The sequence below is a fragment of the Sminthopsis crassicaudata genome, chromosome 3 (assembly GCF_048593235.1).
Source record: "Sminthopsis crassicaudata isolate SCR6 chromosome 3, ASM4859323v1, whole genome shotgun sequence".
Classification (NCBI taxonomy): Eukaryota; Metazoa; Chordata; class Mammalia; order Dasyuromorphia; family Dasyuridae; genus Sminthopsis; species Sminthopsis crassicaudata.
The window spans coordinates 259,400,501-259,544,679 of NC_133619.1; the positions used below are offsets into that span (position 1 = coordinate 259,400,501).

Below are 144,179 nucleotides of genomic sequence, written 5' to 3' on the forward strand. Positions count from 1 at the left end.
TATATATATAAAAATAAAAATAAAAAATAAAAACCTATAGCAGCTCTTTTTGTGCTTGCAAAAGATTGGAAACTGAGGGGATTCCCTTCAATTGAGGAATGGCTAAACAATCCATGCTATATGAATGTGGTAGTATTCTGTTGTGCTACAAGAAATAATGAAGGACATGGTTTTAGAAGAACCTGTAAAATATATATATGAACCACTGCCTAGTGAAGTAAATAGAATCAGGAGAACAATTCACACTGTAATGACAATATTTGCTATAATACAGTGAAAAAATTAATAACTCTGTTCAATACAATGATCCACTACAAGTCCAGCAAGTTTTTGTACCTCCTTTTCCATTTGGCCAACTCTACTTTTTAAGGAGATATTTTCTTCAGCAAATTTTTTACATCTTTTTCCAATGTTTGTGCTTCCTTTACCAAGCTATCAACTCTTTTTTTTAAAATATTTCTCTTTCATCACTTTCATTCCCCCCCCCACATACACACAATTTTTCTTCTACCTTGCTTATTTGATTTTAAAATGCTTTATGAGCTCTTTCAAGAGTTCTTTATGGGCATGAGAGCTATTCACTTTTTTCCTTGAAGCTTCACATGTGGTCATTTTGACATTGTTATCCTCTTCTGAGTTTGTATTTTAATCTTCCTTGTCATAATTTTAACTTTTTATGCTCAGATTCATTTTTTGTTTGTTTGTTGCTCATTTTTCCAGCCTATTTTGTGACTTTTAATTTTATACTAAAGTTGGGTTCTGTTCCTAGAGTAAAGATGGAACTGTCTCAAGCTTCTTGCCTGAGGGTATGGTGGCTAATCTGGAGATGGGGATAGGCACAAGACCTACACTACTTGCATTGGACTGTGTTCCTCTTTTTACCCCACTAAGACAGACATTTTCTCCCTATCTTCTAAATTATCTTGGGCCAAAAGTTCTTTCATCCCATTCTTTTGTTGGTTCTGGTACTCTAAAATTTATTTTGAGGTGTATTTTATAATTATTTGGAGGTGAATTTGGGAGAATTCATTCAAGTTCCTACCATTCAGCCATTTTGGCTAGGCCCCAACAAGATACCTCAATTCAATTCTCCACCACAAATTCGAAGGACTCATGATGTAAAACACTATCCAACTTAAGAGAGAACTGATGGCCTAAATGCAGATTGAAGTATAATTTTTCCTTTTATTTTTCTTTGATTAATGTGGAAATTTAGAAAAAATCAGTACTAATACTATATAATATACAGAAATTTTAAGTAAAGTTCTGAAAACAGATTAGAACAATTCATTCAAGAAATGATTCATCAAATATATGTGATATTAATATTAAAGAGCTCAACAACAGCAAATAGAACAAAAGCAGATCCTAAATATTTCACAGGGTATGTATTCTAAAGTAGATATGAAGCCAAAGGACAAGAACAAGAACTTCTCAAAAGAATTATAAACTATTAATAATCAACAATATGAAAAATACTTCTGATCAGTAATAATAAGAAAAATGGAAATCAAAACAATCCCAAGGTTTCATCTTATACTGCAAATTGTCAAAAATTAAAAAAGATCAGAATAGTCAACATAAGAATATTTGTACAAATATAAAATACTAGTGCTATTTTAGTAGAACTGTTAATTAGCACAACCCCTTTAGAAAGCAGTTTAGAATTAGGGTAACTTTTAATCCATAGTTTTCTCTATTAAGTTAGAAGACTTAATTCAAGTTCTACATCTTAAGCCAGCTTTCTATGTATTGTATAAAGTAACCACTCATCTGTTTAATTTGTCTTCCATAATTACATATATTATTTATACACATATGTGTATATATATATAAACAATATTTGTTCCTTAACTAGTAATTAAATCAAAGTATGAAATAAGATTTTATATTTTTAGAGCTGACACAGGGAAAAGTACATGACAAATGAGTTGTGGCAGCAATATTAAAAAGAGAATTTAAAGGAAGCATAGTTGTGGTAGAAAGAGCCTAGATTTGGTATTCATATTCTGATTGCTACTTAATACCTAAGTGGTTTTTTTGACAAGATTTGGGGGTCTCAATTTCCTCATCTAGTAAATTAATTTACTAGAATGTGTTGAATTAACATAACCAGCTTTGAATCCTATGAAAAAGTATACACATTAACCTTTCAGAAAATCTTAACTTTGAAGATCTCTGTGCTTCACCAAACTGCACTTCACCAGAAAAAAAGATTTTATAACAATTTTTGTATTTCATTTTTTTATTCCCCTACATTTTCCATCTGCTTTCTCCACTCCTCATGTTTCTCTTCCATTACTTCTTTCATCAATTACTTCTTCTCATTAATATGCACTGAGCCTCTCACACACATTTAACAAAACATCAGGAAGTCTTGTATTTCATGGCTAAGGGCCTGTTGCCCAGTGAACCAGTTGAATTTTGCTATGTCAGCTACTTAATCTATTCTACTTTTACCAAAGTAAAAGTCTTCAACCAGGCCTTTGCTCTTCAACCCCATCCCCCATTTAAACAATTGCAACTTTATTTCCAAGAACCTTGAAAATAATATATCTTATGAGAGAATGGCTGAACAAATTGTGCCAAATGAATGTAATGTACTATGACTGTACCAATAAAATACAAATATGAAGCATACAAAGAAATACATCAAAACATGAAATGATGCACTATGAAGAAAAAATGTAAAGTTATATTCACTCTTGTTCTCTAAATAGTAATGACAGCAACAAAATTTGGAGGAAAAATTGTAAAAAGAGACATGCAAATAAGGAGCATGGTTTTATTAAGTTAATATACAATTAAAAACAAACGAAATGGGAATGCATGTTTTAATATGAAATCATTTGTTTTACTCTTGTTTGTGTATTTGAATATCTGGTCTCTGAGTTTATAATTAACCCCTCAAATACAAAGCAAATTAAAAAGAAATAAAACTCTACCCTTTCAGGCTTTATCATCCTAAAAACATCCTTTCCTGTTGATTGGGAGGTAGGGGGACAAGATCAATAGTATGAAGTGTGAATTTGTATGTATGTATGTATACAATGCCAAGGTAGATCATTGACAAAGGGCAATAATATTAATTTTTATATGTTAAATGACATAAAACTTCAGATACTTCACTGGACCTTGATAAATACTTGACACTCTAAGTACAAAGAATAGCTTTGTATATTCATAGTGTCAAACATTTAAAAAGTTGGATTAATCAAAGAATCAAAGCTCAAATTGCTCCTTAAAAGGAAATCATCCTCACTGAATCTGAAAAGTGGAGATGTTACTGCCTGACATATAATCATACCAATGGGAGAAAAATCTACATTCCCCATTTTATTTCCTTGTGGAATAAGCAAATCATCACTCTGGACTGGACATGAGACTTCTCTGATGTAAGGATTTCCCTCGATCATTGGAGTTTAGAAATTTATAATATTGGAAAATTGCTTGAGTACTGGGAGATGAAGATATAGAATCAGGACTGCCAGCATACAGGTGTAGGTGTCAGAAAGTGGCCCTTGACTATAGGCTTTCCTGCCTCGGAGACCTCTATCCGCTACATCAAAGCTTCTTCACATCTCTTCTGACACTAGAACAAAAAGAAAAGAAGGAGGGAAAAACCCAGTCCCAGCAGCTGCAAGCATATTTCCCCAAAACCTCTCCGAGCTGGATTCTAAAATGGAAAAATTTATCCACTGTCAAAAAGAAAGGTACGAGCTGAGGAAATTCCCTTCCTCTGCCAACAGCCTCCTAGTCCTCTCTCTGTGACTTCTCCGCCCCCGGAGACAGCTGACTGTGCTTACAATGCCGGACACCAAGCCAGACAGCCAAGTGCTCCAGGTTTTTGTTTTTTTTTTTTGCAGTTACTCGAATCCGTCTGGTTCTCTTTTACTTAGTGACTGACAGCGAGCGTCTTCTCCCACCCCAATCAGCACCTCCCCTGCCCTACTAGACTCTGAGCGTGGTTCGGAAAAGAAAGCAAAGCGGTCCTGCAGACCCAGAGATATAGGAAAGAAGCTGCCTGTGGTAATTTACTTTAAAAGAAAAAAAAAAAAAAAACAAAACCCAGAGGGCTAAAGCATTCCCCCACACCCTTCTCCTCCCCTTTCCCTTTCCTTCCTCTCCTCCTCCTCCATCTTCCTTGAGCTGCTGAGATTCTCCTACGTCCAGCCGCTACGCTGATCCGAAGGGGGAAAGAGCTGTTCTCTGAAAGATGGCGAGGAGTCGTCACCGCTTTCTCCTTCTGCTGCTGAGCTACCTGGGGGTAGTTCTGGGCTGTAAGTTCTATAGGTTACCCCTCCTTTTCTCCTATAGGATCTACACCACTTCAAATATCTGTCTGCGGAGAGACTTAGCTCGGCACCCGCAGCTCTCTTAGAGCTGTGGGTCTATGGTACCCTCAGGGCAGGATGAGGAAGCTCTGCTGGTTTGAGTCCCTTTGGAGTGGAGCATCTGGCTTTCTACTGGGCAAGCCAGACACTGATTGTTTGCAGGATGGAGGGAAGGTGAAATGTGAAGAATTTGTTTTTGGTTTTATTTTTAAATTTACTGGAAAAGCCTTCCTATTTTTCGATTTGTAATCAGAGAAAGTTAGTGGATCTTATCTTCTTTCTGGTTGTTGTACTTGTTTAGGTTGGGGAGGAAGGAAATTGGCTGGAGTTTTAAAACAAGTCACTTGATAAATCTTAATACCGGGAGATGTTGGAAGTAAGGGCTTCTGGAAAAGTAATGGGAATTTTCCCCTACATATATGGAGAAGCTGTATTTGCTTTATTACATATATATGTGTATGCATATAGATTATATATGTATATATGGCCCAAGTCACTTTAAGTCAAAAGTAACAAATGTGATGCTTGAAACCATGATCATCACTCCAAATAACTTTTTACTAGCTTTACAACTTTACATACTTAACTGGCTTCTTTTCCTACTTTTCCTTAGTACCACAGGGAAAAAAAAAAAAAAAAACTAATACATTGGCCATGTCATTTCTTACCTATGCTCCATAACCTTTTATTCTGAGAGAAGAAATATATGCTTCATGTCCAGTGCTCTGAGGACAATATGGGACCCCGTATTGATCAGTCCTGATGTTTTTCCATGTTGTTTTCCTTTGGATTATTGTGTTCTTTGTGTAAAAAGAAGTTGTATTTATTTTTCCCCAGTAAGTGGACTGCAGGACTTTGAAGTAAAAGGAATCTTTGAGATGCCAAGACTGGACAAATAGAATTTGAACCTAGGTTCTCTTAACTCTTTCTTCTATATCATCTGCTCCAATGGTCATGAAAATGTGTAGTATACTTTTCAATTTGTCATTAAATAAGTATATATTAGAAAACACTTTGGGAGACTGCCAGACACTGTGCTAAACATTGAGGGTACAAAGAATAATAAAATAATAACAAAGAATAATTTTTAAAAAATCATTGCACTGGGGGAGTGCTTAATTTGGGGGCATACAAATAAAAACAAATTAATTTCAAAAGCTAAGGCAATGCAGAAATTGAAGGTGAACAGAGGAAGGAGAGGGGTTAAGGTGGGGAAAGCATGTTGTCTAATTGGGATTACTGTGGCTAGTTGAGGGCATGACCTCTTAAGGTCTCTATCCCTCCCTCTTTTTCGAGTGAAGGGCACAAAACAAAACAAAGTTTGGAGCACAAAGCCTTCTTGGAAAGATTGAGAATAGTTCTTGAGGGTTTTAGTCCAGGGTCAAGGTCCCAGTTCCATGTGACTTCCTTTCTCTGTATAGCTTAAAAAAATAAAATATAAATTGCAAATATGATTCATAAGATGTTATGAGACTCCTAGGCTTTCTGTTAATTGACTAAACAGGATTATGATCTCCCAGCCAGTTGAATCTAGTTCAATCAAATATCCACAGGTTTTCCTTCTGTCTCAAACTTTCTGTAGCAAAATCCAAACTCATTGAAATTTTCTTAATTGAACCATTTTTAGAAAAGTAAATGTAAAACTTTCAAATATAAAAGAAACCTTTAGCTATTAACCTTGTCACCCTATTAATAACAAAACAACGTAGTAACTTTTAACATTTTTCCAGGTGCTTTTCCCAGAAACCAGAATTGAGTTCTATCCTCTGAATTCTCTTAATAAAGATAGCTATTGCTTTTAGCCGGGGAAAGAAATTGGCTTCAAACACTCAGAGGCTTCTACATCTCTTGGGAAGAAGAGTCCTCTTTCTATCTGCTGCGGCAACCCATTCCTACTGCCTTTATTCTCTCTTCAACATTCTTCTCATCCTTCTCCAGAGAGATTTTTAAATGCTTGTTATACTTGAAGCACCACCCTCAAGTCCTGATCTGGAGATAAAGTTTTCAATATTTTCCTTGAAAGAAAGATATATCCCATGTGCTCTAGTGATTTGTATCTCATCAGAGACAGTTAATAATCATTCTTGCCAGAAAAAGTATACTAATATTAAAAGCCTGGAAAGATTGGAAGTAGTCAGATTGTAAAGAGCTTTAAATGCCAAATAGGAGTTTATATTAAATCCTAGAGGTAACAGAGAAGGATTAATATTTATTGAATATGCAGATCTATGCTTTAGAAAATCTTTAGCAGTAATGTGAATGATAGTTTGGAGGGGAAAGAAGCTTGAAGTATGTTTCCATTGCAATAATCCAGCTGAGAAGTGATGAAGGATTGAAATAGTAGAGGTGGCAATGTGCATGGAGAAATGGAGAAATGGAGGATATCCACTTTAAAGTATCCAATAAGCAGTTGGTGATATGAGACTATGATACTAGCTAATTAGTTTCTAGAATTATTTGATAAATGATAATTGTGCCCATTGCAGTTGATCAGATTGTAAAGTAAAGAGAGAGAGAGAGAGAGAGAGAGAGAGAGAGAGAGAGAGAGAGAGAGAGAGAGAGAGAGAGAGAGAGAGAGAGAGAGAGAGAGAATTAAATTGGGTTTAGGATAAAATCTTGTAGACCCACAGTGAATGTAAATGAGATAGAAGAAGTTTATGCAAATGAGACTCAAATGGAGCATTCAGACAGATGGGAGAAGAAAACCTAAAGAAGTAATGTTATCCTGGAGTTACAGAGGTCATCATGTCAAATGCTGCAGAAAGGTCAAGAAGAATGACAATTGGGGAGAAACCGTTAAATTTAGCTAGTAAGGAGTACTAGTATTCTTAAGGAGAGAATAATTTCATTTGAATGATTAGGCTGGAAAAGTTTGTAGTTGCTGGAACAGAATTTCTGCATATATAAATAAATGTAAGCAATCAGCCCAGGCATTGTCTTGGATCCTTCTATAGAGTCCTTTGTTCTGATATTGATGATATTTTCTTGACATTTATAACTTGTCAAGGAAATACTCATGTATGTCCAGGACTTTCCAAATATTATCTCATTTTGACCTCACAACAATTTTAGAGGGTAAGTTGTATTATTATCCCCATTTTACAAGTGAAGAAATGGAGGCATACAGAATTAAGGTGACTTGCTTAAGATCACACCTCTAATAACTGTCTGAGTCCACATTTGAACTGGGCTCTTCCTGAGATCAGGTTCAATACTCTATTCACTGTACCTCCTGGCTTCATATTACTAGGAACTCTGCTAAGTGCTAGGCATACAAGTAAAATCCAAAAAGAAAGACATTTTCTGCCCTCAAGGAGTTTATTTTTTAATGGCAAAGACAACACTTAAAAGGGAGCTAAATGGAACTGACATCCATTAATTTGGAAGATGTTGAAATGACTGAACATCAGCTAATACCTAGTTTGGAGGTACATGTGTATATACGTTTGTATGTTATATATACAAATATATGTATATTTGTATATATAAAAATGTATAATTATTTAATTTAAAATTTTTCTATACTACGTGTAATGCATCTTTAAAGTCAAGCAGTTGGACAAAATGATTTTCCAAGGTCCCTTCTATTTCCCTTCATGTGAATCTATGAAAAGAGTAATAATTTTACTTACCATTGTAATTTTATCAGTATCTTTTTTTTTTCAGTAGTCCTCATTCCTGGGGTTTGCCTTCCTTTAGCATCATGAAAACAATTTCTTATGTCTTATCGTTTCTTTATGTTGCCATCCCTTAAGGGAGTGTAGATTTATGGTATCTAATATTATTCATTATTGCTACTTTCTTTCTTTTTGTCTGTGTTTGGTTCTATTTTAATTGCCTACTGATAAGTTAAAAAATTTAAAGTCTGACTATATATACTCACTTGTAGGTTACCTATCATTAATTTTCCACTTGATTAATTGCAGGAGCAGATTGTTCTGACCTTTGTTGTTGAAATATCAGATAGATGAGAAGTTCTAAATAGCCTTAAAAATGCTGACAAAAACACTGGAAGAGAAACTAAATGATATACAATGTTACTGCCAAAGAACTTAAGTTTCCATTCTTCTTCAGAATTATAAATTCATTGTAAAGGCAAAAAAAGTTTCTTGAATTCTATCCAAATAATTAGACAATTATTAAAAAAGAGATATAAATGTCATAAAAAACAAGAACTATGCTGCTTCTCTAGATACTTTCACTGAAGGACAGAAATAAGATGATAGATATTGTTCTCAGTATCTATATTTTAAAATGTCAAGAAACTAACAATAAAATAGCCTCAGGATCTGGAATGATGAAAAACAGAAAATTCAGCAATCATAAATCAAGCATGGCTGATACTTATCTAGTAATGCTTATAACTATAATCCAGAATCTTCAGAAGAATAGCATAAATGTAGAATTTTCAGAAAAGAGTTGTTTTCCATGATGAAATTTCAATTAGAAAAGGACTAAAGTTTTAAAGCTTGTACTTTTTCATCCTATGATACCTCAACAGTTAAAGGGAGATACATCTTTAAACAAATTATTACAGCAGATTTATGTGGATAGTTCTGATGTGAACTATGCCATAAGTAAGTAATTTGTGAAGTCCAGATATACTGTTTTAGCAACCAATTAGTCTTATGTAGGTAAAAAGAAAGTAAATTTTAATTCTCCTGAAGCAATAGAATGAAAAAAGTTCTAAATAAATAATTTTTATTAATAAATAAAAATAAATTTTAAAAACATCAGTTAAAAAGAAAGCAAAGCAGGAAGAGTAAAAAAATTCATCAAGACTCAGCAGCATTTTGGATAAGTTATTCTCATGGTTCTTTCCAAGAAGATTCTTCTTTAAGTGGATCAATGAACACAGCAATTTACATTTAAAGTCAGTTTCCAAAAACAATATTCTAACTTCCCTGCTCCTGGAGTCTTCTAGCATTGAAGATAGACCCTTCAAAGCTTTCTTAGTTTTGGGCACTTCCATCTCTAATATAGATCTTATCATGTTTCAGTCTCTTTTCATTCTGAGAAAAAAAAAATGATAACTACTAGAAGCTTATGCAACTATTGATCCAATACCAGGCTATAGTCTTTACTGAAGTTCAAATTTGTTCAGTCTTTTAAAAGATTGTAATATATTTGGCTTGTGGAATTATACAGAATAGCATCAAAACACATATCAGCATTTACCAGGGTAAAAATGATCAAACCAGTGTTACTAGTAAGTACCTTGAGGTTCCATTCACAGCAAATACATACACACGTGCACACACACAGAAGCAGAGACAGAGAGACAGAGACAGAGAGAGACACAGAGAGGAGGGGAGGGGGATTAAAACAATAGACAATGCAATTCAAAACATTATTTAGCAGGTTATTTTATTCCTAAAGTCTAAATTACATTGTAGAATTATTATGCATACACATGGCAGAAAAATACATGCACATTTGAATAACACAAATATACATACAAGCAAGTAAAATTAAAGTAACAAAGGCAAATAAACAAGAGAAAATAATAAATGGTGCATACTTAACATATAGGAATCAACTCACACATCCACAAACATTTAATTGCATGAAAAGTACAAATTGAATGAGAATACATTGCCATTATCTTCTGGCTACATATGTAACTATTTTGTCTGTTTCTTTGCCTGGGGCATTGTTAAGTTAGTCTGGTGACTATGCTCTCTTAAGATGAGCTAATATAACTGTTCCTGGACCTATCCTACTTAATAGATGATCTTTTATCAAAATCCTCACAGAAGTATAACTTGCCTTTTTTTTTGGACTGTCTGCATTTTGTGCCACCTGCATTCCAGGGTGCTATCTCTGATAGGAACTAGAGATTCTACCCTTATGATCTGATTGATGAGCATTCAGTTTACCCTATCTGGTCATATGCCACTTTCCAGTCATTTCCATGTGATGCTAACAATTTTCCAGTCTCTACTTCTAAAGGACCTCAAAGGTCCTTTGCTATGACCCATGGTTAAGACAGATGACCTTCTTCAGTCCCCATCTTAGACTTCCACAATACTCATCATTTCTTAACTATCTCTATGTTATGTTGCTATATGTATTCCACAATACCCCCTTTCCAATTCTGTTTTTTTTGAACTGCAGTCTGGAAAAATCATAACAATAATTTCCCCTATATTTTCAATCATTATTATCTTTGAATTCTCTGCCTAAAACAGTCATCATTGGCCACTGCTTCCATATATGTTTTATCTTCCTTTATTAGATTGTAAGATCCTTATATGAAAAGATGAACAAGTGAATAAATGAAAATCATTTAGACACCTACTATTTGGAATACAAATACAAGCAAGCAAGACAATGTTTGCCCACAATGAGCTTACATTTTAAAATTTTTAAAAAGAAAGAAAGAAAAAGGAAAAGCTTACTTTTTAAAAGAAAAATATAATAGTGGAGGGACAAGAAAAGTGTTTTGGATAGACAAGTCAAAAGAAACTGGAATCATAGAACAAATTATCGACATGCCCCTTTTAGGGAAAAAAGTGTAGATTTGATTACTGTTCCCAGAATTAGAGTTGAAGAGTATGCTACAGACATACAAGCATGGCACAAAAATGTTAAGAAGTGGAAGAGTAGGCCCAAGACTAGGATGAAATTAAATAAATACCAATCAAAGATGTGGGAGCTTGAGCTCTAATAGAAATCACAGAATCGTATGATTTGAGAACTGAAAAGGCTTTCAGTGATTATCTCATCCAACAATTAAATAAAAGGAATACTAATGTATCATATCTGATAAGTGCTCATCCATCTTTTGCTTGAAGACCTCCAAGAAGGGGAGTTCATCATCTCTTGAAGAAGCTCATTCGACTCTGGGACAGCCCTAAGCATTGGCTTCTTTGCAACTTCCACTCATTGCTCTTGGTTATCCCTCTGGAACCAAATAGAATTAGCCTGGCCCCTTTTCCACATTATATTTGATCCTGAAAGCAATAGGGAGGCACTGGAATTTGTTGAATAGGAGAGTGATATGATCAGACCTATGCTTTAGGAAGATCAATTTGATAGTTGAGTGAAAAATGAACTGGAGTGGGGAGAGACTCGAGACAAGGAAACCAACTGGAGAGAGGGAAGAATTTAGGATGATATCCAGGTGTAAACCAGAATAAGATTGTTCATCTGATTTTTCATCAATTCTATCCTTAAGAGACTGTAAAAAGAAAAACAGGAGAGAAAAAAACGTGTATCTCTGCAGTTTTAATAACTGACTCTTAATATAACAAGGAAATTATCATTTGTCTCATCAAAGAGATGAGTATTCCTGACAGTAGGCCAGGCAGTCTATCCATTGAGCTATCTAGCTGACCTAATGACATATTGACAATGAACCATTTACATTTCTTTGAATCCAAACATCTAAATCTGTCTGATTGCATCATTATCTTTTTATTATTATATAAATTATATATATTACTATATGTTATATTATTATGCATCCATATCTCTCCATCTTCTCCACAAAAATAGTATGTGATACTTTATTTTAAAACTTTGTTAAAATCTAGGTAAAATATATTCTTGGCATTTCTCTTCACGTACTGGTTTAATATTCCCCCCCCCAAAAAAAGATGAGGTTAGTTTAGCATGACCTATTCTTGATGAAGTCATTCTGATTCTTTGTAATCACCCCTTCTTTTTCTAGATGTTAGTAAAGCATTTTTAAAAATGATCTGTTTTAGAATTTTCCTAGGAATCAAGGTGAAATTTTCTAGTCTCTAGTTTCTAGACCTATTATCTTTCATTAAAAATAATAATAATAATCCAAGCAGAAACAAAATAAGAATTTGGTATAGCAATGTTTTTTCTCTGTTGATAGTTCTCATTGTTCCACAGTTGGCAGGCGACTTTCTTATCTTTCTTTGATCCTCCTTTTCCTCCTCAAACGGCTAAAAATCCTTTTATTATTCTTAATTTCTCTCACCAACCTAAATACATTTTGAATTTTGTATTCCTCACACTATTTTTAATGGGGACAATACCATGCTTCTATATTTATTTTCTCTTACCTAACTTTGTTTTCATCTTCTGAACATATTTTCAAATATTTAAAATTTTAATTCCCTTTAAATTCACATTGGTCTCTTAAGGTAAACCCATGTTTTTCTTTCCCATTGAAATCCTTTTACTTGTATCTTTAACATTTCATTCTTGAGCTTTCCATATCACTCTTAGGATAATTTTGCCTGCAGAATTTTATTCTAGAGTCCATATGGCTCTGGATAATCAAGATGCTACTTCAGAGAAACATTGGGGCAGCTTTCTTTAGACAGCTGGCTAGAAGTGTTATTAATTTTCAGGGTTTTTTTTCACTTGAGATACCTGTTTCTGAACCACTGTCTGGAATAAGCAGGTTTTAATATATTTTCTCAAAATCTAAACTATAAGACTGAAGCTGAAGGTGGAAAGGCATGGAAATACTTGGAAGATGGTGATTACCAGATGATAGAGACTCACTTGCCAGTATTTGTATCCCCACTGCTTTATACAGTTCCTTATGTATAGTAAATGCTTAGTGGAGACTTTTTCAGTAATTCTTTTGATGAGGTTCGACACAGGTCAGGGAGTTGTAGGAACCCCTTTCTTAAGTGAATTTACAAACCTGAAAAGTTAAACTGGCAAAAGAAGTTTATTATTAAAGATCTAGGAGAGAAATCCTCTAGCAGAGAAGGCTTCTAGCAGAGAAATCCTGACAGAGAGGTGAATAAGGTCTTGTTAGGGAAATAAGTGAGGACATAAAGAGGGAGTAACGCTGAAAGAGAATGCCATTTCAGTGGGCAGAGGGTTGCAGCCATGCTAAGGGGAGAGAGAAGTTCCTTGGCATGGCATGTTAGATCATGTGCAAGGGATTGAGTTGAAGGAAGCTTGTTATATGGGCAGCTCTTGGTGGGAGCTGGGAGCAGTTTGAGCTGGAATCAGAATAGAGAATCTTGGAATTGAATGAGTGTCTCTGAGCTAATTTCCAACTCAAAAGAGTCTGATAGAAATCTCAACTTCAGCTCCAGCTAAGTAGGAGTGTCCTGGACTCAACTAGTCCCAGCCAGATAACAGAATGAAACCACTTTATCTTGATTTCCTGGGGCAGGGGAGAGCTTCTCTGAGAGAGTTTCCCAAGCTTTCCCCCCAAAGTCCAAGAGAGAGCATGAGAGAGAGTTTCAGGGCTCCCCTCATCACTTTCATATCTAAATCTGAATCTGTTGTGAGATTAAGCTCAGTTTTAATGGCAGTTTAAGAGACATTAGTTGAGGTTCCATGATGGGATAAAATGAAGCACTTGTAAATTATTTAAAATTTAACAAAGGAGTTTTGTTTTGCTCTAACACAATAAAAATATGCAAGGAGGATACAATGTTGATACTTTGTTTCTGTAAATTTGGTTTCCCTTCTTTTTCATTTAGAAATACTTGGTGACTCAAATGGTCTTAGAGACCCATCAAATTGAAAAAGCACAGAGTCCATATGGCTGGAATTTCTATGTCCCTAGATGATTAAGATGCTACTTCAAGGAAATCTTGGGGCGGCTTTCTTCAATCAGTTGGCTAGAAGTGTTATTAGTTTTCATTCTTTTTCACTTGAAATACCTGTTTCTGAACCACTGTCTGCAATAAGCAGGTTTTAAATATATGGCATGAAGTCTGGAATAAGCAGGCTTTAAATATATGGCAGATGGTATCTTTGGCTCATAATACACTGAGACATGTCTGTCATCTCAATTTGCCATCAGGGAGTCTAACCTCTGCATTAATTGGCAATAAATGATTATTATAAATTGGTTTTATGGGGCTCTCTTCAATCTCTGGGATTATTTTGTAATTAGACAAATTGTCCAATATCTTTACAACTAATATACAGTTATTTTCCATTAGTTTACCAACATGCTTTTTATGAACACAGATTTCTCAGTGAGTTATTGTTAATCCACACTTAAAATTTTGTTCCCTAGTCCTAATCTTAGAATTTATCAGTTTTATCATAGTTTAAAGATAAAAAAATTACAGTTTTTGAAAGGGATAACAAATCTGGATGTTGCTTTTATGTGTCTGTCTGCAAATGAATCATGATCATTACTCTCTTGGTACACACCTTTTCTTGAGGCCATAAAATTGGCATGAATTGGTAAATGAATTTTATTTGGGTCAGCTTAGGCCAAAACTGGAGCACAAGTGTAATAGTTGACCAAGCTTTTGAAAGCTTGTTCGTTGGAGAGCTATTTTGCTCTCTAGAAGGGTATGTTGGTTGTAAGGCAATTATATTTCTTGTCCTTTTGCCTTTGTGCTTCATCAATCATTTTTGTTTGCATAAAGTCATTCAATATCTTATCAATGGCAGCATTGTTTTTAATAACTGCCCAAACTTAGAAAAGTCCTTAGATCTCAAAGGTTCTTTGGATGCCAAATCAGGATTATCTCTGTCTTCTCTGACACAAATTGTTATGATAAACATGAACTATATACTTGACAGAGACTCAACAAAACTGCTATTTTTGAATGGAAAATTTTAGACTATTTTTGTCTAGTCTACCCGTTCCTTTTATCAATTTTTCCTCATGTTTTTTAGTGTTCTTCCCAAAGAAAACAATGTTATCAGTGTGCATCAAAACCTGTAGAAAGTTCATGCCTCCTGCTAATTTCTCCATTAATCCTTGGAAAGTAGTTAACAAAGAAGATTTTAAATTAAAACCAATGCTTATTTATCAGTCTCAAAATCTCAAAATGCATAAGTGATTATAGCTGCTTTTGAAAACTTATTTTCAAGTTATTTTGCTTCAGCTGTTGAAAAATATTGTAAGGGGAGCAGCTAGATGGTACAATGGTTAGAGCACTGGCCCTGGAATCAGGAGAACCACAGTTCAAATCCTGCTTCAGATATTTAACATTTACTAGCTGAGTGACCTTGGGCAAATCACTTTACCCAAATTACCTCACAAGCAAACATGTATATGTACATATGTATGTATGTATCATTGGGGCAATGATATTATGTTAAAGAATTACTGATTTTAAATAATGCCTTATGTTATCCAATCACATTTGGTTCATTGCGTAAAAATGTGATCATGAAAATTTGCCAAAGTGGAGATAAAAGCTATTTGCACTTACCAGCTTATACAGTATAAAGATTTAAAAAAAGAAAAAATAGTTCAGTCTCCAATGTTAAAATATTTTAAACAGCAATAATGCCATTTTCATCACATCATCAGTATAGGTTTGTCTTTAAGCACAATATTCTATAATTTTTAAAGTTTTCCTATAACTATTCTCTTATTAACTTGAATCCAAAATCTCCTTTCTTATCATTTGTGATTAAATTACATTAAATAACAGCTATTTTAAAAACCTCATTTAAATTATTTTTCATTTGGTTGGAACTAATTACCTTATTTTTTGTGTAACTACTACTTTAAAAAGTGCTAATTCATGTAATATGCAAAATGAACAGTAAAAGTACATCCAAGAATCTTCACAATGCTGGTCTAAATCCAATTTTAAACTCAACGTTTGTCAAAGAAAAAGTTGACATAAAGTAAAAAAATTCAGAAAACATTAAAATTACAATCATACAGAGAATGATTTTTGTCAAAGCAAGAATGAACATTAAAAACAGTAGGTATTTAAAATTCCCAAGGAAAAGGGGTGGGGTGGAGAAGAAGGTTGTCCTAGAATGAGATTCCCATTTCTAATTTCTAATAATGCTGAAGAGAGAAGAGTTTGGCTAATTTTAAAAAAAGACATTTTATTAATACTGGATATTTTTTAAACGAGAATAGCTGGAGTAGCTAGTTGATGTAGTGGATAATGCACCATTCCTGACGTTAGGAGGACCTGAGTTCAAATGTGGCCTTAGACACTTAACACTTCCTGATTGTATGACCCTGGGCAAGTCACTTAACCCCAATTGCCTCATAAAAAAAAAAAAAAAAACTAGAATAGCTGTATCTCCCAGTTAGAGAGGAAATTCCCTAACAACTTTTGCCAAGAATAAAGAAGAACTGCAAAAATTCTATGTATATTTACACTTCCAAAGACTTCTCTTTCTGTCCCTCCATCTTCACTGCCTTAATAGACACTCAAACCAAAATTCTGGCTAGTAAAATTAGAAGAATGGGAAAATACTTAACAGTTAACAATGAGTGGGTTTTCTTCGGTGGTTTTTGTTGTTGTTGTTGTTGTTGTTGTTGTTTTGTTTTGCCAGGCAGTGATAAAATAAGAAAGAAAAAATTAATCAGGTCCCAGAAGTTTCTTGGGGATAAATTCAATCTCTCAAGGTTTTTACCAAGTAGATTCTTCCAAAAGCAGATTATCAAATAAGGAAAAGCTAATAGAAAAGTTGTTCAAGCTTATGATCAGTTCCCAGATTTAGCATCGTCTATTTACTGCTCTGGCTCTTCTACTTCTGTGACTGAATCTCTGCTCTCGTTTCCCTGGTTACTTCAAAATTTTCCAAGCTCTGGGAACTTCGTCTATCAGACTGCATCTTATAATGTTTCTGCCCTTTTTTGAAGGATGAAATCATCATCGTTAGGTGACGAAATATGTATGTGTTGAACTTGGACTTAGAAGAACTGAGTTCAAATTTTGTCTCAGAAACTCACTACCTATGTGATCTTGGACAAGCCTGCACACACAGTGCATCAGTTAAGCATGCTGCTTTAATGTTCTGCAAGGCACTTTATATATATTATTTCAACAATCCTGTAAGGTGCTATTATTATCTCATTTTATAGATCAAGAAACTAAGATTGAGAGAAGTTAATTTGTTCAGGGTCATATAGCCAATTCAGATTTTTCTGACATGAAATCCAATATTGTCAAAACTATACAATTTGCATTGCTACTGTACCACACCCCTTATTTATTGTGAACAAGATGTGTCTTTTGCTGTCCTTATTGTTAATGTCCTACCAAAGCTATATTCAGGTCCTGAATCTCATTCTATCAAGTCTCAGTAATAAGTAAAGGTCAAATTTTTTTTAATTTTATATTAGGATCTCTAGTTTATTTTTCCTCATTAAAATATGAGCTCAAGTACTACCTTTTATTTTGCTTTGAACTTCTAGTGATTAGAACAGTGTTTGGCACATAGAAGGTGCATATTAAATATTTATTGAGTAATTGATTTTATCTACTATGCATATTTTGCTCATTCTTGTACAGTTACGAAATAATGGATCATAAACCTGGATTTTTTTTCAAATTTCATCTCCTTTAAATTACTTAATGTATAACTGTCATTTTTCTTCCTACCTCCTAAATATTTTCTGGTATACAGCTTTGCTCATATATAGGCAATTTTTTTCTCCCCTTTTTTTCTAATTTAAATCTCCTTAACTATATTGTAAGATCTCATGCAAATCTATTTTCATCAGTTCTTTTTATGTGTAGTCCATTTTTGGTCAAAATCTCATTATTCTTAAACTTTAAAACATAGCTTAGAACCCCAAATTCTAGGTACCGTCTCCTTAAGCACATATACAACTGTTTTTCTTCTAAAGACTTTACCTTAAAATTGGGCAGTAGTTATGAAAACAATACCTGTGTCCTTGAATTTTCCAATTTCTTGCCAAGATTTTATAATTTTTGGCAATATTTTATGTGCTCCTTTTGCATTCAGCAAGTTACCATTTATTAAGTACTTACTAGAAAGGCACCATGCTAAATTTTGAAGATAAAAGGAAAGGCAAAAATAATATTTGCTTTAAAGGAGCTCATGATCTAATGGAAGAGGAAACATACAAACAATTATGTACAAATGAAACATAAAGGATTAATGGAGGCAATATCATTTGTGCCTATGTAAGTCCCCACTAACAAGTAATAATAATAAATTGTCCTTTTAGCAAATCTTAGGAGGTCTTCTGTAATGTTTTAGGAAGAGAGCAGACTTCTCTATTTTTATCACAGCTGTCACTATATCCCTGAGCAGCGTGTCAACAACTGCTAATATTTTTGTCTTCTTTCTCAGTCATTAGTGATGATATCTTACCTGAAAACACCTTCTCAAATTGAATCTCTGCCCTTATTCACAATGTCAGTTTTCTCTATTCCTTTAGAGAAACATATTATTCCAAGATCTTGTGTCTAGGATTTAATAAATATACCAGATTCAGGAAGGAGGTAGAGTTTCTTATAAGATTGTGGTTCAACAAATGATTCTGAGTAAATTTACATTATTTCCTAGATTTAAATAGTCTGTATTTCTAGTAAGACAGAGTTAAAAGAGGTGACAGATGCTGCAAAACCATTGAGACTGGACTTCTGTCCAGGAAGAGATCATCAGGGTCAACATGGGATAAAATTCAAGTTCCTATTAACTCTTGTCGAATAAAATCAATTTAATAGCTATCAGCATCTCTTTGTGATTAAAAAAAGGGAAAAGAAAAGTTCAGAATTTTTATGAAATAATTTATAAGATAAGCTAATCTGTCCTTGTTGTTATTGATTTTTAAAGAGTTATCTTGATAATAAATAAAATTTTTGCAGAATTAATAATTAATCTTAAAATAGATTTTTAAAAACCCAACCTATTTTTGGTACCAATACATGTTAGAAATAGTCATTTTAAGAAATTATTTGCAAACAGATTGAGAACCACTAATCTGTATGAACTAGGTGGCATGATAATGAAATGAGAATTTGTATTTAGTATTCATAGGTCAACAGCTTTAGAACTCAAGGGTCACCTGAAAGTAACTCCTCCTTTTTTTTTTAACATTCAAAAACTGGAGATTCAATGATTGCTCAAAGTCACTTGGGTAGTAGGCATCAGAGGTAAAATCTTACTTCATAGTCAACAATTGTTCAATGCATTATTCCACATTCACAAGGGAGTTATTCACATTTTGTTTGTATATGAAGTCTGATTATAGAATAGATTATTTTAATTATTGATATTTTATTTTTCCTTTTCTGCATTATTAAAGACCTCACAGTGGTAAAAATCATAAAGCTTTGCTGTATATGTGACTATATGTTCAATAAGCCTGTGGTCTTCTCAAAATGAATATTCTGGTCAGTGATGGAGATCACAACCTATTCAACTTTTCACCCTATGTGATTATTGTGCATATATTCCCATAAATCCTCAAGACAGTCTCCACTCACAGAGGATAAGGGGAATCCCTTGTAGGGATATTTCATTAACCAGTGTATCACATGAGCACCCTATCAGTTGTGTTCTCTCTGCTCTCACTTCATGTCAATCATACCTCCTCTTCCAATTATATATATCTTTGATATACATCTTTTGTACAGCTTATTAGGAATAATTCTTAATTGGTAATAGATTATGACCTATCTATACCCACTATGGATCTCTCCCTTGCCCTTTGGGAATCTTTTAGTTTTGATTATTTAGAGTTTGAAATTTGTTGACAGTATCACCAGAAGAATATTGGTACTAAAGAGATAGGTTTGTTTTCAGAGAGAAATTAGGATTTGTTCAAAATATTGCCCAATTTCCCAAAAGTAATCCAGGCCACTCTCCCTCATGTAGACAAATGTGGATTTAGAAATATATACTAATGGGCAAACTCAACGGTTTAGTTGAAAGATGAAGTTGGCAGTAAGACTAGAAATTTCAGAACAGAGTGAGAGAAAAGGAAGTAGAAGCACTGATTGTAAATGGTCTCCTCAAATTTAGTTGCAAAAGGGAGAATAGTTATGGTATTAAACTAAGAAGAATGGATAGATCAAGTAAAAAGTTTTTAAGGATGAGAGAGACGTGGGCTGCAGGCAGTAGGGAAACAGCCAGTAGACAAGGAAAGATAAAAGACAAGAGAGTAAAGATGATAGAGGAACATAGTCTGTTAAAAAAGACAGGATGGAATAGGATCACTTGTACATGTAGTAGGGTTAGCTGTGGCAAAAAGAAGAAACACTTCTTCATGAGAAATAGGAGAAAAGGAGGAGATGGCAAGATGATATGAGGATGAGAGGAGAAAAAAAGAGCTCTCAGGGAATGGCCTCAATTTTTTTTATTAAAATAGGAGGCAAATTTCTCATCTGAGAGGATGGGGAAGGGCAAGTCAAAGGAGGTTGCTTCAGTAAGGGCTTACTCAAAACTGTGTAACAACAATTTTTAGAGGACCCATTCAGTAAGCTTTTGTGGTTTTTCTCCATCTTTATTTAGCAGTAAGTGACCAAGAGCAAAAGCAGAAGATGGTAGAAGTAAAGTGGAGCATAGAAATGATCATTGAGTCCACGAGAACTGATGAGATCTCCAAGTAATTTAGCATATAAAGAGAAGTAAAGGGAGATCCAAGGCAGAGCTTTGGGGATATCCATGGTTAATGAATATACCCTGGATGAAGATTTAGTCAGAAAGATTGAGGAATGGTTTGTCAGTTTAGAAAAGAACTGGAAAAGAACCTTATGAAAACCTAGAGAGCAGTAATTATTAAGAATAGGGTGATAACAGGCTGTGTAAGGCTTAATAAAATTAGGCTGACCAAAAGGAATTTAATTTTGCTAATTAAGAGATCATTGGGATGTGTCAAAGTTAGCATAGTAACAGGAAGAAATACAGTGTTACACACACACACACACAAACACACACACACACACACACACACACACACACACACACACACACACCCCTTCAGGTAAATTGAGAAAACTGCAACAGACTCCTTTTCTGAGGTTCTAGTTGAAATTACTTTTTTGAATTATTTTCTGAAGTTTTATTCTTACCCTATAGTATTTTTTCATTGCATTAGTTTTCCTTTGCGTTGCATTTCCTTTATCTTGTCTATCCCTACTCCCATGGAGATATAACATCTTAGATGCTCTCTGTTGAGGGGGAGGTTGCTATTGAGGGTAGGGTGTTTGATAAAGGGGTGCAATGATTTCCCACACATATACATGCAAATACAAATCTAAAATTTGTTCCAAACTTCTCAGCTCAAGACCTAGTCTTTTTATTTTCTTCATGAAGCCCTCAACCTTTGCTTTGCATCGGATGATCAAGAGAATTAATGACTTAATGACAGCAGCAGAATGATAGTAAAAGTCAAAGTTCAAGGGTCTCCAGGACATGCTTCAAGGGCTCTTTGGTGAAGAGAATAGAAAGAGGGGAAAGAGGATTGATATACTAGAGTAGGAAAGGGATAAGAAGAATAAGAAAAATTATCTCATTTAGGATCAGAGGAGCAGCTGACATTTAAATCTCATTCTAACCTGATTTGAATGGACCAGAAAGAAGAATATGCATACACATACACACACAGAGTTGGGAACAGAAACAAGTTTTACTCTTTCGTGAAACAAGAGAGAAGGAGAAACAAGGGGTGAACTAGAGAAAATATATATTAGTCTTAAGAAAACAAACATTAATGAAAGAGGTGCAAAAATATTTAAATCTGTTTTTCAGGTACAAAGAATGGGAATCTGAGAGGATGCCCATAAATTGGAGAATGACTAAAACAAATTGTGATACATAAGCATGATAGAATATTATTGTGCTGTAAGAAATTATTAAGAGGGTAATCTTAAAGAAACCTAGACATATGATATGATGTCAAATGAATTGAACAGAATTAAAAAAACAATTTATATGATGACAACAATATTATAAAGTCAGACAACTTTGAAAGATTTATGAGTTCTTATTAGTCTAATCAGTCAAACATAATTCCAGAAGACTTATGATGAAAAATATGGATTTGCTGAATTAAATATATATTTTTCTTTTAAATGTGCAATGCAGAAATCTGTCTTACTTTACTATACAGATTTGTAATAAGAGTTTTGTTTTTCTTTTGTTCTCGATAAGAGAGAAATAATGTACTAGAAGAGTGAGAAGGTGAAGTTTTGCTGATTGAAATAATAGAATAGAAGTATTCATTGTAGATATCTTCCTCAAAGAGTTTAGCTACAAAGGATGGATGGATCAGTTGAGGGTTTTCTGAGAAGCAGAAGGTAGAATGGGGTATTTTTATTGAAAATAGGGAAGCAGTCATTAGATAGGAAAAAACTGAAGATTAGTCAGAGAATATGAGATGGAATGGGATCATTGATGCAGGATTCATCTTGGGAAGAAAAGCCAGATTTTCATGCAAGAAAATGATAAAAGAGATAATGGAAGGCATCTGAGTGATATGAGATGAAGAGGAGAAAAAATAAATCTCTTGTTGAACGGCCTCAATTTTTTTCAGTGAAATGTGGGGCAAGGTTTTCAAATAAAAAGGGAGGAGGAGTCATGAAAAGTATGAGGAGGAATTAAAAGGTTTGGAAAAGCTGCTGTGATGAGTGAGGTTTAAAAGAGTTACCTTGCTGTAGTGAGGGCTTACATAAAATTACACAATAAAAACATATCAAAAATTTGCATGATTTTCTCCATCTTTATTTAGCAGCACAAGAGTGGGAATAAAGGTAGCAGATGGAGAGAATAGTCCAAGTCTGAGGCTTTGCAAGGCAAGATCAGCTATAGGATAAAAAGGCAAGGAAACTTGAGAGAGAAACAGCATAAAGTTGGGGTCAAGATGGAGGGAAAAAGAGATCCCTATGGGATAATTACTTTGGAAAGAACTTAATGAAGTGATTGCAAATCATGAGAATGAAGTCTAGGCAGAAGCAGAAGTGGAATAATAACAGTTTTGTTATTGTTTTTGTTTTTGTTTTTTACCACATAAGGGGATTTTAGAGTCTATGAACATGGAGTAGGATACCTGTTAGTGATGGCAAGATCAAGAGTATGAATATGTCCATATATAGCTGAGGTGGGGTGGAGGAGTAGCTCATGAAAAATGAATAAATTAAGTATCTGTGAGTATAGGGTGTTGGAGGAACTATTTATTACACTGCAGTCTCCTAGTGTGAGAACAGGAGGAAAACAAGAAGGGAAAGACTATGAGCTAAGCACTAAATTTATTGAAAAAAGAAAAGTGTCCTTGAAGTTGGTAAATAATAGTGATCAGAATTTTAATTTAGAAATAAATATAGATTTAAATAATTAATAAAGACCAAAGGAAGGTGAGAAGGGAAAGTATTTATTTAGCACCTACTGTGTTCCAAGCACTGTGCTAAGTATTTACAATTATCTCATTTCATCCTCAAAACAACTGTGAAATTTGTTCTATTTTCTCAGTTCTACAGAAACTGAAATATATATAGGTCAATGACTTGTACATTGCCATACAGCTAATTATTTCTGAAGCTGGATTTGAACTCAGCTTGTATTAATTCTAGAGCCAGTAATCTATTCACTAGATATCTCGAGAAAGAAAGATTATTTAGTGATGAGAGTAAGAGAGCCTAGAAGTTCCAGTGGGAAGCAAGAAGTATGTCAACTTTTCCACTTGGACCAGCAAATAGAGGTTTTGTCTAATCTTTGCTTACATATTGTGGGTTTTTTTCTCTCTTATTATATTGCCAGCATTTCTAAAACTATGTAAAATAGTAGTAGAAAATGCATATAGTTTTCCTCTACTCATCTGCTAGGTATATACCCCCAGGAAGATCAGTGATAAAAGAAAAGCCCCACATACATAAAATACTTATTTTTGTGTTACCAAAGAACCAGAAATAAAGTAGAAACACATCAGTGATGGAATGGCTAAACATGAATGTAATGAAGTCTTGAAAATAATAAATCAAAGAAGTGGGAAGGTGGGGAGTGAGGGAAGAGAGAAGTGTACATATTGACTAACACTGAAATTTAACAAAATAATAATGACAAAACAAAACTAAATGCTATACAAATTAAGTGACTAAGCTTGGCCCCTAAGAAGACATCTGAGGAGATACCTAACCCCAGTTCTTTGTAAAGAAGGAGGAGAGATTGTTGACATGGAATACAGTAGACCTATCAATATGTTGCTTAGTTTGCTGGACTGTTGTGGGGGTTTTTTGCATGTTTTTTTCCTCCATTATAAGGGATAACTTTTAGGAGGGAGGGATGCACCAGAAAATGTAGCTGATATAAAAACAATATTAATATAGTTTACTTAAAATACAAAAAAATCCCACATAGATCTAGATCTGATTAAATTTATTTACTTCTTGCTAATAAAAACAGTACAGTCTTTGGGTGGGAATTTTAAGCTCAGCCAGGACCTAATTTCTGCCAGAAGTTTTATGTATCAAGGTATCATTTAGGCTAAAAGCCTATCTCCAGGAAAAGAAATGAAATTTTTATATACTTTGAATGAATCCTATTTGGTTTGTCCTTTCAGATCACAATGCTTATGGATTCTCTACCCCAAGAAACCATCAAGTTGTTACAGCAATAGAGTTTCAAGGTAAAGTATATTTTGATTAACATCAACAAAGATTGTTAATTTTTATTATCAAATGAGAATAATGCTAATATGGCATGCTTTCCTTTCCAAAATTAAACTAGTTTTTGATGTTTTTTAAAAGTCTTTACTGCCTATGCAAAATTGAATGATTAGTGACTTCAAGGAAGCTTATGAAGATTTTTCCTTAGATTCAATTGTAACTCAAGTTAGAGGACCTATAAATCCTGATTTTGTGTATAACTGATAACTGCTGTTAGTGAGCTCTAGTTTATTGACATGATAATGTTTTTTCTTTGATATAAAATTTCACCTTTCTAAAAATGATAAATTAATTTGGTTCAATTAACATTTTTAGCAATAGATATCTTGCTTAAACCATTCAAAAGACTTAAAGAAAAGGGCAACCATACAGTGCTGAGGGAAACCTTTGATCTAGCCATGGCTTCTGTCTGATATTCTGTAAATTCAACACACTTTCATATAAATATTAAAAGTCATAAGAGGGAAAAATGTCATAGGGTTTGGTGATAATAAGAATAATATCTAATTAACCATTTTTGAGGATAAGTGATTTCAGTAGACATGAGACACTTCAAGTCATAAAATCTTGAATCTGGGAAATATCTTAGGGATCATTTAGTTGAACTCCTTTTTAAAGATGATGAAACTGAGACCTACATAAGCTAACTTTAGCTGACTTTGATTATATCATCATGAATATGGATTTTGATTGCTGAGAGATAAATTTGTAAGGCTTGGGGAATTCAAAAGAATCTAGATGTGTTGCCAAAGATGGAAGACTTACTACAGAGACCATTACGAAAACACTGAAAATCTCAAAAATGATGATTAGGAGTGGGAAAGAGAACCCAAAAGAAAGACTATGCCTGCTTTGTAATTTTACTAAGGGGCTTGATGCAAATATTTTATGGTGTGTGAGTATCCATTGTTATAGGTTGCTGATCTGTTTTAAGCCATTTATTATGGTTTATTTTCCTTCCATGTACTCTTGTTATATTTTTGGCTCCAATAACTGAACTTTTAATCTAAAGGTTTTTTTTTCACCTTATCATCTTTTAACAAATAATTATACTTCCATCTATGTATAAAAGATTAAACAAATGTTGTATTTTTTAAGTGAAAGATAACAAGAGCTTCAATTATATTGATTTATTTATTTTTTGCTTTTATAGCCACTTTACATTACAAATTATTTTTAATGCAAATAATCAAGATACTTAGAAAAATTGTACAATATTTTCTTAATTTCTTGCTCTTCTTCCTTTGGCCATATTCTTTGTTGCTCCTTATTGCTATTTATTTATCTTTTATCTCACAGAATTCAAATATTGGTCAACTGTGGTTTTTTTTTTTTGTTTTGTTTTATGCTCTGTTTTCATGTCTCTTTCCTTACCAGTGTTAGTAATAGAATGCAATTCAAACAACTGATAAATACATCAAGTTTTTAAAACCTCATTAGAAAAGGCAATTATCAAAAATGTTTAGCTTCTGAATATATTTAAATATCTCATTCAATTCAATAGAATTCATTTTATTAACTGAGACTATATGTTTTAGTTTTAATGAGTCTTCTGAATTTATTACTTTGAACATATTATTTTTTCTGCAACTTATTTTTATATCATGTAAGCATGTGAAAAATTTCAATTTATTGGCAATATAAAAGTAAAAGGTTAGGTAGCCACAGAAAACTCCAAAAGAATGGCTATTTATAATATTTCCATATAATTGGATATTGAATGAGATTATACTGTTTAGACAGCTAGGTAGCACAGTGGATAGAGCACCAGCCCTGAAGTTAGGAGGACCTGAATTCAAATTTGCCTTCGGACACTTAACATTTCCTAGCTGTGTGACTCTGGGCAAATCACTTAACCCCAATTGCCTCAGAAAAAAAGAGAGAAAGAGAGAGAGAGAGAGAGAGAGAGAGAGAGAGAGAGAGAGAGAGAGAGAGAGAGAGAGAGAGAGAGAGATATTACCCAATTAATGGACATCCCTGCAGTTTCCAATTCTTTGCCACTGCAAAAAGACCTACTATAAATATTTTGTGTGTATGTATGAGTACTTTTTTTTTTTTTTTTTTGCAGGGGAGGAGTATATAGGAGGTAGCATTTAGGGTTAAATGAATTGCTGAGGGTCACACAGTTAATAAATGTCTAAGATTAAATTTGAACTTAGGTTTTCTGGATTCTAGAGCTGTTGTGTTCTATCCATTGCACCATTTAACTGCCCTTTCTTTCCCTTTTTCTTTGATCTTTTTGAAATACCATCCTACTAGTGATATTGCTGGATCAAAGTGATATGCACAGTTTTATAACCCTTTGGAAATATTTCCAAATTGTTCTCCATAATTGGACCAATTCACAATTTTACTAGTAGTTCACTAATTTACCAATTCTTCTCCCAATATCTCCAGCATTTGTTATTTCTGATAAGAATGAAATGATACCTCAGAGATGTTTTAATTTGCATTTATCTAATCAGTAGTGACTCAGAGAAGTTTTTCATATGACTATAGATAGCTTTGATTTCATCTGAAAACTGCCACTGATCTCTTTTAACCATTAGAAAATGACTTATTTCTGTTTATTTAACTCAGTTTTATATTCAGTAGGTACTTGAGAAATGAAGTCTTTCTAAGAGAAACTTTTTAAATTTTTTGAAATTACTTCATTTTCTATGGTATCTTTTAGGAAAATGTAACTTCTCAGATGATCTCTTTAATTTAGGTCTATTTTTGCTTTTAGGAGCAGGTAGGTGGTATAATGGATAGAATTCTGGGTGTGGCATCAAGAAAACTCAGCCTTGTGAATTTGAATCTGGCCTAAGACATTTACCAGCTATGTAATCCCTAGCAAGTACCTTAACACTTTTTACTTAAGTTCCTCATCTGTAAAATGAGCTGGAGAAGGAAATGCAAACCATTTCAGTATCTTTGCAAAGAAAAGCCTGAAAGGGATCACTAAGAGTCAGATATAACTGAAAAATGACCAAACAGCATCTTTGCTTTTGCTTTGCCAGAAATCATAATTTGCTTCCCTTGCCCTTTTTACTTCAGCTGAAGCATATAAGATTCTGCTTTAACCCTTTATTTTAATTCTGTGTGTGTCTTTTTGTTACAGGTGTGTCTCTTGTAAACACCACATTGTTGGATTCTGGTTTCTAATTCATTCTGCTATCTGCTTCCATTTTGTGGGTGAGCTCATCCCATTCACATTCATTGTTATGATTACTAACTATATTTCCCTCTATCCCACTTCTATTTCTTTTTCTCTCTCTTTTTATCTTGTCTCTACTCAGGAATCTATTTTGTTCTAATCACCCTCTTTAGATCTTCCTTCCCCTTTGTCACCCTAGCCCCCCTGTAATTCATGTTTCTATATATAACTAAATGTATGTGTGTGTGTATGTGTGTTTTCCATTTTTGAACCAATTCCAATGAGAGTGAAGTTCAACATTGCCTGCCACCATTACCTCCTATTTCCCCCCTCCTTCATAAAAGTTCTTTCTTGCATGCCTCTTTTATGTGAGAAGTTTCCTCATTCTAACTCTCCCTTCCCCCTTCTCCCATTGCATCTCTATCTCCCTTCATATTTTTTGGAGATCTTTTCAGCATAGTCAACTCATGTCCCCTTTGAAAGCTCCTTTTTACTTCTTTAATAATAATAAAAAGTTCTTAATAGCTACATGTATCATTTTTTTCATATAGGAATATAAACAGTTTAATTCCAATAGATCCCTCATTACTCTTTCATGTTTGCCTTTTTATGTTTCTCTTGCGTATTCTGCTTGAAAGTTAAATTTTCTATTCTGGTCTAGTCTTTTCATTAAGAATTCTTGAGAGTCATCTATTTTATGAAATATCTATTTCACCCCCATCCCAAGGGATTATACTCATTTTTTATTGGATAGATAATTCTAGGTTACAGTCATAGCTCCTTTGCCTTCCAGGTTGTAATAAATACTAAACCCTCTTCTCCTTTAACATGTAAGCTCCTAAATCTTGTGTGATTCTGACTGTGATTCCATGATATTTGAATTGTTTCTTTCTGGCTGCTTAAAATATGTTCTCTTTGAGCTGGGATTTGACTGTGACATTCCTGGGAGTTTTTAATCTGGAATCTCCTTGTGTTAGTGATAGGTGATTCTCTTACTTTCTGTTTTACCTTCTGGATCTAAGATATTGGAGCAGTTTACGGAGCAGTTTTCCTTTTTAATTTTAAAAGTATGATGTCATACTTTAACATATTTAACATGTATGGGACTACCTGCCATCTAGGGAAGGGGGTGAAGGGAAGGAGGGGAAAAGTTGGAACAGAAATTTTTCCAAGGGTCAGTGTTGAAAAATTACCCATACCCATGTTTTGTCAATAAAAAGCTATAATTTTTAAATTAATTAATTAGTTTTTTTAAAGTATGATATCTGTGTTCTTTCTTTAATCAAATTAATTAAAGAAATCAAGTAACCAAATAATTCTTAAATTCTCTCTCCTTGATCTATTTTCTAGACCAGTTTTTTTCCTGTAATACATTTCACATTTTCTTCTATTTTTTTCATTCTTTTGACTCTGTTTCATTGAAGTCATTAGCTTCTACTTGTCCAATTCTACTTATTAAAATTTTTATTTTCTTAAGTAAACTTTTGTTCCTCTTTTCCTGTTTAGCCAATTTTGTTTTTTAAAGAGTTCTTTTCTTCAATGAATTTGAATGAATTCAATGAATCAGACTAATTCTCTTTTTTTAAGGAGATTTTTTTCAGTATTTTTTTGTGCATCTTTTATCAAGCTCTTAAATTTTTTTTTCATTATTTTTCTTGCATCATACTCATTTCTTTTCCTCAACTTTTTTCTACTATTCATTTTTTTTCTTTAACTCTTCCAGGAATTCATGCTGACCTTGAGCTCTATTAGATTTTTCTTTGGAGTTTTGGTTGCAGATGTTTTCACATTGTTGCCTTCTTCTAAGTTTATGTCTTGGTCTTCCCTGCCTCACTAGTAGTTTTTTGGTCAAATTCTTTTTTGTTATTGTTGCTAACTTATTTTCCTAGCCTATTTCTTGCCTTTGAACTTTATATCAAAGTTGGATTCTGTTCAGCTGGGAGTGAGGTAGCTTTGTCCCAAGTTTCAAAATTTTTTATGCTGTTTTCAGAGCTAATTTTGGGGTCTGCAAGTTTTTGATGCTTCCAAGGTATTATAATCCTAGAAGAGGTGTAGCCTGTGTTCTCCCCATCTGTGCTCTGATTCTTACCAAAGAAGGGTCCCTAGTACTTTGCAGGTACATGCTAGTGCTATTTTCTGCTTTGGCACTATGGCCAAGGCCCCTGCTCCCTTGTGACTGCAAAAAGTATACAGAAAAATAATCAGGGCAAGAATACTAGAGAAACATACAGTTTTGTCATTCTGAATTAAGCACAACGTTCCAGCTGCCTCTTAAGGACTAAGTCCAGCAATAATCTACTCAAACTCCATAGGAGGCAAGCCAACTGTCTGTTGTATACTCCCAAATCCAGTTCAGGAATTGGAGAGCCAAGTAAGGCCAGCAAACAGAGTTATCCTGATTATCCTGTATCAATCTGATTTAGTAGTAGTAAAAGTTTACAGATCCCTACTCTGAATTTTTCCTGAGATTCTGGAATGATACAGTACTCAATACACCAATATCAGGACAAGTCTTCTTCAGTTGTTTAAAAAAAAAAAAAAAAAAAAGGCATAAGAGTGAGAGAAGGTGGATTTTTTGTTGATTGAAAAAAAAAAAAGATTCAGGTTGAAAGAGACATGTTTCTTTGGAGTTTAGTAGACTGCAAGCTAAATATGAATCAAATAAAATCTAGGTTTACAATATTCTTAGGTTATATTAATATCTGTATAAATAATCAGGAATAAAAAAAAGTGATAGTTCCTTTGTATTCTATGCTTTTTAGTCCACAATTATTGTATTAAGTTTTAGGTGCCACTGTTCAAGATTAATATTAATAACTGGGCTTCAAGTACCCAGAATAAAGAGCAACCAGGATGGTGAAGGACCCATGTAATATAAGGAAGAATTGAAAAAATTTAGGATATATGACCTAGGAAAAGAAGATTCATGGAAGATATAATATCTGCCTTCAAATTTTTGAAGGGCTGTCATGGAGAAGAAAAATTAGACTTGTTCTGCTAGGCCCCAGACAAGAAACCAGGAACAAGGCAGCAGTTATAAAGAGGCTAATTTGGGGTGCTTAATCTAAGGGGAAATTTTCTAGCAATGTGACCTATCCAAAAGTGTAATGGACTGCTTCAAAGATAGTTTGCCTTTACTAGAGGTCTTCAAACAAAAGTCTTGTTGGAAGTTCTTTTGGGGATATGGTTTGGACAGGATGGTGTTAAACTCTCATCTCAAAAATCCTGTGATTCTGTATTTTCCATAATGACACAGGCAAGAGTTGCCATTCCTGGATGCAAATGAATAATGTTTCTTGGAAAGGAAATCAGTCCTCTGAGAGAAACAGCTTGGAACATGTTTGCCTTTTATATGAACAAAATAATTCTTTTATTCCACTGCTGTAATTTGTTGCAACCATCATTATATTCTATTTATTCAGGAAGGCATTTGAAATATTTGAGAGAGTTATATAAAATATATCTATAATATATGTGTCTGAGAGAAACTCATCACATAGAAGGAGCAGTTTTGTTGAGTGTGTTTGGTTTTTTTAGAACAAAGCAACCATAACAGGAAACAGAAATTCTTTATTTGGCAGAGGTGACAGGATGAGTTTAGAAGAAATTAGAATAGAAATGAGGTTGGCAGCTAAAGTTGAGTGTGAGATCAGTATATATTATGGTAAGAAGAATCTTTGATCTTGTATATTCCAAATTTTTTCAGCAGGTCTTATGACTAGTGATTTTACTTTTCTTCAGCAAAATTTTATCTTTATAAATGAGTTTTTAATTGATATTTTCTGTTTCTTATATCATCATAATATCTCAGATATCCTATGTGAAAAATAGTATTTTTTAAAGAAGGGAAAAAAAGTTAGCACACTTGATTGATATATTGAAAAAGTATGAAAAAAGTATACTATGTAACATTTGGGGATCTCCTACTTCCACAAAAAGATAGGTTGTATGTCTATTCATGTTTCTTCATTGAGTCCTACTTGATCTTTATAATTGTGTCTCATTTTTATTATTATTATTGTCTTTTTTCTATTTTGTAGTTACACTGTATCTACACGTAACAGAGTTTATTTAGCCATTCCCCAATTGATTGGTATCTAATCTGTTTTCAGTTTGTAGCTGGCACAAAAGGTACTGCTATAAATAGTATCTGGGAATTATTATTATTATTATTATTATTACCTCAATTCTTCTCTCTCTCTCTCTCTCTCTCTCTCTGTTTTTTTTTGTTTTTTTTTTTTTTTTTTTTTGCTGAGACATTTGGGGTGAAGTGACTTGCCCAGGGTCACACAGCTAGGAAGTATTGTTAAATGTCACTGAGGCCAGATTTGAACTCAGGTCCTCCTGGCTTCAAGGCTGGTGCTCTATTCACTGCATCACCTAGCTGCTCCCTATACATAGAAATCTTTAAAATTAAACCCAGTCAGAAAAATCAGAAAAAAAAACCTGGGGGCAGTGAAGAAAAGAAGAAGAAGGATGAAGAAGAAGAAGAAAGAAGAAGAAGAACAAGAACAAGAACAAGAAGAAGAAGAAGAACAAGAACAAGAACAAGAAGAACAAGAACAAGAACAAGAACAAGAACAAGAACAAGAAGAAGAAAAGAAGAAAAGAAGAAGAAGAAGAAGAAGAAGAAGAAGAAGAAGAAGAACAAGAACAAGAACAAGAAGAACAAGAACAAGAACAAGAACAAGAAAAGAAGAAGAAAAGAAGAAGAAGAAGAAGAAGAAGAAGAAGAAGAAGAAGAAGAAGAAGAAGAAGAACAAGAAGAAGAAGAAGAAGAAGAAGAAAGAATTCTATATATAACAAGCACCAAGTAAAATGAGCATTTCCACATATGAAGTAGGATAGAACAAAAGGATTGTGAAACTACAGTTGTCTGTTACATAGATCTTGCTTTTCTTTTTAAGTATATAACCAATTTAATATGTAATGTTTAATGTTTAAAGCTGCCCTTGTCTATAATTCTTTCTGGACGTTTTTCAATTCTCTTCTTTTGATTTTTAAAAGGACTTCGCTAACACTTCCACTTATCTATCCAAATTGAAAATTGAGCGAATAAGCAGTTATTAAGTACTACTATGTCCTAGGCATTGTGCTTAGGACATAAAAAAGAAAGGCAAAAAAAGTCCCTACTCTCACAGAGTTCTCAATCTAATGGGAAACAGCATATAAATAACTGTATACAAACAAAATATATGCAGGACAAACATAATCAAAATAGGGAAGACAATGGCATTAAAGGGGATTAAATGGAATTATAACACCCCTGAAAGAAGCCAAAAAAAAAAAAAAAAACCAGAAGGTAGAGATGAAACAACAATAGGGAACTTAGTGTAAAGGGGTAGAATATGGAAGGGAGGAGAAAGATATTTTTAAAACTGGAAAGAATGTAATGACTTTTAAAGTCAAACAAAAAATTTTATATTTGATCTTGGAGGATATGGTACAACATGATCAAATGTATAAAATAAAAACAAAACCCTTGTAACAAAGAAACATGACAAACAAAACAAATGTCCTCATAGGCCATGTCTAAAAAATCTATGTCTTATTTTGCATCTTGAGTTCACTTCTCTTTCGGGAGATGGGAAGCATATCTTCTCACCATACTCTGGAATCATAGTTATTCACTGCATTGTTCAAAATGCTGAAGTCTTTCAAACTTGCTTTTCCTTTGATGTTGTATAAATTGTACAAAATCTTGGTTCTGTTCATTTCATTCTGCAATCAATTCATACAAGTTTTTCCAGGTTTCTCTTAAATAATTTTGTCATTTCTTAGAAGCATTATATTAACATTCCATTTAATACACAAACCATTATTTGTATAGGCATTTCCCAATTAATAAGTAGTCTGTTACTTTCTAATTCCTTGTCATTACAAAAAGAACTGCTTTAAATATTTTTGCATACATGGGAACTTTTCCTTTTTCTTTGATTGCTCTGAGGAATAAGCCTAGTATTGGTATTTTTGGTCAATAGGTGTACACCACAGTTTCAAATTGTTTTCCAGAATGGCTATACCATTCCACAGCTCCTTTGACAATGCATCATTGCACTTGTTTTCCTTAGCCCCTTCAGCATATACCATTTTTCTTTTTTCTTTTTTGTCATCTTTGTCATGAGATAGAAACTTAGAAATGCTTTAATTCTAATTCATCTAATTATTAGTGATTGGGAGCAAGATGATATTTGGATGTATTTACAGGCAAGTAAGAAGGAGTAAGTGGATAATGAGAGATTGAAAATTAGAGAAAAAAGTAGGATCATATTACAGGTAAGTTCCTATGGGATATGAGAGAAGACAGGATCAATGATGCAAGGAAACAGGATAGGTTTAGTAAGAAGAGCTATTTCTTCTCTATAGTCAAAGGAGGAGAAGATGGGGGGGTGATGTTAAGAATATTTGAGGAATCATCAGAGAAGATGATGCATTGTTCATGTAGCAGGTGTCAGAAAAAAACAATTCATTGCCTGATCCTCTATGATGAATTTATGGAAGATTATAAGCAAGACTTGCACTGGATAGGAAAGTACAGATGTATTGTAATCTGTTTTATTGGAGAAAGTAACACATCAACAAGGCCACAAATCCATTGCAGTATTAGAGCATTTGTCTTCCTTACAGATAATAATGGTGCAACTAACACATAATCAGTGTTTGAATTTTTCTAATAACAGTAATGTATTGTGACTTGTATTTGTGGAATAGATAGTAGAAGTTAACAATTGGAGTGTCTCATCTAAAAGTTATTGGCTTAATTGGACGTCATTTGGCATGATACTGTAATTAGGAAGATAATTCGTCAAAACTTAATATTTACAGATAATTAACCTGAAAATTATTTGGGGTCAGAGAAACTTAAAGCTAACATATTATGCATTGTTGGCAGCTGAAGATACATGGAATAATCTTGCTGTAGAAAGCATTCTTTAGCCACTACTGCCTTAATGCCAGTTACAATACATTTCACCCCTTCTCCAGTGTTCTCAAGTACCCTGAGGATGTTGCAAAAGGATCTCTTGTTTTTGATAGTGACTTAATCCCACACCATTTCTATTCCCCCTCTGAATTTTAGGGTTACCTCCAATTCCATTCAATCACTTAAAGCCAGATTAACTTTCACAAAGGAATATTCGTAAAAATTCTTATAAAGAAATAGGTAGAACAAACATATAAATATTTTCTAGCTCATACTTCAGGGCTGTAATACCCCTTAAGTGCCTCCTTTCTTGATAAAGAAAAGGGATTACTGTCACAGTTTAAGCTCAGTTCCAAATGCAAAGGCCTCCCCCTATTTCCTGAACTAACCTGGGACCTTGACTTCTCAGAGCCTTCCTGTTCAGCTGGTTGTGACATCTGGCCTGGAGTTCTGAACCCCAAGATCCCCACAGTTCAAGCTTCAGGGTTGAACACTCCACTCTCCATGCCTAAAACTAAAAGCAATAAACAACCCCAAGTCTATTTCTAAAGCACATGACTAGAGAAGGAGAAAATTAGCCTGCAGTCTCTTAGTGGCTTACAAGCCTTCTATCATTCAGTGAGGGAACAAGTCCTCTACCCCTGGATGCTGCTGAAAGATAAAGGCTATCCTAGTCCACCAAATAAGCTTTTTTTTAATATTTTTTATTTTTTTAAAATAACATTTATTAAGTACCTGCTCTGTGGCAAGCATTATGCTTGGGGATAAAAGACTGATTTACACAAAATATTTACAGTGTGTGTGGCAGGGGTGGGGGGGGAAGGTACAACACACACATATATACAAAGCAAGCTATATACAGGATACATAAGAAATAAGTAATAGAGGAAAAGCACTAGAATTAAGAGGGACTATGAAATGCTTTCTGCTGAATATGAGATTTTAATTGTAACTTAAAGAAAGTCATTGAGGTCAGTAATTGGAGAGGAGGTATGGGGAGGGCAGCTAGAGAATATGCCCAAAGTCAGGAGATGAGTGTTTTGTTCACTAAACAGCAAAAAAGCCGGTGTCACTGAATTAAAGAGTAAGTAGTGGGGAATAAAGTGGAAGAACATTAAGAAGATAGAAGGGGTCTAGGTTATAAAGGGCTGTGATGCCAAATAGAACATTTTGTATTTGTTCTTGGAGGTAGAAGGAAGCCATTGGATTTATTAAGTAAGGGGATGATATGATCAGACTTACACTTTAGGAGAATCATGTTAGTAGATGAATAAATGATGTACTGGAATGGGGAGAGAGTTAAGGAAAGCAGGTCCATCAGCAGGGTATTGCACTACCAGAATTTTGGATTACCAGGCGTGAAGTGATCAGGGCTTATATTACAATGATGGCAATATAAGAGAAGGGTACCTATTTAAGAGATGTTGAAACCGTGAAATTGATTGGATAAGGAGGGGGAGGAGATAATGAGAAGTCCAGGATTATTCCTAGGTTTCAAACTTGAGAGACTGGGAGGATGGTATTATTCTCTGATTAATAGGGAATTCAGGAGAGTAAAGGGTATAGGAGAAAAGAATGAATTCTGTTTTGAACCTACTGAGTTTAACATGTTTTTTGGATTGAGTATTCCATTTCCTATGCCTAAAACTGAAAAGGACAAACAAAAAACAGTTCTAATTTAAATCATATAACCAGGAGGAAAGGGAAATTGGCCCTCAGTCCCTTAATGATTTCCCACTTGTCACTAATTGAGTGAACAAGTCCTTGGCTACCTTCACTTAGACATTCTAAGAAATGAAAGAAATAAAAATTAAAAACAACTTTTAGATAAATCTACCCTCACCTGACATAAAAAATAAAACTCAAAACTGTGGAAAAACAGCTATTTGAGATGGATATTCTCCAAGCTCAACCAATTTTGAAAACCGAGGAGTTTGAAAGATTTGGCTAATTGTTGATTTTTAGTATGACTATTTATAACTCAGAAATCATAATTGCTATAAATGAATTTGTATGATTTATATTGATTGTCAACTTTAAAAGTAAAAATAATGAAGATTAACCTTAAAGGGATGTTTGTGTAAATATGTGTGTGTTTGTGTCTGTGTCTGTGTCTGTGTGTGTCTATGTGTGTACTCATCTCCAATTGATCAAGTGATATGAACAGTTTTCAAAAGAAGAAATCAAAACTATCAATACTCATGTGAAAAAATTCTCTTGATCACTAATAACAAGAGAAATGAAAATTAAAACAATTCTGATATCACATTTATCAGATTGACTGAGAAGACAGAAAAGGAAAATGACAAATGTTAGAAGGGATATGGGAAATTTGGGATCCTAAAACACTGTTGGTAGAATTGTGACCTGGTACAACTATTCTGGAGAACAATTTGGAACTATACCTTAAAGTCTACAAAACACATGTTTTCCACATTAGCCATGTTACAAGTTGACCCCAGAAATACTACTAGTCGGCCTGTATTCCAAAGAGATCAAATTAAAAAGAAAAGGACATGTATGTACAAAAATATTTATGACAGCTCTTTTTCTTGTGACAAGGTATTGGAAATTGAGGGGATGCCCATCAGTTGAGCAATGACTGAACAAGTTGTGGTAGATGATTGTGATGGAATAATATTGTGTTATAAGAAATGACAAAGAGAATAGGTTAAAAAAACAACAACCTGCAAAGGCATATAAATAGCTACAAAATGAAATGAGCTAAACTAGAAGACTATTGTATACAATAACAGCAATATTTTAACAAGTATTAAATATGAAAAACTCACCTCTCTGATCAATACTATGATTCAAACAATTCCTAAGGATTTATGATGAAAAATGCTCTCTACCTCTGGAGAAAGAACTGTCCAACTTTGAGAGAAAATTAAAGGAATATTTTTTCACTTTATATGTTTTTCTTGTTCCTTTTCCCCTATAACATGATTAATGTTGGAAAGCATATATGCATATGTGTTTTTCCCCTGAAAACCCAGTTTTTAACAATTTCCCAACATACTTCTGTATTTCTCTATAAATATTGCTTGAGCTCAGTAAGAATATAGTAGAGAGTTCAAGAAATGAAGTACTCATAAGCTTGGATTCCTTGGTAAATTTAGTTTAATAATAATAGAAACAATACATAATAGTAATTAACAATTACATAGTACTTTTAAAAGTTCATGAAATACTTTTTATCCATTGTCTCATTTGAATCTCACAATATCCTTGAGCACAGCTCATAACTTTGAGCCTGCCCCTTCAGGGAAAGACATGTTTAGGTGGAAGTCAAAAAAGGAAAAGAAAGATCAGTGATTGAAACTGTCAAAGCAGAATAACCTGAACTGGTGTTGAGGGTGCCCAGGGTCAGAATGTTGAATTCTTGAAGAACTTTCAGAAAGGTTAAGTGCCCCAGGAAGACTTGACTATGGTATTGTAGTGTCTAGTATTATACCTATTCTGCCCCACTGGAGGAGAGTAGACAGAATAAGATACATTATAGATCCATACTCCAGTCTATTTCCACAAGGAGTTATTCTACAAGCTGCTAACTCACTACACACACTCTGGGAGATCTTTTTGGCACCCATATTCACAGACTTCTTCAGCTACACAGTCATTGACAATGCCATCAAGTTCAAGCAGCTTTACCCTTCATGTAGTGGACATCAAAAAAAGGTAGACAAGGAGGTCCAGACTTCTTTCCTCTTAAACATTAAGTAATTTGAAGAGTTATAAGAATTGGCATTCAAGAATTTTAAAACTGAAGTCCTACCCTACAACAGGCTCAAAAAAAAAAAAAAAAAAAAAGGAAGTCAAGAGAGAATTCCCTGAAGAATGATTCTTAAAACCAAAACCTTTTCTCCCTATTCCTCATTCACTCCTTCACATAGATATGAAAAAACCTTCCAAGTCAACAGATTGTTTCCAATTAAGAGTTCTGTTCCCCAAGAATCAGCACAAAAAATGTTAATTGCTTGGATTCTTGTTGGTCATAGTGGATCAGGTATAGCTGGTCTCATCCCTAGAACTAAAAAGCACTTCTGAGTAAGCCTATTTTTATAGTACAAACATTCCAATAAACATTACTTTTGTTTAATTAATTAATTGCTTTTATTTAATGAAAAAATATAGATATAGATATAGATATACTCAAGCTTTATCAGTTGACTTGGAAAATGAAGGGTTTTGAGTGAGCAATCTAGAAATAAATTGTTAAAGTTATAAAAATTGTATTTTTTTATTTAATATTCTATTTGGTCGAATTTAATCAAAAAGGGGAAGGTATGATGCTGTATGTTCACAGATATTTAGAACCTTCTAAGATCTGATTCAAATTTAGCTTCAGATACTTACTAGCTACCTGATTTTCATAAAAAGTCACCTCTATATGCCTCAGTTTCTTTCTTTGTAAATTGGGGTTAATAATAATGCCTACTTCCCAGGGTTATTGTGAGGCTCATATGAGATATTTCAAAGAGCTGATCATAGTTTCTACACATAGTTACTAGTGTTATTATTATAATTATCATTAATATTAAATCATTGTAAAAATTTGAAACAACTGAGACTCCCCACCTATTGGAATATATAGTGTATTGTATGTTAGTATGAAAGAACTCTTTCATTCAATTAAGATTAATAATTATAAGTAAAATAAAGTGTCATGACTAACTTATATGAAAGGGTACTGTGAAAAGAAAGCAGAATTAGACAAAGAGAATATATTGACTACATATAAAAGGAAAAATATACAAATGAATAAATAGAAAATGCTATGAAAAATGCATGTTGAAATGTATGTATTTAAATATAGTCTTAAGATATATTTAATTGATTTTGTTCACATGATGTTTTCATTAAAAATTAATTTAGAACAAATTGAAAAGGGGTAGATCACATAATACTATTATTTTAGCATTAAATTTAAGATCACATAACAAAAGATGAAAAGTCAGAAGTCACAAATTACTTGAGGTGTGGGTATGTGTTTAATTGTTGGAAGGAAATTTAGCTGAAATCCAGTGTTCAGGAAGACACCACCCACTCTTCTTATTGAATAGTACGGAACTCCCAAATTTCCTTAGATAAATCCCCTAGCTCACATTAATCTTTGGAATGTAGTTGTAAAGCCATTGTAACAGGATTTATTTTTGTAGTGTTCATATTTGTAAAGAATAACATCTCTTAATTAGATTTTTTTTCTAATTTCTCTTCCTTTCTTTATCTTTGCCTCTCCCTTTCCTATCCTTCCAATTGTCTTCTATATGAAGTATGTTCTTTTATAAAATTTTATTTTCAGATTTAATTTCTCTTTCTCTCTACACCTTCCCCCACTTATTGAGAGGGAAAGAAATATGATACCCATAATATCCATTATACATTTGAAGCCATACAAAACATACTTTACAATTGCCATATTGGAGGGAGAAAAAAAGCAAGAAAAATAAAAAGAAAAAATATTTCAAATTACATCTGGAGGCAATGGCATTGATATGAAGTATATTATGATAAACTTAAAATGCAATGCAACAAAAATGTATTGTCTTTAAAAAAAAAGACTTATTGAGAGGTAGTATGGGACAGTGGAAAGAATTAGAAACAAAGTCAACTAATTTCTACAGATGTTTTTGTTGTTCAATTGTTTTCATGTTTCATCATGATTCTACTTGAGGTGGGCAAAGATATTGGAATGGTTTACCATTTCCTTCTAAAGCTCATGTTACAGATGAAGAGACTGAGGCAAATAGGAGTAAGTGCCAGGAGCATACAAGGACAAGTACTGCAGGACACAGGGAATGACTTCAGGGGAAGAGGAGGTCCCTAACTCAGAGTACCTTGTGCAGGATACAGGAACAGGTACCAAATGATAGCACTGCCATCTAATACCTAGCCCAAGGTCATAGATCCAGAATGGACTGAGGAAGGTACCTGCATTCAGAGACCATGTTCTGAGGTAATGAGTGATTTTAGTCCTAACTATGTACAGGTGAAGGAGGAAGTTCAGAAGCAAGCAATAGTGATCTCACTCAGACCACACCAAGCAGAGCAAACTAGCCTACTGTGAATCTTGTGGATGAATAATCAGAGCAAGAATTCCAACCAAAAAAAGGAAGTCTCAGTGCTTTTACTCTAAACCTTCAGAGCTCTCCAGCTGACTGTTTGGGGCTGAGTGAAGCTCCAATGGCTCAGATCCAAACGTAGGTCTAGGACTTGCAGAGTTCAGATCAAGGTAGCTGCAATCAGATTTTGCCATAGATCAGACCACTTTGGAAGACTCCCCAGCCTATCCCTGAGGTCCTAGAATAACACAATATTCAATACCCCAAAAAAGCAGTCCAGGTACACAGCCCAGAGCTTCTTGAACTCAGAAGCACCATAGGACTGAGACAAAACATCAAGTCAAAGTTAGGAATTAAGCTGGAAAAATGAGCAAAGAAAAACCCATAAAGATCAAGACACAACTCAGAAGAGATTGACTCCAAAAAATCTACAAGCAAGGCTTCAGGGAAAAAAAACTTGGACAAAATTTCAATTTGAATACGCAAATGCTTAGAAGAACTGTAGCAAGATGGTTTGGTTTGGTTTTTAAGTTAAAATGTTTTCATAAGTGAAATGTGAGTACTAGAGGAAATGAGAGCTATGAGAGAAAAAAATAGAAAGGGAATTAGCACAAGCTTGGCACAAAAAGTATAACTTGCTCAAGTAAGAATGAACCAAAGAAAAGCCATAATATAATAATAATAAAAGCCAAATAATCCCATGAAGCAATGAAAACTATTGAAACAAATTCAAAACACTGAAAACTTAGAGGAAAGGCATGACAAAAAACAGATCAAAGAGAAATATGTAAGAATTATAAGAGTCCATGAAAGTCATGTGCACCATCCCCCAAAAAAGAGATTAGATATTATATTTCAAGAAATCTTAAAAGAAAACTGCTCAGACCTTATAGAAACAGAGGATAAAGCATAAATGGACAGAATTCATCAGTCAATTTCCAGGAATATTAATACTCAAAATCCTTAGCTTTTAAGTCAGATAAGATACTATAAGAAGGCAAAAAAAAAAAAAAAAAAAAAAAAAAAAAAAAAGAAAGAAAAAAAGAAAGAACCAAGAAGTCACAGTCAGGAGGAGCCAACACCTTAAAGGAGCAGAAAACATGGAACATGATATTTTACAATTTAGAAATGTATTGTTTTTATTGAGGAGACAAAGAATGGAAATCTGTACAGGCTACATAAATTGGGCAATGTCTGAACAGATTGTGTTATGAAAATTCAATGGAGTACTATTGTGCTGTAAGAAATAATAAAGGGTATGGTTTCAGAGAAAACTGGGGAGGTGGAAATGGAACTGATGTAAAATGAACTAAAAACTAGGAGAGCAATTTGTACAGTACAATTTGGCTCAGTTCCCCATTTATTTTAAAAATGAGACCTTTATCAGAGAAACGATGCAATGACCCCACCACCAGTTTCCTGCTTCTTTTCTAATTTTAACTGCACTGGTTTATTTTATGCAAAACCTTTTTTAATTTTATCAAATCAAAATTATCCATTTTATCTTCTATGGGAGGTTATCTCTTGTTTGGTCATGATCTCTCCTCTATCCATAGTTCTTAAAGGTAATTTCTTCCATGTTTCTCTAATTTGCTCATGATGTCACTCTATATGCATAAACCACTTCTGCTAAATCCCCTTCTTTCCCATAGTTTTCATTGATTCCCTTGATATTCTTGACTTTGTGCTTTTTCTAGATGAATTGTCTTTATTTTTTCTAGCTTTTCTGTTAACTTGAGCAATTTATATTTTTATAAATATTTATTATTTCATTTAGATTTACAATTTTATTGGCATGTAGTTGGAAGATATAGGTTCTAATCGTTGCTTTTATTTCTTTTCATTGATTGTGAATTCCTCTTTTTCATATACTGATAATTTTTTTCCTTTCTTTTCCTTAATCAAATTAAGTAATATCTTATCTATTTTATTGGTTTTTCAGAAAAACCAACTCCTGGTCTTATTATTTCAATGATTTTTAAATTTTCAATTTGGTTAATCTCAGTTTTGATGTTCAGGATTTCTGTTTTGGTTTTTAGTGAGGGGGAATGGTCAACTATTTTTCTAGGGTTTTTTTTTTTTCATGCCTAATACTCTTTCTTTCTTTCTTCCTTCCTTCCTTCCTTCCTTTCTTTCTTTCTTTCTTTCTTTTTTTGATTAAAAAAAAACTTTAGAAATATATTTTCCTCTAATAACTGCATTGGTGCATCCCATAAATTTTATTATGTTATCTAATTATTACTATTATCTTTCATGAAATTACTGTTTCTATAAATTGTTCTTTGATCTACACATTGTTTAGGATAAGTTATTCAGTGTCCAACAAATTTTTAATTTTTGCTTCAAGGGCAATTAAATTTTTATTCCATTATGGTCTATAAAAGTTGCATCTACTATATATGCTTTTCTGCATTTGTTTGTGAGAATGTTAAGCCCATGGGCAATTTTTGTAAAATGCAATGCTGAGAAATAGGTATTCTCCTTCTTATTTCCTTTTAGTTTTCTATTGTAACATGTCTACCATTCCTAAAAATCTATTAATACCTTTAACTTCTTTCTTGTTTATTGATTTATCTATTTCTTCCCTTAACTCATTTAACATTTCATTAAAAATTTAGGTGCCATGCCATTTAAGGCATACGTGTTCAGTATTGGTCTTAACTAATTGTCCATGATATTTTTCAGCAAAATATAGTTTCCCGGATTGTCTTTTTTAACTAGGGTTATTTTTGCTTTTTATTTTTCCATTAAACGCTATCCATGCCTTTTTAATTTTAATTGAAGCATAATAAATTATCTACAATCTTCTCATTTTAATTCTGTGAGAATCATTCTGTTTGGTTTATTTCTTGTAAACAAAATATTTTTGGATTCTATTTTCTAATCTAGTTTATTATCATCTTCCACTTAATGGATGAGTTCCACATTGATAGTTGTGATTGCTAATTGTATTTCTTTCCATATTATTTCCTTACAAATCTACAGTTTTCCCCCTTCCCTTTTTCTATTCTCCCTTTTTTTCATTTTTTACCTTTCAACCATTTCCTTCGTATTTGAATGCTGGGTAAGATGTATTTATGCACTTAACTTAGAAAAATGTGTTTTCTTTCCTCCTTTAACCAGTTAAAATGAGAATGAGATTCATTTACCTCCCAATATTGCCTTCATGTATAAAATCTTCTTTGTGCATCCCACTTCTGTGAAATGTTTCCCCATTCTTCTTTTCTCATTCCCATCCTTTCTTATTCCCTATCCATTCCATTCTTTTGAGATTGTTGAGGTGTGAGAAATGAGGGTTGCAAGATCCCCTGGTCGATGTCACAGATTCTTAGTGAAAGAATTGGCAAAATCCTAATGGTGAAGTTTGAGGCAAAAGTGGGTTTCTTACACTAAGAAGACATCTTTCTTAGCAGGCAAAATCCTGTTAGGATTATTTTGCAAAAGGTCTGGGCACTCAGTGTTTGATATATTGGATTTTTTTGGCCCCAAGGTAGGGGCCGATCTCCAGACGAATTTGAGGACTAATTTTCAACTCACTAGAGGATACTGATTATGCCCCAAGCCAAGATCTCCAATAGAATTAAATGAGATTACTCATCTGGGAGTTTTCCCAATGAACAGGAGGGTGGGGCCTCTCCCAGAGGGGTTTGAGATTTCTCTGTCATCCCTATTATATTACATATTTTCATTCAGTAATGTCTACAAAAAAAAAGATTAAAAAATGTTATATTTTTATGTTTGATAATTGTGATTCTGTATCTCTTCTGCCCTTGGTGACTAACCCTCTTGAAAAGACTATCTACAATTAATATCCCTTCATCTCCTTCACTCTCTTCTTAACCCCTTACAATCTGGCTTCTGATTTTATCATTCCACCAAAACTCCTCTCACCAAAGTTGTCAATAATCTCTTAGTTACCTATTCCATTGGCCTTTTTTCTATCTTTATTCTCCTTGATCTTTCTAAAGCCCTTGACACTATAGACTACCCTTTCCTTTTTGATATTCTCTTCTCTCTGGGTTTTCAGAACATGGCTTCCTGATTCTTCTCCTAGTAGACTGCTCCTTCTTTGTGTTCTTTCTTGAATCCTCATTCAAATCACAGCTTCTATTTGTAGGTGTCCCACAAGATTATGTCCAGGGTCCTTTTCTCTTCTCCCTGCTTACTACTTTATTTGGTGATTTAATTAGATTCTATAGATTTAAGTACCATCTCAGTGCTAAAGATTCTCAAATTCTTACCTGACCTCCAGTTTCACATGTCTGGATATCATGGATATCTGGAACTGGATTACAGTAAATATTTTAAACACAGTATGTTCAAACAGAACTCATTCTTTTTTTCCCCTAAAATCTTCTTCCCTGACTGTCCATATTACTGTAAAGAGCATCATTACCTTCCACTTTTCTATTTTCTATTTTCTCATCAACCCAGTGACACTAGTCTCTTGACTTGTTCCATGAAAAGACACTCCAGTTCTTATTTTCAAACATTTTCTCTAGCTGTCCCCTATAGCTGTAATGCATCCCTCTTCATCTCTACCTAATGGAATAATAAAAATACTGGCTTAATAAAAAGTAATCATATTTCCTTTAAATCCCAACTAAAGTCCATCAAAATAAAAATAGGAAGCATTTCTCAATCCTTCTTAATTCTAGTGCCTTCATTCTATTAATTTTTTCCTATAATGGTTTGTTTGAATATATTTATTTTCTGTCTCTTCCATTAAATTGTGATGTCTTTGAGGGCAAGGATTGTCTTTTGCCTCTTTTTGAATTTCCAGAGCTTAGTGGAGCTTACCTGACACATAATAGACACTTCAAAGTTTAATGATTGATTGCCATTCCTGAACACATTAAAGTTCTAAGGAGCTACATGTATCATCTTCCTATATAAAACTGTTTATAATTTAATATCATTTAATCCTTTATGATTTTTCACAGATGACCAGTGGATTTTTTTTTTCTGAGGCATTTGGGACTTGCCCAGGGTCACATAGCTAGGAACAGTAGATTTTTTTCAATTTTTACTTGACCTTCCAGTTCTAAGATATCTGGACAGTTTTATAGTTTTTTTGAAATTAAACTCTTTTTTTTTTGTTGATGGCTTTTAGACAATTCAGCAATTCTTAAAGTAACTCTCCTCCATCAGTTTTCCAGGTTAGTTGTTTTTCCTATTAGATATTTCATAGTTTTTCTATCCATTCAGACTTTTAATTTGGTTTACTATTTTTTTTTTTTTTTTTTGCAATGTGTAAACAAAAGTGAAACTTCCACTTACAGAAGGGTGTAGAATACTGGGATTGTCTTCTCATATCTTTTTATTTGAGTCCCACTTGATCTTTATAACTTTCTTCCTTTTTGATTTTTTGGGGGTATTGTTCTGCCCATTTGCATTGTCATGGTTACTGTGTATATCATTTTCTTGGGTCTGCTTACTTTATATCATTTCATATAAGTATTCGCATGCTTCTCTGTATTCAGTGCATATGTCATTTCTTACAACACAGTAATATTTCTATACTATATGTTCATGTACCACAGTTTGTTTAGCTATTCCCCAGTTGATGAGCATCTACTTTGTGATACTTAGCTATCATAAAAAGTGCTGCTATAAATGTTTTTTTTCTCTTATCAATGCTTCCTTGGGACATGAGCTCAATAATGAAGTCTCTGGTTAAAAAGATATAGACATTTTAATCACTTTATTTGCACAATTTCAAATTGTTTTTCAGATTAGCTGTACCATTTCACAACTCCATAAACAATGTATTAGTACATCTATCTTTCCACAACCCCTCCAATATTGATTGTTGTTACTTTCTATGTCATCCCAAATTCATTTCGGACAAAGGGAAGGAGATCTCCTCTTATGGAACTGCTTCATGCTGATAAGGGGTGTAGAGTTGTCCCTGCCTAGTGGGGTCCAGACTGAGGAGGGGGAGGTATGCGACTTAAAGATGGCGGCAGCAGCATTCAGAGGGGTGCTGAATGCCAGAATCAGTTAGCCTATGGTATTCAGCTAATAGGTGAACAAATAGATGGAAGTTCATAGCTTGGAGTCTGGAGGAAGCAAATCTACCAATAGGAATGTTAGTTCTCAGGAGGTTATGAAGAAACTTCAAGGAAGGTGGTATAGAAGCATTATGAGTGAGTTTGCCAGAATAATCTTGGACTGGATATCCTACAATTATTATGTTGGTAAGATATACTTTCTGACAAGAAAACAGGGGATAGTCAGGTTAAAGTTATTCTCCTGGAGGTAACTAGTACAAATGGGGTGGTATCCAGGGTGGGGATGGGGACATTTGGGAATGAGGCCTTTGCACATAATGCATCACGTCGCATCTGTGGGCTGCCTTGAGGATATGGAGGGTCCACCCAACAATCCTGGATGCCCCACTGCCTATAGAGCTCCTTAGCCTGACTAAAGACTAAGGAGTTATCTCCCTACTGGCGGGACACACAGAGTGACCAAAAGAGCTGAAGAGAAAGAGCTAAGAAGAAAGCTCTCATTCTTGGAGTGTTGCTAAAGGTACACCTGGAAAAAGTGGGAAATAACAAGAAAGAAGGAAAGTTAGAGTGAGGGAGAGAAGGACACAGGCAATTTCACCCTTCTCTATCCAGTATGTTTCCAGTGTTTCCAGGAATCCTGCAGAAGAGTAGTTTCAGGTCCTCTATGGGTTCACAGGAATATTCAGGAATGTCTGAGGGAGAAGAAATAACAGGAGCACTTTTAATTCTAGAAACGTGAATCCAGCTGGGAAAGCCTTCAAGTTTGCACCCAATTCTCTCCAGTCTCTAGACAGTTTAGTAAGGATTCCCTTGAGGGTGTGATTCATTTTCTCCACCTTCCCAGAAGACTGAGGCTGCCAGGCAGGATGGAGATGGTAAGCTATCATGAGTGCTTCAGCCACCTTCTGAGTTATTTGAGAAGCTGGGCCACTGTGGCTCTGCAAGGAGCTAGGCAGGCCAAAGTGAGGTATGATCTCTTTTAGCAAACACTCTGTTATCTCCTGAGCCTTCTCAGTTTTACAAGGAAAGGCTTCTAACCAATTAGTAAAGGTGTCAACAAAAACCAAGTCTGAAGCCTCCTGAGAGGGGGTACATGTGTAAAATCTATCTGCCAGTTCTCCCCAACCCTTTCTCCAGATAGGCTGCAGGATAGGGTGGTTCAACAGCCCTTTCAGGATTTACTTGGGCACAAAGTTGGTCACATCTAAAAAACCCATAAAGTTATCAAATATGAAGCAATTGTCGTCAATAAAATAGTTAATATTCATATAGCATGCTTTATGCTGAGCACTTTGTAATCATGTGATCTTCACAACAATTATTTCTTTTTATAAATCATAAAACTGGACAGAGATAAAATAATTTGACATAAATTATATAGCTAATACATATCCATAATTGAAACAGAAAATGGTGGTCTGACTGGCTTTCTCACCTCACACTGTCACACTGAGTGGTACTAGGCATACCTGAATTCTTTCCAGGCAGTTCCTGGACAGAACCTGCTGAAAGCTGGGGTGACTGGTGCTAGGATCTCTCTTTAATCATAGTATCAGGTGCCAGGGCTCAAGGAATGCTGACCATTGGGCCTTACTCCCACTCCCTCAAAACTAGGTTGGGGAGGTGTTTGGGCAAGGTTGTGTGGGGTCCCCATAGTTTTGCTGCTTCCCCTGTTTCTACAGTTTTTTGACTTTACAGAATTTGACTTTCCCTGTTTATTGATCTTATAAGGAATCCCTACAACAGAGATACACACAGGACCACTCTGGGGAGTGGAGTGGAGAGGGTTCCTTAATACCTTCTGGGGTGCTTTCTAAGGAGCAGAAGGGGACCTTGGATAAGATAGTGATGAGAATGAAATTAGGGTTAATTGAGGTCTAGTGGCAAGTTCGGGATACAGAGAGTCAAATAGAGCTCTCCTGCAATCCCCTTGGATTTGGCGCAAGGATACAAAGTTAAATGAGTTCTAGTGGCTGCACAAGAGTCCCCTGTAAATGAATTTACAGGCCCGAAAACCTAGATTGATTTAAAAAAAAAAAAAAAAAAAAAAAAAAAAAAGGTTTATTGTAGGAATTTGGAAGTAAAGTTGAAGATAGAAAGATGCCAGGACCAAAGGTGGTCTCTGGGAAGGCAGGAACCCTTACATGGCCAGAAGGATACCATGTTTTGGGAGGAAGGGCTCCTGCCAAGAGAGGGCTCCAGCTTGGCTCTTTTATACCTAAAAGGGACTTGTGTGAGGTGCCAGTTCTTGGCGGGCTTTTCAGATAAGGAAGAAATTGTTTGTGGGGAAATCTGAGCACATAGTGGGGGCTAAAAAACCCAAGCCAGCTCAGATCTAGTGGGGGCTGGGCCTGGATATTCAAAAGGGTGCTTTTTGACCAGGATTTGTGAATCAAAGGTCAGCCATGGGGGTTGGGAAATCAGAAAGGAAATCTTAAAGGGACCTCAACCCCCATCAACAGAACAAACATGACACTAAAATTCTGCACAGAGATGCAGACACAGACAAAATGACATGAAAGAGGACTATTCTATCTTTGCCAAAAGCCATAAAATTTTGTCAAAAGCTATCCTATAGCATTTCATCTTCTCTGGCATCCCAGAGACAGTGAAAGGGTGGCAAAAGTTCCCTAGGAACTTTTCCGAAAATTTCAAGAATTTCTTAGTCTGGGTATCCCCGATCTGGGCATCCCCACTCAAGGAAAATTATGCTAACCATGGAACTCACAATGACTCAGATAAGCCTTCTCCCAGCAGCTTAGAGTGTCCTAGCTATAGAATTATGGGAGAAAAAAAAAAATGGGGGCTTACCTCAACAAGGAGGGAATAAAGCCAGGGCTCTCCCTGTACAGGCCACCAAATGTTGAGGTTGATAAGGGGGACTCCAAAAGGTTGGGGGATCACAGACCAGTGTCACAAGGTGACTCAAAAGAATTTTCAGATTTGAATCCATCTCCAAGTCTGTATCTATGCTTTCCCACTACTCTGGATTCCATTTGCCCCCAGGGGTTTAAATTGCCATCATAGGACAAGTAAACTTTTCAAGCACCAAATGCTACAGGCATCATACTATGTATGGTACTAATGTGCCTTCAATAACTAGCTCTCTTAATCCATGTTTTTTCCAAAATCTGGGACAATTTACTTTTTATCTGGCTGTTTTCATTTTTGTTTTTTTTTTTTAATATTGCTATGGAAAGAGGCTTTTTAAAAGTTCATTGTGTTTTAAATAAAGCTACTTGATTAAGCCTTTAAACCCAAATCATTCTGACTTTCTTTGAATTGCCAGTAAAAGCCCCAACTCAAGATGCTATGTTTCATATTGTTTAAGTTTTGGTGGCCTAGAATGAGTGTAAATAGGAATTGTTTTCTGTTCTTACCAGAAGCCCCAAGAGTCTTCCCCGCCCTGACTGATATCTTTGTGATACTAAATTGATTCACCTTTTGTCTCAACTCTTACCTAGCCTTTAGTCAATAGGTTCTGATAAACTAAAACCTGGGAAAGACCTTAATTTAGAAAGGCCAAATAACAAACACTGCATCCCCAGCCATTACCAGTAGTTATGACCTTTGCCTGGCCACTTAAGATGACTCTGGAAGAGAGAGTGAGACCAAGGACTGTGTAGCTCTACTTCATTTATATCAAATACACATGCAAGAAAGGACATCAGCCTCATGATGTAATTGGTTCTCTTTGATAATGAAGAATGAGGGGTAGCTAGATGTTAATACATAAAATCAATGAAACATGCCTTGTAAGTATCTTCCCTGATTCTTCATTGCCTGGGTATTACAGAGGTTACAGCCTATCCAAAACACCTAGTTCCCCCATATGAGTGCAAGTCCCCACTCCTGATTGTATCTCACAGCATGTTTCTTATTCTCACTTATGGCTTCCCTCTGTAAGTTTTATATACAAAAATGTAGGTTTTTTAACTTTAGATTAGGAAACTTTAGGTTTCCTTTCTTAGATTTCAGTTTCATTTCTCTAATTTAAGTTTTGTAACTCTGTGGAAATTAAACCTTTATTCAATTCTCCCAATTTGACTCTGACAAGATTTAACTCACTTCTCTCTACCCTTGTGCTTCCCTCTCCCAGTTATATATTTTCCCATATTGTATTCCTATCCCTCCCCCCAAAAAAAGCATTGATCTATCTATAGGCCAGTATTCACGAGGTGTTCTATCTATAACACCTGATGTCACTGTTAATTCTACCAGATATCTTCCCTCTTTCATTGTGCACATTTGGAAAAAAAACTTTCTAGCGTCATTCTTTTTTTTTTTTTTTTTTTTTCCCTGAGACTGGGGTTAAGTGACTTGCCCAGGGTCACACAGCTAGGAAGTGTTAAGTGTCTGAGACCAGATTTGAACTCGGATCCTCCTGAATTCAAGGCTGGTGCTCTATCCACTGCACCACCTAGCTGCCCCCCCATTGTGTCATTCTTACTGATATTGTCCTTGCTGTACTTTATTCACTCATCTTGCATTTGTCTTGTTTGGGAAGATCAAGAGGCAAATAGTTGAGCTCTGGTTTTCTTTCTAAAAACGTTTCAAATTTTATTATTATGATTTTGTTTGAAATTTTTTTTTAGAGAATGTTTCAATCTATATTCAGACTTGATCAGTTCCTTTTCTAGGTATGGATAGGATTTTTCCTCATAAGTCCTTCAGAATAGGTGTGGATGATTGTATTACTGAGATTAACAAGATCATTTACAGCTAATCATGCATATTTTGTATACAATATATTTCACTTAGTTCATGGAGATTATTATTATTTTTTGAAGGTTTATATTTTTCCTTTATGGTTAAGCTCAAATTTGCTGGATAGGTCATCAAGTTTTTTGGGGGGGCTTGTTTTTTTAGTTTGAGTTAGGGAGAAGTGTTCAACCTTTTTTGGATTCTGAATGTTCGAGACTTTGGAGATTACTGAACTTGCTTTAAGTTTGGTGCATATTTTCTGCTTTGGAGAATTTTGAGAGATTATGGGGATTGGAGAAAACATGTCATCTTTCTGTTCATGTGACCTGGAGTCCAATAATTCCTAAGCAATCTGTCCTTGAGCTTATTTTCAAGTTAACTGATTTAAAAAAAAAAAAAAAAAAAAAAAGATATATTTTATTCTTTTTTATTATTTTAAATTTGTTTTAATATTTCTTATGGGGCCATTGATTTCTGTTTGGTCTATTATAAAATTTTAAGGAGTTTATTACTTGGATAAATTGTACTAATTTCTATTTTAAACAATTCTTTTCCAGTTCTTTCCTCCAGAGCTTTTATTTCATTAAAAAAAAAAAATCCTCTTAATTTCTTCTAAATATTGATGTAATCTTATGGAAAATCCATATTTTGCTTGGAGTCTTTCCTTTTAGTTCTAGAGATATTATCTTCTTCTAGATTAGACTTTTTAGTATTTCCATCTCTCTTCTGTATCTATTTATATCTTTAATCTTAGTTCTTATATTGGGGTTTTGTGCTAGTGCCATGATCAGCATTTCCTCTCATACATTCAGGCCTTTTTGATCCCTTAAGTCATCTGGGCTCCCCTGCTTACCTCTATCTCTACACTTTGGTTTGAGTGCTGTTAAATTTAGATTTCCCTAAATTTTTGTGGTTTAGCATACTGGTTCAGGATAAATTGCAAGGTATCTCAGAGCCCCAGGTCCTAAAGTTTTCCTATGTGTATGATAATCAAACTGGGCTCTGCTATTTCTACTCACTTCAAAGGGCCACATTATGATTTTGCAACCATTCTGGAACTTTTTTGTGGAAGCCCTCTTATTTTGCTTCTGAACACAAAGCACTGAATGCTATAGATATCTCTCATTATGACAGGAGGCTTCTGTCTTGTTTGCATAGATTTTTTTTTTTTTTCTGGCAGATTGATTTTTCTATTGTCCGTGGGTTTTGAATGACTTCTAGAGTTGATAACATCATTGGAGTTTCCCATTGTATTTTTTGTTCAAGATTTAGCCTAATGCTATTTTTAGGCCTGTTTGTTTTTTTCTTCTGGAATAAATGCATGCAAGTTGGGTTGACTACCTCTGTTCTTAGCTGGAAGTTCTTTTGTCTGTTTGTTTTTAAATTTATTTGTTTTAAACTTAAATTCAAAATAAGGGGGGGGGGATTGCCATATGCACAGTAGCATATGAGAGGATTCAAAATATAAATCAATAAATTTCCATTTCAAAAAAGCCTATAAAATAAGTGCTCAGAGCTGTCCATCTTTTCTTTGCTTCCTTGTAGATTTTCTTTTGTTATCTGCTGTGCACTTTTTACTTTTATTTTTTCCTCTTTCTTCTACCCCACAAAGGCTACAAATAAGCATGGAGATATGTAGGTATACATAAACACATATATATACATATGTGTATATGCACATGTACACATACATATCTACATACATGTACATAGATCTCTATAATCATATGTTTGTGTGTGTGTATATATATATATATGAACATTCATGTGCATGTATGTATGACCATACTATGCTTATTTTTACTTGTCCTCTAGTGGTCTGCAAATAGATAGCATCTTCCTTCATAAAATTAAATCTTTCCATATTTTCCTAAATTCATCATTTCCTACACCACAGCAATATTTCAACTTTATTGTTGTCTAGTTATTTTAAGTAGTCTAAAACAATATTGATTAATATAATATAATAAATAATATATAGTATAATTTCCCTATTTTTCTCTTTTGACTAAATATATTTTAGCTTTAAATTTGTCTGAGATCATGATTTCTATCCCTGCTTTTTTTACATAATAAATTTTACTTCTAATCTTCATTTAGTATTTGTGTATATCTCTCATTTTATAACATTTTCTGAAAACAACATAATTAGTTCAAATTTTTAATCTACAATATTTCTATTTTATGATTGAATTCATCTCATTCTAAGCTGTCAATTATTTGTTTGTTTTCCTTTTTCCTATTTCTCAAGATCCTTCTCACCCTGTTCTTATCCCTCCTGATTCTTCTCCTTTATTTCTATTTTCCTATTATTTAACATAGTTCCCCCTTCCTTATTCTCTCCCTCTTTCCCCTTGTCCTCTTGTTTCTATCTGAATTTAGAAGATTTATATGACCCTTACAAATATCATATTGTTCTCTATCCCATTCTCATTAATCTCCACAACCTTCTATATCGTCCCCCCTTATCCTATTCCCTCATACTCATTTCTTTATGTTAAAAAGACTTTTCCTTATGATAAGGTTCCAGAATTAGCAACCCTCTAATTCCTCTGTATCAGTTCTTCTTCGCCGTATCTCATTTGTGTGAAATAATAGCTCTTTTTACCTTTTCCTACATGGTTTTACTTTTTAAAATCATATCATACTAGAATCAATCATAATCTTTTCTTTTTGAACTACCCAATTACTAATGAAAATTTCAGATATATATGGTTTACATGTTCACAAATAAAAAGTGAACAATTTGTCCTTATTGTGTCCCTTGTAATTAATCTTTATGTTTACCTTATATTTCTCTCAGAGCTTGCATTTCAAATTTTCTTTTAAGTTCAGGTCTTTTTGCAGCAAAATCCTAAAAGTCTGGCAATTTTTTAAATGTCCTTTTTGTGTTCTTCACAAGTATGCTTAATTTTGCTGGTATGATATTTTCAACCACAACTCTTTTACTCTTCAATATATAGTATTCCAAAATCTGCTATTTTTTAGAATAGCTACTAATAGGTCTTGTGTAATCTAATTGTGGCACCACTATATTTGAAAATTTTTTTTCTTGTTTGCTTATAATATTTTCTCCATGACCTGGGAATTTAGGAATTTGCTTGTAATATTCCTATAGCTTGTACTCTTACTATCTCTTCTAAATGGCGATTAGTGGGTCTTTTCTAAAATTTCTACTTTCCTCTCTTGTTTTAATATTTTAGGATAATTTTCTTTAATTATTTTTTGTATTATTGTATTAGAATTTTTTTCCATCAAAGCTTTCAAATAGTCCAATTATTCTTATTTTTTCTCTTCTTAATTTGTTCTCCAAATCAGTTGTTTTTCTTATGTTTCATATTCTCTCCAATTTTTTCATTCTTTATATTTTGTTTTATTATTTTTTTGGTCTCTTATAGCTTCATTGGTTTCCCTTTACCCAATTCTAATTTTCAAAGAATTGTTTTCTTCTTTAGGATTCTGAATCTTCTGTTTCAATTAGCTGACTTTGTTTTTATAATCTTGTTTTTCTTGGATTGTTCTTATCTTTTTAAACATTTTTTCAATCTCTCCTATTTTATTTTTTACATATTTTTTTGAGTTTTTTTAATTATTTTTGGATAACTGAGCATTTGACACTACTTTTTGGAGTTGAAGAGAGTTTTTTTAAGCTTCAGTATCCTCCTCTGAAGACAAATCCTGGTTTTCTCTATTCCCATAATAATTGTTTATACTTATGTTTTTTTTTCCTTGGTCTGCTCTTTTTTGTTTGGGTTTATTTATTTATTTGTTTGGTAGCTTAAAAAAGTGATTATAAGTGATTACAATAATAATAATTATTATTATAAGTGATTATAATCACCTCTATCACTGGGGTGTGGGGCATAGTGCCTCTAACATCTGGTTCTTCTTACTGGATTTTTTTTTTTTTGAGCTGTCTTAGGCCCAAACTCAGCATTCCTTTTCCTCTCTAAGCCACAGCTAGAGTTCCCTGCACACTCTGCTAGAAATGTTCTTTCTCTGAAAATCCTCCAGTGGCTATCACCTTCAGTTCTCCCTTGTGGCCTTGAACCCCAAAGCAAGAACTCACCTCTCCTGATACAGCCCCACTGCTTCGGTACTCACCAAGCATGTGCTTCTCACTTAGAGCCTTTACTCTCAACATCATGGTTTAGTCTGGTGTCCCTTGTTAACAGAGGTTCCTCCAATCTTCCTCTACTCAGATGCCTGACTTTCTGTGGCTGAGACAAAATTACCTCCTACCTCAGGGGTCTCAACTTGCTATTTAAGCAGTGCAAGCAGGCAGGTATTTACACTTCCCTCAGGCTGTCCAAACTTCCATCCTGAGATCTTTCTTCAAATTTTCTTTGGTGGTCCCAGCAGGACCACTGTTCAGCCCAATTCTTGTTCATTTTTGCCACTCTACATTCTCCCTAAGGTGAGATTTTGTCTTTTTTGTGGAGGAAATTTGGAGAACTTGGAATTTTGTTACTTACTCTACCATCTTCCCATAATCCTCTCCCTTGTCTATTTGTTAATAGGAAACATCCCACTGGGGACTCAATGATTGGAGTATGTGATTGCCCATAAAATCTAAAGCAGCAACTGCCCTCTAAGGACCCAACCAAGAAGTCAAGTGCAAATTAGGAATACAAAGTACAGAGGGAGTGTTTGCCTATTAATAAGAAAGGTGGAATCTACTAAAGGGATGGTAAGAAAATACTGATTGTATCTCCTTTTCCTAGAAGCAATTTTATCCTGTAAGTACCAAAGGAAAACATCTCCTTCAAGATTAGAATGGAAGAAACTTGGACCCAGTGTCTCCTTTGTCTATTATCAGCAAGCTTTTCAAGGTAAGACATTATAGACTTGTGGGTCATTGGGAAAGGAAATGATGAAATGCTGTATATAGTACATAGTCTTCCAGGTGACAAATAAAAAAGGGCACAGATAAGTTTTCCAAAGCATATGAGGAAAATTTCAATGAGGCTCTGAAGATAATGGTCATAAATATATAATATGTAGAAATAAAATGAATCATTTGTATCCCTGTCTCCCTTTTTCAGTAGAATCCCTAATCTTTCAGTAGGGAAACTGTCTTTCAAAAATAACAATATCACTTTTGTTCCTTAGTCGTACATGAAATCTGCTGCATTAGTCATAATGCCAAAGCTTAAAATAAATACATACAACAATGAGAATAACAATAGTATCTACTATGAGGATAAAATGAAATAATTTTTGCAAAGTGCTTTACAAATCTTGAGCTATAAAATTGCTAGTTATTATTGATAGGGAAAACCAAACAGATAATATATTCTGCTGTCCCATCTTTCAAACCAAATCTCCAAAGATCATGTGTAGCAAGGACAAAGTTACTTCAAATTTTCACTTGGGGACAAATCTTAAAGGTCTTTAAGAACCTAGGGAAACTCATATGATATAATAAGGCAGGAGGGGGAAAAAAAGCAATAGATTCATGAAAGTGAAAGATGGTGCAGTAAGAGGAAGCAATGCAGCTTAGCTCTTCTCTAACTCTTTTCTATAACAATCTACAAAGTAGAATAGACCGAATTCTGATCAGGAAAAACAAGAAAAAGTCATAAGTAGTCTTTATTGCAGTTCAAGGCTGCTTAGTGAAGCAAGACAGAAAGGTCTGAGGAAAGGGAGAACAGTCTGGTCAAGAGCATATGTGGTGCATTTTAGACCTCTGTAACTGAAAGATACTCGAGCCAGCACCAGAGCAGAAAGACACTCCAGAGAATCCCCAAGTTGGATATCTAGAGGTTGTCATTAATGTGGGTCCAAGCTGCCTACTGATCATGGAAATGTAGCTGCATGGCTCTGATCCCAGGAATAGATTTGTGACTAAATTCTAGGCTTTTGTCTCATGTAAAATAATCAGGGCATAAGTTTCAAACCAAAGAGAAGTCTGCAATTCAAACTTTCTGAAAAAAAAAAACAAAAACAATAGTAACTGAGTCCAATAGTGCACTACTGAAACTTCCAATCAGGGTCTATTAGAAGACAAAATAGTTGGTCAGGAATTTGTAGAATTCAAACGAGTAGAACAGTGAACAGATCTCACATGAGGTCACAATCAATTTGGGAGTTTGAAAACCTATAGGACTTCAGCTTGAGTAGTAAAAAGAGCAGAAGAACATAAGAACAGAAGCTCATGCCTTCCCCACAAAGCCTATAGTAATATAAAGTCAAAAGCCAAAAAATGGGCTAGGAGAATGAGCCAACACAAAAAGCATCCCATCATAATTCATTTTAATTATTTAATTAAACTATTATGACTACAGAGAAGCTCAAGATGCAAATATTGAAGAGAATAACTCAAAAATATCTAGAAGCAAAGCCTAAAAAAATGAAACTTGGCCATAAGTCCAACAAGAAGTGTTAGAAGAGTTAAAGCAAGCAGAGCTTTAAAAAAAAGGAAAAAAGGTTATAAAAACATGTGAAATAATTCAAGACCATGTCATGTCGATCCACAGTGGGAGCCTCTGAGAAGCCTTGATCCTGGCCAAAGAGCTTTCCTTCTATTATCCCTTGAGATGAATGAATTCTCTTCACATGGTATACCCTTGCTGACCCCAAAACCTCTAGCTCAGTGCTCATATGCCCAATAATAGGCCAAGGTCTTTTCTGTCTCAGAGACATTCCTGGTGGCTAGATAGTTGTTGTCCAGTCAATCTGTTGGCTTGCCATGTGTGCCTTTGTACCCATGGTGATTGAAGGCTGGTTCAGCATCTACAATCAGGACATTGCTAGAGATCAGGCCTTCTGTTGTGGAAGGTGATAGCCAGTGCATTATAGCAGACAATTTCACTGTGTGTATGGAGACAGTAGTACCTGGGCATGGGGGTTGTCTGAGACAGAGGCCAGAGTACTTCCTTCTCCAGCTTATTACTTGTTTGGGTCAGCTGTACAGTGATGTCCTTTATTTTCTCACTGAGTCTCTAGATGGCTCAGCATAGGGAGCTTGGGCACTCACTATTTTTGGTTCTGCTTTGTCCTCCTGAATGCCTTGTGGATTATTGTGCCTTCTGCCCTTCTTCTGGATGCCTGGTGCCGATTGGCAAATGCCCAGTTGCTGGCAGATGGTGCTGCTGGCCCTCAAGCCCCAAGAAGGCAGCGTGAACATCTCCAATGAAGATCTCCTATTGGAGGGGGTATGGAGGGTGAGAGAGGGGGGAGGGGAAACACTTTCTCATATTAAATCATCCTTCCCTCCAGCACTGTTGGATTTTTTGTGGCAGTATATTGTTCAGGCAGCTCCTTTCTCTTGTCCTGATTTGTGGGGAGTTCAAGACCCTGATTTTCCTCCCACCCTCATAAGGCATCTGCCCTTGACATTTTTAATAAAGGCTACTGAAGGGGGGGGAATAAAATAAAATAACTGACATTGAAAATAGACTGAGGAGAGATAATTTAAGAATTATTGAACTAAAAAAGATTTTAAGTATCATATTTTAAGAAATTATAAAGGAAAATTGACTTAATATTTTAGATGCAGAAAATAGAAATCAAAAGAATCTGACTTCTGAAAGAAATCTCAAAATGAAAACTTCTAGGAATAGTATAGCCAAATACAGAGCTCTCAGGTCATAAAGAAAATGTTGCAAGCAACCAGAAAGAAACAATTTAAATATCATGGAGCACAGTCAGGATCATACAAGAGTAGCAACTTCCATATTCAAGCAATGGGGGACTTGGATTATGATATTAAGAGCTACCAACCAAGAATAATCCAGTCAAGCAAAACTTTGTATAATCCTTCAAGGGAGGAAATGGATATTTAATGAAATAAGCATTGTTAATGAAAAGATCAGAGCTGAATAGAAAAATTGACATTCAAACAGAAGACATAATTGAAGTACAAAGAGATAAACATGAAAGAGCAATCATAAGTGATTTATTATAATTCCAGTGTTTACATTTACACCAACTGTTTGCATTCCTAAATGGGAAGATAATACATGTAACACTTGAGAACATTATCTTTATTAGGGCAGTTAGAAGGAATCTACATAGAGGGCACAGATGTGTCAAGTATGTTGGGACTTCTCAAAAAGAAAAAAAAGAATGTAGGTTGAAAAAGAGGTATACAGTGGGAGAAGAAGAAAGGGAGAGATGGAATGGAGCAGACTTTTCTCACAAAAGGAGGCATGCAAGGAAGAGATTTTACAGTGGATCATCATGCATAGTAACAGTAAGGTTATAATGATAATCAACTGTGAAAGACTTGACTACTCAGATTAATAGTGGTCCAAAAAAATTTCAAAGACTATTAAGTCTAAGTTTTATCATCTGTAAAAACAAGAATAATATACTTATTGTTAATATAGTAGAAGTAGTGGAATAATGGTAAATAATAGTATTTTCCCAGCTCTCCAAAACAAATAAAATTTAATTTGCAATATTGAGAAATGATGAGTATAATGATTTTAGAAAAACCTGGGAAGACCTATGTGAACTGATGCCATATGAAGTGAACAGAATTGGGAGAACATTGTATGACTTAGCTGTCAATGATTAAGATTGATTCAAGACAGATCCAAAGAAGCTATGATGAAAAATGTTATCCTAAACTCTGAATACAGATTAGAGCATTTTTTAAACATTATTTTTCTTGGGGTTTTGTGTGTTTTATTTTTCAAAATGACAATATAGGAATGTGTTTTACATAACTTCACATGTATAATTGATATATTTCTTGCTTTCTAAGGAACAGGGGAGAATTGGGAGGGAGGGAGATTTTTTTAAAAAATTTTAAATGAATGTTATATATTTTTACCATATTTAACATATCTTGGATTACTTGCCATATAGGGGAGGGGGTGAAGAGAATGGAGGGAAAATTGAAATATAAGATTTTGCAAGAGTTATTATTGAAAAGTTATCTATTCATATGTTTTGAAAATTAAAAAACCTTAATAAAAAGTTTTTAAAATGTACATGTAATTCACAAATATCCAATGAAATAAAATACATCTTTTAAAAAGCAAGTTATGGTATATAAATGTAATGGCATACCATTGTGCTATAAGAAATTGCAAAAGGAATGGTTTCAGAAAAACCCAGAAAGATTTGTATGAACTGATGCAAAGTGAATTAAGCAGAACCAGGAGAATGACTGATTAATACAATAACAATATTGAAAAGAAAGTAAACAGAAAGACTTTGTAACTCTTCTTTAACATAATGGTCAATCACAGTTCCAAAAGCATGATGAAATATACTATCCAGCTTCTGACAGAGCTGATAAATTCAGAGTGCAGAGTGGGGGAGAGATGTTTAATGAAAGAATTTGCTTTATATAACTATATGTTTTATGTTTTATGTGTTTTGTTTTCTTGTTTTCTCAATGGGTAGAAGAGGGGGAAGAGTAGAGAAGAATTTGGAAATAAAAATTAAAATTTAATTTAAAAAAGATTTATCAAAAGTATTTAGCTTTTTTACCCTACCTTAATAGAAATTAAAAGTATGACAGTATATTTATTATTTAATTTTAAGTATCTTTTACTTTTGTGAGATTAATATTTCTTTTTGTTTAAAGGTGACTTCAAGAATCGAGCTGAGATGCTCAATTTCAGCATCAGAATTAAAAATGTGACTAGAAAAGATGCTGGACGGTATCGCTGTGAAGTTAGTGTACCATCTGACCAAGGCCAAAACCTTGAAGAAGATATCATTACTTTGGAAGTATTAGGTAAAGAATTAATTTTTTTCATTTAATGATAATCTGATATATGAATGTATTCATATGAATTTTCTTTAAAAATGTTTTTAATGATATTGGCTCTTTACTTTTTTAATCCTATGTAAAATATTATAGAAGGTGAAATAATGGTAAATTCAATAAAGAAGTAGCTATCAATTTTAAGACTAGGCACAAAAATTCTTAATCTAAGGTCCATGAACTTGTGTGTATGTGTATTTTTCTAACATTTTGATAATTGTTTTCCAATTTAATTGGTTTCCTGTGTAATGTTATTTATTATATTTTATGACCTTAAATACATCATTTTGAAAAGGGATAACATTAATTGGACAGCCAAATAGATGCATATAAGACTATGAATTTTTCTAACATTTTGATAATTGTTTTCCAATTTAATTGGTTTCCTGTGTAATGTTATTTATTATATTTTATGACCTTAAATACATCATTTTGAAAAGGGATAACATTAATTGGACAGCCAAATAGATGCATATAAGACTATGAATAGTTGGTCAGAGGCCCAGAAAGATAATGTGTCCTAAATCACACCAGAGTTTGTGACAAAACTGGGATTTGTGCCAGCTTTTTCTGATTCAGTCCAGTATTTTTTCCATAATTTGGCCTTTACTCTTTGGATGAAATAAACTCATCTCTTCCAACAACATGGCACAATTACAAGACAAAAGTAATGAAGGATATCCCAAGAGAATCACTATGAAGTAGCTGAAAAGATTATATTCCAGAGTTCCTCTCTTCCTTTCTCTATCATTTAATTAGTAAGACTATTTAAATATGATCTTGATCAAGGCAGGTTCTTCACTAGTTAAAATGATAATGTTTGATTAAATGATATATCTATTGCTCTTTGGTGCTCTAATATATGACTCTCTTATTTGTTTTTAACAGGATCTGTGATTTCATCACTATAGGGAATTCTTAGTGAAGGTCTAGACCCCAGTATAAATCCCACCTCTAGTACTTACTAGCTGTGTTCTCCTAGGCAAGTTATTTAACCTTTCTCTTGGTTTCAATTTTCACATCTCTAAAATGAGAATAATAATGAATAGCACATACCTCATAGGGTTGTCATATTTAAAGAGTTTTGCACCTTAAAGTACTATGTAAATGTTATTGTTATTTTTGTAGTTGTTATCAATGCAGACTTATATCTCTTAGTCGTAAACCTAATTTCCTGAGACACTAAAAAATTATGAACAAACTCAGACGAGCATCTGGTCTAGCTGGATCCTTATCCAGAATTCCATCAGGAAGTCTGGTCAACTCTAGAGTTTTCTTTGACTTTGAAGTTGGTTTTAAGTCTAAGGCATATCATCTAGTTTGTAATCCCTAGCTAGGAGACCTGAAGATTCAACTCAATGGAGCTAATCAACATAGTTTCAAAGAAGTTTTTTAAATGGACTGGAACCAACTCTGGCTTAGACTTGGTCTTTTTGTTTGGATGATAATAATAACGATAGTAACTCGTGCTTATAAGGTTCTTTACAGTTTACAAAATATAAAACACTATATAAGTGTGAGTATAAAACCATTAGATAGAGGAAGAGCCCTTGAAAAACAAAAGAATGCATTACAGATTTGTATATTTTTCCCTGACAATCAAAATTTGCATTTGCCTTATAAAATTTGTAACATATGTCCTCTATTGTTTTAGTGGCACCTGGTGTTCCATTATGTGAAGTCCCCAGCTCAGCTCTGAGTGGAACTGTCGTGGAATTAAAATGTCAAGATAAAGAAGGTTTTCCTGCTCCTGAGTACACTTGGTTCAAGAATGGTGTTCATTTACTAGAAAATCCCAAAAGTGGCCACAAAATAACCAACATTTCTTACACAATGAATAGAAAAACTGGAACTCTGGTAAGATAATTTGGTTGACTTAAATTGGGAAAATTCTTTTAAAAAAGCACAACCTAATAATTATTATGATTATCCATTTGCATAGCTTAGTGGAAAGAAAGCCAGTATTGGAGTCAGGAAGACTTGAAAGTCCTATCCTCTGACACATAATAAACTTTGTTGCTATAAGTAAGACATTTCTTGGGGCATCTACAAACTTGTTTAAGACTTAATTGTAGGAGCATAGCCAAGTTGCCCTGGTGGAGAGATTTTCCATATCAGGAATTTCCTATCAGTTTCTCAGGTCCAGTTCCACCCTTGTCCTCATTACACACCTCAAAAAATAAATGAAAGTTAAAAGTGCTAGAGCTAAATTTATGGAGAAAAAAAGAGTCTGTTGCTTGGATTACTGCTGCTGACATCAGTAGGGATAGTAGGGAAACTGCAACAGCAGCATAGGATAGGATGGGGCATGGTCTACAAATTCTTATGGTGGGAATTTCACGGGGGTAGGTAACAAGATTCTTCTGCTATCCTATTCCTTATTTATAAAAACAAAAAAGCATAAATACCTGAATATCTTCAAAGATATTCTGATCATTCACTGCCCAAGCAATGAATGTCACAAACTACTTGTCCTTTTTATTATCTGTGCTAGTAATCTACTACACAGATAATTTATATTTGGCTATTATATATGACTATTCTGCTTTTGAAGTACATATGAGAATTGATCATTATAAGAATAAAGTTTATGGTAATCTTTATGTGATCTAAAGTAAACAAGACACTTGAAAAAAATCTTAATAAACTTTTTTCATTTCCTCATTTGTAACATTTTCTGAGGTAGGAAAGTCAGACTTAGAGTTCATTTTTCTAAAGTGGCATTAAATATTAATTTTTAGATTAATGTCTGTGATCTACAGAACATGAAAATTTTGAAACTATTATTATTTTAAAACAAAAACAAAAGTGTAAAATTCTTTAAAAAAAAAAAAAAAAGAAAAAAAAGAAAAGAAAAGAAAGGAAAAGAAAAGAAAAGAAACCACACTTTGGATCCTTAGTCTGTTAGAAACTGAAGCACAGTAAAAAAAAAAAAAAAAAATGCTACTTATTGAGATTTTGTCCTCATCATTCTCAAAAATCAGCAGGGGCAGTCAGCAGGTCCAACAGTTCTTATACTTACATTTGTGGGACAGAAAAAAAACACTGCTGTCACACCTTGCTATATTTACTTTAGATTTATTTTTTCTCAAAGCAGGTGTTGAAACACAAAAACATGTAAATTTTCCATTTTCCATGGTTAGCATCTGCCCTTTAAAGACCTTATGATGTCAAAGGAATGACCTAAAGATAAATTTATTATATAATATACATAAATAATAATGGACAGCAGAAGGCATAGGATATAGGGTACAAGGCCTAGGACCAAGAAGATACATGTTCAAATACAATCTCAGACACTAACTTTGTGATTATGAGCAATTTACTAACCCTATTTTCCTCAATTTCTTCATCTATAAAATGAGTTGGAGAAAAAAATGACAAACTAGTTCAGGATCTTCGCCAAGAAAATCCCAAATGAGGTCACAAAAAGTTGGACATGACTAAAACAAGTGAACAACAATAACAAATTAAATAATAGTCAGCAGAGACAATGTATGTTTTGTAAAGCTTGTAGTACATGATCAATGTATGTACAATATCTTCCTTCTTACTAATCATAGTTAGGAATGAATACCATGTTGTTGTTTTATTTTAATTTGTATTATGAGAGAAATTAAGAACCAATTATGGGAGAGATCCAGGTTTTTTCCCTCTCCTATTTCCTTGTTTCAAGCCCGTCATTTATAAGTGAATCCTTCCCCACTGGATTCTACTAAGTCTTGTGTGGGGATAAATTCTTTGATTAAATTGCTCAGGACTGGGAGTAATTTGGAAGTAAATAATATGATCAAAATTTCATCCCCCACTTCCTCATTCAAATAGGGTCCATCTCATTATAATATTCATTCTCTCTCACTACTTGTTAACCAATCAGAGTCAATTGCCAGCCTAAGGAACATCCAATCTTCCAAGGGCATAGAAGTGTTGAATGAGTTCTATGAGGAGTGTTTTGCATTCAAGAATGTCATTGACCCTTTTATTAATAAAATGCTACCAAGAGTAATACAATGTTTAATTACCCCAAAACTATGTCTCTCGAACTTTTTAAACATCACAGTTTTCGAGTTTATGACAAATTCTCTGGAAGAAGACTACCTATTTTGAGAAAGGGAGCAACATTCTTGTAGGTTGAAATAAGCCTAGATTTCCCTTCTCTGTTTTCCTTTTTCTTTGATATAATGAAATAATAACATAGAAAAACATAGTAGTGGTGGAAAAAGGAAAAAAGAGATAGGCCAAATAATTTAAGATACTTGAGACAAAAGATAAAAATGAAACATCCTTGTCCTTAAGGAGCTTACATTCTATTGAAGGATATATACGTATTAAGTATAAGAGGGGAAAGGAGAAAATGGGGAGGAACACAGTCAGTATCAGCAAAGGATGACTTGTAATTTCTTTCTGAATAGTTGTCCAATCCCTTTACTGCCCCCAGACTAAGTGAGATGAAGCTGTTGGTGCTACTACTACAGCCACCTCCAAGGAACACCACTAGTACTTGTTGAGATGTGCATTCCTGGCCAACACTCACCTGGGTTTCACAGATCTCTTCTGCCAACCTTCTAAGTTGTTGTAGACTGGGAAAAGTGTTTTACCCTAATTTTTTGTTGGATTTACCACTCTAAAATTCAGTTTGAGGCATTATTTTAAAGTTGTTTGGAGGAGAATGATGGGAGAGTCCAGCTCAGTTACTACTTCTACAGTGCCATTTTATTTCCATCTTCTCATTCCTTTTCCATATTATAAAGGTCTCATTTCTAAGATATATAGGGAACTGAATCAAATTTGTAAGAATAAGAATCATTTCTCAAGTGATAAACAATCAAAAGATATAAATAGACAATTTTCAGAGGAAGAAATTCAAGCTATAAAAATAGCCATATGAAAAAATGCTCTCAATCACTAATAATGAGAGAAATTCAAATTAAAATAACTGAGATACTACTTTCTACTCATCCAGTCAACAAAATTGGTCAGAAAACGAAATGGTAAATGCTAGATGGGAAATGAGAAAATCTGTACTTTAATCATTGTTGGTAGAATTGTGAAATGGTTCAATAGTCTGGAAAGAAATTTGAAACTGTAACCAAAAGCTATTAAACTGTTCATATCCTTTGACTCAGTAATGAACTATTATAGGTCTATACCTGTAAAGATATCCAAAAAAGAGGAAAAGAATACACATATTCAAATATTTTAATAGCAGCTTTTTATGTGGTAGAAAACTGAGGGTTGACTCATAAGTTGGGATATGCCTGAAAAAGTATCATCTATGAATGTGATAGATTACTATTGTGCAATATGAAATGATCTAGGGGTTAGTTTCAGGGAAAACTCGAAGGTTTGTATGAACTGATGCAAAGTGAAGTGAGCAAAAACAGGAGAAAATTTACATAATTTATAACCAATATTTTAAAAACAAACATCTTTGAAGGCTTTATAATTCTGATCAACATAATAACAAACTACAGTTCCAAATGACTTATGATGAAAAATGTTATTAATTACCTGATGAACAGCCAATGGACTCTAGAGTACATACCGAAACATGTTTTTTTTTTTTTTCTTTTCTTTTCTTTTTTTCCTTTTTTCCATTTTTTTTAGGGAGGGTATCCTAATATGGAAATTTGTTTCATTTAACATTCAGACTTTGGAATGAGTTTTGTTCTCTATTTCTGAGGGAGGGAAAAAAGAAAAGAGAGAATTCCAAACTGAAAATGTGAATTTGAATTTAATAAAAATAAGCAAAAAACTAAGTAAACATAAGTAAATAAGTAAAAAATAAATTTTAAAAGAAGGAAATCATTTAACCAGCTTTGTCAAGAATAGATTGCAGTAGGAAGATAATTGTGTCATGGAGACAAATTAGGAATCTATTGTAATCAAGAAATGATGAGAGCTAGAATAAATTAAAGTAATGACTGGCTATATTAATTGAGAGAAAATAACACATGTGAAAAATGTTTGGGAAGATATTGTGGGAGGTGTGAAGAGAGAAGCAATGAACCAATCTGTGTGGGTAATGAGAAAGAAAATCAGTTAAAAAGGAATAAAAGTACTGCTTTACTTTTGCATAGACCCCAGAGAAATTAAACAACAAAAAGTCAACTTGTGTTTACTTTCTCTCTGCCTCAGTTGTGGTTAAAAAAATTTCCCAAGAAATTAAGGCTACTAAGAAAATTATATTAAAATCATTGCTCAAAACCTCTCTCTGTTTATTTCTCAATTGCTCTTTTTAGTTTCCATTCTTTTCATGGTTGTTTCATTATAATTAGAATAAATAATAAGAACACTGGATTATATTTACTTAGTTCTTAAAGAACTGTCTTCTTTAGAAGGTAAATACTAGACACAAAGAGAAGAAAATTTAATTTAGAAGAAAATTTGCAAAGCTCCTACAGCTGATAGCTTATTAGATTGCTCTATCAAGTTAAAGGATTTTTACTTACTCAATCTGTAAAATTCTGAATGAATTTTAAACTGGAAATAATAGCACAAAATGCTTTATCATTTGATATAGAAAAACCTAATCTGTGTAATAGATCACAACTCAGAAAGTTGTTGTACAGTATGATCTACTTAATAAGAGCAGCACTTAATGAAAATGACTTTTTTTCTTCATAAATAGCAATTTAACAGTGTTTCAAAACTTGACACTGGAGAGTATTTTTGTGAAGCCCGCAATTCAGTTGGATATCACAAGTGTCCTGGGAAACAAATGCAAGTCGGTAAGCAAAAAAAAAAAAAAAAAAAAAGTTGGTTTAAGGGGCAAATGAATATGTTCTATATTGCTGTGGGTTGGACTATAAAAGGATTTGTGATAAATAGAATAATTTTTGAAACAGAAACAATTTTGAAAAAGATTAATGGTAGTAATTTCCTTGCATTTTCAAATAGAAAATTTGCTTTCTATTTGTGAAGTATAGGAATCACAAAATTTTCCAATAAAGAGTACATTTTTGCAAATATCTTAGCTCCATCTCAAGTTTCTCTCTGTATTCTTAGATCATTTGCTGTTTTTTCTCAATACCTTCTATTTTTTGCTCAATATGGAAATGACCTTTCAAATGACCTTTGAACTCCTATGACATTTTTATAAGCAATAGAGAGAAGATTCTTCTCTTCATTGAATAATCCATCTCCTTGCTCAGTTACAGACTTCATAAAGGCTGCCATCTCTTTATTTCTTATCCTTCTTAGCCAATTTGGCCTTCTGAATTAGCTCATTTTTATCCATGATACATTCAGAGTGGGTGGTAATAATGATGGAAGGATGGGAGTTCAACAATCTCTGGGAGGAAGCAGTGACCTATTGGACTATCATGGACACAGACTGTTTTGAAAGTGGATACAAGCCTTATTTTGACCATGACAGGGAATGAGCTCCCTTTCACTGGGCATAGGCATTGGAGCCAGGAGTCCTGGTCAGGGCTCGTGAATTTAAGGGAAATTATGTGAGGGGAATTCTTTTGCACTAAGGCCTTCAGTTCAGTCCCTCACCCCTTGCTTTCTTTGGTGAAGGTAGGAGGATTTACCTGTGAAGATGTGGCTGCCCAACCCTTCTAGATCTAGGGGTGGAAGAGAGGAATTCCCCATCTCTAGGGGTTTGAATTTTCGGTTGTCATTCTCTTTAGTGAAGGTTTATGAAGTTCCATGAAAATACAGCTGCCGAAGGTCCCAGCTGAGATTGACCCAGTCTTGGTCAGTGACTTACAGACCTACCTGAAGCAAAAAGTTCAGTGATCAGACCTTCCTTTTTCCAGATAATAAATAAGGTAGCAGGGAGGCTACCCATTCTGCCTTGTCCACAAACAACATGTGGCTGCCAGGATATATATTCTTAGCATTGTTCAAATTGACCAATAAGCTAAAAAATAAAAAAATAAATAAAGGCATTAGTGGTCCATGCCTATTACCCATTTGTAAAAAGGTTGTTAGATTTTGACAGGAAAGAATGATTGCAGGAGTTATTACAGGAGGCTTTTTTAGTGGTAAATTGACATACAGCTACCAGAGACTGATGGTTGATATGCAAAGTCCAGAGGCCAATGGCACAAATAGCAAAATTTATGCATACAGGGTAGGGAGGAAAGGGAAAGAAGTGAAGTGGAAGAGAGGAATGGGACAGTTAATTAATGCCTATATTTTGGAAGACCTGATCCCTGGGCTAAATAAATATGCAATCAGGAGACTAGCAGTTATTGTTCCATTGACTAGGGCCTTGAGTCAGGTTTATATCATGATCAACAAGGATGTCCTTCCTATGTGGGGGTAGGATTGGGACTGGGTTGTCCTAAATCCTGGTATATGATAGATGAGAGTCTACTCAATATTCTGACATTGGCCATCTCATGTAATTATGATCTTATGCCAAGAAAAAAGTGTAGGGGAATATCTCTTATTGATATGCAGTTAGGGAAAAACATGGTAGAGGGAGAAGGGGAGCATTTCAACCAGATAGTGTGTTTCCAAAGCATATTAATATTGCATTAGAAATCAGAATTACAACATGGATCAAGGTTACAAAATGAAATTTAAGAAACATCAAGGACTCCATACAGTAATATGCATTTCTACTGCAATGACAATCCTTTTACTCTTTCTTGATTCTCTATTAAATTCCTCATAGTGGCTGTTTTCAACTTTTTCTTCTCTTTCAAGCTGCCCATAATGCCCCTCTCCCCCCAATTCTCTCAGCTCATCACCTTTTCTATTTATATTTTCATTAGGTGACCTGATCAAGTCCCATGGGTTCTGTTTATACTCTTGCTTGGTGATCTCATCATCTCTATGCAGATGACTCCTAAGAGTCATACAAGAGTATGTGGGTAAATATTTAATAATATCTCTCTGGGAAAAAATGTACACACTTTTATATTTAATCTGCTGTGTTAACATTTTCTCCTTCACATTCTTAAGTCTAGACAATCTACAAAACAATAATTCAAGCCCTAATTTTTAGTGCTTTGCTGATTTCCAAGATATAAATGCTTACTTATACTGAAAATTTAACAATCAGTTTCAGCCTATTCCTCCTCCTACACATAGTCCTAGTCTCCTTCCTGAACTCCAGTTCCAAATCATCAAATGCCTGTTGGTTATTTTGAATTAGGTGTCCCATAGGAATCTCAAACTCTATGTCTCAAACTTTTCCCCCAGACTGATCTCTCTTCAGAACTTCCCTATCACTGTCATGAGCACCACAATCCCAAGCTATTTTGCCCAACATGGCAATAAAACTGACAATCTAAATGAAATTGATGAATATTTACAATGATATAAATTCTCAACAGATTAACAGAACAAGAAATTGAACAAGCCATAAATGAACTCCCAAAAGAAGAAAAAAAAAAGTTAATTCTACTAATGATTTAAAGAAAAATTAATTCTAATACTATAGAAGCTATTTGTAAAAAAACACAAAAACAGTAAAGAAGGGATCCTATCCAATTCATTCTATGACACAAATAATCTCTTGATATCTAAACCAGGAAGAGTCTAAACAGAAAAAGAAAACTATAGATCAATTTTCAGTAATGAATTTTGATGCAAAAATTTGATACTATACTTCAAATATATAGTAATATATTTCAAAAATGATATACTATGTATAAGGCTGGATTTATACAAGACTGCAGCAATGTTCAATATTAAATAGTTCAAGTTACAATAAACATGATTGATAAAATCAATAACAACAACAAAAAGCATCTCCTTATATAAGGATGTAGAGTTTTAACTTATGATTGCTTGCTCTTGTTTACCTTTTTATGTTTTTCATGGCTTTTGTGTTTGTATGTCCAACTCTGGTCTTTTTATAAGGAATGCTTGAATATCTGCTGTTATTAAAGAGTCATTTATCTCCCTATTGGATGGTATTCAGTTTTGCTTGATAGATTGTTCTTTGCTTTCTAGAACATCCCATTCCAAGCTCTCTGTTTTGAGTTTTTTTTTTTTTTAATTTTATTGTTTTCAGTTGTTTTCAGTCATATTCAACTCTTCATGACCCCACTTGGGATTTTCTTGGCAAAGATACTAGAGTGGTTTGCCATTTCCTTCTCTAGTTCATTTTACATCTGCGAAAACTGAAGCAAACAGGGTTAAGTAAATCATCTGTGGTCACACAGTTAGTAAATCTCTATGCCAAATTTAAACTCAGGAAGTCTTTTCTAGACTCCAAATACAGCACTACACTGTGCTACCCAGTTGCCTTTTAAAATAGTTCTTTAAAGTTGTGGCTGCTAAGTATTGGATGATCCTGACCATGACTCCTCAGTACTTGAATTCTTTTTTTCTCACTGCTTAAAGTATTTCTTCTTTGAATTAGAACTTCTGAATTTTCCTTATGATATTCCTGAGAACTTACACTTTAGGGTTGTGATTATTGGATTCTTTTGTTTCTACTTTGCTCTGCAATTCTAAGATATATCTAGGAAGTTTTCATTTATAATTTCTTGAAATATGGTGTCTTGGAACTTTTTTTGTTGTTCATGATTTTCAATAAGATTCTTAAATTATCTCTCCTTGATATGTTTTCCACATCAGCTGTTTTTCTTTTGAGATATTTTACTTTTGACTTTGTTTTATTATTTCTTTTTTTGTTTGTTTGTTTGTTTTGTTTTGGGGGTTTTGGGAGGGTTTTTTGAGGCAATTAGGGTTAAGTGACTTGCTCAGGGTCACACAGCTAGGAAGTGTTGTGTTTAAGTTCAGATTTAAACTCAGGTCCTTCTGACTTCAGCGTTGGTGCTCTATCCACTGTGCCACCTAGCTGCCCCTATTTTATTTTTTCTTGATGTCACATAGAGTCCTTACTTCCATCTGGTCAATTCTAATTTTAAGAAGTTATCTTGTTAGGAAAGGGATTTGGGTTATTTTTTTAAAAAAACATCTTTTTTCTGGTTATTATTTTCTGGTTTTCATATTTTTTCATCCTTAATTCTTGCTTCTTTTTGTAAATTTTTCTTTATCTTTCATTTGCTTTTAAAAAAATCAATGTTAGCTCTTTGGAAATTAACTCCTCTAGGAATTCTCTTGGGACTTAACATTCAAGGTATACTTTCTCTAAAGCTTTGTTAGTAGATGTTTTTGAGTCATTCTCTTCTCTGTTTAAACTTTACTGTTTCCATTATAGCTCACATATTCCTAATGAAGCAGGAGAAATTCAGGAAACCATCACTGACTGAATCAACTATAAATTTGTGTTTCATAGTCCCAACTGGACACTGATAGCAGAAAGGCAGTCCTTTTACATCTCCCTAATTTATTTGCTATCCCACTCAACATAATTGTTCCTTCAAATCTTTTCATCCATCCTTAAACTTCCTATGGTACCCCTCCTGCTCTCTGAGCTGAGGAGGACCTTGCCTCATATTTCACTCAATAAATTGAAATCATTCAATAAGCTTTCTCTTTTCTCTTCCTCACGTATCACTCAGAGGTCTTCTATTACTACTTCTTTTATCTTTGTCTCACATAAAAATATGACTCTTCTGTTTGTGAAGAATAACCACTTTAAATACAAGTGATCCCATTCTATCTTGTCTTTTCTAGTAGATTGCCCCAAATGTAATCTCTAATTTGTCACTAATTTTCAATCTCTCCTTGTCTGTTGGCTGCTTCCTACTTCCTGTAAACATGCTCATATCTTCCCTATTTTCAAACACACAGACAAAGCTTCTCTTGTGCTAAGTATCATTTTGTAAACTTTCCCATTTTCATGACTAAACTCCTTAAGAAGACCTTCTCCAGTTAGTGTCTTTATTTATTTCTTTTTCTCTCTATTCTTACATCTCTATGATTTCACTTCTGACCTTATTATTCAATTGTAAATGCTCTCTAGTTATCATTCTGTAAACTTTCCCATTTTCATGACTAAACTAAAGCCTTCTCCAGTAAGTGTCTTTACTTCTTTTTCTTTCACTTTATTTATTTATTTGTTTATTTGTTTATTTGTTTATTTATTTTTGTTGAGGCAATTGGGGTTAAGTGACTTGTCTAGGGTCACACAGCTAATAACTATTAAGCATCTGAGGCTGGATTTGAACTCAGATCCTCCTGACTTCAGGGCTAGCACTCTATCCACTGCTCCATCTAGCTACCCGCCTCCATTTATCTTAAAATTTGACCATGTCATCTCTATATTCAGTTAATTTCAGTATCAAATATAGAATCCTCTGCTTAGCTTTTCAAGTCCTTCATAAGCTGATCCCTTCCATCATCCTATCCAGTTTTCTTATACCTTACTCCCCTTTAGGTATACTCTGAACTATTGACACTAGTCTCTTTACTGTTCTTCCCAGATAAATTTCTATTTCCTGATTATAAGCATTTTCATCGCCTGTCTCTTATAAGTAAACTCTCTCCCTCCTCATCATTGCCTCTTAGTTTCTCTGACTTCATCAAGCCTCAGATAAAGTCCCATCTTCTTCAAGAAGCCTCTCCCAGTCCCTCTTCTTTCTGGGTTTATTTCCATTTTAATTTTATACATACATATATATATATATATATATATATATACATATATATATATATATATATATATATGTATGTATCCCTTTTTAATCTATCCTACTTCTCTATCCTTATCCGTACTTGTTTGTAACTTTCCATAATTAGTCTGTGAGCTCTTTGAGAACAAGGATTAACTTTTTCATTCATTCATTCATTTATTTATTTATTTTTGCTGAGGCAGTTGGGGTAAAGTGACTTGCCCAGGGTCACACAGCCAGGAAGTGTTAAGCTTCTGAAGGCAAATTTGAATTCAGGTCCTCCTGAACACCTAGCTGCCCCTAGGGATTAACTTTTTGTCTTTCTTTGTACTGCCAGTACTTAACACTTTGCCTGGCATTTAATAGGTGTTTAACAAATGCTTCCTGACTTGACTTGATTTGCTACTTGCTAAATTGTATGAAGTTTTGGTTTTAACCATATTTCTATCAGACTATTTTACACTTTTCCCAGTATTTTATATTAGATAGTGAGCTCTTTGACAATAGCTGGAGTCTTTTGGCTTATTAAACACTAGACCACCATTGAATGCTGTATACTGATCAACCTCTTTATTTTTTAACCAGTAACAAACATCACTTTGATGATTATAGCTTTGTACTTTATATTGAGATGTTACTGATATGCCACCTTTTTTCTCACTTTTTTTCATTTTTTTCTCTTGAATTAATGAGTTCTAGCCATGTCCTGGTAGAAAGGTGGTAGATTTGCTGTACAAAATAAAACACATAGTTTTGGACATGGCTAATGTGGGAATTTTTTTTTAAACTATGAATATTTGATGTAAGGAAGTTTTGTTGTTGTTTTCAAGTGTTTACAAACAAGACAATTTTGTTTTGTTTTGGAAGGGAAAGAAAGGAAAGAAAAAAAATGCTCAGGTAGTCAACACACCCCTCTATATTCAATCTGACCTTGTAACTGGCAATTCCAAATCTTTGTCATTTAAAGTGAGTCTCTTGATGTGAGGTGGTGCTGATGAACCAGAGCAGCACTGAGTACTTTAAGGCTAGAACAGAAATGATGATACTTCCAGCAAAACAATTCATCATCATGCATCAGGATAATCTGTAGTAATATAACTAAGAGATCATAAGATTCTTGCATGCAAGTTGGCATGGTATCTAAAGTGATACTATGGTTCTTCCAATATCATCAACCAATATTCTCTGGTCCACCAAACCAGAACCTCTAATCCTCAAGATCCTTATAAGGGAGTAAAATAAGTCTTTGCCCTCTACAGAGAACAGTGCCCTATTCTTCCAAAGGAATTGGGTAAGAGCTGTCCTTCACTTTTATCCAGAGATTCAAAATTACTACCAAGTTGGTAAGGGATCACCTTTCTTCTATATGAATTTGCATTCCCCTTGGTTAGGCAGAGACAGTTATAGCTGGCCTATGTCATTAGAAAGTAGGGCACTGCCTCCACGGTCCCCTAATCCCTCTATAAAAGGGAGTTGTCTATACCATCTCAGAGTAAAAGAAACCTGCCAAAGGAGGGAAATCTGAATTATTTCCCCAAAATGTACATAATTCCCCTAAGGAAGTAGGGAGTTTGCAGCCTCCATGATTCTATGTAAGGAATGAAACAAAGAAAGATTTGAGAAGCAACCAAAACTGTGGCTAAAAGTAGCCTATTCTTATTTAATAACTAATCATGCTAGATCAAGGGACTGATGGACTGGAGAATCCTGCCCCTTCCAGACTTAATGTTAATTTGTTAACAATATAGCTCCTGGGAAGTACAACATCCAACCATTATAGTGAGGACATGGTGATGAACCTGCTGTTTTACTATCCTTTTCAACATTTTACAATTCTAGCTGGTATAGGATGTGAGAAACTCAGTATGAAACAGTAGGCCCAATTTTGGACTTCCTTGATTTTGAAGTGATTCCACAGATCAGAGGCAATGGTTCAGTAAAGACCTATTAAAAAGGAACATACATTCTGTGGGAATTTGATGTTTACTGACACAGTGACAGATTTGGGGTACTATAATGGGTGTCATAATCTAAATAGATTTACCTTATCAATTTTTACTTTGAGAGGAATGAAAGAGGTCAATGTAATCATTTTGCCAGTCAAAAGTAGGTTGGAGACTATTTTTGTTCTTTTGGAAGGGAGCACTAAGATTGTCATATGGAGTATAATTGGACAAAAGCATCTGTCTCCTCCTTTTAAGAAGAGAGGGGGAAGAATCATATGGTCCAGTGACTCCCACTTCCTTTGAGATTAAATATAAACTCCTGTGTTTGGCTTTTAAAACTACTTTAAACCCATTTTACCTTTCCATATTTATTTCATGTTACTCCCCTTCATGTTCTCCATGATTTAACCAAATTCTGTCTTTCATATGTATCTTTTCACAGGCTTTCCTTTATACCTTCAAGAAATCCCTTCCTTACTTCTTTGACTCCCTAAATTCCAACTCATGTATCACCTTCCACTTAAGACTTTTCTTGATTCCACAGTTCCTAGTGCCTTTCCTCAAATATAATATTTCATTTATGTATTTGTTTTACATATATTTTGGCTATATTTATATAACAAAACAGGTTACATTTATATGTGTTCTTCCTTAATAGATTATAAGTTCCTAGAAAGAAGAAACTTTTCCTTTTTGTCTTTTTTTTCCCTCAATGCCTATCATAGTCCCTATCACATAACAAGTGCCTAATAAATACTTATTAATTGATGTGTCTATGGTATAATTTGCTTCCATTATTTATAATTGTTTTATGAACAGTATTGAAATATTGCTCTCTCTGAGAAAGAGGACCAAAAGAACTATGCAAAAGATCTTCTAGTCAACAGCATTATTACTGAGGCTCATAGTGCTTATCCCTTTTCCCTTAATAGTATCAAAGAAAGTTAGAATACACGTGGATTATGATAGCTCATTAAAATGTCACCTTTGAATAAATGAACTAAAGTGAATCAAGACATCACAACATATGTTTAGGATGCCCTGAATTGATTATTGAGCTGACATTATTTCTCTATATCTGAGAGAATTACAAAGAATTCTCTCAGAGAGACATGGCCATAGCAGATAAGATAACCTTAGTATAATCTAGTAGGTTACTATGAATTTGAACACACTTTAAGAAGTTTTAATTTTTACTTTCTTTTTCTTTTCTAAAATTTTATTCTGAATATAAGAAATAAACAAATATTTATATCATAGTAGAATGGGGGAAAGATGATTGCAAATGAAATTGTAAATCAATTTGTACAACTCTCTATTCTTTTAAAATATATATAATGAAGGATTATGTAACTTTACTTTTTTCCTTTTTTCTTCCCTTTCCAATGCTCCCTTCCATTCTAAAGATAGTTAAAATTAGGCACAAATATATATATATATATATATGTGTGTGTGTGTGTGTGTGTGTGTGTGTGTGTGTGTATTATATGTAAAATTATTCTATATGTATTTCTATTTATAATTCATTCTGTGGATACAGATAGCATCTTCTTTTATTGGTCCTTTGGAGTTAATTTGGGTATTTATAATATTCAGAATGATGTCATTGCTCTAAATTGTTCTTAAAACAATATTGCAATTACCATATACAACCTTCTCTTGGTTCTGCTCATTTCATCTTCTTTTTCTTATTTTTAATCGTTCATGGAGAAAGTGGTAAGTAATATGGTCTATTTATAGTTGCAGACCTACTTAAATGACCTTATTGTGTTTGGAAAGACATCTAAAAAACATAAGAAAATACTACTAAGGGTATTGATGTAGTCTAATGTTTTTCATTAATAAGCATATACTATTGTGGGATATTGTTAAAAATATGAACCACACAATATCCCAATATTGATTTTCAAAGTAGAAGTACTTACTACCTGCACATATTAAAGGCATTTTCTTGAACTGAAGACATTTCTGGAATTTGGTAATTTGTAAAAAATCTATGTTATAATTTAAAATTCTTCCAATAACTTCACCCATGTATATTTTATTGGAAGAAATCATGTTGCCAGTCTAAACTGAAAATAAAGGAATAATATCTAGGAGAAAGAAATTATAGATGAACACACAATAGTCCGAGTCTTTATCATTCATCCTCAATGATGTGTAAATGGATCTGCAATTTCTTAGGACCCAAGAGATATTATCAAACTTCTCAGTGATTTGTAAATGAGCCTATCTATACCTACCATAGGAAGTGCCAAATAAAGGTTCAAAGTGATATTAATAAGGATGTCATTAATGGGGAGCAAGTTATTCTGACTCTATTGATCAGTTCAAGGAGGAACTGATGGTGAGACAGGTGAAGTAATTTGACTGATATCATACAAATATCTAATGACAGCTGGGACTAGAAGTCTCTTAATCTACATTCCACTGCTCTTTGCATTACAGCCAGATGCGTAACTTGAATATAATGTTTTTTATGTACATCAAATGAAATAATGAGCATAGAGTATTTTGTAAAGTGTAAAGCACTTTACATTTAACAAAGTTAAATGATTTGCTTTTGTTTTCCTGCTATTTTTTGCTTTAAATACAGTTATTCTCTTATTTGCTTCAAGTATATTGATTTTTACTAGAGCTATTCCTAACATGATCTCTGTTGCATCTGGTGTAAAGGCTGACGGTATAGTAACAGTCCAATGACCATTTGTTACAAATAGCAAAAGGATCAATGAACTATCTTTATAAGAATATTTCAAGATTCAGCAGTAGATATATTCCTCCAAACAGCCTTTTAAGATGAATGGACAGTTCTCAGATCTTCAGCTTTAGCGTCTATCCATTGAGGAGCAGTGTAATATAGTGGGAAGAGGACTGACTGTGAAGAAAAAAAACTTATTTCAATTTCTATTTCTGATACTTATTAATGGGTAAACCTGGGCCAATCAATTAGCCTCAGTGAACTTCAATTTTATCTTTTGTGAAAGGAACACACTGTATTATCTACTCTCATAGTGTTATCATGAGTAAAAATATTATTGTTGTTCAGTCATATTCAACTATTCATGACTCAGTGTATCAACTATCCATGGGGCTTTCTTCAAAAGATACTGAAGTGGTTTATCAATTCTTTCTCCAGTTTTATGCAGGCAGAAGTTAAATGCCTTGCCCAGAATCATACAGCTACTAAGTGTCTGAAATCAGATCTGAATTCTGGATTTCTGACTCCAGGCCCAGGTTCTATCCACTACATCACCTAGCTCTCTTTCTCCTTCCTCCTCAAAGTATAGACTGTTAATGTTTTCAGATGTTTAGTGGAAGGAATAAGCATTCTGTTGGGGGAAATGGGAATGGGAACAGAAAAGCTGAGATTTTGAATTTTCTCTCCAATTTTGAATTGAATTTGGCTAAATTGTGAACCTTTCTGGACTTAAAGTTCATCAGTCATTCAACAAGGATTATTAAGATTTTTCTATGTTCTAGGCCCTGTGCTAATATCTAGAAATATGAGAAAAGAACAACAAAAAATAAAAACAAAATCAGCCCCTGGCTTTAATTTTCATTCTTCAATTTTTTTTCTTGCTTTCTTTTGTTTGTTTGTTTTTAAACAGCCACCTAGTGGAAGGCAATATGGCAAAGTATAGAGACAATTTATCTCTGATACATACTGCCTCTGTAATCATTACACAAGTCAATTTCTCCATTCCTTGGGCAATTCTCTAAGATTACAACCTCCAGAGAAAGAGATATTGATAACCGAATTTCCTCATCTGAAAATTCCCTATACCAAGCAAATCAAAGGTCTTGTCCCTATTCCTACCTTACAGATATATAAGATTATTAAGAAGGGGTCAGTGAAATAATTTAACACTAAATATGTCTTTTAATTTAATATTTCTACATTCCATTAAAATCTATATCGACAAATACATTTTAAATGTATGTAATGAGCAATAAGAAAATCTATAAATAATTTCCTCCAAATCATTTATTTAACATGGACACAAATTTATACTACAGATAATAGGAGATTGTCTATTCCAAAAGTAAATATAACATGGTTTTTTAAAGTGATGATTTAAGAAATCTGTCCCATTGAAATGTAGGCAAAAATTATCCTAAACTAATAGGTTATGGCCAAGTCAAACGGATAATATACTAGATTTTAATACTTACCACAATTTTTATTGGTTAAAACCCATGAAAACATTTTTATGTAATATTTCTCAAAAAAATTTTCTCAATTTGTGGAAATGAAAAAGTTGAACAAAAATAATTTCATATTAATGACTTCGTATATTTCATCTATTTTACATTGAATTTATTTGTTTTTCATTCTAGATGACCTCAACATAAATGGTATCTTAGGAGCTGTTGTAACTGTGGCCTTATTGATTCTATTTTGTGGCCTTGGAGCTTGTTATGCTCAGAAAAAAGGTTATTTTGCAAGTAAGTAAAATTCTCCTATCGTTACACATGTAAATGAGATGTTATTTCTTCTACAAAATCATTAAAGCTTCTGAATATTGTCTGTTTTTCTTCTGTAATAGAAAATGCCATTACGGTAATATGGGCATACAATGGAGTATGCAATGGGTATACAATGAAGTAAGCAAATCATGATGAAACATTAACTAGAGATAAATTTGATGGATATAAATTTGTGTTTCAGTGATTATATATGATATATTTAAGAAAATGTTATTTTGAGGATAAGAATTGTTTTTGTTGACATAGACATTTATTTCTGGTCAAAATACTTTATTGGGGGAAGGCAGTGACATATTTAGTATTACATTTTAAAAAGCAATATGCACAATAACAAAAAAATTAGTCAACATCAAAAAATTTTATTGTACTATAATTTGCTAAATTACTTTGTATACTAATGTAACTGAAACTATGACAATTTTTCTTAGACTTTGGAGCCATGTAGCTCCAAATATCTATTAAGTATCATAGTATGAGCAAATAATTTTCAGTGGATTGGAGTTCATAAAGTACAAAATATGCTTATCTAGGTTAGCTTACTTACTCTGGGAGATGAGATGAAAATTAGATTTAAAAAAGTACCTAGAAATTTAATACAACTGGCAAGCAACACTATTATCTCCTAATTATGCACCCTTTTTAAAGATTATATCAAGAGGAAAAAAAATTTTTGCAGAGTTTCAAAAAAACTCTTTGAAGTTGATTTTTGCAAAATACACTACTGAATTTCTTTCTCTCTGAAGAGAGGTGTAGTGTCATGGATTGTTTAGAGCTTTACAAGATAATTGCTATTGTACAATAAATTTTTGCTTTCTGGGAATTGAAGCTTTAAGACTATGTTTGCTTTTAAAAATGTTTTAAACAGAAAATAAACCTAACTTAAAATGAACTCTGATCATCCTTATGACATACTGATATGTGCAAAGGAACATTATTTTAAGTGTTATTAAGGAGATATGTCATAATTAAATTGACTTGTCCAGAAGTGTAGCAATTGGCTATGCAGAAGTGTACTAATACAGCCTAATGAAAGTGTTCTGACTCCACCTGCTGGGTATTAGTGAAAGTATATGTCCAAAAAAAATTAGCGTTTCTAGTTTATTTATCTTAAGTCAAAAGACACTAGTCTTGAAATTCCTAAAGAAGACTTGGTACTAAACAAGAAAGATGGGACAGTGATTCACATAAAGCTTTCCAAGATTAATTACTTACTGGATTCATTGGAAAGCTGACATATTTATGAAATCATTCATTATGCAGTGAGCAAGAGCTCATTATCCAAATGTTAAGGAGTTTTTTCAAAAATATCCATTTTCTTAATATTCCATTCTGAAAATTAAATACCAAGAGTTGAAGAGAATAAGAAGGTACCCTGTTTTTCAAAGGAAGTTTGTAAGAAGTCACTTTTTGATTCATATTAATCTATATTGTTCTGTATTTACAATTGCATTAATGATGTACAATTATTCTTTTGTAGAAGAAAACTCCTTTCAGTAAGTATGAGTCTTTTAAGTTTGGGGCTTCCTTTTTCCTAGTATTTTCAGAGTATTGGGGGTAAAAAATATGAACATGTTTATTTATGTAAAGTTACTTCCTTTAGGAGATAGCATAAAAATTAAACTAATGGTTTCTAACCTAGATGCTTAATATTTACAGTATGGGTGTAATTATGCCTATGTACTACCTCCTTATAGCTTTGTGTGTGTGTGTGTATATATAAATATATATATATATATATATATAGGTTGAGGAGACCTATAGACATAGCCACCAGACAGTTTGTTTTTAACATTAAATCATTCAACAAGAATTTATTAAATATTTACCATGAATAAGCTACTGACATGGATGGGGATATCCATCCTTTAGCAATTGATCATTCTATTGGGATATAAGTATATTTTAATGACTTTTAAAATCTTTAATGCAGGGGTTTTTATCCTAATTACCATATTGTATTTAATAAATTTTAATAACAACTATCTTGACATAAAATTTGATCTCTAGATCCAAAAACATGCATTTTTGTGAAATGATAAAAAAAATTGAATTAATATATATTATACATATACATGTATGGTTGTGTATATGTGTATGCGTTTTTAAAATGTCCCTATTGTTTCATAATATCAAGTACTTGGGTATTGATGATACTGGCTTAGATGTTCCCAGTGTTTGTATATAAAATTGTGCACATACTAATGTTTCATTGAAATGCCATCATCTAAAGAAATGTCATTAAACTGATATCAAGACTGATTTTTTTTCCTGTTTAACCAAGATAACTTGAGCACAACAATTAACTCCTGTTAACCAAGAAATTATGTCAGTTTCAGTATGCTATTTTAAAACTTCAGAATCACGAAGTTGTAATCTATTTAATTATGTGCCTTCCATGTCTCCCTAAATAGGAAGAACAATTCAGACTCTAAAGCTGCTAAAATGAATGAATGTGTAAGTACTTTTTCAAAAATGTTTTTAGATAGAAATAATTTAAGGAGATGGGGAAAGTTATAAGAGAATTAGATAATTTTTACTTTCTCCCATTAACTCTACCAAATATCAATTGCCCATTTTCCTTTTTTCCTAAAATAAAGGCTATTTTCTAAATGCAAAGTATCTTTGATAATATATCAATTACATAGTTTTGTAGAGCACAGAAAACTGATGTGCAGATGTAATTTCTGCATATGCTTACCAATGTAAGAAAGAGAAGACAAAAGAGTGAATTAACTCTCTATGCTACATGGAATATGTTGAATTATTATTCTCCAATGCTAAAGAAAACTGAGAGGAAATAGATTCAACTTGCCAAGTGATCAGTTTTATAAAATCAGAATTATAAAGTCACAGAATCAGGAGTGACTTCAAAGACTATCTAAGCCAACCTGAACCTTTCTATAACATTGTTTCCATCTTCCATGTCATAATTTTCTTTTTTTTTCTTTTTTCTTTTTTTGAGGCTGGGGTTAAGTGACTTGCCCAGGGTCACACAGCTAGGAAGTGTTAAGTGTCTGAGACCAGATTTGAACTCAGGTCCTCCTGAATTCAGGGCTGGTGCTCTATCCACTGCGCCACCTAGCTGCCCCCATGTCATAATTTTCAATGATGAAAATCATCACCTTACAACAAAAACTGTTTCTTTTCAATGGTTCTAATAGTTCTAGAGTATTGTTGTGTCTATCACAGATTCTTAGAGCCTGAAAGGAATAAAAAAGCCATCCAAACCAAACTGATAGAAATTCTCTTGATAACATACCTAACAAGTGGTCACTCAACTCTCAAGAAGCTTTAATTATTGCCTCTAGGATAATATAAAAACTTGTTACTTTGGCAATTATAGGTATTTGCAAACTGGCTCCATTTTATTTCCAAGCTGGTTGCATCCACTCTCCTCCATAGATAGGGGTTCTAGTGAAATCAGCCCATTTTTCATTCCTGTATTGAAAGGATATTCCAGTTTCCATCATGCCTCAGGATAGAGATTCCTTAAATACCCAGAATGCCCATGCCTCTTGGAAACCATACATTTCTTCAAAACTCATCTTCTGATTTCCCCAATTGTTAATATTTTTCTCCACTGAAAATTTTTCATCTTATGTATATATCTTGTATGTATGTGGGATTACCAATTGAGCATCACTTTAGAAAAATTTCAATGGCTGAGTTGAGGATGGATTGGAGTAGGAAGAGACTTGAGACAGACAAGTTATTTCAGTAGTCCAAATGTGATAGTGACTTATACCAAGATGGTGACCCTATTAGGGAAGAGAATGGATTCTATTCAAGATGTATTGCAAAGATTAAATCAACAGGCTTTATCAACAGATTGGATGGGAAGGGGGGATAAATGATAACAAGGAGTTAAGGATGACACCTGGAAGACTGGGAGGATGGTGATACTTACAACATGGAAAGAAGGCTTAGAGGAAAATATGATGAGTGCAGTTTTTGAAATGCTGAGCTTGAGAAGACTACAGAACACGTAGTTTAAGACACTTGAAAGGCAATTGGAAATGTGAAACAGAAAGTCATCAGGGAGATTAGAACAGGATAGGTGGATGTGAGAATCACTGCCATAGAGATGATAATTAAATCCATAGGAATTGATGAGATGATCAAGTGAAATAGTGTAGAAGGGAACAGAAGAGAGATCAAAACAGAGCCTTGTGACATATACCATTAAAAGGCATGATCAGGATCCAGCTAAGGAGACTGAAAAGGAGTGCTATGATAGGAGGTAAACCAGGAAGGAGAACCAGAAGAGAGTGTGGTGATATGAAAATCTGGAGAGAAGGTATCGAGAAGAAAAGAATAATAGTCAAAAGCTGCCAAGAAGTAAGAAAAAAAATGAGAATTGAGAAGAATATATTGAATTTGTTAATATATCAGAGGTAACTTTTAGAGAATGTAATTTTGGTGGAATAGGTTTTGTCTGGCTTTTTTGAAGAAGACAGAGACCTGGGTGTGTTTGTAGGTGATACTAAAACATCCAGTAGATAAGAAAAATGAAAATAAATTGGGGAGTGAGGGTAAGATGACAGGGGATAATCTGTTGGAAGTGATGGAAGTGATGGATTTATGCAAGTAAAGGGATTTGCCTTGATAAGAAATGGGACTATCTCTTTGCGTTGGACAGGGTTGAAGGAAGAAATAGTAGGGGTACTTGAGTGATGTGAGATAACTAAGAAATTAGAAGAGGAAACCCAGGGTAATTGTCCTCAATTTTTTCTGTAAAATATAATGCAAAGTTCTCAACTAAGAAGGTAAAAGGAGGAGCCGTGGGAAAAGTTTGGAAGAGCCACTGTGAAAGTGAATATAGTGTATTTATAATGAACATGTGGAAAAATTGCCTAGTCTGATTGCAACTGTATTACATGCATCTTTTTTGGATTAAGTCAGAATGATTCTGTGACTTTTTCCATCTTTCTCCAAATAGCCTAATTTCTTTCTCATGTTAAAACCCTTCAGATATTTGAAGATGAATATTGTATTTTTCCCACAATGATTTTCTTCCAGGTTAAAGATATCCAGTTCCTTCAATCGATAAATAGTGTGAACTCAAAGTCATATATCATCTTGGTTGAACAATCCAATATCCTTCCCAAAGTGCAATGACTAAAACAAAATGCATTATATATTTGGTTTGACCAGGGAAAGTATAGTAAAACCCAGTTTTCTTCAATTCAGTTCAACCAATATAGCTTTTTACGAGTAAATTTTAAGGTCTTTGAAGATTTTTGTCTTTTTGTTCTCAACCTGGCACAATGCTCTTCTCCATTTGAATGTTTTCAGAATGTTTATTGGAAAATTGTCCTTGGATAGATAAAATTAAAGGGAAAAGAAAAAGAATGAAAGTTATAGTCACATACTCCTCAGAGTTACCATAAAGAATTAAGAGGTAACTAAGAGCTATCATAAAGAAAAAGAAAAAGTGTGAAGAATGACAAAAGATGTTCTAAACTATTTCTTCTCTATTCTGAAGGACACCTCAAAAATCCAATACAAAGATGGATTTGGCTCTTTTCAACAATGAGGTGGTTCAAGACAATTCTAATAGACTTGTGATGAAAAGAGTCATCCTCTTCCAGAGAGAGAACTATGAAGACTAAATGTGGATGAAAGCATAATATTTTTGTCTTTTTTATTATTGTTATTATTTGTTTGCTTGTTTTTTCTTTCTCATATTTTTCACCTTTTGATCCGATTTTTCTCACACAGTATGTGCAAATATGTTTAGAAAAATTGCATGTTTAACTTATATTGGATTACTTGCTGTCTAGAGAAGGAGAAAAGGAGGGAGAAAAATTTGGAATATATGGATTTGCAAGGATGAATATTGAAAACTATCTTTGTATGTATTTGAAAAATTAAAAGTTATTATTTTTTAAATAAAATAGGTGTACAAATAAAAAAATCCAATATAAATAGCAAATAATGCTGCGTTTTTGCAGTTCACTGGGCATCTCTTGTTGCAAGATGGTGACAATGAATCAATGATTTGGAGTAGTACCAAGAATACAGGGATACAGAACAGAAGATAGCACCATCAATACAATCACAAATGCCTCTCCTAATGTAAGGCAATGATGATAATCAGGAACAGGACTAGAACCTTAGGGCACTGAACACTTCAATGTCAATCATCAAGGATTACTGTTATAAAATGGCTAGGAAATTATAAGATTCTTGCATTAAATCTTTCTTGGGATTTCGGTTGATAAAAGAAAACTTATTCCTATATCATCACTTATTCAGTTTTTCCTAGTCCATCAAACCATAATCTCCTCTCTAAGAACTTTATTGGGAGATAATATCAAATTTTTGCCACTTTAGAGGCTTCCAAAAAATGGTTGCCCCTCTTCTTTAGGAGCGAAATATAGACTTTTCCATCTAGGAACTTAGAATTAAGAAATCCCTTTTCTTCTAGGTAAATACACATTCACCATAGTTTTTCATATATTCATTCATTCATTCATATATTCATTTATCTTCTCCAAGTTATTGGAAAACAAAGTGACTCCCAACAATACTATTCCTTGCTCTTCCAAGCCTTCCATGGGAAAGAATTGTTGAAATCACTCCCAATTGAGGGGAACATGAGCTATTAATTAAGAATTCCAGAAACCAGTAGATGGGAGAAAATTTCCCCTTCCTAGGATCCCATTGATTTAAATATGGCTTCTGGAAAGCTGGACACCTGGCCTGGGCAATCAGGTACAAGATGATGAAGGGCCAATCCTTTTGCTCTCAGATGAGACACTGCCATTTTGCCAGTTGAGGACAAGTTGAAAGCTGTTTGGATTAGGTGCTTTGAGGAGCAAAAATATCTATTTTGTTTTTAAAGGGATCATGAGGCCCTGTATACAGCACAAAACAGCATAACTACTCCAAAATCTTTTTTGACAATAGGATAACCCCCCAAACTATTATTCTTGTATAACCTCTTTCCCAAAGCCCATTCATATAGTATTCTATTCTCATTGGTGGAGATAACTTGAAGAAATGTCACAATCAGTTAAAGGTTGGTGTTTTTTTTTTTTAATTAGGTGAGAATCTGGGCATGTTTATAGGCAACTACGCAGCACTGAATGAGCTAATGGGTTAGAAAGATTGTTTAAAGTGTTTAAGCTTTCAATTAATTCATATTGAATTTGCAGTCTGCTGAAACCACTAGAATATTTTTTTTTCCTGAAGCAATTGGGGTTAAGTGACTTGCCCAGAGTTGTACAGCTAGAAAATGTTAAGTGTCTGAGCCAGATTTGAACTCAGATCCTCCTGACTTCAGGGCTGGTATTCTATCCACTGCACCATCTAGCCACCCCAATTTTCTTTTTTTTTTTCTTAAAGACAAATGACTATATAATCATTCTTTCCTCATCTTGCACTTGTGAAATCAAGTATTTGAATCTATGTATAAGATTTTATATCTTATCTCCATTAAATTTCTATTTATTAGATTTACTCTTACAGAAAGTGTGACCTAGTGAATAAGTGCCAAGCTTGGGATCAGGAACACCTGACTTTACATGCAGCTTGTGATATTTACTATGACCTTGAGCAATCCCCCTTGTAGAGGGCTGGAACTCTGGAAAAGTATACTTGAAATAAGAAACCTTACACTAGGGTGTTTATTCGGCATAATTAATGAGATAATGGTTCTCTAGTTCACATATACTTATAATGTATTACTTCCCTTGTATTTACTTTTGTGTAGAGGGGGGGAACTTTGGGTAAGGTACAAGCCCCTTCCTCCCATGCCAATGGATTTATTTATACCTGTTTTAACTAAAATAAAGGAAAGCAGGAGATGTAGAGGGGCCAAAGATAGTGGGGGAACTCTGGGTAAAATATAAAACCCTTCAGCCCAGAGGGAACCTGCTGACAATGTCTTGTTTGGCTCCCCATCTCCCCTAAGGGCTCTCACCCTTCCTGAGAAGTCAAGGAGGGTGTGACCACCTGTGTTCTACTTGAAGCAAGGGATACTTACAGTAAAGAGAGGTATTTATATACCAATAGCAGGTGCTTATAATTAGCACTTGCACAGTATGCTGTGGTGATATAATGGTTCTCTAGTTGTCACATACTTAGTGTGCTATAAGGATATAATCATACCAAGGTATTTAAGAGCTGAGAGGACTTAAAATAAGGACACTCCATCTTTGACCATCCTCTTGAATCTACTGCCTCCTTCACTTAGTCATGGTCCTTAACAAGTTTGTTTCCATTTTGTAAAATCTAATGTATTTATATGTTGTTTTGCCCAATAGAAGGGAATCTCCTTAAGAGTAAGAACTGAAGTTTTTTGGTTTATTTTTCTGTCCATAAATACTTAACACACTTGCTGGCACATAATAGTCATTTAATATATAATGACTGATGATTCATTGATTGATTGTCCTAAGTTCACACAACAAAATAGTGCAAAAATAAAGTAGTAGTAGAGTCAGGAACCCACATAAATTCATTAGCCTCCACCAAATGATTTGGGATATATTTGTAAATTCAGGGGTCATTGGCATAGAAGTGATATTTGAACTCATGGAAGCAGATGAAATAAATATAAAAGAAAATATAGAGAGAATAAAATCTTACTAAATACAATTATATTTATTCTGCCATTTACTAAACTAGCAAAGTAAAGTCCCTTTAATAAAACTTTATCAACTTGTAGCCTAGTCATTCAGTAATGACTATTACAAATTCAGAAATGTACTTCTCAGAACATAAAGTACCAAGAAGAAGCATATGTGGTACTTGGGAAAAGCAGGGAATGTGTGCTGGAGGTTTTTTTTTTCCCTTTGCTTTCCCTCAGATAGGAGTTTTTTAGGAATTTTGAGCTAATTCCAAGTTGATATAGTGATCCCCAAGAGGAAGGTTGAGACCAAAAGGGACATAACTCTAAAAGACTTCTTTCCAAGATTCTGATATTTATCTGCCCAGGATACTAAGATCATAGCTTAAACTGAGAATCCTTTTGGTTCAATTACCTCATTTGTAGATAAAGGAATTGAAGACTAGGGAGAGATCCACTGTATGGTAATAATGCCAGATTGTTTTTAAAAACAATTTTTGTCTCTAATGAGGGAATCTGAGATGTTTAGATTCTTTGTCATTCAATTTGAATATAATATTTTAAAACATCCTTGTTAAGAAATATTACATCCAGGGAAGAGTGACAAGAATGGTGTAATTATCAGGGGGAACATGATTATTCCCTTCATATATGTGAAGAATAGTCCAATTGAAGAGGGAATAAACTTATTCTAGGATGATCAAAAAGGCACAATTAGCACTGTTGTATAGAATTTTTTTCCACAAATGTTATCATGCCTTAGGTATTGACTTGTACTATGAGGCCACTGAAGTTCCTTTCAATTCTGATATTGAGGACAGATTAATAATTAGTTTATGTGGACCTTTTTAACTGATAAAACAAAACAAAACAAAAAAAGGAAACCAGGTATGGAGGATTACTAAAGTAGATTGTTTTTATGGTACTACTTACAAATCTATTCTACTCAACAGTTAGAATTTCTTGACTCAGGAATACTTTTTGTCTCTAATTAAAATCTGAAAAATGCAACACTAGAATATGTTTTAGTTGAATAATATTATTTTGTAATGGTAATAGCTAGCATTTACATAGCACTTTAAGGTTTGCAAAGTGCTTCACAAATATTATGTCATTTATCCTCTCAACAATTCTGGGAGTTAGATGTTATCCTTATCCCCATTTTGCACATGAGGAAACTGAGTCAGGCAGAGGTTAATAATGATTTGTTCTGAAATCCCACAGCTAATAAGTATCTACACTGCATTTGAATTTCTGTCTTCCTGCCTCAATTTCCAACACTCAACCCATTGAACTACTTTATTTTTTTTTTAAAAAGGATATATATTTATAACAAGTTGTTTGCATAGATAACTATATATTTATTCAATTAAGTGATGTGTTTAAATTTTCTTTTTTTTCTCCTTCTAGGATTTCAAGCACACAAAGTCCTTTGTAATTTAGAAGACTTCTTACTTTGAGATACACCCAAACCACTGTTTGTTAAACAAACTATTAAAAATGATATTTTAAAAAACTGTGCTTTTGTCTTACATTTAACAAAAGTTATATAATGAAATCAGAAAGATGATTTTGGTTAAAATTTTATCATGATCTCTATAGTATTTGAAATATAAAATTTTACAAGAATAATCTTAAGCACCTAACATAATTTTGGTTTTTTATTGTTTAGGGTTCTTGTATGTTATTATTTATAAGTATCTCAATATGCTTATATGTATGCATTTCCTTATTTCCTTCTAGTATTTCTGTCTTATTTTGCAGCTTAGGTATCTTCTCACAGTTACCACTGTTTCTGAAAGAAAATGTTTAAATAACTTACGCTGAAGGTCAACTTGCCCTACAGCACAAGAAAACATCAGCCTAATATACTTTCTTTGTAGGTACCCACTTGAGGAGTTCAGAACACATTCTGAAATAAATGATCTATTTGAACATATTATTGCCAAAATCCATTTGTTCTATCCCGAGGCAAACGTTGTTCACCTATATGAGAGAATTCACAAAGAAACATATTTGCATAAATTCCATACATCTTGTTTTTGTTTCTCTACAAGAAAAAGTAACCTTTAGGAAAGCAAGAATGCATGCTGTGTATGATATCCTTCAGACAATTTGAAGAAGGAAAGACATATGTTAAGATATAACTAGTTTCAAATCTCAATTCTGACATTCACTGCCATGTTGTCTCTGCAAGAACATACATGTAATATATACCCCAAAAGTGAATTTATTAAATTCTTGAGTAAGAGACTAAATAAGAAACCCCAATAATTTGCTGCTTTCAATAAATACATTTAAAATGTGTTCTTAGTTAAAAATGAGGGACTAAAACAACATTTATTCAGATTATTAAAAATCAAAAATTGTAATTGTGATTTTAGGAAAGACCACAATAGAAAGAGGTAACATTTAGAAAGGATAATAGGGAATATTAAGACATTCCAGAAATTGACATTGATGTATTACTAAATATGTGTACCAAACATTCTGCAGAGTAGCTAAATTTTAAAAAGAGAAGTAGATGTATTCAAAAAAGAAGAACTTATAAAAATACAGTTGTTTGAGATTTCAATAATCCTTTTTAAGAGCTAGGTAAATCTAACAAAGATAAATTATAAGGAAATATAGAGCTTAATTGAATCTTAGAAAAATTAGAATTAAATTTGTAAATTGGTAATTTCTGAATGGAACTATAAAGATACATGACATCATAAATTTTTAAAAGTTGATCATGGATTAGGGCCCAAAGTAGTCGCAGATATATGTAAAAATAAAGAAATATCATATCCTTTAAAATTGTCAAATAATAAAGGAAGTATGAGGGGGAAATACAGATTTAAATAGGACCTAAAATGAGAATTAACTAAAGAAACAATTATCTGTAAGAGAATGATAAAAAAAAAAAAATAAGAAATAATACCTAAACCTATATAGAGTTCCAACCACAGCAGTCTAAAAAGGAAAATAATCTTTGGAAATACATATCCAAAAAATATAAAAATAATTAGTAAAATTTTAAATAAACAACTAACCCCTAAATAAGCACAAAAATAAAAAGTAATTAAAATCAGAGGCTAGATGAAATTTAAAAATATACTTTTGAATGGATAAAGCAAAGAGTTAGTTCACATACAAAATCAATAGACAATTAGCTAATTTGATTAAGTTTATAAGATATTTGACCTTCTCGAGGGGAAAGAACTTTTGTTGGAAAGATTATTGACAATTATATTATATTTTCCCCAGAACCCATGCTACTTCTGAATTTCTCTTTTTCTTTCACAGGTGCTATCACCTTTCCAGTCACCCAGTTGTCATCCTCAACTGCTTACTTATTCTTGACCTATATATCAAATCACTTTGACAAGTGTTATTGATTTTGTTTCCATAAAATCTTTAGTGTGCAACTCTTTTTTTTTCCATTGGCATAACTACTACCTTAATTCAGTCCCTCATCATCTCTTACTTGGACTATTGCAAAAGCTGCCTAATCAGTCTCCTTGTTTCATTTCTAATCCATCCTTTAAGCAACTATCAATAATTATATTCCTGAATTGTAGGTCAGACTTTGTCACTCAACTATTCAAATCAATTGATTTCCTATTAAGTTTAAGATATAACATTTTTGCACCTTTATCTTTTTTTATTTATTCCTATTTTATATGTCGCATTTTTTGCATGATTAAAGGGATGGCTTGTGGAGACTGAGAAAGATTAACAGTAATCACAGTATGGTTTCATTAATGTAGACTAACTATGCTTCCTTTTTTTTTTGAAAGATAATAGAAGTTCTATGCTGAAACTCAGATGTATCAGTAAAAGATCCCCAGTCTATCTATCAGTGATTCTGAAATTCTGGACTCCACTCACTCTCAGCTCTTTCCACTCATTTCATTGTGCACTCTGGTCCTCCTGATGGATTAGCAATAAAGCATCCTTTATCCTTGACCTTTTTCTATCACTCTACATCTTTTGACATTTTAGGAAATCAGAATCTCTCCAGGAAACAATGGCTTTCTAGTGTTTTCCCTTTCTAGTTTAAGTTGCTTCTTTTATCTTACTCCAAACATATTGGATGAAGAAGAAAAGGGTATCTGATCCTTGCTGCCCACTCCCATGTACAAACTTTCCCACTACTGAAATAATTCATAACTTCCCCTCAAGACCAACTTGATTATCTGTATCATACTATACATTGGCTTCAGATACACACACACTTTACCCTCATCAAAGAGCTCAGAATTTGGATGATAGTGTTCCTCTTTATCCCTACCTCTGGCAAAATATGTAAGAATTTCAAAGTGCTAATCAATGTGTGTATGGGGGGGGGGGGGAAGGAGGTGTGTGTTTTTTTTTTTTTAATCGACCTGGATGTTAATGGATTAAGCCATCCTCAACTAGATGCTACCTCAGCTACCCACATGTGTGATCTTAACTTTGATCCAAACATTATCCATAACTGTGCCAATATTGAACTCTGAAATTCATCTTTCTGATCATAAGCTCTTATGTTTTTTTCTCTTCTTTCTCTTACTCTACCTAAACTAATTTTTATTTCTTATTTTATTGTTTCATTTTTTCAAAAGTAAACATTACAATTTCCATAAACACAGAAGAAAAACAGAAGAGAGGATTGGACATGAAGCCCTGAATCTCTTATATTGCATTTTTAAAATTCAAGTTTAAAAGTTTATCCATGTGTTCCTTTGAACTTCTATTCTGATTTATGCAATATTTGAATATTGAATGAAATATTTTTTCTTTTTGTTAACATCTTCATTAGTTTCCTTCTCTTCCCAAATTCCCTGCTATAAATTTATATATAAAACAATCTGAGATGTTCCCTTCCTATGTCACCTTAGTTTTATAATGCTTGATAACCAGATAATCCCAAGGATGCAAACTAAAAATATATCTTATTGATGAATAGATCTTGGCTATGATCCTCTAGAAGAGCCTGCATAAAATTGTCCCAATTGGCTGACAACTCTATATCTAGACCTTCTTTTGATCTTGATTATGAACTCTTCCCCATCCAAAGTTATTTTTAAAAATCTTTAAATTTAGTGATAATGTAACCCTTTATTTTTAAGTCATGTATTTGGAGCTTTGATGGTTTGAAGTATACAAATATATGGTTTGAGATGTCACTTTATCTAAATCTAATTTCTGCTTGATTTCTTTAGTTTTTGCAGCAAGTTTTAGTAAAGAGTTAATTTTAATGACAGTAGTTGGAATATGTAGATTTATTGACCACTGTGTGTTTGCTTCTGAATGGCTAATGTGTTCCTTTATCAACTTTTTAAACTAATACTAAATAATTTCTGATTATTTCTGTGCCGTATAAATTTAGTTTTTTCATCATTTCTCTTGAGATTCTTTGCTCTTTATTCTAGATGAAATTTTTTTCTCATAGCTATATAAGCCATGACTAGTCTCCTTGATATGACACTAAATTTTTTATGGAATCATTTTAATGTTATCAAAACGTTAACTATAAGCAACAATTTTCCAATAATGTGTCTATTTTTATTTTGATAATGTTTTGAAGTTGTACGTATATAATTTCAGTATTTTGTTATAATCTCTCAAATATGTTGTATATTGTTATTTTTTGGAATTTTATCTTTTTATTGCTTTCTAATGGAATTTTGGTAATATTTTAAAAAGATTATCACTATCATTATTGCCATTTTTAAAAGTCATTATTTCAATTTTTAATGAATCTGATTCTCCATGTAGCCTATAGTATAACCTTCAAAAAGTGAATTTTTCTAAAAATTTCATCTTTTATGTCTTCAAATTCTTTTGTGTTATCACACATCAGAAGGATCCTCAATACTCCTGATTTTGTAGATTCTTCCCCAAACCTAGAAGGCAACCCGGTCCACCCCTGTCTTCATTTCACTCCATTCTTTCAAACACTCTTGACTCTCCTTTGAGACTATCATCTCCAACCAATGCGCCCATAATTTAGGAATCTTATATCCCAACCCCAATGTAAGCTTTTTGAGGGGCTTCCTTTTCTAGTTGCATTTGTATTCCCATCACTCAGCACCTTACCTGGCATGTAAATAGCATTTAATAAATGCTTATTGCTTTGAATTATTGCTACAGCTAATTATGCTACTATATCAAATAATCTTATTGAGGTCTCTAGTATTTCTCCATTACATAATTGGCTCTTGATTATTTTTTATTATAGTTTTTTATTTACAAGATATATGCATGGGTAATTTTTCAGCATTGACAATTGCAAAACCTTTGTTCCAATTTTTCCCTTCCTTCCCCCTCCCCCCTCCCCTAGATGGCAGGTAGACGCATGCATGTTAAATATGTTAAATAGACGCATACATGTTAAATATGTTAAATACAGTATATGTATACATGTCCATACAGTTATTTTGCTGCACAAAAAGAATCAGACTTTGAAATCGTGTACAATTAACCTGTGAAGGAAATCAAAAATGCAGGCAGACAAAAATAGAGGGACTGGGAATTCTATTTTGTGGTTCATAGTCATATCTCAGAATTCTTTCTCTGGGTGTAGCTGGTTCAATTCCTTACTGCTCTATTGGAACTGATTTGGTTCATCTCCTTGTTGAATTTGGCCACGTCCATCAGAATTGATCATCATATAGTATTGTTGTTGAAGTATATAATGATTTCTTGGTCTTGCTCATTTCACTCAGCATCAGTTCATGTAAGTCTCTCCAGGCCTCTCTGAAATCATCCTGCTGGTCATTTCTTACAGAACAATAATATTCCACAACATTCTTATACCACAATTTATTCAACCATTTTCCAATTGATGGGCATCCATTCAATTTCCAGTTTCTGCTGGCTCTTAATTTTAAATGGATACAATTTGTCATATCAAGAAACAAACAACTGGCTAATTTCATTTTTTTTGAAAAGAACAACAAAAAGAAAATCAGCAAAAATTTAAAGAAAAGAACAACAAATATGGGGGCAGCTAGGTGGCGCAGTGGATAGAGCGCCAGCCTTGAATTCAGGAGGATCCGAGTTCAAATGTGATCTCAGACACTTAACACTTCCTAGCTGTGTGACCCTGGGCAAGTCACTTAACCCCAGCCTCTGAAAAAAAAAAGAAAGAAAAGGAAAAAAAAGAACAACAAATAGAGAAGAAATATAATTTTTAAATATATTGTATTTCATGTGTAGAAAACTCAAATGAAATAGATGAATATTTGATTGAAGCATAAAATTCCCAGATTAGAACATGGAATAGATGATCTCAGAACAAATTGTATTTCAGGAAGAGAAATCAAGCAAGTAATCAAAAAATTCCCCAAGACAAATATTCTTTGCCTATCTGATTCACAAAAGAATTCTATCAAACATTTTAAAATAATTAATTCTTATGTTATACAACTTTTCAACAAAAAAAAATTAGTAAGAAAAAGCTATGTAAATGGGACAATCACAGACCAGACATCCAAATGAGAGATTAAAACCAAAAAAAATCATTTTAATTAAAAAATAACAAAAATTACATTATTGTGTTAATAAACATAAGACAGGGGGGAAAAAATCTTCAACATAATATAGCAACCAGTAGTTAACTGCATGAAAAAATATTGGAATAAATAAAATTATCAGCCAAAGTATATATGTCTAAAAAAATAGCATTTCCACTATAAAAGCTTTCCCAATGACATCAGGCATAAAGTACTAATGCCCATTGCTACCACTATGATTTGATAATAGTGCTAAAATTGCTAACTATAGAAAAAGGGGGAGGAATGATTGATAAGTATAAGCAAATCGAAAGCAAAATTGTCTTTCTTTACAGCCAATATGATAGTTTCTTTAAAAAGAAAAAAGTTAATAAAAATAGCAATAAGGTTACTATAAAAGAAAATTTTAAATCATGTCTTTCAGTCTGTTACTAGAAAATTCAGCTAATAATATGTTAGAAATTCCATTGAATGCAGTAGCAAAAATAGCAGTTAACCTACCATGATATACTAAAGATTTTTATAAATATAACTAGAAAGTGTTTTTTATTACTTCAATTATTTAGATCTGACTTTATTTGTATAAAAAGTGTTTTATGTTTATGTTCATATATGGCTGAGTCCATCCCATTCACATTCTGAAATATAATTACTTGTATATTTTCCTTCTTCCTATTATTCCTTTCTTTCTTAACCTACTCCTATCTCTTCTCACTCATCTGCTTTACTTCTATCCTTTGCCCTCCTATTCCTTCACCTACCCACTACTCCAAGAATATTCCCCAACCCTATCCCTATGGTTTCTTGTTTCTGAATTTAAAACACTTTTATGCCTGTGTGTGTGTGTGTGTGTGTGTGTGTGTGTGTGTGTGTGTGTGCTGTTCCCTCTTTTAAGTCATTCCAGATGAGAGTAAGGTTTCAGCACTAAATGATCTCTCCCCACTCATTCCTTGTATATTTATTCCTCCTTTTTTGCCTCATTTGTATGAGATAATTGCTCTGTTTCATCTCACCGTACAGTTTTGTATTTTTTTGAATCACTCCATTATACACAGCTCAGCTCAAACCTTTCTTTCAAATTACCCAAATAAAAGTGACAGTTATAAAATAACTGATAATATTTTCATATATAAGTAAATAAATTGACCTTTTGAGTCCCTATAATGGTCTTTAATGTTTATATTTCTTCTAGATGTTATATGTTGAATTTTCCCTTAAGTTCTATTTTTGTCGCAAATATGTGAAAGTCTTTCAGTTGATTAAATATCCTTTTTTTCCCATTCAGGATTATATTTAACTTTTCTGGGTAAGTAATCTTTGGTCATAATCCCAGATCTTTTGTTCTACAAAATACAGTATTCCAAGTATTCTGAGACCTACAGTCCTTCAACATAGTAGCTGCTAGGTCTTGTGTAATCTTTACTGTAGCTCCTTGAAATTGTTTTAGAAACTTTGCTAGTCATCCTGACTTTTGTCTTATCACCAGACTTGGTGATATGGAAGAGAAAATGAAGTTGACATTGATGTCATTGATCATCTTGGAAAACAAAGGACAAATAAGAACAGCCTGACAAAATGGTATTCATCTTTTAATTGCAAATGCTACTAGTAACATGAATTCTTATCTGCTCCCCTCAGTTGAAATAACAATATTCATATTTAATTTTTATATAGTGCTTTAAGATTTGTAAAATGGTATGTACGTATATCTGTGTATTACATATATGTAATGCACATGCATAGACATGTGCATGTATATATATATGTTTATGTATAAATATATGTGTATATATAAATGTGTTTCTGTTTATATGAAATGTCCTAAAAGTTTTAGTGAAGTTTTAAACTTTAACACTAAAAGAATTTAGGAATATCCTGAAGGACCAAGCTAAATCTATTATCAGTATGCTATTTTTGTCCATAAAGAAAACTGATATTAGGATGAAATTTTTTATCTCAAAGTACAAAAAAAGAAAATAGTTTTGTGTAATTGACACTCCTGGCCTGAACCAATACTTTGGGACAAAATGAATATTACAACATCTAATTTGATACAACAGAGGTGTGAGGTAGGCACTAACATTACTCCTATTTTACAGATGAGGAAATTGAGACCAAGACACTGAGTAATTAGGGTAATCAATTGGAGTAATCTAGCTAATAGGTATTTGAAATGGGATTCCAATTGAAGTCTTCATGACTCTAAATTCAGCATTATCCATTATACCCTACTGCTTCAGGTGAGAATTTATCTCTCAAGCTTATGAAAACCACTTAGCATTTTATTTCTATGTCTTGTATAGCATAATGCTTTCAAGGTCATATTCTAGGTCACAGAAGATCAAACTCTTCATCCATACCTGTATCTTAACAAATATTTATTGACTGATGGACTAATGAAATCCCATATCCTTTAGGTATTGAAGTTTCTTTCCCTTAAAAAGTTATTTTCATATGATAATAATCATTAATAAACATTTAAATATCTAATATACCTAGAAATTCATTTTCTTAAAATCCTAAAATGCTATCTTTTTATGGTATTTTTTCTGACATCATGTTAATTATATTTTTTTTGGTATTTTAATAAAGACATTTTTTTTAAAAAAGGTCAATCTCTGGGTTCTGTTATTTGTGTCATAGATCTTATCTATCTATAAGAAAAAAGCATAATGTCTTTTAGACAAGACATATTTCAAACTGTAGATATGAGGCTCTCAGGGTTTAGATAAGATTCTAAGGAATTCATCTGAAAAATTAAAATAAATTTGTGATTACAAACACCACACACACAAACACACAATATTCTTCCTCTTTTCATCAAGTCTGTTAAAAAGATCAGTTCTAGAACAGATTGTGAAAATAATGAAACTTTTTTTCTCTTATACCTTCACATTTTCATTTATTTCATCTTTTCCCCCAATGGCCTCTAGCATTATCCCAATGACCTCTATAATATTCCCTTATATTGTACTGAAGTCATCTTCACAGTTTGCATTCCAAATAATTATAATTTCTTTATGCCCTAAGTTGACAAATTAAATACACACAAGGTATTTTAAAGTCGGGCAGTCCCCACAGAGATTACAGGTTTAGAGGTAGCAATACTGCCATTGTGGTAAGCTTTCTTTAATGTGAAATATTGAAATCACAGAGTCCTGACTAATCTCTTGAAGGCAAAAGAAAAAGATGGATAGATAGTATGACAGAAATAATAAACATGGACTTGGAGATAGCGAAGGACAGAAGGACCAGCTGTGCTACAAGTCATGAAGTCAGATGTGATTTAACAACTGAACAACAAGAACAAAAAAAGCATACCCATGAACAACAAAAACAAAAAAAGCAGACCCAGAGGCAAAACATCTTAATGTTGGAGTGAGTCCTTGTCAATAGGGACCTTACAGATGATTTTCTTCTTACCTTGAAGTTCTTAGTCTTTTGTGTTTGTGTTTGTGTGTGTGTGTATGTGTATGTGTGTGTGTGTGTGTGTGTGTGTGTGTGTGTATGAGATGGAACATTTTGACAATTTAGTGAAATCTTTCTAGAATATTGCTTTTAAATAATTAGGGGAAATATTTTCAGGTAGGAGTTAGTAAAATAAAGAAAAAATTTCAAACATTCAAGTTCACTTACCTCTTGAAATCTATTCACAAATCTCAGGTTAAGAACCTGGGTCAAGTCTTTTGATCCACTAATGAAAGTCAAACCAATTCAGTTCAATTCAGTTTACTGTTTGTAGTCACTCTTTGTAAAGTGGATATGCAAAGAAGAAAAATGAGAGTCCTTAGTCTTAAGCAGTGTAGCAGCATGGTCACTAGGATTATGGGATTCTTCAATTTTTTTCTACTTGGTTTTGGCATTTCATAATTTACTAATCCTCTGAGAGAGGTTACCAGAATCCACCATCAATCCCAATTTAATAATCCCTTATCCAACTCCCTTCCTCTACACTTGAGAAAACCAAAGACTACATAAATTATTTTGTCCAAAGTATTCATATCTGGATTATACAGATCCCCGGGGGGGGGGGGGGGGGGGGGGCGGGGGAGGGAGCAATGATAGAAGGATCAAAAGTAAAGTAACAGTCACTTTGAAACAAAAGGAACAAATATTTGGATTAGAGATAGTCAGGGAGGGGCATGAAGATGTTCTCTTGAGGCAGCACACATAGCAAGATCAAGCTAAGAAAATATATAGTCAGCAAGAAGACTGGTTAGCCCAAAATTGGACTAACCTGCACTGATATCTTGAAGATCAGATTAAATAAATAATTTAGATTTTCATGTTCTGCAATTCCACAATTCTGTGTCTTTTAAATATATACATTCCCTAATGATCCGGGAGTCAGGCTTCCACTTTAGAAAAAATCACTTTGGCAATGTGGAGGAGTGATTAAGGAGAACAATTAAGAGGCTATTTTGACAGTCCAAGGAAGAGATAGTAAGATCCTAACTAACAAGAATTCCTGGAAAAGTTTTTGAAAAATGTACACCAGAAAAAAATTGGGAAACGAAATGAGTGATGCAAGAAATTATGAAAAGGGAATTAAGAGCTTACTAAAAGTGACACAAAAAATACTAAAGAAAATAACATCTTAAAAAATAGACTTGGTCTATTGTCTTGTAAAAGAGAAGCAAAAACCTGCTTAAATTTTACTTAGAACTCTTTTACTTAGAACTCCTTAAAAAACAGAAGAGCCAAATGGAAAAAGAGATACAAAAATTCCCCGAAGAAAAAATTTCTTTTTTTAAATAATAATAATAATAGCTTTTCATTTTTCAAAATACATGCAAAGAGTCTTCAACATTCACTCTTGCAAAATCCTGTGTTCCAAATTTTTCTCCCTCCCTCCCTTTTCCTCTCACTCCCCCAGACAGCAAGAATCCAATATAGACAAAATGTATGTGATTCTTCTTAACATGTTTCCACATTTATCATGTGCACAAGAAAAATCAGATCAAAGGGGAAAAAAAAATGAGAAAGAAAAAAACAAGTAAACAACAACAACAAAAAAAGGTGAAAATACTATGTTGTAATCCACCTTCAGTCCCCACAGTCTTCTCTCTGGATGAGATATCTCTCTCTCTCTATTACAAGTCTATTGGAATTGGCCTTAATTACCTCATTGTTGCAAAGAGCCAAGTCAATCAAAGTTAATGATCACATAATATTGTTGTTGTGTTCAATGTTTTCTTGGTTCCACTTCACTTAGCATCACTTCCTGTTAAGTCTCTCCAGGCCTTTCTGAAATCAGCCTGCTGACTGAAGAAAATCATTTCTTAAAAATTAGAATCAAGCAAGTGGAAGCCAATGACTCCATGAAACATCAAAGGGAAGTCAAAAGAATGAAAAAAATAGAAGAAAATATGAAATATCTCATCAGAAAAAAACTAACATGGAAAATAGATCAAGAACAGATAAATAATCTAAGAATTACTTGACAACCTGAAAGCCATGATTTAAAAAAAAGAAAAGAAAAGCTAGGCTGTCATTTTTCAAGAGAGCATTAAGGAAAACTGTCCTGATCTGTGGAACCAGAAGGTAAAATAGACATTCAAATAATTTATTGTTCACCTTCTGAAAGAGATCCCAAAATGAAAACTCTTAGAAATATAATCAATTTTGAGAGCTCCCAGGACAAGGAGAAAGTATTTCAAGCAGTCAGTAAGAATCACCAAAATTTAGAAGCAAAGGAACAGAGAGCTTGCAGTATGATATTCTAAAAAGCAAAGGAACCAAAATACCACCCCCCCCCATCAAAATTCAGTAAAATCCTTAAAGAGGGAAAAAAAAAAAAGAAGAAGAAGAAGAAGGATATTTAATGAAATAGAGGACTTTCAAATATTGCTTATACAAAGACCAGAACTGAATAGAAAACTTGATATTCAAATACAAGACAGAGGAAGTATAGATGAAAAACATCTATATAGATATAAAAATTTTAACCTTATTGAGTCCCTTAAGAAGATGGTACATGTAACTCCTCAGAACTTTATTATTATTAGGGCAGTTAAAAGGACAGGGTGTGAGTTGAATATGATGGGATGATCTCAAAATAGTTAAGTGGTGAGAAAAAGTGATACACTAGGAGAAAGAGGAAAGTCAAGGTAAAAATAGGAATTTTTTTTTAAATAAAAGAAAGCTTTTAAAATGGAAAGGGAAGTGGGGGAGATGGTTAGCAGATAATGCTTGAACCTCATTCTCACCAGAATTGGTTCAAAGAAGGAAGAATATATTTAAATGTATGGTTATTTATAGAAATGTATCCTTTTCCACACAAATAAAGTCAGATCTAAATAATTGGAAAAAATATTAAATGCTTTTGGATAGGTCGAGCGAATATAATAAAGATGACAATACTACCTAATCTATTTATTTAGTGCTGTACCAATCAAACTCACAAGAAACTATTTTACTGACCTAGAAAAAATAACAAAATTCATCTGGAAGAACAAAAGGTGAAGAATTTCAAGGGAACAAATGAAAAAAAAAAAAAAAAAAAATGAAGGTGGCCTAGCTGTACCAGATCTAAAACTATATTATAAAGCATCGGTCACCAAAACCATTTGGGACTGGCTAAGAAATAGACTAGCTGATCAGTAGAATAGATTGGGTTCACAGAACAAAATAACCAATGACTATAACAATCTAGTGTTTGACAAACCCAAAGACTCCAGCTTTGGGGATAAGAATTCACTATTTGACAAACTGCTGGGCAAATTTGAAACTAGTATGTCAGAAACTAGGCACTGACACACACAACACCGTATACCAAGTAAGGTCAAAACAGGTTCATGATCTAGACATAATGAGATTAAAATAAATTAGAAAAACACAAGATAGTTTATTTACCTCTCAAACCTGTGAAGGAGGAAGGAATTTGTGACCAAAGAAGAACTAGAGATCATTATTGATCACAAAATAGAAAATTTTGATTATATCAAGTTAAAAGGCTTTTGTACAAACAAAATTAATGCAGACAAGATTAAAAGAGAAGCAATAAACCGGGAAAACATTTTTACAGTTAAAGGTTCTGATAAAGGCCTCATTTCCAAAATAGAGAGAATTTACTCTAATTTGTAAGAAATCAAGCCATTCTCCAATTGATAAATGGTCAAAGGATATGAACAGACAATTTTCAGATTAAGAAATTAAAACTATTTCTAGTCATATGAAAAGGTACTCCAAATCATTATTGATCAGAGAAATGCAAATTAAGACAACTCTGATATTACTAAAACTTCTCTGATTGGCTAAGATGATAGGAAAAGATAATGATGAATGTTGGAGGGGATGTGAGAAAACTGGAACACCAACAATGAGGTGCTTCAAACTAGTTCCAATTGTTCAGTAATGAAGAGAATCAGCTACACCCCAAGAGAGAACTATGGGAAATGAATGTGAACCACAACATAATATTTCCACTCTTTCTGTTACTGTTTGCTTGCATTTTTGTTTTCCTTCTCAGGTTTTTTTTTTTTCTTTCTTTCTAGATCTGATTTTTCTTGTGCAGCAAGATAACTGTATAAATATGTATACATATATTTGATTTAACATATACTTCAACATATTTAACATATATTGTACTACCTGCCATCTAGGGAAGAGAGTGAGGGGAAGGAGGAGGACAAAAGTTGGAACACAAGGTTTTTCAAGGGTCAATGTTGAAAAATTACCCATGCATGTTTTGTAAATAAAAAGTTATAATTAAAAAAAAGAAATCTATCTTAACCAGTAAAGAAATAGCTGGGGGATGAGGATAAAATTAAGGGGGAAAGATGATCAAAGGGAGGGAGTTATTTTAAAGGGAGTAGTCATTAAAAGCAAAATAGATTTGAGGGACAGAACAAAAGAGAGAAAAGAATAAACAGAAGAAAATACTGGGAAACACACAGTTAAAATCATGATTATGAATGTAAATGGAATTCTCATTCATAAAACAGAAGCAGATAGCACAAGGAATTAGAAACCAGGACTCATCAATAAGTTGCTTAAAAGAGCAACTTTGTTTTATTCATAAAAATAATTATGAATAAACAGAAAAGGTATGACCTAGACCTTTATAAGAAGTAGGTTCTCCCACTACATAGAATTCCCAATCCCTCTATTTTTTTGTCTGCCTGCATTTTTTATTTCCTCCACAAGCTAATTGTACACTATTTCAAAGTCCAATTTTTTTGTACAGCAAAACGACTGTTTGGACATGTATACATATATTGTATTTAATTTATACTTTAATATATTTAACATGTATTGGTCAACCTGCCATCTGGGGTGGGGAAGGAGGGGAAAAATTAGAAGGGTTTGGCAATTGTCAGTGCTATAAAATTACCCATGCATATATCTGGTAAATAAAAACTATTAAAAAAAATTCTATAACCTCTGAAAAAAAATTAGGTTCTCAAAGCAATATTTAAAAGAACCATCGCCTTTATTTAATTAGTGTAGAAATAAAAGGATTTTGGGATATACACCAAAATGTTGCACACTTCAAAAAAAGCATGCCTAATTATTCACTGATAAACTTTAATAAGCCCAGTACTCAACTCTTTTGCAGACTGTTCAGAGACATTGATTCTTTAGAATAATTGAGTACTTATGGATCCCTTTGTACTTTAATATATTTAATTTGTTTTAAATTGGAAGAATAGTTGCAGATTTTATATGGAACACCAATAGCAAGCTTGGCATTGAGATTGACAAGGTAGAACTATCCATCACAATTGCTGCCATTCTTATTGCTGCAAGTTTCACCAAATTCTTAGGAGCGCAATTGTATAGAAAAGAGCTGAAATTTGTTGGCATTAACCCTGGCCCTAGATTTGTTGCCTATAAAAATGCTCCCCTCAAACTGAGTCCCAAATGGATCCAAGTGGAGAAAAGAAGATGGGGAGGGGAGGGTATGAATCACAGTCTTGGCCTCCTTGGTTGTGAGGCCCATGCCAAGGGATTACATTTCTTTTCAACCCTTAACACAGCAGCACATCTCAACTGGTTGAACTGCCAGATGGAAGTATAGTAAATGTGTCAGAAAGAAACTGAAATGTTATACTTTATTTTTAACTTTTAAACAAATACACAGATACATAAAAATATGAAAGAATACAAATTGGAGCAGAATATATACATTAACTAAGTTTATAAAAATTCCTCACCAAGCTACACTTGGATTAAAGGACTAGAAACTCATCTACAACATGCCCATATATAGCACATGTGGATCTAATTTAGTCTTGCTGCTCAGGCATCCTTTGGCCAACACTCAAGTACATCAACTTCTGGCACACATTGTCATGGCTTTTCTAGTCCTTTACAATGAGATGCTCAGAATATTGTTGGTTACTAATCATGCTTTCATTCTTCACTCTTCTCTATTGAGACCTACAGGATTCCTTGTGCTCCCCCAGGGCAAACACTGAGCATTAGTATCAAAAACTATTTTAGCACTTTTCTGGTCTGTAGCAAGCTAATTTTGGGAAAGGACAGGAAAAGTAATCTGCCTAACATTATATCCTTCACTATATGGTTTCATTTAATATCTGATAAATCAAGTTAGTACCAAAGGCTCTTTTGTCTTTCTTAAAACTAAATATAATTAAAATATATTTAAATAAAATTTTAAAAATTTAAATAATTTGAATAACATTTTAAATAAAATTAAAATTCCTTCTGAAACATTTTTTTCTTATTTTTCTTTTAGAGGCAAGCTTTATTCTTTGACAATATGCCCCAAAAGTTCAGCAATTGAAACATGAGAAGTACAAATAGAATTTCAGTTCATCAACTTGCTGGGTGCTTATCTGCTTACAATAGGAGTAAGTTGACAAAGCAGCAATCAGTCCATCCCCAGGATAAGCTATATGATCCTTCCTTCAGGTGCTCCAGATGTTGCTCCAGGGAAATCTGTAAATGGGATGGTAATTGAAAATTTTCTTGATGATCCATGAGAAAGGGCACTATAATCATGCAGCAAACAGTTCACTGAGATCAGCTTCCTCAGCATAGCACACATCAGGAAAATGTCTTTTTTCATTAGTGATCTCATTCCCAGGACAGATGGTTACCAATAAGGAAGGTCATCTGCTTTGTTTGCAGTGCAATTATTCCATATTGATTTGTATTGATCATGTTAGATAGTATTTCTGAGGTATCCCGTATTTGGGATCCAAGACTTATAAAGATGATAATGATTTGTAAGTGCGTCAAAATAAGATGTCTCCAAATTTCTTCAGTATCTTCTTGGCTTGTTTCCCTTTCCTCTACTGGGTTTTCTTCATTTTCAGGTCTAATTTCACTTGTAATGTTTTCTATACTCTCCTTTAAGACGTTTTTCAGGAGTCCTGAGATAAGTAATATAATTGGAAGATACTTTCATTTCTTTAGGAATATTCTCTAAGCTGCCTTTTGTCACTTCTGGATGACTGCATGGTACAGTTCTAAGAGAAGTTGAAGAAAATCTGAATACCTCATTATTATTGTCGAGATTTTCTGATTCCCCGTATTCCTTTAATATTTTTAATGACATGAGTTTAAAGAGTTTTCTTAACTTTTAGGGTCCTTTCTCTTGTAACTTCAGGACTAATATTGATATCACTTCTTAAGGTTTCATAAGCCAATTTACTACTTCAAAAGCAATCAAACAATTACCATGCCTTTTAAAATGTTGCCAGTGTTTTCTTAGAGGCATTCTCGCTTGAAAACAGGTAGTCATTTCATTCCACAGCCTGGTGGCCAGGAAGGGGCCGGAGATCCTCTGCTGGCTCTCCATGCTCCAGGCTGAGCTCCGCTAACGCTGCTGGCGTCCTCCCAAGACAGAGCTCGTATCCCGAGCAACGGAGCCCCATCCCCCCGAAAGCACCACTCAGTATCCTAGCAACAGAGCTCCCCCCAGCCTCCCAAGGCCGCGTCCCGGTATCCAGAGCAACCTAGCCCCAGCGGCTTCAACCACCTGCGCTCGCGCCCCAGCACCAACCAGTCGCCGGACGTTGTGAGAGCGTTAGAGTGGAGATTCTTTGAGGATGTTATTTGTCCGCATATGAATCACCAGAATTTAAGAAAGGTCAGAGCTTCACAAGAGACTTTCTGCAACTTCCCGCATGTATGTCCTAGGGAGAGGACTTGACTGTTCATGCCAAGTTTTGATTGTTCTCGTTAGGCCGACTTACTCTTGCGCAGGCTTTCTCAACGGGGTATCCCACACCACTGCAAGTCCTTCTCTCCTTCTTTCTCTTCTAATACTCCTCTAGACAGCATACTCCACTACCTGCTCTTCCATCCTAGGGTCTGAGGAGACTCTTCTCCCTGCTGTGTCCTAAATCCCATTCCACCCCTTCCCGTCTTCTCAAGTATTGTCCCCCGCTCTAATTTCCCTCTCCTTCTAATCTTAAAAGTTTAAAATGTAGGGCTTCCATGGTATTTTCAAATATATCCACTTTCTCTCCTTCCTGAAAGCACTCACAAATAACTTACTAGCTGTCTTCATACATCTCTGCTTCTCTTATCAGCTAAATTCTTTTTTTTTTTTTTAAAGTCATCTACAATAGGGACCTCCAACTTGCTCTTTTATTCTAAAACGTCTGCAATCTGGTTTTCTCCTTTCAACTGAAATTGTAAATTGGCTATTCTCTGATCCAAATGTATGTGGTGAATAGGGTGAGGAAAACAGGGACAGAATAAATCAAGAGCATAAGCAGGGTTCGGGACAGTATTTTTGTGGGAAAAGCAGCCATGAAGTGATGGCATCGGGAATGAATCTGAGATAATCAAGGAATAATCAAAATGTTGTTGTGCCTTTTTATTTCTCCTCCCACACTCCCCAATATGGAATCTTTGTTAGTGAAATTTATAGGGAAGAAGCATTAGATATATCCTGCTTAGACTCAGAAGGAAAAGGTGAAAATTACACAAATAACTGATTTAGGTTGGATGTAAGAAAATTTCCTGACCTCAAAATCTATTTAAATATAGAATAGACTGCCTAGGGTAATAGATAACTGTTAGTATAGCACACTGACAGTGGAATCGGGAAATCTCTTTTTCCTCAGTTCAAATCTGGTCTCAGACACTTAATAGCTGTGTGATCCTAAGCAAGTCACTTAAACATATTTGCCTCAGGCTCCTCATCTGTAAAATGGAGAAGGAAATGGCAAACTGCTGCAGTATGTTTAACAAAACTTCAAACAAAGCCTTGGAAGAGTCAGACATGACTGAATAACCACCTCAGGAAGTGAGAGCCCTTCTCTTAACTGAAGTCTTTAAAGCTGAAGCAGATGACTTGTTTTCCGGGCTGCTGTAAAAGTGTAGTATCATCCACATCATAGTGGTATTAGCGGATGTTCCTTTCAAGTCAGAATCTGTGAAAATGTAATTCTATAAAATTAGCCTATTGGTCTCCAGTAAAAAGAATATTACATTACCAAAAAATGATGTGAACTGCTTGTATACATTACTCTCAACTGTTTCAGCACTACTACAGGTTATTGCATCAAAGGTTTTTCATTGAGAGCAAAAATGCAATTTTCTAGAATTCTCCAATAGGTTAAGTGGTAACACAGCTTTGCCTATATCAGTAATTTACATTAAAATGAAGAAATGTTTTTATTCAGCCTAGACTGTGTTCAACCTAGTTGAAATGCAAAACCTTGACTACTATGGATTGAATAAACAAAATTGGTTTTCATTCTTATTCTTTGTTAATTTTTGCTGGCTTACATTTTATATGTAATAGGATGTTTGGTACTTGATAGTGATTTTTATAGTAATGGAATGGATAAATAGCAGTCTTGGAGTGAATGGACAGACAGCAGGGAATGATAAATGGCAGTTTTGGTTTATTGATGGTTCAGCTAAACCAGAACTCAAGTTCCATGATGATTGTGATCTACTCTTGAAAATTTTTCTATTGCTCTAAGGGGGATCACCAAGAATAAAGTAGGGGAGGAGATAAACATTTATATACTAGTTGCTACGTGCTAAGCACTATAATAGGCGAAAATTGATCCCTTGATCCTCAACTACCCTACTAATTAGATGCTATTATCATACCCATTTTATAGTTGAAGAAAGCAAGGCAAATTGAGGTCAATAGATGTTCCCACACTCTCAACAGCTAGTGAGATCATATTTTAAACTTTTTCTCATTCCAGGCCCAATGTTCTATTCAACTGCCTCTTAACAAAAATCTTTTTCCTTGCAAAAAAAGTGCCTCTAAATGACTAGGACAGTTTTTGTTTATAATAGATGCTTACTAAACATTTATTGAATGTCATAGTACTTGTCTGAAATAATTCATGATTTTTAAACATATCTGTGATTTATAAAACTTATATATTCACCAAAGCATTATAAAGTGAATATCTGGAGATCTCTTTGAGCCTAAATTCTGGGTGATTATGAATAATTGGGTTACCATAGAAACTTCAAATGTTAATAAATATATCAAATAAGTTAAAAGGATAAGTGAAAAGAGATAGAAAAATAACCCTCATAGAAAAAAATTTCTCAAGAAAATTGTATCAGAGTGACAAGACAAGACAAGAAAATGAGGACAGAGTACCATGAATGAATATAAAGTAAAAGTTATTAAAAATTTCCAGAACATATTTGCAACAAGAAAAACCAGTGGAAGAAGATTCATATACAGAATGGTTTCAAATCACAAAGATACACAAAGAAATTCTGACCCTGAGTAGGTTGGAAATAAAAAGTATTGAAATAAAATAGAAAGCTACAACATTAAATTTTCTCAAGAGAAAAATCAATAATGGAAGAAAAAACTTCAGAAATAAAGAAAATCACAAAACTGGGGAGGAAAAGACATTCACAAATCAAAGCAACAGTATTAAAGGATAAATTTGAGACAATGTGAAAATTGATCTAAAAATGTAAAGAAATATGGAGTTTGAATGCCTAGAAATTGTTGCAAAATTTCTTAGAAATACTAGAAACAGAGGATAGAAAGCAGATTGCTAGAATTTACCTAACCATAACAGAAGATAGCCATTAGTTTTAACTTTGCCTGAAGGATGCAAATATTTTTTAAAAAATAATTTCAAGATGCACAAAATTACTCAGTGATGACTAGATATTAGTCATTATCCTTTACCCTAAAATCAGTGGTCCTCAAACTTTTAAATAGGGAGCCAGTTCACTGTCCCTCAGACTGTTGGAACGCCTCACACTCTTGTCTCCACTGCCTCAGCCCAGTGCCGGAAGTGTGCGTTGCTAACATGAGTTTAGGTCGACCATCACTTCCAGTCCGATTTTGCCATAAGCCTGCTGACCGCATAAACATCCTCAGCGGCCCCATCTGGCCCTCGGGCCGTAGTTTGAGGACCCCTGCTAAAATTATTTCATACTAAAAATTTTAACATAGAATTTAATACTGAGAAAGGTGAAATATAAAATATACTTCTTTACTTCTGACAAATTCAGAGCAAGGCAAGAATCTTGATCAAGGTCCTTAAAAACTTACCAAGCAACTGAAGCATAATGATGTAAACTGGACTTAAATTTAAATGTAAAATAAAAAGCTGATTCAATGATAGAGCAACAAAGAGATGCCGGGAGGAGGTGGGGGAGCAGGCACAAAGAACTAAGAATGCATTGAGGAGACAAAGTGGGTTATAGTGAGCCAGTTAGGAAAACACGGGTTTAAATACTGTTCTCATAAGTATGAGACCTTGGACAAATCATTTAATCTCTTTTCATTGCCAGTTTTCTCATCTACAAAATGCAGGTAACTTAGGGTTGTTGAAACTCTCGTGAATATATATATATATACGTAGCCACAGAAATATTTGCTGTTATTACTGTGAATGAGCATTGCCATGGTATATGGAATATAAGAGCAACCTGGGAAGAGTTCTATGAACTGATAGCAGAATTAAGAGGATAGGTTACATAATAACAATATTCCTGAAAAATAACTGTAAGACTTTAATTTAAAAACTCCCCAAAAGTAAAGATGAAACATTCCAATGTCCTGAAAAATACATTTAAAATGCAAAAAATATCAAAGCCTTCTCTAATCCCTCTTAATTCCAGTGTTTTCCTTTTAATTTATATTTTAGTTTCATTTAATTTAAATAGCTTACTTTGTGTATATTAGCTTGCATGTTATCTCCCTTTAAGTAAATTCCTGGAAGGAATGGATTAAATTTTTACTCTGTACACTCAGAACTTAGTCCAGTGCCTGACACTTTGATAACCAATTGATAACATTTTTAGACATGGCAAATTTAAGTTTATTTTGTGCTAAATTATTCATTTATATATTGAGAACATTTTATTTCAGATTTGTTTTATTTTCAATTGCTTAAGGAAGGATTATTGGGAGGGATAAAAGTAATCTATAAAGAGGAAAAAGGAATATGCTAGGATACACATTTTTTATGAGACAGGGGCTATGACCGGTCCAAAGTCACAGAGCTAATGTCAAGTTTTTGAGGCCTGATCTTGAGCCCCAGGGCCAGTACTCTATATATTGTGTCTCCTAGTTGCCCCTATTCATTATTAATATATGTAATCACATGGAACATTATTCTATTAAAAAAAATGATGAGCAGGCTGATATCAGAAAAGCCTGAAAAGACTTAACACAAGGTGATGCTGAATGAAATGAGCAGTACCAGCAGAATACTAGATACAGGGAATGGATTTTTCCATTTGAATCATCTAGGACATATTCAGGCTCTCCTCAGCAATACAGTGATCCAAGACAATTACAATAGACTTAGGGATGGAAAATTCCATCTGCATCCAGAGATGACTTATTGAAATTGAATGCAGACCTAAGCATATTTTCACTTCTTTTTTGTGGTTTGGCGTTTTTTTCTTATGTTTTTTCTCATGAACTTTTTCTTTCATCACATGACTGATGTGAAAATACATTTAAAATGATTATACTTATTCAAGTGCTTACTATCTTTGGGAGGGAGAAAAAAACTTGAAACTCAAAATGTTAGAAAAATGAATGTTGAAAACTATCTTTCCATGCAATTAGAAAAATAGTATTGTTACATAAAAAATTAATTACATGCAGTGGTGGCGCTCTGGCATCAGTGTTAAGAAACACTGCATCTTTGTACTAAAAAAAAAAACCTTTAATGGAGAAGGGTTATTGATATTACTGTTTTTAGAAGGGAACAGTATTTACTGGAAATGATTGTTAAATATACAGGTTTTCAAGTAAACTCCATATTGATCTTTAAATAATTGCATTGACAATATATGCTGTCTTAATAACTTAAAGAAGTTTTGAAGTCAAAAGACCTAAGTTCAAATTCTACTTCTGATGGTGATTATATATGACTTTGAGCAAGTCATGAAACTTCTTGGAGGCCTTAGTTTTCTCATCTGTAAAATTGAGAGGGTTGGACTAGATTCTCTCTGAGATACTTTCCAGCTCTTGTCTATCATCTTTATTCTATGATTCAAAAAAAAAAGGAATAAGGAATTCATAATTATAAACAAGAATAAAAAACCTTTAAAGGTGAGATAAATAGAAACTTTAAAAAGTTAAACATCTAAAGAACAATATGAATTTATAAATAGCACAAAACCAAATTATAAAAATGGATCAGTAGAACTCACAAAAGTTAATAACTAATCACAAAGGTTAATAAAAGCTATCTCAAAAACCACAATAACAAACGTCATGGGGAATATGTTTAAATTAACCAAATGATCAAGCATTTCTTAAGCACTGCCTATATATACTGTACAAAAAAGTTTTAAAGTACTATATTTAAAAAAAAAAAAGCAAAAATCGACCTTTGCCCTTTAAAAAATTTGGGTTCTAAAGGGGGAGATAACATATATCAAATAATTCATATGAGAAAAACACAGAAAGGGAAGGTTTCACAACAAGGTGTCATAAGGAAAAGTCTTCTCCAAATGTTGAACTATTAGCTGAGTTTTACAGGCGCTCAGGGATTCCAAGACTAAGAGGTAAAGAGAATCAGGCACTGGGTCCACCAGTACAAGGAAAAGATGGTAGCATTGTAAATGAGGACCAACTAGTAGTTATAACTGGATTGTAGTGTATAAAAAGGAGAAAAGGGTATAAAAATAACCAAAAAGATTGGAAGGTGGGAGGGACCACATTGTCAGAAAAATATTTATTTGAACACAGAAATAAGAGCTACTGAAAAAGCTTAAGACATATATATGTATATATGTGTGTATGTATAGACATAGATATGAGATATATATATATATATATATATATATATATACATACATATATATTCCCACAATCTTCTGTTCCTATATGTATATACTGCATTTACCAAGAATTTCATATAATTTTTCTACCTACAATTAACTTCAAAGTGGTCATTTTGGCAAATACTTATTAAAAACATTGAAATGTGAGTTAATCAAATATCGTGTGCATTTTTCTAATGTAGAATTTTAATTATAGATTAAAATCAAATCGCTTATTTGTGTCTCTTAAAGAGGACTTGTCACCCATCATTCCATTTTATTGCAATTTCCTTCCATCTTTTACTCACAGGGCTGGGGAACATCTGGCCCACACAGGCCAGCAAAATCATTTACTAAGGCAACTACAGGCAATGATGAACTATACAAGCAAGGTACAATAACCTCCCACTGTCTTGAGTTCTATGTCTGGAGTTCTAGTCAAATGACCCTTGGCAGAAAATAGATTCCCCATCCCTGTTTTATAAGAATATACACAAAGATTGATAAAATTCAGTTCTTTTACAGTATTTCCACATGTTGGTCTTTGAATAAGGATCTCATATCTAGAGTACCAAAAACTAAGCTAATGTTTATAGATAATAAAAACTGAATATATAATATATATATATTATATATATATATATATATATTATATGAATAATAATATAAATAAAAAGTCACGGCATTAAACACTGTGAATTGGTCATGAATTTTTAACAGGTCACAAGACAGAATCCTATAAAAGACATTAATATTTTGATAAAAACTAGATTTTGATTTATAAATTTTAATATAAAAAAATGAAGCTATAATCAAAAATGTGTATAGATTAATAGTGTCTTGGAATGAAACATCTACATCTAACCTTAGATCACTAAGTGAAATTATATGAGGGCTGAGGGCAGATTCCTTTAGGATACTCAAAGATAATGGGAATAACATAAATGAGCATTCAGCAAAGAGCCTAAGGAGGTTCAAACAGAGAGGTCTAGACATTATTTCCAGAAGTACACAGTAGTACCTGGCCAGTAACAATGAATAAAAAGAGCATCCCACCATAAAGCTAGCTCTTCTTTCACAGTGAAAGGGTTATTAAAGACAAAAAATTAGAAATGACTCCAAAATCTCTGTAAAGAAAACTTCAAATTAAAGCACAGCTTAGGCACAAATTAAATGACAAATTCAACTATAAGAAGGAAGGATTAAGGCAAATTTGAACATAACACTGTCCAGCTAAGAGGAAAGGAAGGGAAGGGAAAAGGAAAGGAAAGGAAGGGGAGGGGGGGAGAGGGGGAGGGGGGGAAGGAAATGAGGAGGGAGGAAGGAGGAAGGGAGGAATAAAGAAAAAAGGTAGGTCATAAACCTGTTGAAGAAACATATCACAACAAATATAGAGCAATGGTATTCAGCTCGTTCTTTCTCACCACCTTATTTATAAAAAGTGGGCAGGAAACAAAATATAAGAAATACCATGGAGGTAAATAATGATCATAACTATGAATTTGGATATAATGGAACTCAACCCATAAAATAATGGAAGAAGATAGCAGAATCAAAGAGTATAATCAAAAAATGTGCTGTTTTTGTATTGGAGTTAACATATATAATAAGTATAACATAAATTGGATTGCTTGCCATCTAGGGGAGGGAGTGGGGGGGAGGGGAAAATCTGAAACAAGGTTATGCAAAAGTCTATGTTGAAAAATTATCCATGCATATGTTTTGAAAATAAACAAGTTTTTTGGGGTTTTTTTAGAAACACAGCTGAAAAAGAAAAATTAAGTTGAAAAAGGCTGAATCAAAATCTTACTATGCTTTATCTGAAGTGAAATTTTTTTTTAAAAAAAGGCAGGATTATCTCAAATCATGCCCTCTGACAAAGCAACAGCAAAAATACTTAATATATATAGAGGAACAGGAGCACTGAGTCAATATAACAAAATGGCAATACTATACAAATGAATTGACATTCAAACTGCCAAAGAATTACTTTGTAGATTCAATGATTAAAATTATTCCATCTACAATTAAAGAGACTGAAAGAGTTCCAAGCCAATGACACTTTATTAAAAGATTCATAGTCTCCTCTAATGAAGTGGACCTTAGATCTTCCTCATGATCTGGGATGCCTCCTCATTCTACTACCCATTTTTGTAGAACTAAATGTCCAGTCATTCACGAATAGCTATATTAATGCTATATTGATTATAACTATATTGATTGACATATGATACATAAGCTAAAATAAGCAAAATAGTATCAGCAGAGTAACAAGTTGGGTGAAGAAAGGAATATCTCTACACAAGATGGACCAAGGCTTCGCAAGTTAGGCAGGACAAAATGGTACAAACTATCTGTGACCTAAGTGGTCATAATATAGTCACCTATTAGAAAAGAGCTTCGTCTGGAAGTGCAAAAATTGTGGGGGCATTTTCCATGTAGTTGCCACTTCTGCCAAAATGTGTTTGGTCCACCATGACAAGGAGGGCTTTTATTTAGTTAACTTCCTATAATTAAGCAAGTTAACTTAGATTAAGCAAGTTAACATAGAATCTACAGCTCATAGCCCTGGGGCCTTATATACAGAACCTTGATATGATTCTATCAAATTGATTGGTACTGCTTGGAATAGAGTAGGGGTCCAAATAATTATTTCTCACATAGAACTAAAATAATAGTAATAATAATAATAAAATTCATCAAGAGAAAAAAAAGTCAATGCTTTCAAGGAAAATAATGGGGAAAATAGTGGAAAGGAAGTGGGTCTAGTAGTACAAGTTTGCACAATATTTTTAAAATTTTTAAATTTAAATGTTATGTAAGGGAAATAGGGAAAGTACTACAGGGATTTTACAAAGAAATCTGTTGGCCCTAATCTTGGCTTTCTCTAGGTTTGTACCTATGAAAGATGCTCTCCTCAAACTGGGCCCCAAAATGGGTCCAAATGGAGAAAAGAATAGGTGGAATCAGGGTCTTAGCCTCCTTGGTTGGGAGGGCTATGCCAAGGGATTACATTTCTTCTCAACCCTTACCCACAGCAGCACATCTTAACTTGTTGAACAACCAGATGGAAATAATACAATAAATGTGATAAATGAAATGTTTATTTTTAGCTGTTAAACAAATATACACCTGTAAAAAAAAAAAGTGGAAAAAGATGAGTATAAAATGGAGCAGAATGTCGGCAAATTTACAAAAATTCCTCACCAGGTTGTGCTAGAACTAAATGTTTAACTAACAACCCATATCACCTAGAACTTCATTTTACAACTGGTCCACATAGCACCTGTGGGTCCTAGTTAGTCTCGCTGCTCAAGCATTCTTTGGCTAACAATTAAGTACAATATTTTATGGCTTTTTCTAGGCCATTGCAATGAGATGCTCAGAATACTTTTGGTTACTAATAGTGTTTTCATTCTTCAATTTTTCTCCTGTGAGACCTACTGAGTTCCTGGTGATCCCCCAGAGTAAAACACTGAGCACTAATATCAAAAACTATTTTGGCACCTTTCTATGTCTATAGCAAGCTAATTTTGGGAAAGGACAGGAAAAGCAGACTGCCTAATATAATCTTCACTATATAATTTCACTTAAAACCATCTGATATCTAAGGGCTCTGGAACTTTTTCTTAAAATTAATACAATTAAAAGGAATTATAAATAAAATTTTAAAATTTAAATTAAACAATTTTAAATAAAATTAAAATTACTTCTGAAACTTCTTGATTTTTTTCTTTTTTTTTCTTTAAGTGGTAAACTTTCTTCTTTGGTAATGTGCTCCAAAAGCTCAGCAATTACAACCCAAGAAGTAGAAACTTTCTGTTCATCAAATTCCTGGATGCTTCTCTGCTTACAATAGGAGTAAGCTGATAAAGCAGCAATCAGTCCATCCCTAGGATTTGTAATATGGTCCTTCCTCAGGTAGTCCAGGTACTTTTCCACATGAGATAGCACCTGAAGAATTTCTTGATGATCCATCAGAAAGCTAATTATGGAGCAAACAGTTCATTGAGATCAGCTTCCTCAGCACAGCACAGCACACATTGGGAAAATGTCTTTTTCATTAGTGATTTTGTTCCCAGAACAGATAGTTACCAGTGAAGGAGGATAGGTGCTTTGTTTTTACAATACACCTACGCCATGTTTACTTGTATTGGTCATATATCTAGTATATACTGAGATATTCCTTGGGTTGGCTCCAAGACTTCTTCTAAAGATGGCATACCTAAGTGCCTCAAAATAAGATGTCTCCAAATTTCTTCAGTATCTTCTTGGCTTTTTCCTTTACTCTACTGGGTTTTCTTTATTTTCAGCTCTAATTTCACTTGTAATGTTGCCTGTATTCTCCTGATAAATAATGGCTTTAGGAGTCCTGAGAGATAAGTGCCATAATTTGAAGATACTTTCTTCTCTTTAGAAATATTCTCTAAGCTGCTTTTTGTCACTTCTGGATGACTGCATGGTATAGTTGTAAGGGGAGAAGTTGTAGGAAATCTGAATAGCTCATTGTTCTCATCAAGATTTTCTGATCCCCATCTTCTTTAATATCTTCAATGATGAGTCTTGAGGAATTTTCTTAACAACTTTCTACAATCTTTTCTCACAACTTCAGGACCAATATTGCTATTACTTCTTAATGCTTCATAAAGCCAATCTACTGCTCAAGTACAGTAAACAATGTTAAGTATTTTAAACTGCTTCCAGTGTTTTCTTAGAGGCATTTCTGCTTGAAAACAGGTGGTCACTTCATTCCATAGCCTGGTGGCCAGGAAGGGACCGAGATCACCTCCTGGATCTCCGTGCTCCCCACTGAGCTAGTGTTGCTGGCGTCCTCCCAAGATTTCCCTCATATCTTGAGCAATGGTTCCCTCCCTTTCCTACCATTTCCCTCACTCCTTCCCAACACCAAAGTGCCTGTATCCTGAGCAACTTAACCTTGACCTCCTGCACTCAAGGACCACACCAACCCTTGTCAGGAAAGCTTTGGAATGGAGACTTTCTGGGGATGTTATTTGTCTGCATATTATATTGATCAGAAATTAAGATGAATAATTCTCAGGAGACTTTCTAAAACTTCCTTAATATATGGGCCTAGCAATAGGAATTAATTGTTGGCCATGTCAAGTTTTGATCTCATCAGACTGGCTTAAGCCAATTCAGGCTTCTTTGGCAGAGTCCCACACCACTGCATGCCCCTCTTTTCCCTTCTCTTTACCCAGTATTCATTCCTCTGACCTATCTGCTCCTCTATTCCACACTCTTGATTAGGAAGAGGCTCTTCTTCCTGCTATGTGTCCTAGGATCCCATCCCCAACCCTTCTGGTCTTCTCAAGCATTGACCCCTATTATCATTTCCCTCTCCTTCTAAACTTAAATTGTTGTAATAGAAGGGCTTCCCTGATGGTTTCAAATATATTCACTTTTCCCCCATTCCTGAAAGCACTCTCAATATATTTACTAGCTGTCTTCACACATCTCTGCTCCTCTTATCAGCTAAAAACTCTTTGAAAAAAGTTTTCTACAATAGTCATCTCCAACTTCCTCCTCTTACTCTCCTAAAACTTCTGCAATCTAATTTTCTCCCTCATTTAATTGAAAATATAGATTTAGCTGTGTTCTGATCCAACTATATGTGGTGCACTATAATGAATAGGGTGAGGAAAAACTGGGAAAGAATAAAAAATCAAAGAATATTAAAGACTGAGCTCAAGGAAGTATTTTTGTAGAAAAAGCATACTATATGTATAATATATATACATATATATATATTTAATTTTTTTTTACCATGAAGTGGTGGTATCAAAGGGAGAATCTGAGATAATCAAGGAATAATCAAAGTGTTGTGCCTCATTTTTTTTTCTCTTTTTTGATAGAATATCCTTAAAGAGGAAACTTTTGAAGAGGTGTCATGATAGTTGACTTCAGGGATAAAGGATTAGCTAGATCCTGCTTAGACCCAGAAGACACAGAGATACTTAAGTTGAATTTTATAAGAAAAAGCTTCCTGACCATGAAAGCTGTTTATATAGAGAGTGAGCTATCTTAGGTAAATGGACAGCTAGCTAGATAGTGCAGTGGATAGAGCACTGGCAGTGAAATCAGGAAGATTTCCTGAATTCAGATCTGGCCTCAGACATTTAACTTGCTGTGTGAGCTTGGGCTCATCAGAAACATGGCTTTGTTGCTTCAGTTTTCTCATCTGCAAAATGAGCTGGAGAAAAAAATGGCAAGCCACACTCCATTATCTTCACCAAGGAAACTCCAAATGAGGTCTTGAAGAATCAGACATGACTGAACAACAACCAATAAGATAACAAAAGGAAATTCTAACACTAATAAGATTGGAAATAAAACTGTTTAAACAAAAAAGATCCTAGAAAGTTTTATCATAATGTTGAATTTTCTCAAAGTATAGAGAAAAGAATGCAGTAATAGAAGAAAAACAAGCAACAGGAATATAGAAAATTACAAAATTAGGCATGGGAGAAAGACATACACAGATCAGTGAGGCAATGTGAAAATTGTTCAAGCTTCTGTGATAAGAACTCACTATTTGACAGAATTACTGGGAACACTGGAAAATAGTATGGCAGAAACTACATATGAGACCAACATCTCATACCTTATACCAAGATAAAATCAAAATAGGTAGGTACATGATTTATATAGACAGTGATACTATAAGCAAATTGGGAGAACAAGGAATGGTTTACTTTATCATATCTTTAGAGAAGGGAGTAATTTATGGCCAAACAAGAAATAGAGAGCATTATGAAGTACAAAGTGGATAATTTTGATTACATTAAAAGATTTACACAAAAACAATGCAGCCAACATTAAAAGGGAAGCAGAAAGCTGGGAAAGCATTTTAAAGCCATTGTTTTCTAATAAAGGCATTACTTCCAAAACATATGGAGAACTGAGTCAAATTTATAAAAATATAATTCATTCCCCAATTGATAGCCATCTACAGTCATATGAAAAATGTCCTAAATCACTTACTGATTAGAGAAATACACATTAAAACAGAATGAAGTACTCCCTTACACCTTTCAGATTGGCTAAGATGACAAGAAAAGATGATAAATGTTGGAGCAGATATGGGAAACTGACATTTATGCATTATTGTTGGAATTGTGAAATGATCTAGCCATTTAGGGAGCAATTTAAAACTGTGCTCAAAAGGCTATAAAACGCTGCACATCCTTTGATCCAACAGTGCCACAACTGGGTCTATATCCCAAAAAGATCATAAAAGAGTGGGAAAAAAACCCATAAATGTGCAAAGGTGTTTGTAGCAGCTTTTTTGTGAGGACAAAAAAAAATTGAAAAATGGTTGACCAATTGGGAAATGGCTGAATAAGTTATGACATATGAATATAAGGGAATACTATTCTATGAGAAATGAACAGGCTGATTTCAGAGAAGCCTGGAAAGACTCACATGAACTGATGCTTAGTGAAGCAAGCAAACCTGAAAAACATTGTACAGAATAAATAAGGTGGTGTGATGATGATCAGCTATGATAATCTTTCTCAGCGATTCCAAAATCTTTGGATGAAAAATGAATGCCAAGGGCACCTAGGATAGAGTTCCAGCCTTGAATTCAGGAGGACCAGAGTTCAAATCTGGTCTCAGACACTTAACACTTCCTAGCTGTGTGACCCTGGGCAAGTCACTTAAGCCTCAGGAAAAAAAAAAATGAATGCCATCTATATCTAGCAAGAGAAACTAGAGGCCGAATGTAGATCAAAGAAATACTATTTTCACTTATTATTTTGTTTTCTCAAAGTTTTCCCTTTAATTCTAATTTTTCTTTTCCAACATGACTCAGAAAATGTTAAAAATATATATCCTATATTAAATTCATTACAAGCATGGGGAGGGGGAAGTCTTAAGGAATGGAAGGAAAAATAAAACACTGGAATATAAACTTTTACAAAAATGAACACTGAAAATCATCTTTACATGTAATTGGAAAAAACATACTATTAAAATAAAATTTTAAATGTATAAAGTTTTTAAAAATTAAGTGTTCTAAAATATGAAGAAATATATGGAGTCTAGATGCTTAATGTAACAACGTACACTGTAACAAAATTGTTCAGAACTAGTGGAAACAGAGGGTAGAAAGCAAATTGTTAGAATTAATCTAAGAAAGTCATTATTTTAACTTTTCTAAAGATATTGCCTAAAAGATATAAGTAATAGATCAAAAAATTAATTTCAAGATGCACAAATTATTGTTGACTAGAAATTAGATACATTATCCTATTCTCTAAAATTACCTATCCTGAAAAACTTAACCATAGCATATCACCAGGAAAGAGGAAATCACAAAATACAGTTCTGAGAAAATCAGAGCAGAGCAAAGGTCTTGGTTAAGGTCCTTCAAAGTTTTCCAAGCAACTTGGATGAAAATTGTACCTAAATGTAAGAGGAAAAGATGTGACACAATGATGAAAGAGCAACAGAGAGAGAGAGAGAGGCAGGAAAAAAGAACTAATGATTGCATTGAGGGTTCACTTTCAAGGAGACACATTAGTATGGTGAGGTAGCTCAGTGTGTCAGGAAGACATAAGTTGAACTACTTAGATACCAAATAAGTCTTGGACACTTAGTCACTTAATCTCTCTTCATAGCCAGTTTTTTTAAACTACAAAATACAGACAACAGTAACTGTTCCATTGGGTTATTGTTAGAAACTACATATGTATGTCATATAACTCTATAATATTTGCTATTTATCACTGTGAAAGAGCATTGCCATGGTATTTGGAATATAAAAGCAACTTGAAAAGACTTCCATGAACTGAAAAAAAGCTACATATAAGCACAACCAAGAGAATAGTTATTAAACAATATTCATGAAAAATAAATGTGAAAGGCATTAGAATGCTGATCAACAAAATAACCATAACTCCATAATAATGATGAAACACTCCTCTAACCTGCTAAAGATGTACTTAAAATAGTCATATCAAAGCTTTCCCTAATTTCTTTTAATTCCAGTGTTTTCCTTCAATTATTTTCTGTTTATCCATATATATTTGCTTTGTATTTATTTTCTTGTCTCTCCTAATATATTGTAAGATCCTTAAGGGCATAGAATAGCTTATAATATTTTTATTATTTTTTTATTCCTAGCACTTAGCAAAATATTTAGTATATAGTACCTTTTGATAAAAATTGACATATTTTTTAGACATGGGAAATTAAGGATTCATTTTGCTAAATTAATTCATTTATTGAAGACATTTTAATTTCACATTTGTTTTGTTTTCATTTGCTTAAGTAAGGAGTATTGAGTGGGATAACAAGATTTTTTTTAAAAAGAATATATTGTTATACGCTAGATTTATATATTATGAAGCACTGTTAACGTTGAGTTGTCAAAAGTCACACAGTAACTGTCAAGTGTCTTAAGACTGGATTGGAATTCAGGTTCTCCTCTCCTCCTCCTCAGGTTCTCCGCTGTCAATGCTCTGTTGACTGGGCTCTTATTATTCAATAAAATCAATTACCTGCATATTATTGTTCTGTAAGAAATAATGAGCAAGCTGATTTCAGAAAAGTTTGGAAAGACTTACACGAACTGATGCTGAGTGAAGTGAAGAGAACCAGGAGAACACCAGATACAGTAGCATAGTAATGATCCATTATGAAAGACTTTAACTCTTCTCTGCAAAACAGTGATACAAAACAATTTCAATGGACTTGGGAAAGAAAATATCATCCCCATTCAGAGATAGGACTATGGAGACTGAAAGGGTAGACTTAACTAAGCATGATATTTTCCATCTTTTTTGTTTTTTTCTTTCTCATGGTTTTTCTCTTTTGCTCCTTATTTTTCTTTTCACAACATGACTAATATGGAAATAAATGTTTGAAATGATTGTACATGTATAACCTATATCAGATTGCTTGCTGTCTCAGGAGGAGGGAGAGGCCAGCTAAGTGGCAGTGGATAGAGCACCAGCCCTGAATTCAGAAGGACCAGAGTTCAAATCTGATTTCAGACACTTAATACTTCCTAGCTGTGTGACCCTGGGCAAGTCACTTAACCCCAGCCTCAGGGGGGAAAAAAGAGGAGGGAGGAAAATTTTTGGAACTCAAAATCTTTTTAAAATGTTAAATAATCTTTACACGTAATTGGAAAAATATATATATACATACATATTACATGTGTACCTATATTATACTTATATATGTATGTATAAAGACATGCAGTGATATTTGTTCAAGCAATAAACACTGCCAAAGAAAAATGAAGAAATAATTGCATCAATTTAACTGCTAAAAAAACTTTTTTTTTTGTACATGCCATAATGAAGTAGAGTTGTTACTCTCTACTCACTTCTAACAGCAATATTATGAATATTTATTGGAAATGATTTGTCGTAAGTGAACAGGTTTTCAAGAAAATACCTTCATAATCTTTAAATCATTGTAGTGATAAAATACCTATGTTGCTTAATAATTTTTTAAAGAATGAAAACCTGGATTCAAATTCCATTTCTGATGATTATATGACTTTGGGCAAGTTATGAAACTTCTTGGATTAGTTTTCTCATCAACAAAATTGAGAGGGTTAGATTAAATTCTCTGGAGTAATTTCCAAACTTTGCTCCATCTTCTAAATTCTAAGATTCTAAAAAGAGAATATGAGCAAATGAACAATTCCAAACAAGGATAAAAAGTTTTATCTTACCTAAAGGTAAAATAATCAATGGAATTTTTTAAATTAAGCCAATAAACAATAAATAAAACATCCAATTTGGCCATCAAAATTACACATAGAATTCATAAAGAAAAACTTATCAGAAACCATGATTACAAACTTTATGGCAATAAACAAGTTTAAGCTGACCAATCACAAGGTATTTATTAAAACACCATCTATCAGATATCGTGCTAAGGGAATTTTTAAAAACAAAAAGTTGACCTTTGTCCTCAAAATTTGGGTTCAAATGGGGGAGATTATATATATATATCAAATATGAGAAAAACACAGTATAGAAAAGGCTTCACTACATGGGATCATGAGGAAAAACCTTCTCCATAAGTTAAACTCCTCTGAGTTTTAAAAATGCCCAATGATTCTAAGAGTAAGAAGTCAAGAAAATCTCTTAGGTGTTGAGTCTACTAGTGTAAAGACATGGAAAAGGAAGCTGCAGCATTATGGATGAGAAACAGCTAATAGACCATTATGATTGGATTGTAGTATATATAAAGGAGAAAAAAGTATAAAACAACTAAAAAGATTGGAAGGAGACCATATCAGAAAAAAAAGTTTATGTGAACACAGGGAGCTACTGAAGTAGCTTAAGACATGTGTATGTATATATTTACATATATATAGATATATCTATATATGTATATATTCCCATTGTCTTCAGTTCCTGTATGTATATATGTATATATATATATACATATATATATATATATATATATATATATAATGTGCTGAACTAAAAAAATATCAAAAGTATAGATTTATTTTGAGTCTTACCAAGAATTTCATACTATTTTTCTACCTACAGTTAACTTCAAAGTAGTCATTTTGGCAATTACTTATTAAATATCTAGTGCATTTTTCTCATGTGGAATTTTATTATAGATTAAAAACCAAGTCACTTATTTGTGTGTCTTAAAGAGGATTTGTGATCCATCATTCCATTTTATTGCAATTTCCTTTCATCTTCCACTCACAGGACTGGGGAACATCTGGTTCACAGGCTAGTGAAATCTTTTGCTAAGGCAACCACAGGCAATGATGAGCTGCAAGCTAGGTACAACCTCCCCCCACTGCTTGAGTTTTCTATAAGTTAATCTTGTATGGTCCGTGACTGATGTTATATTCAAATGATCCTTGACAGAAAATAGATTCTCTACCCTGCTGCAGAGTAAGAATATACACAAAGGTTGATAAAATTTAAGTTCTTATACAGTATTTCTACATGTTGGTCTTTGAATAAGGATCTCAATATTTAGGGTACCAAAAACTAAGCTAATGTTTATAGATAACAAAAATTGAATACATAAAGTCATACCATTAAACACCTAATGGAAGGCTTTCTTTCACAGCTGTGAATTGGTCATGAATTTTTAAGATAGTATGCTCTGATTACTTAAACTAAGGAGGAATGTAGATTGAGGACGACTTAAACAGAACTCGCTAAGGAGGGTTGGGAAGGGAGGAAGGGAAGGAAGGGATAGACAAAAGGACAGACAGGAACCTATTAGTGTGATTGGAAGAAGGAAGAAAGAGAAAAGGGTAGAAAGGATCAAAAACGGATTATACCAAATAGAGAACAGTGGTGTTGAGCTCATTCTTTCTCATCACCAGTGCTCTTTTATATAAAGATTGAATAGGAAACCAATTTTATGCTTTATTTTTAGCTTTTAAAAAAATACAAGCCTATAAAAATATAGAAAAATAGGAGTGAAAAATATAGAGGAATATATATTGCCAAGTTTATAAAAATTCCTTCCAAACTTCACTTGGACTGAATAGCTAATGAGCAACCCTAATCACTTAGAATTTCATCTCACAAAATGTCCACAAAGTACATTTGGGTTGAGTTAAGTCTTGCTGCTCAGGTATTAGTCAAGTACCTCTACTTCTGGCATACATTGTCATAGCTTTTCTAGTCTTTTGCAATGAGATGCTCAGAATATTTTTGGTTACTAATTTTGATTTTTATTCATTTCTTCATTAAGACCTACTGTGTTCCTTGTGATCTCCTAGAGTAAATGCTGAGCACTAATGCCATTAACTACTAGCACTTTCCTATGTGGTACATGTAGCAAGCTAAATTTGAAAAGGGACAGAAAAGCAAATTAACATTAATTCATCTTCACTATAAGGCTTCATTTAATATCTAACAGTCAGTACCTAATGTTGTGGAACTTAGGCTTTCTTAAAATTTAAACAGGTAATATCCATTTTAAATAAAATTTTTAAATTCTAAATAAATTTAAATAATTTTAATAACATTAAAATTCCTTCTGAAACTGCTTTGAGAGGATTGGACTAGATTCTCTCTGTGAGCCACTTTCCAGTTCTTGGCTCTTATCATTTTTTCATTCTATGATTCTAAAAAGAATAAGCAATCAACAATTTCAAGCAAGAATGAAAAATACCTTTTAAGATTAAAGGTGAGATAAACAATGGAAACTTTTTTAAAAATATTAATCCTCTAAAGAAACAAAAACAGATCATAGGGATCCATTAAGGGGATCAAAAGGAGCCACTGAAAGTTTTAGACATGTGTCTGCATGTATCCGTATATATACAAAAATGTATATATATATATATATATTTATTTTTTTTAAGAAATCTTCTGATCCTATACATACACTAAAATAAAAAAAAGACCTAGTATACATTGAATTTAATTTTAAGAGTCTTAACCAAGAATTTTATACAATTTCTTTATCTGCAGTTAATTTCAAAGTGGTCATTTTTGCAAATTGTTATAAACATTGAAATTGTATTAATCAAACATCCTATGCATTTTTGTTGTTTTTTGATTATAGATTAAACTCAATTATCATCTTTAAAAGTGCTCAAACTTGCTAAGAGTGTGAGAAATGTAAACTAAAATAACTGAGGTTTCTCACACATTGGAAAAAACCTCAAAAGATAGAACTATAGGGGAAAAGATGGGTTAGTGTAATTTTCACTATTTTGGAAAACAATTGGGAAGTATGCCACATGTACTATTTTACAAGACTAAGCCATTTCCCAGGGACACTGTTTTCTTTCTGCTTGTCTGTCTCCTTGTAGACATAGGCCCTTCACTGGTGTTTTAGTTTTTCACAAATTGCTGAGTTGTATATGAGATGCTGCTATTCAGTTGCTAGGGAGACATTGGAGTTTGTGGAAGAATTAGGGGTATCCTGTGCTTTATAGGAAGATCACTTTGATAATTGTGTGATGTAATAGAGCAACAAAGAAACTTGAATTAGAAAAACAAAACAACTATTGCAATAGTCCAAACACAAGGTGATGTGGACCTGCTCTACAGAATTAGTATCAGAAAAGAGCAAATTCAAGAGATATAATGAAAGTAAAATTGACTGGCCTTAGGAAAAGCTCTGATATGAAGAGTGAAGGATGACATTTAGGTTGTGAGCATGGGTGACTGGGAGAATTTTCTGGAAGTATTCTTAACAGTAATAAAAGAAATTAAGAAAGGAGGGTTGATAGGGGAAAGAGTTCATTTTTGAACATGTGGAGTTTAAATGTCTAAGAATACCAATTTGGGGCATTTAATAAGCAAAACTGTAAGTGTAGAAGGATCAAACTAGCTAAAGATATCTGGCTATAATCCGGACTGATAAAATAATCTTATTCTATATAATTTCATTTAAAGACAGAGCCCTCCAGGATTATCAAGGATAAATGGGTATGACGTAAATGAAGATCTGCAAAGGTTCAGTCAGATAGATCTAGACATTCTTTCCAGAAATGCATGGTGCCTGGCCAGTAACTTAAGTTGAAACAATGAATAAACAAAAACTTTCCTACCCATAAGGTCTTTTGTGATATGAAAGAAAGACACAAAACCAAAAGCAAATGACTCCCAAACAATTATAATAAAGAAATCTTCAAAAAAAAAAAAAAAAAAAAAAAAAGCTTTGAGCACAAACTCAATAATCCCCAACTGTAATTAGGAAAGAAGATTAAGGCAGACTTACAGAACAAACGAACCTTCTAAGAAAGATTAAAAAGGAACAGTGGAAACAAAAAAGAAAAGAGAAGGACATATATAAACCTGTTAGTAGATTAGGGAGCAGGGAAAAAAGGAGAGGCAGAGAGGCAGACATCAAATATAGAGTGCTGGTGTTGTTCCTTTCTCACTACTACTCTTTTTTTATATAAAGGGTGAGTGGGAAGGAAACAGAAGGAAAAGTATAATAGGATTCAAGCTAATATACAATTATCATAGCTATAAATTTGGATAGAATAAACTCTCCCATAAAATGGAAAAAGATAGAATAGGGTAGAGAATCAAATATGTTGTTAAGAAACACAACAGATAGAAAAAAAAAATAGTTGAAAATAGCTGGATCAAAATCTATTATGCTTTATCTGAAGTGAAGTAAAAAATCATGCCCTCTGACAAAGCAACAGCAAAAATGGGTTTAATATAGAGAGGCAAAAAACATGTGGTTAAGCCATTATAACAAAATGATATACTATATAAATTGACTTATCCAGTGCCATACCAAACTGTCAAAAAAAAAAAAAAAAAGTAAAAATGATAATTAAAATGATAATGAAATTTATGTAGAGAAAAAAAAGATGAAAAATGTCAAGATAAATGGGGGAAATAGTGGAAAGGAAGTGGGTCTAGTATCACAAGACCTCAAAATCTCAAAAATTTAAAATTTAAATACATTCATCAACACAGTTCTATAAGAGAAGCAGGGCAAAACAAATACTACTAGGATTTTACAAAGAAATTCTATTGGCGCAACCTCTGGCCTTAGGTTTGTGCCTATGAAAAAGATGCTCCCCTCAAGCTGAGCCCAAAATGGGTCCAAGCAGAATAAAAACTGAAGGGAATTAGAGCCTTTAAGGCCTCTTTGGTTGAGGGCAAGCTTATATTTATTTCTTCTGTATCTTTTAACATAGCAGTTTTATCTCAACTGGTTAAATAATCAAATGGAAATACAGGAATTGTCAGGAAACAACTGAAATGTTATACTTTATCATTTAACAAACACAAATATATGAAAAATATGGAATACAAAATGTAGTAAAATATATATGTTACCTAACTCTTGAGGTACCACCTCATACCTCCCAGACTGGCTAAAATGACAGGAAACTATGATAAATGATGTTGAAGGGGATGTGGGAAAACTGGGACACTAATGCATTGTTGGTGGAGTTGTGAAATTATCCCAACCATTCTGGAGAGCAATTTGGAATTATGTCCAAAGTGGCATAGAAGTGCCATTATTGGATCTATATCCTAAGAAATCATAAAGGAAAAGAACCTCATATGCAAAAAATTTATGTTGCAGCTCTTTTTGTGATGGCAAAGAATTGAAAAATGAGTAAATGTCCATCAATGGGGAAATCTATAAATTCTGTTTTGTGAAAGTAGTGGATATTGCTCTTAAAAAAAAAAAAAAAAATGAACAGGCTGATTTTAGAAAGGCCTGAAAAAATTCACAGGAACTGATGCTGAGCCAAATAAAACAGAATCAGGAATGCACTGTACACAAACAGTAACAGCAAGATTGTGCAGTGTTTCAGCTATGAAAAAGACTTCTCAGTGATTCAATGACCCAAGGCAATCTCAAACTTTGGATAGAAAACTCTTATCTGCAACCAAAGAGAATATGGAGACTGAATATAAATCAATATGTGCGTGCTATGTTCATTTTTTTCTTTTTAATTTTCTTTTCTCTTGGGGTTTCTCTCCCAATATGATTCATAAAGAAATGCGTGTAATTTTTAAAAAATGAATGTACATGTAAAAGTATATATGCTAGCTACCAAGTTTATAAAAATTCTGCACTAAGCTATCACTTTAACTAAAAGGCTAGCAATCCTAGTCATCTAGGATATCATCTATGTTCACACAGCACACATGAGTCTAAATTATTTCTTGCTGCTTAAGAATCCTTTTGGCCAAACTCAAGTACATCAGTTTCTGGCCCCTATTTTCATGGCTTCTCTAGTCTTCTGCAAGGAGATGTTCAGAATACTTTTGGTTACTAATTTTGCTTTTCATTCTTCATTTCTTCTCTGTTGAGACCTACTCCTTATGATTTCCCCAGAGTTAAACACTGAATACGAGTATCACTAATTATTTTGGCACTTTTCTATGTCTATATAGCAAGCTAATTTTGGGAAAGGGCAGGAAAAGCAGACTAACATTATATATATCCTTCACTCTAAGGCTTCATTTAATATCATAAGATAATTAGTAATTAAGATTATGGAACTTTGGCTTTCTTAAAATTTAATACACTTAAAATCAATTTTAAACTTTAAAAATTTTTAAATTTTAAAATAAGTAAAAGTTTGAATAAAATTAAAATTTCTTCTGAAACTTGTTTTAATTTTTTTCTTTTTTACTTTTAGAAGTAAAATTTTCTCTTTGATAATATTCTCCAAAAGTTCAACAATTGCAGCAACCTGAGAGGTAGAAATTTCCTGATCATCAAATTTCTGGATGCTTATCTCCTTGGCAATGCAGCAATCCATGCATTCCCAGGATTATATGTAATAATACTCCTTCTTCAGGTCATCCAGGTGCTGCTCCATAGAGGCCTGCAAGTGGGGGACAGCATTTGAAAATTTTCTTGATGATCCATCAGAAAGGAAACTAATTTCTCAGTACTGCACAGCACATCAGGAAAACATCTTTTTCATTAGTGATTTTGGTCCCAGGTAATACCTAATGAGGGAAGATCATCTACTTTGTTTTGCAATAATACAACTACTCCATGTTTACTTGTATTGGTCACAGATCTAGTATATACTGAGGTATATTCCTTATGTTGGATCCAAGAATTCTTCTAAAGATGGCATACCTAAAATGGTTCGTGTGTCAAAATAAGATGTCTCCAGATTTCTTCAGTATCTTCTTGGCTTGTTTCCCTTTTCTCCACTGGGTTTTCTTTATTTTCAGATCTTAATTTCACTTGATTCTCCTGAAAGACATCTTTTTTTCAGGAGTCCTGAGAAATGAGTGCCCTAATTTGAAGATACTTTCTTCTCTTTAGAAATATTTTCTAAAGTGCTTTTTGTTCTTCCGGATGACTGTATGATACAGTTGTAAGGGGAGCCGTTGTAGGAAATCTGAATAGCTCGCGGTACTCGTCCAGATTGTCCGATCCCCATCTTCTTTTAATATCTTTGATGACATGAGTTTGAGGAATTTTCTTAACCTTACAGTCTTTTCTCTTGCAACTTCAGGACCAACACTATTATTTCTTAATGCTTCATGAAGCCAATCTACTGTTTCACGGACAGTAAAACAATTACCACGTATGTTACAGTGTTGCCAGCATTTTTTTCTTAGAGGTATTTCTGCTTGAAAACAGGTAGTCACTTCATTCCACAACCTGGTAGTCAGTAAGGGGTCGGAGATCTCCTCCCGGCTCTCCAAGCTCCCGGCTGAGCTCCGCTGGAGCGGCTGGCGTCCTCTCAGAACCGCGCCCGTATCCCGAGCAACGGAACCTCCTCGCTCTCAACCACCTGCGTTCTAGCCCCCCGCACTAACCCGCCGCCTCCGGGGCTCAGGAGAGCGTTTGAACGGAGGGATTCTCGGGGGATGCTATTTGTCCCCAGTAATACTTGTCTGGTGATAAACCAGAAGTTAAGCTTTCTGCAGCTTCCTGAATATATGCCCTGGGAATAATAGGACTTGACTGTTCATAATTTTAATTTAAAATTTTTAAATTAAATTTAATTTAAAATTTAAAGTTTTAATTGTTGTTCTAGTCTGGCTGACATATGCCTGCTCAGGCTTCCTCAACAGGAAGTCCCCACGACTGCGAGTCCCTCTCCTACCCTCTCCTCCTCTAAATCTCCACTACCTGCTCCTCCATCCCAGGATCTGAGGAGGCGGGAGACCCTTCCCCCTGCTAGATATCCTAGATGGGGATCGTCCCATCCCTTCACGTCTTCTCAGGCATGGTCCCCCCACTATCATTTCCCTTTCCCGCTAATCTTAAATCACTGTAGTGTAGGGGCTTCCCTGGTGTTTTTAAATGTATCCAAGTTTTCCCTTTGTGAAAGCACTGACTAAAATACTGTCTTCACACATCTCTCCTTTGAAAAAAGTTATTTACCTCCAATTTCCTCTCTTAACTCTTCTAAAACTTGACAAGTCTGGGTTTCTCCATTATTTAACTGAAATTATAGGTTAGCTATTTCCTGATCCAATTGTGTGCAGTGCGCTATAATGATAAATAGGGTGAGGAAAAATAGGGGAAAAATACATTAACAAACATAAAAGATTCCCTGGGCTCAAGGAAGTAGCTTTGTAGAGAAAGCATCCTTTATATATATATAATAATAATATATATATACATAATGTATATTTTTTTTTTACCATGAAGTGGTATTATCAAAGGGAGAATCTGAAACAAGAAATATAAAGTGTTATGCCTCATTTTTCCCCCCACATGTTAAATCTCTTTGATAGGAACACATTAAAGAAGACTTTGAAAAGTCATGATGTTGAGGTATCAGGTATGTCATGGTGTTGCCTCTGAAAGAATTCAGGCTCAGACAATTTACAACCCAAGCAAAAAGCATTTTAATGAGATTTCATAATCGGTGGACAGGCCCTGAAGGATTCAGCAGCCCATCAAAGAGAGACAAGAATTTTTATAGATAGAATAGATGGTGCTGATTACATCACAAGATATGTAGATTTTGAGGTTATAGGAGGAGTTTGCTAACTTGGGGAGGTCCTAAAGTCTTGGTGGAACTCTGCATGTGCTTGCCCAGAATACATACAGAAAAGCCCACTTAAGAGGGGTATAATTAATACATATCTTGCAGGCATCGTGTCCAGGGAAAGATTTATTGAGGTCTGCAGGCCAATGTCCTATTCTGTATCCAGTCAGTGCTACTTTTCTTATTGGCAGATTTCTATGATATGTCTTGTGGTAACTGCCATATGGTAAACTGGTGATGTGGTTACAGAAAATGATAGTCTCGCTTATTGTTCTAATGACACTCTTGATTATTTCTGTGGGGCTCAAGACTGGGAGCAGATATGGACTGGGCTGGGGTGGGAACAACAATTAGAATCCCATCATTCCTCTCTCAAATTCATTTAGAGGGATGGGCTTCTATGATGGGAAAAAGAAAAGCCAAGAATGTCAAAGAGTAAGAAAAATGCCCACACAGACATTTGAATCGGGTCCTTGGTGCTTGGATACATAGCAAAGGGAAGAGAAAGGGGAACAAAACGATTATGGTTGACTCAGCCCTTAGCTGGAATCTTAGGACAGCTGTCTTTCATCTGGTTGTTAGCTGCTGCTGGGTCTGTCCATTCAGGAGCAGGGGCTTGCTTCAAATGATCCAGGTTTAAACAATACAAGAAAATTTTTTTTTTCTCACAATTCCCATAATTGCATAGTTACATAAAGTCAGGTACATATTAAATGGCTTAGAGGACTTGACAATGGACTAATTCTCAGAACTAGGAGTTCTCTAGGTCCTTAGACATCTTTGACAATATTTGCTTTTTTTTCACAGGACAACTCTAAATGAAGCACTGTCTCTGGTTCAGAATCTAGTTCTGACCAAATCGAATACAATCATTTTAAGTTTGGTTCCACAATTTTGAAACTTCAATTTGTTTAAATATAATTTGCTGTCTCTTTACTTAAATTCTGTACATGAAATAATGTTTGATAGCATTTACTGTAAATCTTTCTGGTTCTAATGCACTTTTCTTAGGAAGCTCATTTATAGCATGTTCTTCCCAGGTCTCTAAATCACCAGATAGATGCCTAGAAATGAAGAAGATTTCACTTTATCATTATCAATACAATTTGTGTGTGAAAATCCAATTAATCCTTAACAATTGAAAACAATTAGAACTTATTCCAATATATACTTAAAGCCTGAGTTTCCATGAGTTCTAAGTTTGGAAGCCCAATAATGTATATCTGTTTATAGTTCTTAGAGAGAACAGTTCAATCCTGTTGCTGTTTTCAAAATTTAACTCTTCCACTTAAGTAGAAAACTTACACCTTTGTCTTATTGTGTCTAATCATACTTGTATTCTATTGTATCACAGGTTCCAGTATCTGTTATATAATAAATTTAACATTGTATTTACAAAACTTGTTAAATCATTATTTGAAACTTGTTATGAAAGGGGAAAAAAAGGGTCATGGTTACATATCATTAGAAGGGAAAAACTCTCTTAGCTGTTTGATTTCAGGCATGAGTCATATTTGATAGCCAGTTAATGTAGTCTGTTTGTTAGAGACAAGGTTTAAGAATAACCCAAGTGGGAGTTTTCCTTTTTCATCAAGGAAATATCACAATGGGGAAATGGAATCAGGAGGTTCCTACACAGCCCATGCCCTACATTGTCCCCACAACCTTTTTTTTAGGCATATTCACTCACCTTCACAGTCCTAAGACTGGCACACATGCCATTTTCTATTACTGGTTTTATGGCAATTTAGATAACTGTCCTGGTAAACAAAAGCTCAAACAATAAACTTACAGTCCCTGGAATTTTAACTAAAAGAGCAAAAATTAATGAATCAAAATTTAGAGCTTGGATATCTTCCTGATGTTTGCCTAACATTTCATTAGTCCTTTTACTTACAAATTAAAACTACCTATATTCTGAGGCTTCGAACATGCAGTAAATATCTGATGCTTGATATGTTAAAGCTACATTTTTAAACCACCATAAACACTTTCATAATGGTCACAAGTCTTTTAAAAGCCTAATTTGTGTGTGGATCTTATTGCCTTTACTATTTAAAAACCAGTTTAAAATTATCAAATATGGAACAAATTCAATTAAAGTAAATAATAATGTAACACTTAGCATATGCCAGTAATTGGGTTGAACACTTTACAATCATATTATTTCAATCTTACAACAACCATCATTTTTACAAATCAGGAAATTGAGGAAAACAGATTAAAATAGCTTGACATATAATTACACAGCTAATATTTTTGCAAGGATAGGCCTAGTAAGAACAATGGCTGGATGGCTCCCCTATCTTGTAGGGCCATACTAAGGGGATATCAAAACTCTTCCAAGCAGCAGCTGGGCAAAGCCTTCAGGGGGCAAGGGACAGGTCTGCTTTACACTGACTGGGCTCTAGGGGAATGCAGGATTGACAGGGGATAAGGTAACTGGTGCCAGGATCTCCCCTTGTTGGTAGTTACAGGTAGCAGAGTTTGAGGAATGTTGTAGGATCTCTTTCCCCCCCCCCCTCCCAATCCAACAGCTATAGGTGCTGTGATTGTGGAACTGCAGGGGCAGTGTGTGTGGGGCCCTTTTGCAATTGCTGTTCCCTTTCTACCAGGTAGGGCAGAATTGAAGTTACACTACAATTATCCAGCATTCTCTTAATCTGAGCTGAGATTTAGGGAGTTTAACAGAGACACACACAGGCTGCAACACTTTAACAATCCCCACAACTTTTATACACCCATGTCTTAAGGGAAGGGAATGGGGTACTGAGTGATTGGGATTGTGAAGAGAGGATTGTCCCTTAATACTTTCTGGGGTGCCTTTTTTTTCTTCAGCCTCTAACGTTAATTTATTTAAAGGGGATTATAGTTACTTTTCCTAATCCTGCAAAAACGGGATTTGGGGTCAAAAATGGAAATCAAGAAAGGGTTAATAAAAGTTTGCTATTTTCTTCACACTCTTCATTTCTGGGTTCTCTGCCAATTAATTTTCCTTCACTGCCCTACAATTATGAAACCAATAATCTTGTCAATTACTTTTAAAAACCTTTTTTAAAACTATAAAGATTTAATCCTTGTTTTCTTCAAAATTCTACAAAACAGTCACTAAGATGTTATAGAAGGGGGTGAGTGGAATTACCTCAAAAGTTTCATGAGTTTTTTTCTTGGCAGTCTCAAAGTGAGCAACTGTCAAACTACTTAATGGTTAATCTCAAAACCCCTAGAATCTACTAAGCTGTTGTTAGCAGTCTGACAACTTTAATTTACTAACTTTTATTTCTGGGGCCCCAATTTGACCACTGTTGAGACCACAGTAGGAAAAAAAAAGTTAGTTTTCCCCTTCTAAAGTTAACCTTTCCCAGTGTACTCTTTAACTATAGCCCTTAGAAGTTTTTCTGGGTGGCTGATTCTAAATCTTTCAAGTTAATGTTCTAATAATTTTCTCAAAATTTTCAAGGCAATGTTTTTTATAAAATACTGCATTTCAAATAATCTTGTACTGAGTATATTCTTTCTCATTCAACCCTTAATTTGCTCCATGCAGTCAGGGAAATGGGGGGTAGGGTAAGGAAGAAGCTTCTTTTAAGGTATATACTAAGGCTAAAAAAAAAAAAACCTCACTATAGCTTTACTCACCTCTTCACACAGCATCCCACAGAGAGGGAGACAAAAGTGAAGAGGCTCACTTCAAGGTTCCCAAAACAAAGCTGCAGTTTCATTGAAAGGGAATTTGCCAGGCACAGGGGGATATAGGCCTTGAGACCCAAGATATCTCACCAAGCTTTCACAGGTGCACTTTCCTAGGTGCTTATGGGACACCACTCAAATGGAAGGGGAGGAGGATTACCTTGGGTTGGAGAAGATCTGTAAAGCACAGGCTTTATCACCATGTTGGAAGCTGAAAATGTTGAGATCAGCTATGTTTCCTGAAAAAATTCATCCTGAGACACATTACAACCCAAGCAAAGGGATTTTAATGAAATTAACACATTTAGTGGACAGCCAAGATCCCTGAAGGAGTCAGAAGCCCAGCAAAGCAAAAGAAAGATTTTTATATAGAGTAAATGATTACATCACAAGATATATCAAATTTGAAGTTACAGGAGGAGTTTGCTAACATTGGAAGATCCTAAATAGTCTTTAGTGGAACTATGAATGTGGTTACCTAGAATAAGTAAAAATCCATGGGGCTGGGGGGAATAAGGGGGAGGAGGAATGAGGAAGGAGGAAGAGAGAGATGATCCAAAAAAAGGGGAATTATGTAGGCACCAGGTGGGGAGGAAAGATTTATTGAGGATTGAAGTCTTAACGTCCTGTCCTGCATCCTGTTGGATTGACTGATTATTGACTGATTTCCATAAGAAACTGTCATATATGGTAGCCTAGTGATGTGGTTACAGAATATGCTAGCCTAGTCATTGTTCCAACGAGACCCATGATTAATGGGACCAGGGCTAAGGAGGAGGGAAAAGGAGGGATAGGGGCAACATTATCTCACAACTGAAAGCTGACTTTAAGGATTTGAAAGGAAATTATAGGGAAGAATTAGATATATCCTGCTTTGGACCCAGAAGGAAATGGTGAATTAGGCTGGGCATAAGGAAAAAAAAAAAAACTTTCTAACCATGAAAAGCTGTTTAAATTAGATATATCCTGCTTTGGACCCAGAAGGAAATGGTGAATTAGGCTGGGCATAAGGAAAAAAAAAAAAACTTTCTAACCATGAAAAGCTGTTTAAATACAGTGGGCTATCTTAAGTAATGGACAAGTAGGTGGTGCAATTGATAGAGAGCATTGTCAATGGAATCATGACTCCTTTTCCTGAGTGCAACTCTGGTTTTAGATACTTACTAGCTGTGTGATCCTAGACAAATCACTTAAACCTGTTTGCCTCAGTTTCCTCATCTGCAAAATGAACTGGAAAAGGAAATGGTAAACCATGCCTAGATTTCTACCAACAAAACACCAAATGGACTTTTGAAGCCAGACATAACTAAACAACCACCACCTTAAAGAAATTAGGCCTTCTCCTAAATGTACTTTTTCAAGATGAAGCTGATCACCAATTTTCTGAGTTGATATAAAGTGGTAGTCCCATTCCTATCCTAGTTGTATTAGTTGAGTCTGTGACTCTGTAATTCTATAAAATTAACCTTTTGGTCTCCAGTAGAGAGAATATTTCATCACCAGAAATGTTTATGTTGACTGTTTGGATACATTAGCCCCAAATTTTTTATGTTTCAACACTGTTCTAGGTTATTAGATCAAAGATTTTTCAGTGAAAATAGCAAAAATGCAATTTTCTAGAGTTCATCAATTGGGGAAGTGAAAGATAACAGCTTTATATCAGCAGTGTATATTAGTAGACTGTATCTAGTAGTTCCCCACACTAGGATTTACCTGAATAAACAAGAGATTTTTCATTCTTATTCTTTGTAAATCTGTGTTGGCTTATATTTTATATTCAATAGATTTATTTGACAAGGGATAAATAGCAGTCTTGGATTGAATGGACAAGTAACAGGAAATGATAAATAACAGTTTTGATTCAGCTAAACCAGAATTCAATTACCAGAATGACTGTGACCTTATCTCCTTTAAAAATTTTCTTTTGTTCTGAGGGAGAACAAGAGTAAGGATAAGGTAGGGGAGGGAATAAACATTTATATAGTAGCTTGCTATGTGCCAAGCACTATAACTTGCTCTTTTGAAAATACAATCTCATTTGATCCTCACAACTACCCTACAAGGTAAGTGTCATTATTGTCCCTATTTTTATAGTTGGGAAAACTAAGGCAAATAGAGGTCAACAGACTTGCCCAAGACTCATATCACTAATGTCATAGTTCAACTAGTTTTGTTTTTCTTTTTTCCCACTCCAGGCCCAGTGTTCTTACCATTGCACCACTAGCTGCCTCTAACAAAAATGTTTTCACCTTTCCCCTCCTCAAAAAAGTGATTCTGGCTAGATCATTGTTTTTTCATATCACTATTGGTTAGAAAAATGCAAGTTAAGATAAACTCTGAGGTACCACCTCACATCTATTGGCTAAATGATAGGAAAAAAATAATAAAAGCTGGAGCAGATGTGGGAAAACTGTGGGAAAACTGCATTGTTATTGTTGTGAAATAATCTAGCCATTTTGGAGAGCAATTTGGAAGTATGCCCAAAAGGTTATAAAATTTTGCATACCCTTTGATTCAACAATGTCTATCCAGATTCTATTTCCTAAAGAGATTAAAAAGAGGAGAAAGAACCCACATGTACAAAAATGGTTTGTAGCAGCTCTTTTGGTGGTAGCAAGGAATTAGAAAGTAGGTGAATTTCCATCAATTGGGGAATGGTTGAACAAGTTATGGTATATATGAATATAATACTATTCTATCAGAAATGATAAAAAAGCTGATTTCAAAAAAGCCTGGAATGACTTATATGAACTGATACTTAGTGAAGCAAGAAGAACTAGGAAAACATTGTTCATAGCCTCAGTAATATTGTGTGATGATCAACTATAATAGACTCAACTTTTCCCAGAAATGCTGTGATTCAAGGCAATTCCAATAGATTTTGGATGGACAATGCCATCTGCATCCAAAAAGAGAACTATGGAGACTGAATATGTATTATATGAAGTATATAGTATTTTCACTTTTTTTCCCCTTTTTCATGTTTTTTCCCTTTTGTTCCTATTTTTCTTTCCCAATGTGACTCATGGAAATATGATAAAAATGAATGTATGTGTATAACATATATCAGATTGTTAGTGTGGGAAGAAAGGAGAATTAAGGGGGAGGGCAGGGAAATAAAAGTTGAAAACTACACATGTAATTGGAAAATATACTATTAAAAAATTTTTAAATACAAAAAAGATTAGTGTTATAGAATATGAAAATGCCTAAAAATTGTAACAATTGTTCAGAGGGTGGAAAGCAAAGTATTAGAATGGGCACAACAGAGGATAGCCATTAGTTTAAGATACTGCCTGATGGTTGCAAATAATATATCAAAAACTTAAACTTCAAGGTGCACAAAATTATTCAGTGGTGGTAAAGATTATTCTATATCCTAAAATTATCCATCCTGAAAAACTAGTATATCAACAGGAATGATGAAATAAAATGTTCTTTCCGACTGACAAAATCGGAGCAGGGCAAGGGTCCTGGTCAAGAACCTTCAAAATTTACCAAACAACCGAAACTTAATGATGTAAATTAAACTTAAATGTAAGAGAAAAAGATGACACAATGATGAGAGAGCAACAGACACAAAGCTAGAGAGACAAATACGGAGAAAAGAACAGAAAAAAGCAGGAAAATGAAACTGACAGTTCATATTAAAGGAAACATGGTTATGGTGAGACAACTTAAGAGTATCAGAAAGATGCCAGTTTAACTGCTTCTTAGATACCCTAATAGATCACTTACTCTTCAATGCCATTTTTTTCATCTACAAAATGCAGATGACAGTAACTTCTTCATAGGGTTGTTTTAAACTACAAATTTGTAACTAAATATTTTTTGTGAGCATTTGTGAATGAGCATTGCCATGGTATATGGAATATAAGAGCAACTTGGGAAGACTTCTGTGAACTGATGAGCTATTATAAATATAATCAAGAGAATCATTGAATTAATATTCATGAAAAATAACTTTGAAAGACTTTAGAATTCTGACCAATAAAATGAGAAACATGATTCCATAAAAATAATGAAATACTCTACTGCTAAGAGAAAAGATACACTTAAAATGTAAAGACATCAAAATACATATAGCTTGCTATCTACGTAATTGGTTGCATGCTATCTGGCCATATAGATTGCAAGCTATTGAGGACATTGTTTACTCTTGTTTATCCCCAGCACTTAGCATAGTGCTTGGCATATAGTAGGCTTTTGATAAATATTGATCCATTTTCAGACATGGCAAGTTTAGTATTTTTCTTAAGTTAGGCATTTAATAACATTTTATTTCAGGTTTTTGTTTGCTTAAGGAGGGAATACTGGGAGGGACAGAGTAATTTTTAAAGAGGAAAAGATTAATTTATGCTGTGATTCATCACTTTCATTTTTTCTGAGGCAAATGAGTTAAGTGACTTGCCCAAGATACAGTGTCAGGTATCTGAGGCCTGGATTTGAACTAGGTTGTTCTTACTCCAGGAACAGTACTCTTTATCTACACTATGCTAGGTGTCCCTATGATAATCAATTACCTGGAATAATTCTATAAGAAATAATAGGTTGATTACAGAAAAGCCTGGAAATACTTACCATAAACTGAGGTTGAAGTAAGCAGAACTAGAATATTGTATACTAAGACTTGGCTCTTCTCAGCAATAAGGTGATCTAAGGCCAGTTTCAATAAACTTGGGATGGAAAATTCCTTCTGCAACCACAGAGAGGACTGTGAAGACTGGAGGTGGAGGCATATTTTCACCTCTTTTGTTGGTTGATTTTGCTTTCTTGTGATTTTGCTTTTTTTTTTTTTTTTTGCTTTCACAACATGACTGATATGGAAATAATGTTTAAAAAGGATTGTACATATATAATAACCCATATCTAATTGGGGAAAGGGAAGACAAGGAAGCAAGGGAAAGAGAAAAAAGTATAGAAATCAATCTTTAACAAAATGTTGAAAAGTGTGTGTGTGATTGGAAAAATACTAAGTAATGTTTGTGTTTGTATATAAATATATATACATATACATGCACACATTTATATACTATTCTATTTTGCAAAACAATTAGGAACTATGCCAGAGTTCCTCCTTGCTACCATTTTACAAGACTAGGCCATTTCCCAGGGAGATAATTTATTCTGCTCTTTTCTAGAGAGACCAGCCCTTTACTGGGACTTTGGTTTTCATAACTAAGGGGTTATATTTTAAATTAGTTGGTGGGGAGGCATTGGGTACTCAGGTCCAATCTGTGTTTTAGGAAGATTACTTTTTTTTTTCTGAAACAATTGGGGTTAAGTGACTTGCCCAGGGTCACACAGTGTGTGTCTGAGATCAGATTTGAACTCAGGTCCTCCTGACTTCAGGGCTGGTGCTCAATCCACTGCACCACCTAGCAGCCCCAGGAAGATTACTTTTGACAGTTAAGTGGAGGATGTAATAAGACTGGGAAAAGAACTGTATTAGAAAGACCAACCAGCTGGCAATTGCAATAGACCAGGTTTGATGAGATGAGGGCCTGTACTAAAGTGGTAGTAGTGTCACGGAGAGGGCTAGAACTCTGAAAAGGTATACTTGAATCTAGGTCAGTAGGGTACTTATAGTTAAGCACATACTTAGTGTAATATAATGATGTAATCACTCTAGTTAAGCACATACTTAGTGTAATATGGTAATGTAAAGGCTATATAGTTGGTGCATACTCAGTGTGCTCTGGTGATGTAATCATACTGAAGTACTTAAGGGCTGGAAGGACTTGGTATGAACCCCTCTCAGCCAGAGACAGAAAAGACTTCAGGCTCCAGACTCCATCTTTGACTAGTCACATGGCAGCTCCCCTGCCTCCTTCACTCCTCCACTAAGACCAAGGACTCCTAGAGGTCCTCCAGAGAGCTGTACGGTGTCAGAGGAAAGAAAAGAGGTATATATACAAGAGATGTGATGAAAGAAATTGACAGGCCCTGGGAAAAGCTGTGATACGAAGAGTCAAAAATGACACTTGAGTTGTGAACATGGGGGACTGAGTGGATAAGGGTACCCCTAATAGTATAAACAAATTAAGAAGGGAGGGCTGATGGAGGAAAGAAAAGAATTCTGTTTTGGACATATGGAATTTATATATCTACTAAGTATATTCAATTTGGGATGTCTACTAGGCAGAGAAGTGAGTCTAGAAGTCAGCAGAGGATAAGGCTAGATAAAGATATTTGAGAATCATAAGCACAGAGACAGCAATAGTATCAGTGGAGGCTAACAAGGTCACTAAGTTAAATTATATAGAAAAGGGAAAAGGACAGAGCCTTTTAGGGGAATAACATGAATAAAGGTCCAGCAAAGAGCCCAAGAAGCTTCAGTCCAAGAGGCTTAGACATTCTTTCCAGAAGTACACAGTGCCTGGCCAGTAACTAGTCTGAAACAATGAATAAATAAAAGAGAATCCCACCATAAAGAGCTTTCTTTCACAGTGAAAAGGACACTCAAGACACAAACCTAAAGCAAATGACTCCAAAACATCTATATAGAAAACCTTCAAAGAAAAACATAGTTTGGGCACAAAATCCACGATAAATTTAACTGTAAAAAGGAGGATAAAGGCAAACTTGAACAGAAAACACTAAGAAAAGGATTAAAAATGGAAGAAGGGAGGAAGGGAAGTAAAAATAAGAGAAGAAAAGGGAAGGAAAGAAGGATGTTAGAGTCAAGGGCAGATCTCAAGGGCAGAGTATAATATAGGCACTGGGAGGCTTATTCTGCCAGAGCCTGATAAACAGGGCATTGACAGTATTGAGTAAACCTCAGTAAGGAGGAAAAGCCTCCTTGCTCTTGCTGATACTGCTTTAACTCATGCACTCTGTTACGTGATTTGGGGACTATTAAAAAGGGGGTTGCAGAAGATGGGGGTGGGGGGAACTCTGGGAGGGAACTCCAGATGGAACTCCAGGAGGAAGAAAGATGGGAAGAAGGGGAAAAACTCCGGAGGGAAGGCTAGAGGCAATGTCAGGGAGTGCCATTATGTAAAAGTGATAGTATAAAGACCTGTTGCCGCATACTTGAGTGACTCATGTGTTCTGTGGGGAACCTCAAGAGAAGTAACTCTCTGACTGAGATAATCAAAGTTGAAGACCTCTGAAGACCTGGGGAAGGTAAGAAACCAGTTGACTTCCACTGAGGTAAGCAGCGGGGAGCTAACAGAAGGAGGGGGGAGGAAAGGAGGGAAGAGAAGGAAAGAGGAAGGCAAAAAAGGAAGGAGGGAAGAAGGAAACTCATTCTTTCTCACCAACCTCTTCTTTATAAAGAGTGGGTAGAAAACAGAAGGAAAAGTATAAGAAAATACCATTAAGGTAAATATACAATTAATGATCCTAATCATAATGTGGATAGGATGAACTCACAAAATGGAAGAAGATAGAGAATAAAATAGTAGAATCAAACAATGTTTAAGAAACACAATAAAAATAAAAATTTAAAGGCAGTTGAAAATAAAAGCCCGGGATTGAAATGTATTGTGCTTTATCCAAGGAAAAATAAAAAAGGCAGGGTTATCACTCTTAACAAAGCAACAGCAAACAATAAGCTTAATATAAAGAAATAAAACTAATGCTGCTAAATCAATATAACAAAATGACAATACTAAATTGAGTTATTCAGTGTCATACC

General features: G+C 33.8%; 1 protein-coding gene and 2 pseudogenes across 4 annotated transcripts; 2 read left to right on the forward strand and 1 right to left on the reverse strand.

Moving 5' to 3' along the window:
• The first annotated feature begins 3,802 nt into the window (after positions 1-3,802).
• JAM2 (junctional adhesion molecule 2) lies at positions 3,803-90,234 on the forward strand. Of its 4 annotated transcripts, none has more exons than XM_074300576.1 (10): positions 3,803-4,280; positions 24,535-24,600; positions 56,212-56,316; positions 61,029-61,181; positions 62,866-63,068; positions 67,843-67,942; positions 79,990-80,097; positions 81,617-81,632; positions 82,551-82,593; positions 90,125-90,234. In XM_074300576.1, exons 1-10 carry the CDS (start codon positions 4,217-4,219, stop codon positions 90,155-90,157), a joined length of 891 nt encoding a protein of 296 aa, XP_074156677.1. In that variant the 5' UTR covers positions 3,803-4,216; the 3' UTR covers positions 90,158-90,234. The 4 variants fall into 4 exon arrangements, 3 of the variants coding, with proteins under 3 accessions (XP_074156677.1, XP_074156675.1, XP_074156678.1); XM_074300574.1 differs by having other exon boundaries at positions 3,807-4,280; positions 56,209-56,316; positions 90,125-90,233; XM_074300577.1 differs by lacking the exon at positions 81,617-81,632 and having other exon boundaries at positions 3,808-4,280; positions 56,209-56,316; positions 90,125-90,233.
• LOC141561240 (3-beta-hydroxysteroid-Delta(8),Delta(7)-isomerase pseudogene) lies at positions 58,028-60,129 on the forward strand (annotated as a pseudogene).
• Positions 90,235-117,566: 27,332 nt separating the features above from the next.
• Positions 117,567-131,281, reverse strand: LOC141559638 (DEP domain-containing protein 1A pseudogene; annotated as a pseudogene).
• Between the last annotated feature and the right edge of the window lie 12,898 nt (positions 131,282-144,179).

What these genes read in the sequence shown, in the direction of transcription:
- JAM2 (XM_074300574.1), top strand. Translation starts at nt 4,217, where the DNA reads ATGGCGAGGAGTCGTCACCGCTTTCTCCTTCTGCTGCTGAGCTACCTG. An exon ending in TACAGCAATAGAGTTTCAAG is followed by an intron (nt 24,601 to 56,208) that starts GTAAAGTATATT and finishes TCCTTTTCCTAG; the next exon opens with AAGCAATTTTATCCTGTAAG. An exon ending in CATTACTTTGGAAGTATTAG is followed by an intron (nt 61,182 to 62,865) that starts GTAAAGAATTAA and finishes CTATTGTTTTAG; the next exon opens with TGGCACCTGGTGTTCCATTA.